Below are 142800 nucleotides of genomic sequence, written 5' to 3'. Positions count from 1 at the left end.
TTTGCAGGCTCGGCCCATTCAGGCCCAAGGCGCTCCAGCCCGGCCCAGCTTCTCTTCCGGGCGGTTTCTCCTTCGGACCGGCCGGCCGACCGATCCGATCCGATCCGACTCGTTCGTCCGGCAGCTTTCGTATATTACAGAAACGCCCCCAAACTTTTGGGTTAGGTAAAATCTCAACTTAGCGGCATGTTTAGGGCTTTATATTAAATATCATGTTTGCTTGAATGATGATGACATGAAATGATTGCTTGTTGGTTGCATAGATTATCAAAATTATGCCGAATCCGATTATTCTAATTTTCTGATTTGATCCATTCTAGTCCTGCAACGAATTTTCATTTTTTTTTATTTTTTTTTTCAATCCTGCCCAAATTCCCAAATCAATTTTAAACCAGTCCATGACATTTTCGATATTTTCATCACGTCCCTAATTTTTTCAGAATCAAATACTGCTCCAGCAAACTTTTGCATTTATTTCAATTCAGTCCCTGGAGCATTTATTATTATTTTTTTTAAAATCAGCCCTAAATTTCAAAATTCATTTCAAACATACTCTGGGATATTTCATTATTTCTAGCACATCCTCCGAATTTTTTAGAATTTAAAATCGCTCCAGTAAACTTTTCCATTTGTTTCAATTTAGTCCCTGCAACATTTATTCATTTAAAAAAAAAGTCCTGAATTTCAGAAATTAATTTCAAATAAACCCTAGCCCATTTTATACTTTCCCAGACATTTCTCCAAATTTTATAGAATTTTTAAAAAAAAAATCATTCTCCAAATTTTTTTGATTTGTTTCAGTTTAGTCCTTGAAATCTTTTTCTGTTGCTTTATTAGTCCTTATTATTCTACATTATGTTGTTCGATCTTTATGCAAATTTTTTTCGAGATGACTGGAAATTAGAGTTTATCGGGCGATCTATTATTGATCGTTTCGACGGCTCGAAACCCAAAAAATAAAATAAAACATTCAGCAAATTTTAATTAAACTCAATTATTTCACCAATCGGGTAAACGGGATGTTCATTTGACTAATTAATTCACTCGACCTTAATAATTTTGCACGAATTGGTAATTAATCGGAAATACGCGTCGATAAATTGTAAATACGTGTTGATGCCTTCTTTTCAAAATTCGCAAATTTCATACTAAAATCTGAGACTCGTGATCCGATGTGACATGGACGTCTGGGAAGAACTTGCATGTTTTGACTCGAGGCCTCCTAATTTTAGGTAACTCAAGTCGGGGTGTGGAAGTTCTTTTTAGATCACTTCCGGATAGATTGACCGTTTCTTCGACTCTTTTGGGGTTCTCGCATAACCCTAGAAGAATCAGGGAATCAGTCAGCGCCGGTCACAGGCCGAGGTGGCCCGCATTGCGTAGTCTCTCTCTTTTCAAAAATAAATTTTCTATACAAAGGCAAAATGGCGTATTTACAATTCATTGTTATCTATGCATGATCTTGGGTAGTTAGATCGGGAATAACGGTTTAAGATACCAAAATTTGACTTGATCGCATACTTGGCCTAATAGAAAACATAATGGGGATAGCGGGTTAGGCACTAGGTTGTAGGGTTCTCATGTCAAAATCCACATTTTATAATAACTTATCATAATCAAAGTGTCACGATATATAACAATTTAAAATCAACCCACACATTCGAGACTTGATCACGGACACATACAGTCTGTCAGGTCCGGTCAATGATGCTGAATGCTACATGCCATTCCCGTCTTGCCTTTTGCTTGTTTTAGGGTAGGATTTGTATGCCAAGATTCCTCGGTTAATAATCAATTAATCCACGTAAATTTGGTGATAACAAAACCCCATTAATTGTTTATTTGAGCTTGCTTGTTACATCTTTTGCACTTGATTGTATTGCGGATCGAGCCCGGTCCTTTAGGACTCGATACACATTGGGTCCAACGCCCATAACCGACGATCATGGGGCCCAATGCCCTTATACACCGAGAGCGCACTTTAATTTCAATTTCAGTCTTTTCAAACTACACGGTGAGCACGAGTGGAATAATAACCGAAATGCGAACCGACCGGGATCCAATTGTTATAATTTGTATTTTATTTATTTGAGAGAACAATGTGAGGATTTATGTTGTATGTTTATTCATGTAAGAATCCTGGTCGGAGAGCAGACGGTCGGAGTGTTTCTTCGAATTTACGGTGTCAAAACGCGTAAGATGAGCGGAACTTAATTAAGCGGTAATTAAATAAAAAATGGCAAGCCTAGACAAGCTAGAGTACCGATAGGGCATGCGAGATATAGGCTCGCATGTAACAGAACCCCCGAATTCGGAACCTCGGGTTTCGCAGACCATATGCCTTAGCAATTAGGTGTACCCCGTACCCCTAGACCCGGGTAACTTGCCGGCCCTCGACCTTCGGGTCGTAAAATGGCAAGTGGCGACTCCTTCTCACGTGCGTCCGTCGCGCGTCCCCGGGAAGGTGGATACTCCCAAGCCGCGTTGCATTTAGGCGTGCGCATGCGTGCCCCGACGAGACGAAATTCGGGTGCGCACAGTCACGACCGTCCGATTTTCCTATGGAGCAGAATCATTGTCTTGCGTTTAACTCAGGGGATGTTCTCTCTGACCCAGGTTGTTATTGTCGTCTAGTTGGAAGACTTCTTTATCTCATAATATCTAGGCTGGAACTTAGTTACTCTGTTCAGATTCTAACTCAATTCATGCGGAATCCTTGACAAGATCATTGGGATGCTGCTATTAGAATACTGCGCTATATCAAACAATCGCCTGGACAAGGCATTTTTATCCGGCCGAATTCTCTCGAGCTATCTGCCTTTTGTGATTCTGATTGGGCCAGTTGTCCCATGATGATGAGGTCTCTGACGGGTTATTTCATCACTCTTGGAGGTAGTCCTATCTCTTGGAAGACAAAGAAACAAACTACTGTCTCTCGTTCCTCTACTGAGGCCGAATATAGGGCAATGGCTGCTACAGTCAGTGAAGTAATATGGTTGCGCAGTCTATTATCTTCTCTCGGCGTTCTATCCTCCCGACCTACTTAGCTTTTTAGCAACAATCAGGCAGCATTACATATTGTTGCGAATCTAGTATTTCACGAACGGACCAAGCACATTGAAATTGATTGCCACTTTATTCGAGACCATATTCGCTCCAACACCATCACTACCGCTCATATCTCCACGAAGTACCAATTAGCGGACATTTTCACTAAAGCACTAGGCCGAGAGCGATTTCGTTTTCTTCTAAGCAAGTTGGGCGTTCGGGACCCTCATACTCTAACTTGAGGGGGAGTATTACAATTGTCTAGAATAGTCTGAGTATCTTGTGTCATTATGTACATATTAGTATTTTAGGCTAGTTACTTAAATTTTTCTCTGTTACTTATAGTTTCCTATTTCTCCTTATACTTGGTCCTATATGTACACGTTCTCATTAGTAATAAAGATTGACAGACAATTGTCCATTCACTTATCTCTTATAAGTTATTAGTTGGAGAAACAGCAGGACTTAAACCGTCCAAGCACTATAAGCCTGCCCAACATGCACAGATGTTACATCTGCCCAGCATGCTTCTCTATTTTCAGCACAGTCTCTCTCTGTATTGATTCGTGAAGCTTTGCCCAGATGTACTACCAATCTACCATAGTTAGATTTAATTATTGTAATCCCAGTAAAAATTGTACTTAACATATCAGAATTTACATCTTTTTTTGGCTTTGGAGATTGGAATCAGGGATGCTAATTTGTTAACATATCATAATTTACATCTTTTTTATCCTAGTGTATAAATTTGTTACAATCTAATCACTGTTATTAATTCAAAGTTTTTGTACTCTCTCAGGCCACTGTCTTGAATTTCGATAATTTGTAACGATAATTTGTATTTTTATGGCTTATTGTTGATTTATTAGTTTGTAGTCTTTATTTAAATGAACAATAATTGATTTTTTCCTCAAGAAAATACTCTACATATATATATATGCTACTTTTTTAATTACAAATAAAATCTTACGATTCACGATTTGAATCGCGATTCACGATTCTATAACTCTCGACCGATTCTAGGTAGAATCGCGATTATGACAACTTTGATTTTAAGATTATGATAGTAAATCCCATTGGTTAAAAAAAATATCTAATTATATAACGTAAAAATTGCCAAAAAAATTTAAATCACAATTATGTTTGTCTTCACAGCAAACACTAAAGAAAAAAAAATCACTCGCGGCACACAAAAACTATTAGTCCTTTAGTCAATTTTAAGCAAAACGAAAAAATTTTATTTGAGTATTCGTATAAATTTTCATTAGTTGCATTCTTTAGAAAAAAAATCACAAATTATCTGGATAATTATATATTGCAAAAGATTTAAATATTCTCTTAAATAATGTAAATTATTTTATAGTTGCCCTTGATAATATAATTACTGAAAATTTAAAATAATATTCTCTTATAATAATGTAGCGAGGAATAATCAATCAAATTGCTATATAGCAATTGCTGTGTGATTGATATTCATTTTTGTATTTGTTACAATTTGATTGGTATTTTCTTATACCAAATAATGAGATAGGACTTACCGGAAAACATGTCAGTTGTTGCCTAATATCAAAATTCAAAACAGGTCTCTCCAACCCAAATCCAATTAATTTGTTGCCTAAAAGCCTGAGAACATATCCATATTCAGATCCACCTCAACTTTCCCTATGCGTACTGCATTAATGCCCATTACTTTTTTTGGGTAGATCATTAATGTACATTACCATGGTAACCATATCCGATAAAATGTAATTTCATATAAATTGATACAATTTACCCTCACCAAATCAAAGTGAGAGCTTTGTTCCAAATCTTCCTCGATTCTCATTCTGCCGAAGTGTTTGCTTATATCTTATTTACTTCAAACGCCTGCTGAGACGTAATCAACGAATTAAAGTGGCAAAAAAGAGGGAGGGAGAGAAAGAGATTGTAATTATGAGGTTTGGTATTCGGAATTCTTTAGTCTTATAGTGTGTTTAGTTTTAGAGTTGAGTTAAGTTGAATTTTGATTTTAATTTATTTATAATGATTATGATGTTAAATTATGATAAAAAGTGTGAAAAAGTAATAAATAGTTGAAAAAAATAATGATTGTATTGTTGAATTGTGGAAAAGTAATGAATAGTTAAGAGCATTTATTATTAAAAATTGAATTGAATGGTTAAAAAATTGAAGAAAAATGATAAAGTAATAATTGTGTTGTTTACTTTTGTTGTGTATTAAGTAGAGTTAAAATATTAAAATCAAATAGCGAAATCAAACGGGCGTTAGTACTTCTACTATCGGTGTTATGGGAAGCAACCGTAATCGCAAACACAGGTGACACCAATGAATCTGCCTTGATCCCAAAGACCAGGGTTGAGATCTTTAACATCATGCTTACTGGTTCGAACTTGACCATCCATTGCAAGTCGAAAGACGATGACCTCGGGAACCATGTGGTCCCAGCTAACCAGAGTTACGGGTTTCAATTCAGGGTTGACTTTTTCGGTACCACGTTGTTCTTCTGCAAGGCGTCATGGGAGCATGGCCATGCCGAGTTTGACATCTATAAGGCCTCGAGGGATTGGAGCAGGTGCTCTGACTATTGCAAGTGGGAGGCGGCAGAAGATGCTATAGTGGGATTCCAGTCGGGTGAAGAAGAACTCGACATTTTTATTCTTTGGAAGCCATAATCTTGAGGGCCAGAAATATAATAAAAAGAGAGTAATTATTCGAATTGATTATTGGTGACCGGTTAATGTCTGATCGTTTTTCTCTTCACTGGACGAGGGGTTTCAACCTTGGATCGACGCAACATATATACCGCGTAGGATGTTGGTAGTTATGATTGTCAACACCTCGTTTTGGTCCATCAGCGTTCGGAAACCATCTAGGAAGACCCGACGACATTTCCCATTTATCAAGGAAGTCGCCTCTGACGATCCCTCGATACACTCACTGCTTTTGAGATCGGGGCATGTCCTTATTTTAATTCCAATTTTACATCTTTCAGAAAAAAAAATGCTCTACGGGACGTTTTCAGGTTCTAGTTGCATCAATTCCTATCTTTCAAAATTCAAAACAATATTCGGGGCCATAAAATATTTTTGCATAATATCAATCCTTGAATTTTTCTGAACACACTGGTGGTCCCGGATTATTTTTCGAATATCCAATTGAAAAGAAGAGAATTTCAGGCCTATATGCTTTAATTTCGATTTTCAAATTTGGGACGATACTCAGGATTAAAAAATATTTTTCTACATAATATTGTTACCTGAATTTGTTTGAACACAACAGTGGTCCCAAAATATTTTTCGGATATCCAATTGAAAAGATTGAATTTCGAAAATAATCGAGCAATTACGATCAACGTGTATCAGATGTTCGATGTCGATTTTTATCGAGATTCAATCAATGTCAAACTAATAATTTTTATAAATATCGAGACGTGTGGTCCATGTAGCATGGATATCTTGGAAGGACTCAAGTGTCCTGACTCAAATCTGGGCATGATTTGAGTTGGCTCAAGTCGGAACACGAGAGTTCTTCTTAGATCACTTCCGGATAGACCGACCAGTTTTCCGGCTTCCATGGGGTCTGTACACGACCCCGGTGGATTCAAGGGATTGGTCGACACCAGTTACTAGCCGAGGTGGCTCGCATCACTTAGTCTCATTTTTACAAAGTAATTTTTCCATCTCAAGGGTAAGATTATTGGTTTATGATTTATCAACAACCCTAGGGTTAGAGCGATCAAAACACTTTTAGCCACATGTAAAGACGGGAAGTCTATGCAGGCGCAGGTATCATCTGCATTGCCCTCTTTACTCGATCGAAGTGTTTTTGTCATTCTAACATACATTCGGGCGCTTAGGAATATGGACCACAGACGCAAGCGAAGACGACTTGTGAAAGATTGTTCGGTCCTCTATAGGGCGTGAACAGAGACCTTAGCACCTCCGTGGTATTTAGCGTTCCCACTTCCCTAAGTTTGTGCTTAGGTTGGGTTCATTTGTCATCAAATACAAAATTAGACTAATCAGGCACTCGACATAATCAAACACTGAGAAATGGGCTAGTCAAAACCCTAGGTTTTAGGTTTCTAGTAAAACACACTTCTGTCATAATCTGTTAATATGTCAGTGTCATAAAACAGAACAACCTAAAAGCAACCCACACTTTCGAGGCTTGACTACAGACATCATGTCTATCGAGTCTTTATTAAGAAAAGCCAAATGCTATATGCCCGTCCATGGCGGCTCATGGCCGATCATCACCACGCATACTTACTCTGTTTTTGTCTGTTTAAGATAGAAACGTGATTTTTAAGCAACCCCAGTTCATAACTTGATAATCACATAAACAATGCAATTAAACATAACTTGTCTTTTTCATATGTTTTTATCTGTTTTCATCTGTTTTTATCTCTTTTCATCTGTTTTTGTCTGTTTTGTGACGATTCCAACTGGAACCCATATGATACAATTCACACGGAGTCCAACGCCCCAATCTTCAATCATGAGGTCTAACACTCCCACACACCAAACGGGGCTAGCCTCGTGCAGTATGGGGTCTAGCCTCGTTCCACTGTTCCAAACCTAGTATTATCCAAGGGAAGAGGACTCGGGTCGGGATGTGTAAAATGGGGTTAGATAATCCCCGGAGCTCGATCGGTCCCACGACTATGTTGAGGACCATTTGACCCTCCTAGGATCCGATAGTTTGGTCGGACCCAACCCCCAGCTCTCATAAGCCCAAATCGCATTAATTTTGGTTTCGATGTTCCCAAAACTCACGATAAGTACGAGTGGAATATTGGGCGAACGTGAATCAACTGGGATTCATTTATTATAATTTGTATTTATTATTTGAGAGTAAATTGTGAGGTATTTATTTGTACATTTATTTATGTAACGATCATGGTGGGCAAACGTAGAGTCTAAGAGTCAAAATTGATTGAATCGGTTTACGAGTCATCGAGATGAGCTGGATCACATGAGTCACGGGTCCGGTCCACAAGGCGAACCGGCCATCACGATCTGGTTAGCTGAGATGCGAGGACGGGAGGGACCGACCCTTGACATGGGGATCTGCTCCTCTTTCAGTCCCTCAAATCGGATCAATCATTTATATGAATTTACAGTGTCAAAACGAGCGAGAAGAGTAAAGCCTAATCAAGCGGTAAATAAATTAAAAACGACAACCCTAGACAAATTAGGGTACCGATAGGGCGTGAAGGATATGCCTTAGCAAACTAGGTGTTTCAATTACCCCTAAACCCAGTCAACTAACTAGCCCTCGAGCTCCAAGTCGTAAACAGGTAGTGGTGACTCCCTTCTCATGCGTGTCCGTCACGCATCCCTCGAGAAGGTGGACACTCCCAAACCATACGATCAGTGCGTATGCATACGGGCCCCGATGAGGTGAAATTCAGGGCCGCACAATAATTGAATAATTTTTTGTGCTCCAACCAATCATGACGATACAAATGGCATATTATTTATCTACCATATTACTGATAAAACTCCAAAGATTTTTTTATTTATGAAAGTCAAAAACTCTTCATGTATATGTGCAGACAAAATAAAAACTTTGCATGCCAAGTTTGGCATGTACAAGGCCTCGAGGGATAGGAGCAGGTGCTCTGAATATTGCAAGTGGGTAGTGGCAGAGGATGCTATCGCGGGATACAAGTCGGGCGAAGAAGAACCCGATATTTTTATTCTATGGAAGCCATAATGTTGAGGGGCAGAAATATAATAATAAGAGAGTAATTATTCGAATTGATTATTGATGACCAGTGAATGTGTGATCATTTTTCTCGTCACTTGACGAGCAGTTGCAAACTTTGATCGATGCATTATTTATATATATATATATATATATATATATATATATACTATAACTGTTTCTATATATGTCTATAAGTATGCCTGATTTCTTAGGCGGTGCCACGAAGGATATTAGTAGTTTATAATTGAATAATTTTTGTGTTCCAACCAATTATTACGATACAAATGGCGTGTTATTATTTACCATATGACTTGATAAAATGCCAAAGATTTTTTATTTGTAAAAGTAAAAAACTCTTCATGTATTTGTGCTGACAAAATAAAAACTCATCATTTCTAAATAACCTCCAACGGGGAGAAAATGAAATACAAGGCCTCCATATTTTCATAAGAACAAAATGAAAATTCTTCTACACTATGAATTGGAGAACACCCTCGAACTCAAAAAAGAAAACAAATGCATATTATACGATTAATAAGAAATAAAATTTAACTAACTCAGAGACAATCTTAGCTGCGCATGCAAGGACTTTTTCACCTTAGTCAAAATAAAAGTAATAAAAGTTGTTGGAGAGGTCATTTGTTTTTTATGCCTCCCATCTGTTTTGCGTCAAACGTGAATATAATTAGTATGGTAAATAAAATAGCTTATTAAATAAGATTGGAGATTCTACTACAATTAATTTGAAAAATAACTACCACGATTGTCTTTTTCCTATTCATTAGATCTTCTTAAATAAGATCCTAGATGAAAATGTGTCCAAAAGTTTTTAACCTTAATATTCACCTCTCATAGTTTGACTATCCATATTTTCGATCACGCATCTTCTCTTCGACGCTCGGTCTTGCCTGTGAACGAGACAGATCCACTTTGATATTAAACCGAACCAAAATGTACAAATTCAATCAAATAAAAACAATTTAATTACTTTTAAAAGGAAATAATAAACAAATATTAGAAAACATCTTTTGTTCGTACAGTCCAATTGAACAAGAACCAAATCCCCAAATTGAAAAAAAAAAATCAAATTCAACCTCGTCAAATTCCTAAAATTCAAAGAAAAATTCAATTAAAACCGACGACATTGAATTTTTCTTGAACTGAAAGGCTAAGACGATGGCACATCCCAAGCCTAAATTGTTTGAAGCCTAAATTGATCTGAGAGGCCGAGACGACGGGTCATGTTTCGACATCCCCCTAGATTCTTTCTCATTCATTGTTTGAAGCCTAAATTGAACTGAGAGGCTGAGCGGAAAATAGAATTTTCAAGAATTCCTCAACTTGATTCGATTTTCTAAGGGGAATTTGTCTCTGTTTCTCTCTTTTAGCCCCTAAAAGAAGTCAAATTATTATTTCAATCACGTCGATTTTAATTGAATTTCTTGTTTTTATGTTAGGGATTTGGCGAGATTGAATGTTTCTTTCAATTAGGAGAATTTGGTTCTTGTTCAATTGGAGTGTGTGAGCAGAAGATGGTTTTTAGTGTTTGTCATTATTTTTTTTTAAGTAATAAAATTATTTTTTATTTGATTGAATCAGTAATATTGAAGCGGATCTGGTTTGTTCCTGAGCAAAATTGAGTATCGTTCATGCTAAGTTGCGACACACATAAACTCTCGAACCCCTTCCACATACTCCAGGCAAAAATGATCCCTGAGTTTCATACAACTTCTCTCCGTCTATTTTATGCAAATTGGCAAAAACACTTTGTTAAAGATCAGTGCAATCTACTAAACAAAAGTGGGGAACTGAACACTATGGTGACTTAAGGAAGAAAAATATTAACTCATGGAACATGTAACAATTGCCTAAGTAGTATGCAAAATTTCATGAGATTGATTGTCGTCACTCCAATTGCTTTTGCAAAGAATATCAAATACCAAATAAATATGCAATATCACGAAACAACCAAACCAAAATTCATCTGACAGGAAAAAAAATCCATCGAAATTTTGAAGTGAGCAACAGAGACAAGTAGCACATATAGAAAACTCACAGCAAAATCAAATATAAGTCATCCTAAAGTAAGTCATATTAGGCTCCAATTTTGAAGTGTACTCAAAAAGCTTCTTGGTCGATCCATCTCTGTGACTTCGAGGAAGGGGACCCGATAAGAATTTACGAGAGCGAGAAGCTAAAAACCATAGCTATGAGAGACAATAGAATAGGCAGCAAGGTGTGGCTGAAAAGAAAGAGCTAAGGAGGATGAGACAAGGTGGCAGGCTTCTCTGATTTTCTCCGTTGAAGGCGCAAATGGGAAGACGAGAGAGCTCAGCTACTAGTAAAGGAGAAGAAGATGAAGAAAGAGCGAGAGAGAGAGAGAATCTTCTCAGATTTTGGGAATTGGGGTTTCTAGCAAAGCTTGGCCTTCCACTAAAGCTTATCCTGTTTCTTTTCTTCTTCTTGTTTTTTTTTTACTATCAACATAAAGGATTATTTTATTTGTTAAAGCAATGTACGGGATCTTATATAAGTATGAAGATAAGAATGGAAAATGTAATTTTTTTAAAATTTATATATACAACCACACTTACAGATACATCTAATAAAAATTAATAAGAAACATAAAAATTTATTATTTATTAAATGAGAACTTAATATTTGAAAATTTAAACATTCAAGATTAATATATCATGAATATTTTAAAATGCTTTAAAATTTTCGCTAAGTAATCATATCCTAAAAAATTAATTTAAATTTAAAATTTCAATATTCGTGATTACTAAATAATATTACTAAAAGGATTTTAAAAATAAAAAATTTGACATTTTTGAATGATATCATAAAAAAATAGAGTTTATATTATTTAGATACCACGATTGACCGGAAAATATATTTAGTAAGATTGGAAAATTAATGGATTTAGATCGTAAAAATTAAAAAATTAAGTTTATATTTTGTAGATAACATATATGGAAAATTAAAAAATTATGAAATTATTCTGTAGATGATCGCATTTTACCAGAAAGTACTAATTTATAATAAAAATTATAAATTATTTTTTTAAAAAAAAAAAGATCAAGGATGCTTCTTAAGTAAATAATAATTATTTTGATAAAATCATTCATCATGAGAAATTATACTATATATTGTGAAAAATAATTTGTAGGTATTAGTTGAAAAATAAGATTATCGAGACAGAATGCAATTTGCCGCGATATAGTATATCATTAGTGACACATATATTTGTCACCGTATATTCTGATATGATTTTTTTTGGTAAAGTTTTCGCAATGAAATAATTTTGTCACAATATTACAGCCATGAATCGTAACAAATTGTCAGTCGCAATTGTCACAAACTATTGTGACAAAATCACTTTTTGTCATTGTGATATATTATTTGTGACAAATTGAAATGATAAATTATTCTTTGTCGCGATTGGACAATTATTGTTACAAAATTATCTTTTATCAATATATAACTGTTTCTGTTGACAAACAATTATTTGTGGCAAGAGATTTTATCATAATAAATGAAATTTCTTATAGTGACTATTGAGTAGTGTCCTACGCAAGTCATTTTCTTATTTTTACTATTGCGGTTTGACGGAAGCTGTCATATTATTACTACTTTGCGTCAAGTCATTTTCCTTCTATTAAATTTTCATTACACTTATACGAGTCCAGCCCCATATCCACTTAAAAACTCAAGCTGATAAGTAATGGTATCTAAATCTCATTTAAACCCATGGATATTCATTCATTTTTTTCAGTGTGGGATTAACATCCTCAACACCCATCCTCACGTGCAACGTGTGGTCTAATTCTACCTACACGTTCTCACGTGCTCTTAATATAAACTCATAGATATTCATTCATTTTTTTAACATGGGATTAACATCCTCAACACTTTCATTGCCACCAGTGATATTTCTTGAAGTAGAATTGAATATTAATTTCTCGTTAATGGAATATATACATTCATTTCTTATTAATTCATTTTATCGTAATGAAATCTTGCATATGAACTTCTGCATAGTTGTGGTCAAGGTGCAATAAACAACAAACTGTAAGCGTATAGTGCTCAGATCAATTGCGTGTATAAAATTGTAGTATTGTACCTACAAAATTAAAGAACATATATATGTAAGGGATTACCAAAAGGAAGTTAAGCAGGGTTATTAGTAATTAAAATGATATAAATACACAATCGTTTCTCTCTTTTTTGTAATTGTAAAGGCAACATTGGTGACTTAACGGCAATTCTTAATTAGTAGAGTCTTACATTTCAGTGGGCTGATCCGGCTCGAATCGGATTTTGATATACGAAGATAAATACCCAGAAAAACTAATCAACAGCTATGGCCGCATGATTATAATTTTAAATTATTGACGTAGCAGCCTACTGTGTAATTTAATTTTTTAAATAATTTTAGAAAATTAATAAACTCGTATTTACTTGTTATAAATATAATAGATTTGCCGCCAAAAAAAATCTAAACTTTACAAATTAATCATGTACTCATACTTATGTATACATGCAAATAATATTAATTTTTATCTGGATATACAGGATTACAGTGAATCCAAGTATGTGTAGAAAATAGTGACTATATAAATGTTTTACAAAATATAGTATCTATATCGAAATCGAATTCGCTTGCTGCCGGAGGAGTTGCTATATAAATATCTCATATTTTCTCATATATTGCTCCACGAGAGAAATACCAATCATCATGGGTTTTGTTGAGATGAATTTCTTTGCTAGTACTTGTACTATGTCTGGTTGCAGCCGACAAGCTTGAAGCCCTTTTCGATGACATCAATGTCTCTACATCTAACCAGCTGCCTAACGGTGCGCCTTTCACCATCCACGGTAAATCGGGAGACGACGATCTCGGAAGCCATGTGATCGGGGCGGGACAGAGCTACGGATTCTCATTCAAGGTCAACTTCTTCGAGACCACGTTGTTCTTCTGCGGAGTGGGGTGGCAAGGCGGGCAGGTCGAGTTCGACATCTACGAGGCCAAAAGGGATTTTGGGCTCAGGTGCAATAACGAGTGCAAGTGGCAGGTAAGAGGCGATGCTGTTGTCGGATTCAGTATGGACGGTGGTCCAAATCCTGACATCGTTATTCCTTGGAAGTGAAAATGTTCAGGGCAGGGGGGTATTTGTAATAAGAGAAATCAATAAAAGCGTGCAATGTGATTATGTGAACGTTATTACGGATCCTTGATGTAGTGGACCCATCGTGTAATTGAAGAGTCCAAACTATTGCACGTTCATTTACGGGAAGAAAGCAATGTGTACTTTCTCGATGGCTTCTTCCCAAGCAAATTAAAACATTTAATTCAAAAGCCCTTGATAGACTTTCGGTTAATTAAATTGGGCCATAACTATGCCTATCTAATGAAATCGATATTCGAATTTTAGGGATTTTTACGTCCTCTATTCCATAGTTTTACGGTTTTCTCAAATCTATTACATGTTTTAAAAATTACACAAAAGACGTACGATTTATATCTTTCTCTAAATCTATCGTGCCGTCAATTTATCCGTTAGTGAAAAGTAAGTGAGTTCGAAACATATCCCATGATTTTAATTTTTTCCCAAATCTATCAGACCGTTTTATTTTATTTTTTCAAATCTATCACGAGCAAAAGGCCATAGTGGCAAGAATGACCCACTTACGATCCACATCATCATCACCGTTAAATGTTGAGGGAGAAATTAACGCCGTGATAGATTTAGAACTAGATGTGAACCATTGATCTTTCTGGATAATTTTTAAACAATGAAATGGATTTAAAAAACGAATAATATCATGAAATATCTGACATAATAACTCCTAAATTTTACATGAACTGAATATGCATAGACATCCATTCCCTTTTCATCTCTAAAGTATAGCGTACATTCTAAGCATTGAACAGGCGTAGAAGAAAAAGACATGAAATCAAATTAGAAGAAAATAATACAATTTTCAGCTTATTACTCTTGCCTGAGGTATAATATTAGCATAATCGATCGAAGGGCCCTTTTGAATTGTATTTATTATATCAGAAAGGCTACAATAATGCTACTGCAAATGATAAATCATGACCATCATCTAAGAAAGATGGTATGGAGCAAATGCAAACGTGATTGTTTGATAACCGGGAGATTTCACTTTAAATTCTTGTTGTCGGATTACACGTATTCCTTTACTAGCTAGATTTCCTATTTTCTAATGCTGGGCTCATGTATCTTTCTTGTAAAGTTGTCAAGATCACTTTCCTACATAGGATTGTAAAGCAATCGTGGAATCGAGGATCATAAGATCAGATCGAGTATCGTAAGATCTTACCTATAATTAAATATGTATTTATATATAAGCATAGATGTATATTTTCTTATGAAGAAGACGTAGCAGAGCTCGAAAAAGAATGCAGGGCGCACTAGGGCTCCAAAATCTCACGTCATCGAAGAAGGCAGAGACAAAGCTCGGAAAAGGGTTTCACGTTTCAAAGGACAGAGGCTTCAAAATCTCATATCCAATTCATTTCACGAATAAATAAATAAAATATTGGAACATGGGTCCTTTCAAGTGACTTGGTCCATTTATCGAACGACCAGGATAAAAATAGCCCTAAGACAAAAGTACCGAATAACTAATCAAAATACAAGAAATTTTTTTGTTAATATGCAATAAAGCACGTAAAAGAAGAAATTGAAATTAAATAAAATAATTATGAGTTACAGTATGTTCCTATTAATGCATTTAATAGATGTTTTAAGATTTTAATATTATGATAGTGAATCCCATTGATTAAAAAAAATATAATTATATAGCATAAAAATTGCCAAAAAATTTTCAATCGCAATTATGTTTGTCTTCACAGCGAACACTAAAGAAAAAATATATCATTCACGGCACACAAAGACTATTAATCCTTTAGTCATTTTTAAGCAAAAAGAAAAATGTTTATTTAAGTATTCGTTTAAATTTTCATTAATTGCATTCTTTAGAAAAAATCACAAATTATCTGGATAATTATATACTGCAAAAGATTTAAATATTCTCTTAAATAATGTAAATATTTAATAGTTGCCCTTAATAATATAATTACTGAAAATTTAAAATGCAATTTTGCTCTTTTCTAAATGTTAGATGAATTACTGATTTTGATGTTGACTGCACGTGCGCTATCTTATAATGATGTGGCGACGAATAATCACTCAAATTGCTATATGACAATTGTTGAGTGATTGATATTCATTCTCGTATTTGTTATAATTTGATTGGTATTTTTTCATACCAAATAATGAGATAAGACTTACTGAAAATCATTTCAATTGTTGCCTAATACCCAGATTCAAAACAGGTCTCTCCAATCCAAATCCAATTAATTTGTTACCCAAATTCAGATCAACCTCAACTTTCCCTATGCGTACTGCATTAATGTACAAACCTATAGCCCATGGTTTACCTAACAGATCCACCTCATGGTATCTGTACAAATCTACAGATCCACCTCAAATTTGTTGCCTAACACCTCAACTTTCCCAATTAATTTTTTTTTTGCCTAAATTACGCCATATATTCCATGATTTATCCATTTTATTAAATCTATCATATACTTTAAAAATTATCAAATATAACCCATGGTTTACATTTTTCCCTAAATATATCCCACCATTATATTTTACGTTAATGAAATGTTTGTAGACTACAAATTTATCCCATGATTTTAATTTTTTTCTCAAATCCATCCTATGGTTTTAATTTTTTCTCAAATCTATCCCGGATAAACGTTGATGGAGATATAACGCCAGGAAAGATTTAGGGCAAAATGTAAACCATGTGATATATTTGATAATTTTTAAAGCATATGATAGATTTGACAAAACTGGTAAACCATGTCCTATGTGAGTTAAAAACCCCTTAACTTTTTCTGGGTAGATCATTAATGTACATTGCTATATTAACCATATCCGTTAAAATGTAATTTCATATAAATTGATACAATTTACCCTCACTAAATCAAAAAGCTTCCTCGATTCTCAATCTGCCAGTGTTTGCTTATATCTTATTTACTTCAAACGCCCGGTGAGAAATAATCAACGAATTTGAGTGGCAAAAAGGAGGGAGGGAGAGAAAGAGACTGTAATTATGAGGTTTGGTATTCGGAATTCTTTAGTCTTAGTTCTTCTACTGTCGGTGTTATGGGAAGCAACTGTAATGGCAACCACAGGTGACACCAGTGAATCTGCCTTGATCCCAAAGACCAAGGTTGAGATCTTTAACATCATGCTTACTGGTTCGAGCTTGACCATCCACTGCAAGTCGAAAGACGATGACCTCGGGACCCATGTGGTCCCAGCTAACCAGAGTTACGGGTTTGAATTCGAGGTTGACTCTTCCGGAACCACGTTGTTCTTTTGCAAGGCATCATGGGAGCATGGCCATGCCGAGTTTGATATCTACAAGGCCTCGAGGGATGGGAGCAGGTGCTCTGACTATTGCAAGTGGGAGGCGGCAGAGGATGCTATAGTGGGATTCAAGTCGGGTGAAGAAAGACCCGACATTTTTATTCTTTGGAAGCCATAATGTTAAGGGTCAGAAATATAATAATAAGAGAGTAATTATTCGAATTGATTATTGGTGACCGGTCAATGTGTGATCATTTTTCTCTTCACTAGACGAGTGGTTGCAACCTTGGATCGGTGCAACATATATACTGCGTAGGATATTGGTAGTATGTAATTGTCAGTATCTCGTTTTGGTTCACCAGCGTTCGGGAGCCATCCAAGAAGAACCGACCATATTTCCCATTTATTAAGGAATTCGCCTCCGTCTAACTCTCAATACACTCACTGCTTTTAAGATCGAGGCATGTCCTTATTTTAATTCCAATTTTACATTTGTCAGAAAAAAATTCTCTTGGACATTTTCCGGTTCTACGTGCATCAATTCCTATCTTTTAAAATTCAAAACAATATTCGGGGCCAGAAAATATTTTCTGCATAATATCGATCATTGAATTTTTTTTTAACACAATGGTGGTCCCGGATTATTTTTCGAATATCCGATTGAAAAGACGAGAATTTTAGGCCTATGTGCTTTAATTTCAATTTTCAAATTCGGGAGATACTTGGGATTAAAAAAATATTTTTCTGCATAATATCGATACTTGAATTCGTCTGAGTACAACAGTAGTCCCGAAGTATTTTTCGGATATTCAATTGAAAGGATTAAATTTTGAAAATAATCGAACAATTACGATCAACGCATGTCAGAGGTTCGATGTTGATTTTTATAGAGATTCGCTCTCCGTCGATGCAAATTAGAATTCTCACGAAGCGGTTATTTTATGAATTTCTCAATTTTAAAATTTTCATTTCAGAAGATGTCGATGGATCCTGAGAAATCGAATTTCGTCCGAAAGATGTTCGTAAGAGTAAAATAAAATAAAAATGATATCAGGTGGCAGAAGGGTCGGCCCATTCCTGCCACCTGCTTCTCTGCCATCTTCTTCTTCCTGCACTCTTCTTCTTCTCCTTCTCTCTTTTCCGTTTTTCTTTTTTTTTTTTCTGCAGCTCAACTTGCCTGGCCGCCCACCCTGCAAGATGAAGACCCTTATCCCGGCGCCCACAATGAAAATCAGATCAATTCTTCTCTTTTCTTCTCTACTCCAGGATCAGCTCAAGATTTTTTTGGATCAACTTGCCCGGGGCTCCTTCCCTTGTCCAAGGCGGCAGCATACAAGCACAGCTCAGACACACATCACAGATACCTTGACCTCTCTACAACCGGCAGTAATCGGCTTCTTCTTCTCCTTCCAGTGCACGGCATCTCCATCACCATCTCTGTATTTCCCCAGCCCCACGCAATAGGCTTCACCAACTTGTTGGTCTTCATCTCCTTCTCTCGATTTCTCACGCATAGAACAAAAAAAATGCAGAACAGAAAAACAGAAAAAAAAATGCAGAATAGAAGAACAGGAAAAAAAGAACTGAACGGGAGAGAGGAGGACAGCAGCTCAGTTGAACTCTCAGCTCGATCTCTTTCGGTCCCGCAGCTCATTCAACATCCTAGCCCGACTCCCCCTCAGCTCACTCCCTCTCATCCAGTCCTCCTTCCCTTCCACTAGTCATCTCCTATCTCCATCAACTTCCGGCTCTCTTCCTTTCTCTCTCGGCTTCCCCCTGTAATCCAGCAACCTCTCCCTCTCTCGGGCTCTCTCTATCCATCTCTCTCTCTCTCTCTCTCTCGGCAGATGGTGGAGGCAGGGAGGACTTCATGATCCTCACCTTCTTTGTCCGTCACGAACCTCACTAGTTCACGGCTCTTTTCTTTTCCCAGCTTCAAGATTCTCGCTAGCTCACCTTGGCTTCTCACCGTCACCAACAGACATTCACTGCTTCCTCTCTCCCTCATCTCATCGCTCTCCCTCATTCTCTCTTTCTTTCCCACTCTCGGCCCTTACTGCAAAAAACAACAAACCGGCCTTCTCATTCACTTATCTCCTCCTTTCCCTTCTCGTTCTCCCAGCTTCTGATCGCCATCCTCCCCCCTCTGCACTTTCCTTTTCCTGTCTTTCCTCTCAGCTCAGTTCATGGACTCCTCATTCCATCACAACTCTTCATGACTCAGTTGTGGTGGTCGGCCAGCCTCCCCCCCAAAGTCCAGGAGTCGTTGCCGTTGCTGTGCTACCCTTCCCGAGCTTCCCTCGTGAGGCTGCAGCTGGTACTTTCGTTTTTCTCGTTTTTTCTGCAGGTTTGAGGTCACTGAAGTCTTTGAGGTCCGTGGTTATTCCCAGCTCTATGATCCTGTTGCGGTGGTGAGCCCAACTAATCCATTATAGCCTCGGTTCGACTGATTTTTGAAGCTTCTTTGAGCTCCTCCCGACGTTAACTCAAGAGAGGTATAATTTCTCGATCTTAGTGACACATGTAGGGCTCTTCTTTTGTTTGATTCCGTGTTTGCATGCATGATAGTTGTGTGAAATGTGTATTTTGATTGAAATGACAGCGACCTAGTTTGTTAATATTAACTCGACTCTTTGAAACCGAGATGTAGGATAATAAGAACTGGCCCAAACACGAAATGGACATATTGAAAATCGAAATTAAAATTGGTTGCATGAAATGAGAATATATTTACACGAACCGGATTCCACGTGTACTCGGCTTTAAGGAATAAAATCAATTAAAAAAGTAAAAACCAACTTAATCGATCCACTTGAACTTAAAATCGATGAATCGAACGTTGACGTGATTTTGCATTCCATGATTCGTGTGTTTGGACATGTGTTTGTAATTTTAATAAAGATCTCACAAGAACCAGTTTAATCATATAAACTCAAGTTAAAATCGGTTTTAATTTCGAGACGGTCGAGAATTAAGCTCTCATCGAATGGTTCATCAATGGACAACTCAACGACTTAAAACTCGCAAACCAAGGCATTCGGCAAATTCATTTAATTTAATTGATCTTTCACATGTAGTAATTAGGACGATCCACTCTGCTAATTAACCCACTCGACTTATAAATGAATTGCATGAATCGGTTGATAGCTTGTAATCGAGTCAATAACTCACAAACTAATAATTGTGTCCTTTTCAAACTAATAATTTTTACAAATATCGAGACATGTGGTCCATGTAGCATACATATCTTGGAACCAGTGTTATCAGAACAGAACCGGGCTTTGAACCAGATAGGGTATGGGTTCATGGGTTTATGGGTTTAACCGGGAGCTCGATGAGTCTGATCGCATATTTAATTAATCATAATATTTTAATATTTAAAGTAATATTAATGATAATTAAATGCATAATAGCTTTCTAATTTCATTAAAAAATTCATAATATCTAGGGAACAAAATTAATTGATGAAGAAATCAAGCAACAAACAGATGTTGCGTTAATTGGTTAGAAAGTGGCCATGGTTGTGCACATGGAGTGAGAGGGGAGAAGTTTAAACCCTCATATTACCAACCAACAAAGTAATTTTGTTTATATATTTGTCTAACCATTAAACCCATGAACCGATCGATTCGGTGGATTTTAGATTCAAATCGGCCGGTACTACAAGTTCAACGGTTCAAATGTGCATTTCCAGTCTGAAAGTAGAACCGGACAGGTCATGGTATCGGTTTTCGATCCGACCGATTGAACCGGCCGATCCGGTCCGATTTTGATAACAATACTTGGAAGGACTCAAGTGTCCTAACTTGATTCTAAGTCTGATTTGAGGTGGATCAGGTCGAAACACGGGAGTTCCTCCTAGATCACTTTGGGATAGACCAACCATTCTTTCGGCTCTCGTGGGGTCTATACACGACCCTGGTAGATCCTGAAGATTGGTCGACACTGGCTATTGGTCAAAGTGGCCCACATCACTGGGTCTCATTTTTGAAAAGCAATTTTTCCATCTCAAGATCAAGTTTATCGGTTTAGGATTTACCGACAACTCTAGGATTAAAGCGATCAAAACACTCCGAGCCACAAGCAAAAACGAGCAATTTGTGCAGATGCAGGTGTCATATGCATTGCTCTCTTTATCCAATCGAAGTGTTTTTGTCATTCTAGCATAGATTTGGGCGCTTAAGAATATGGACCACAGACACAAGCAAAGACGACCCATGAAAAATTGTTCGGTCCTCTATAGGGCATTAGTAGAGACTTTGGCACCTCCGTGGTGTTTCACGTTCTCATTTCCTTAAGTTTGTGCTTAAATTGGGTTAATCTATCATAAAATACAAAACTAGACTAATGCACTCGATATAATCAGACATAGGGAAACGGACGGGTCAAATCCTAAGTTTTAGGTTTCTAGCAAAACACACTTATGTCATAATTTGTTAATATGTTAGTGTCATGAAACAGAACTTAAAAGCAACCCAAACTTTCGAGACTTGACTACAAATATCATGTCTGTCGAGTCCTTATTAAGCAAAGTCAAATGCTACGTGCCCGTCCAGGGTGGCTCATGGCCGATTATCACAACACATACTTACTTTGTTTTTGTCTGTTTGGGGTAGAAACATGATTTTTAAGCAATCCTGGTTCAAAATTTGATAATCACGTAAATACGGCAATTAGCATACAGCTTATATGTTTTCATCTGTTTTTATATATTTTCATCCATTTTTATTTGTTTTCATATGTTTTTATCTATTTTCATCCATTTTTATTTGTTTTCATATGTTTTGTGACGGTTCTAACCCGAACCCCTAAGATACAATTCACAAGGAGTCCAACGCCCCACACACCAAGTGCATGCGACCCGAGTGTGGTATAGAGTCTAGCCTCGTGTCACCGTTCTAACCCTAGTAGTATCCAGGGGAGGAGGACTCGGGTCGAGATTAGACAATCACCCGAAAGCTCGACCGGTCCCACGGCTATATTGAGGACCATTGCTCCTCTTGGGATCCGGTTGTTCGATCAGACCGACCTCCGGCTCTTATAAGCCCGCCTCGCATTAATTTTGGTTTTGGTCTTTCCAAAATTCAAGGTAAGTATGAGCGGAATGTTGGGTGAACGTGAGTCGATTTGAATCTATTTATTGTAATTTGTATTTATTATTTAAGAGTACATTATAAGATATTTATTTATACATTTATTTATGTAACGATCCCGGTTGGTAATCGTGGAATCTGAGAATCGGAATTGATCGCGTTTTACGGGGTTTTCGAGACAAGCTGAGATGCGAGGACGGGGCGAATCGACCCTTGACCTTGGGATCTGATCCTCTTTCGGTCCCTTAAACCGGATCAATCATTTCCACAAATTTACTATGTCGAAATGAGCGAGATGAGCGAAGCCTAATCAAGCGATAAATAAATTAAAAACTGCAAATCCTAGACAAACTACGGTACTGATAGGACGTGAGGGATATAGGTTTACACGTAACAGAACTCCTAAATTCGGAACTAGTAGTTCCGCAAGACCATATACATTAGCAAACTAGGTGTATCCATTATCCCTAGACCTAGGGCGAACTCCAGGTCGTAAACAGTTAGTGGCGAAATGGTATCAGAGCCCAGGAAAGTCTTGGAAGTCCCCGGTTCGAACCCAAACGAACAATATGGGCATTTGTCCGCCGGAGTTCACCTAGTACGGTGCGTGGTGGCCCCAAGATGAGCACTTGATGAATCTGTGCCCTCACAGGGACAACTAGCTTTTTGTGGCGAAATCACGTGTCCGTCACGCATCCCCTGGGAAGGAGAACACTCCCAAGCCGTGCGATCAGTGCACACGCAATGCGGGCCCCGACGAGATAAAATTCGGGTCCGTACAATAATTGACTAATTTTTGGTGTTCCAACCAATCATGACGATACAAATGGCGTGTTATTTATTTACCATATTACTGATAAAACTCCAAAGATTTTTTATTTATGAAAGTAAAAAACTCTTCATGTATATGTGCAGACAAAATAAAAAGTCATCATTTCTAAATAACCACCAACCGGGAAAAAGGGAAATACAAGGCCTCCATATTTTCATAACAAAATGAAAATTGTTCTACACTATGAATTGGAGAACACCCTCAAACTCGAGAAAGAAACAAATATATATTACATGATTAATAAGAAATAAAATTTAACCGAATATGCGGAGGAAAATAAAAGAAGGACTAACTTTCTCACAGATAATCTTAGCTGCAGAGATGTAAGGGTTTTTTCACATTCTTAATCAAAACAAAATTTGCTGGAGATGTCATTTGTTTTTAGTGCCTCCGCGGCTGATGGGTTTTGCGTCGAACCTGAATATAATTAGTACGATAAATAAAATAAATTATTAAATAAGATTGGAGATTTTACCGCTGTTAACTTGTAGAAAACAACTACTGCGGTTGTCTTTTTCCTATCCATTAGATCCTCTTAAATAAAATTCTAACCGCAAAAGAGTTTTTAACTTTAAGATTCGCTTCCCATGATTTGACTATCCATATTATAGACTACGCACCTTCTCATCAACGCTTGGTCTCACCTGTGAACGAGACAGATCCATTTCAATATTAAATGGAACCAAAGTGTACAAATTCAATCAAATAAAAATAATTTAATTACTTAAAAAGGAAATAATAAACAAATATTTAAAAAAATCTTTTGTTCGTACACTCTAATTAAACAAGAACCGAATCCCCCAAATTGAAAAGAAAAAATTAATCTCATCAAATTTCTAAAATTGCAAGAAAAATTCTATTACAACCGATGAGATTGATTTTTTTCTTGAGCTGAAAGGCTACGACGATGGCACATCCCAAGCCTAAATTGAAAATTGCGTGTATAAAATTGTAGTATTGTACCTACAAAATTAACGAACATATGTAAGGGATTACCAAAAGTAAGTTAAGCGGGGTTATTAGTAGTTAAAATGGCCTAAATACACAATCGTTTCTCTCTTTTTTAAATTAATGACATAATAGCTTACTCTGTAATTTAATTTTTTGAAGAATTTTGGAAAATTAATAAACTCATATTTGCTTACGTCAAATACAATCTTACTTATCATTAAATGGTGTCAAATACAATCTACACTTGCCGCAAAAAAAAATCTAAACTTTACAAATTAATCATGTACTCATACATATGTATACATGCAAGTAATATTAATTTTTATCTGGCTTTACGGGATTACAGTGAATCCAAGTATGTGTAGAAAATAATGACTATATGAATGTTTTACAAAATATAGTTTCTCTATCAAAATCGGATTCGCTTGCTATAAAGAAGCGAGATTGAGCAGAAGAGCTTACTATTGTCATTCATCTTATCGGTATGAGTACAACTGTCTCATCAATAAAAGGAAACAATATCTGCAGTTATAAATAGGCTATCCTAGAAATGGTATACAAGAGTATGTATATAGTAGGAAGAAAATATTTCCATAATACTTGCTGCCAGAGGAGTTGCTATATAAATATATCATGTTTTCTGATGTATTACCCCACGAGAGAAATATCAATCATCATGGGTTTGGTTAATATGAATTATTTGCTTGTACTTGTACTGTGTCTGGTTGCAGCTGACCCGCTTGAAGCCTTTTTCGAGCACATCAGTGTCTCTATATCTAACCAACTGCCTAATGGCGCGCCTTTCACCATCCACTGTAAATCGAAAGACGACGACCTCGGAACCCATGTGATCGGGGCGGGACAGAGTTACGAATTCTCATTCAGGATCAACTTCTGGGAGACCACATTGTTCTTCTGCGGGCTGGGGAAGCAAGGTGGGCATGTCGACTTCGACATCTACAAGGTCCCATACAGGTGTGACGACTGCAAGTGGCAGGTAAGAGGGGATGCTGTTGTCGGACTCGGTATGGACCCTGATTCAAAGGACATCGTTATTCCTTGGAAGTGAAAATGTTCAGGGCAGGGGGGTATTTGTAATGAGAGAAATCAATAAAACCGTGCAATGTGATTATGTGAACGTTATTACGGATGCTTGATGTAGTGGAAGAAAGCAATGTGTACTCTCTCGATGGCTTCTTACTAACAAACTAAAACATTTAATTCAAAAAGCCCTTTATAGACTTTCAGTTAAATAAGTCGCCCAATAATTATGCCTATCTACTGAAATGATAATTGAATTTTAATATTTTATGAATTTTTACGCCATATATTCTATAATTTTACCTTCTTTTTTTAAAAAATCTCTTACATGTTTTAAGAATTACCTAAAAAAGCCTATGGTTTACATCTTGTTCTAAATTAATCACGCCGTCAATTTGTCTGTCAATGAAATGTAAGTAGACCCCAAACCTATCACGTGATTTAAATTTTTTTCTCAAATCTATCCTACCGTTTTAATTTTTTTTCAAATCTATCCCCGTAAAAGGCCATTGTGGCAAGAATGGACTCACTTACATTCCACATCAGCAATATTGTTAAATGTTAATGAAGAAATTAATGCCGAGATAAAGTTGGAATCAAATGTAAATCATGGATGTTTCTAGGTAATTTTTAAATCGTGAGATAGATTTAAGAAACGGGTAATATCATGAGATATCCAGTGTAACAACTCCAAAATTTTTGGTGAACTGAATATGCATAGACATCCTTGTCCTTTTCATTACTGGAGTATAGCGGACATTCTAAGCATTGTATGTACAACCAAAATGACATGAACTCAAATTGGAAGAAAATAACTCTAAAGTATTATTATATATTATGTCAACGAATCATATAGGTATATGAACTCAAATTGGCCATGTTTGGTGGTCAGAATAACAAGTGGAATAGGATTTCAAAAATCATTATCCTTCGTTTGGACACAGGATTGGGTTTTGGCATAAAATAGGAAAAATTATTAAGCAAATTTTTCCACTGATCGGTGGGATAAAGGCAAATTGAAATATATTTATATCAAAGGACAAAAATGCCCGCAGCCTGCCTTTTAATTTTTTAAACATGCCACCTTGAAAGATTATATGCAACAGAGAGCCATGGGCAGTTGGGGCCCGACACTGGCCACCACCACCCCAGTGAGGTCGCCAGCCACCAAAGGTCACCGTCAACCTCGGCTGGGTGGTGGTAGCCAATGTCGGGTCCGCACTGCTCGGAATTTATTGAAATCAAAGGAAGAGAGAGAAGAGATCACCCTGTCACTGCCCCGTTTGAGGTTGCTGGTGGCCTCTGTGGCAACTAGCGGCCCTAATTCAAGCGGTGGTGGGAGGAACTATAGCCCCAATTTCTTCTCTCTCCCTCACTCTGTAATTTTTGTGCAATTCAAGTGGTGGTGCTCTAGCTAGACATCATTGCCCAACCGAGAGATCGTTGGGTGCATCTGGTGCAGCCGCCGACCTCGAGGGGCGGTGGTGGTTGATGTCGAGCCCCACCACCCTAGCCGACGTCTACTCTCTTTTTTTTTTCTTTCTTTTTGGTTCTTTTTTCTTTTAGCTTTTAATTTTCAAAGTTTATTGTTGTCAAAATTAATTTAGTTGGGAAAAAAAATTATTTTCGATATATGTTCGTAATTTTACTTTAATGTCTCAATCATTATCCCTAGCCCCGACGACAAGCGTATTTGTATTTTAGCATTCCCTCTAAGACACTTCAAACTCCGAAGGGGAAACATATTCTTAATTAGTGGAGATTTCGGACCAGACACTTATACTTTTTGGGATGAAATTTAAATAAATACACAAGACAAGATAAAAGCCGCATATTTCAATTTTTACAAAGGTAAATGACATGCAAAATTGCATACTTTTCATTTCTTTAGATTTAACATGTATTCTCAAAATTTTTTTGTAAAATTACAACGTTTAATTTCTACTTCAAATCTAGCACGTTGTCGACCAGTTGTTTATTTTTCCAACAAAAATGCTGATGTGGCTGGCCATGTAATTAACCTTTTTTTTTGTTACAACCACATAATTACTTTTAGAAATAAAATTTAATAAAAATAAAAAATTAAGAAATTGAAAAAAATAATAATAACGCCCACTACCAACCAATGTCAAGGGCGAGCGTTTACCGGGAGCGCTAGGGTCGACGGTATCCAACACCCAACGAAAGGAGGTCGCTGATGACTTATGAGTTCGCGGGTGTCCACATGTTGTGGGATGGTGGTCCCCACAAGGCGACTGCATCCCCAGTAAACACCCACGAGGTGTCTGGTGGTGGGTGTTAGTTTCTTTTTTTTTTTTCCAAAATTTATTGGAGATTTCTATTTTTACTAACTTTCGATTTAAAATTTTAGTACGTGATGTCACCAATTTGACAGAATAATTAACAGCCGACTGATGGCTTCTCAAATTTGAAACAAAAATGAAATGTTATGATTTTACAGAAAAATTTCAAAAGTATGTACTAGATCTGGAAAGTCGGAAAGTTCGTAAATTTACATGTCATTTGCCTATTATAAAGTTCAACTTTTAAAAATAGTGACGATGGTTACAAAAAGAAATTTCTCCTAATTAATAGTATAAGTTAAAGTTTTATTTAAATGAGTAATATATTTTGAATAATCAACAACGATGGTCACAAATTTTTTTTCTTTTTTGGTGAGGGATGGTCTCAGATTTTCCATTAGATTAGTAGTCTAGTGGGTAAATTGATTTGATTTGAAGTAATTTTGGAAAATTAATCAACCTTTTGTCTGATGATATACACTTGCCAGATTCTACAAATTAAATTATGTACTTTCCTCTCATGTATATATGTATATATAGTATAACCTGTACATGCTAATAAAATTAATTTTTATTTTGTTTACAGGATTACAGCAAATCCAAATATTGTATATATGGTAAATCCAAATCTGGTTCCCTTGTTGCCAAATGGCTTGCTATATAAGCGACTCTTATTTTCACTATTCCCCTTAGAATTAATCAAGAGAGAGTGACGAGAGCAAGAGAGAGACTTATACATCAAGCATGAGTTTGGTTAATAGGAACTATTTCGTGCTAGCAATTGTGCTATGTCTGTTGGTGTTGCAGGAAGCAATGACCAAAGCGATTTCAACCGACGACACCACTGAAGCCATATTGAGTGAGGTCAATGTCGATATCGCTAACAAGCTGCCTAATGGTGCAACCTTCACTATCCACTGTAAATCGGGAAATGACGACCTTGGGACCCATGTGATCGGGGCAGGAAAGAGTTATGGATTCTCATTCAAGATCAACGTCACTGGGAGCACATTGTTCTTCTGCGGGGTGTCATGGCAGGGTGGGCAGGTCGAGTTTGACATCTACAATACCTCTAGGGATGACGGGAAAAGGTGCAGTGACGAATGCAAGTGGCTAGCGAAAGAGGATGCTGTTGTGGGATTCAATTTCATCGGTACCGGTCCAAACCCTGACATCGTTATTCCATGGCAGAAGTAATTGTGCGAGCATGAAATATTGTAATAAGAGAAGCAAGGCAAGCTTATAATAAGATAATCATTATTGAAAATCATTGATAGTGGAGAGGACATTATGTCTAATTGATGATGATTCAAACTATTGCAAATATTGTGTACTTTCTCCCTGACTTCTTATTAAGCAAACCATAACATTTGATTCGAGAGCCCTAGACCAATAGACTTTCGATTACGTCACTGTGAACAGTTCTGCCTATATATTGCGACCGATATTTACTTGAATAGTTTATTTGATGAACTGAATAAACATAGATATCATTTTACTACTAAATTATATGGTTGTACAACTACAAAAAATGATTAATTATTTTCTATTATATATATTATTATATTTGTTATGTTGATGAATCGTGCTTATTTATGAACCCGAACTGAAAATGAACTCATCCCGGTTACTTAGGAAAAAGAACTTAGAAAAAAGGAACTCCATCTGTTTTGGCATTCCCCCACAATTCTCGACAAGTATTTCTTATTCAGATAAGATAGCAAAAAGAACTCATATTTGAAATTTATTTAACTTCTTCTTTTTTCTAAAATACTCGATCACTATACATTTATTCAAAATTCATTTAGGATTTTCTCATCTCCCCAATACGGGTCGTTTCAAAAATATCAAGTAAACAAATCTTATTATCCACCATACCTATGCTTCTTTTTTCATCTTGCGCCGGGTTCCACTATACCTATATCGGAAAATTTATGATACTCCTAGGCAGAGATACTAACCATCCGCATATAATATGAAGATGATGATGATGATGTATATATATATATATATGCCATAAGCATTTCGAAAGTCCCGCGGCTCTCGATCTTGACTTTTATTTTTTTACAAATGCAAATGAATTAATATAAATGTAGTTATTACTTAACCATGAAATAAGTAGTAGTAATAATAATAATATAAAATAATATCATAAAATAATAATATAATTGCTCTTAATTCAATCTTATAGGCCGATTTATAAAGTATTTAAGTAGGGATTGTTAGTCATGGAACTTGAATAAGTAATAATATTATGGATAATATGCATCAATATAATAGTATAATAAAGGTCGGTCGATGATGATGTATATACCAGAAGCATTTCGAAAGTCCTCGCGGAGAGTATTTCATGCTCTCGATCTTGACTTTTATTTTTTAAAAAAATGCGAATGAATTAATATAAATGTAGGTATTACTTAACCATGAAGTAAGTAGTAATAATAATAATAATATAAAATAATATCATAAAATAATAATATAATTGCTCTTAATTCAATCTTATAGGCCGATTTATAAAGTATTTAAGTAGGGATTGTTACTCATGGAACTTAAATAAGTAATAATATTATGGATAATATGCATCAATATAATAGTATAATAAGGGTCGGTCGAAGAATGCATCATATATTTTTAATAAGGATATTGATTTGTCAAAATTTTCAGATACTTTATAATGATTGTATTAAATTGAAATAGAATTCAAAATATATTTTCCTTCATATATATATATATATATATATTGTGTATGATTTTATTTATTAGTTTTCTCGTGCAATAGAGCAACCTACTACTATCATATATTTGTAAATCCATTATAAATCATGGGAAATTCTCCACGATGGTACAGAAAATGATATCCTCGTTGAAATCCAATTCGTTTGCTGCCAAAAGAATTGCGGTATAAGCAACTGTTATTTCCTTCAATCCTCGTCACCAGAGACAGAGAGAGGACTAACTAAGCAAACATGAGTTTGATTAATAGGAACTCTTTCATCTTAGCAATTGTAATGTCTTTGCCGGTGTTGTGGGAGGCAACGAATGTAGTGACTGCAACTTATACTGTTAGCCGGTATGCTATACCAACGAAGGTACGAGTCGAAATCTATAATGAGCTGCCCAAAAATGCGAGTTTCGTCGTCCACTGCAAGTCGAGGGACAATGACCTCGTGAGCCATGTGGTGGGGGTGGGCAAGCATTACGGGTTCGGATTCAGTGCTAACATTTGGGGCACCACATTTAAATTCATAAGGAACATGATCGATATGAGTTTGCTGGTGTTAGGGGAAGCAACCGACCACAGTGAGTAAGTGACTGCCATTAATTTAGGTATGTGGCCTAAGGCGTGCGTTAATTTTTTTCAATAATAAAAAGAGTTAAATGCACTTTACCACCCGATCTATGAGGTGAAATTAGGTTTGGCCCCCGACCTATGAAATTTGGCAGAGTGCCTCCTCATCTAATTCGAAAATAAGCGATATGACTCCCGGACCAAATTCCGGTCAGAATTCTGGTCAGAAAAAGTCACAGACTAATCACATATCAATTTGAAGAGAGCAAAATTGTCACAAGGAATAATTAATCAAAAATTGAATTCTTGTAAAATTAGCCACCTATGATCGTTCGTGATTTTGATTGTGATAGATTCGAGTCATACTTAACATGAACTGCTTTTCTTGAAGGAGCTTATGGTGAAAGATGAATTACGGATAGTGTGAGAGACAGACAGTTTAAGTGCTCTCTTCTCCATATGGGGGATAGGATCCCTCGGTTTACTCTCCAGCAGCCCTCTGTCCCCCACCTGCTGTCTCTCTCTCTCTATATGTTTGCCTGGAGAGCATTATGTGTGTGTGGATTTCTTCGAAGCTCAGATGCTCAACGGAGAAGGGGCAGATAGGAGGAAAGGGGTGGGTGAAGGGGATGAAGGGAGAGATTTGGCTACGAAAAGGACCAAGCTGCCCTTCTCTCTGAACCGTCTTCTGTTTTTCTAATTTTACATTTGAAATTATATTCTAAAATTTGAATTATAAATTAATAAAAATTATTTTTTTCACCTGAAAAGTGATCGAAAGACTAGTCGGAAGTGTATTTTGCTTCTTTTTACATAGGTTGGGGGGTATGATGCAAAATTTTAAAGGTCGGGGGCATATTGCTACTAGGCCTTTAGGTTGGGGGGCAAATTACATTTTACTCTAATAAAAAAATCAACGCACGCCCAATAGACGGATATTATATTAAGGCGGATAGTCGTATCCTCCATTTCAGCTGAGCATGACACCACCAATTGGAATAATATTGATTGAATATTACTCAACTGATTTCGCAATTTTGTTCATTTACTAACGAAAAAATCTGACTTGGCACGCTGACAAGGTAAAAGTGGTTCCATAAACAATTTCAGAAAATATTCAAATTCTTTTACCTTTTCAAATTGACCCCATAGCATCCTCTCCCTCTCCGCTAATTAGTCTAACAGCCCCAGTTGCCCCCCGGCGGCGAATCCGAGTCTCTTCCCTTCAATGTTTCTCTTTTCCCCCGATATGTGCAATCTCTCTAACCCAAAAAAAAAAAGGAAAAAGAAAAAAAAAACACAAAGAAAAGATTACTGGGGACGGAGGGACTTGAGCATAAACTGCATTTTGCTGTTGCAAATCACATCCTATCTGTTCAAGAAAATGGTGAAACTTTTCAGCCAACATTGATATATTGAAGTTTATCTCCTATTTTGAAAGTTAAATATTGATTATAACCTTTTTTTAGTTTGTTACATTTGGGTGCTCAGTTCTATGCATGGACGGTTGGGGGAAGTGAGAAAGCTGGTTACGGGGAACAGAGGGGCTTGAGGACGTTTAGGAAGTTCTCGATGTCGATGATGAGGAGCTCGGGTTTTGACACCCACAGTTGCCAGCAGCAGCGGAGGCTACCGGGTCACTGATGTCTGCAAAATGTCCACAAGATGTGCGCAGCCTAAGAGCTTCATTCTTGTACCAACTTTACTTTCACAATTTTTGGAATATACTATCATGGCGTCTTCATTTAAAATTTTTTAACTTAAACTACCAAACTTTTTTCGATGTGCATGATCAGGTATGCAGGAACTTTAAGGACCCCAACTTATTCATGATCAACTTGACCGGCCCACTGAAGGCGTAAAAACCTCTCATAGTGTGAATTTTCTCCATTTTTTAAAACTCAAACTCGAGATCTTTGCTTAAAGGGATCAAGTGTCGAATCATTTGAATAACTCCGTATTAATTATTTAGACTTTTAAAATTTAGTGGCACGAATCGCTTGTTATGATTTGATATAATCCATTATTGGTAATATAATTATAAATATAAATATTCATTTAATATATCCATTTATTTTAATTTTATAATAATTACTACATCCGATGATGGAAAATTAATTGCCCTTCACATCAATAAATATAACAAAAAATTGTATTTTTCTAGATTCCTTTAACTGCTTTGACTATCCACACATTTATTATGTCTGTGGTCAATTTTGTTACTGCCGTTGGAGTCAACTTGCAAATTCGTTAATTTATATTTTTGGAACTTGGGCAACTAATTCTTTTAAGTGTGAACTCTAGTATTCAGAAATCTAATTAGACTTCGACTAATCCAATTGAATCGAAACGGTCCACTAAAGGATAAAACTCTGAATTTTTTGCATTCAACTTGAACCCACGACCTTACTTAAGTGAAACAAACGCGGAACCGCTTGAATCAACTCACATTGGTTTGGGCAACGAATCTTTGTTCGGAGCATAAATGAATACCGATGTGTGATATTACAAATTAATTAAGCACTTTCATATATATATATATATATATATATATCATAAGCATTTCGAAAGTTCTCATGGAGAGTACGTTCGTTTTTTATACTCTTGAGTTTCTCTTTTATTTTCAAAAAATGCGAATAAATTATTGTAAATATAGAAATTACTTAACCATGAAGTAAGTAATAATAATAACAATATAAAATAGTATCATAAAAATATAATATAATATAATTATTTTTAATTCAATCTTATAGGTCTATTTATAAAGTATTCAAATTGGGATAAGGGTTTGTTACATATGGAGCTTGAATTAGCCAATAATATTATAGATAAGATGCATCAATATAATAGGATAATAAGGGTCGGTCGAAGAATACATATTGTATTTTTTAATAAGGGTATTGCATTGTCAAAATTTTCAGATGTTTTATAATGATTATATTAAATTGATGTAGAATTTAACTATGAAACAAGTAACATATGTTTTTCTTTATTTATATATATATATATATATATATATATATATATACTATGCATGACTTTATTTATTAGTTTTCCTATGCAATTTTCCCCGTGCATTATACGGGCAACCCTACCAGTATCATATATTTGTAAATCCATTATATAACATGGGAAATTCTCCACGAAGGTACAGAAAATGATATCCTCGTTGAAATCCAAATGGTCTGCTGCCAAAAGAATTGCGGTATAAGAAACTGTTATTTCCTTCAATAACAGTTGATAAATTGGAACTCTTTCATCTTAGCAATTGTGATGTCTTTGCTGGTGTTGTGGAAAGCAACGACTGTAGTGACTGTAACTTATACTATTAGCCAGTATGCAATACCGCCTACGAAGATGCGAGTCAAAATCTATTATGAGCTGCCCAAAAATGCAAGTTTCATCATCCACAGCAAATCAGGGGACGATGACCTCGGGAGCCATGTGGTGGGGGTGGGCAAGCATTACGGGTTCGGATTCAGGGCTAACATTTGGGGCACCGCATTGTTCTTCTGCAGAGCGTCATGGCAGGGCAGGAAAATCGAGAGGGCCATCTCCAGTGCATCCAGGGATGAGTGGGGCAGGTGCCTCAATTTCTGCATTTGGCAGGCACGGGATAATGGTATCTTGGTATACAGAAGTGAAACCCTGTCCTACCTTTACCCCCTGGACGTGTTATTCCGTGGAAATAGTAATGTTGAGGGCAAGGTCGTTAGAATCGCGATTCTACTTAGAATCGGTCGAGGGTCGTGAAATCGTGAATCGTAGAATCGAATCGTGAATCGTAAAATCGAATCGTGAATCGTAGAATCGAATCGTGAATCATAAGATTCTACCTTTAATTAAAAAAAACATATATATATATATATAAATATTAAATTTTATGTCGGAAATAGTTGAAATAAATATCAAATGGTAAATCTTGCTGCTTTCTACTTTATTCATCAAAATCAGACGGTGCTTAGTCTTCACAAGAGAGCGTTTCCACTATAACAACCTCCAATGAAAATTGATATAGTACTGTGGTCACAGATCCTATAGGCGAAGCTGTTTTTCCTCCCTAACTTCTTCTTGGTCTGTCCCTTCTTAGAATCATCTTTCTCTGCACTTGAAAAAGTCAAAAAAAAAATTCTAGCATAAATCATCTCAAACTAGACGACAATCAGGAATCGGTCGGAACCCAATTCAAAGCAGTTTCATAAACTTTATAGGTCCCTATCACTTACAGTCAAGAGACAAGTTTCAAATTTTTCATAAAATAAGAGAACCAATGAGCAATACTGTCGTACAATGAGAGAGATGAGGAGGGAGAGAGAGGGGGCATATGACTTTGGATTGAAACCGGAATCGTAGAATCGGTCCGATTCTACAATTCTAAGATTCGAATTGCGATTCAGCCACGATTCTACCTTCTCGATTCATGCCATAGAATCGGAATCGCTAACTACCCCTTAAATCGTAGAATCGTAAGATTTTACGATTCGAATCGCGATTCTAACGACCATGTTTGAGGGCAATGAATATTACAACATGGCAGGAAGATAACCAAAGAATTATTATGACAAGGCAGATAGGTTCTAATATGACTACTATTGTTAAGAATCCTTGATAATGCATGGACATGTCCTGCAACTGATTTAAACTTTCTTCAATTTAAGGAGCAAGAAAGTTTTATTTCTTCATGGATTCCTTTTTTATTTCAGTTGCAAGAGAGTGATCTTGACTTCACCAGCTCCATGCCTAAATTCACATTGACATGCACAGGTTACCGCCTAGTTTCATTAAATCCGAGTAATTGTTCACTCTTAATTGTAACGAAACCCTCACTTAGCCTGTTACTTTCATGTGTTTTGCTTTAAACATGCCCATGTCTACTCTGTGCATAAGCATCCACAGATCTGGAATTGGATTCTCGACGAAATGTTGCATATTTCCACGTACCTATTTAGGCATTTAGAACTTCTGAAAGGTAGGAGCTCGACTCATAACGAGAATTGCTGCTCTGTTGAACGCTCAAAGTGATGAGGACCAAAATCAATAGACAAAAGGACTCTTTCAGTCGAGTATCTCCTGTCAAGTATATACGTTTTCTTTCAGTCAAAATAACTTAAATAACACTCAAGTATCAAAATAATATCTTGGAAAGTCTAATATATCCCTTGTCACTCATTTAAGTAGTCCTGAATTTCTTTGGGTAATTACGAGAATTACGTGCAATTTGCTCTTATCTGGTCGCACAGTTAAGACTTTCCCATTTAAGTCATACGAGGTCAGAGGTCTAAATTAATAATTTGCTATAGTAAATCAGTTAGATGCATAGTGCGGATGCGTTGTTCGCTAGGAAATAATTATAAGAACTTCCTATCGAAAAAAAAATTCTAAGAACTGAAATGCATAATAGAATTTCTTTTTAACTATAAATTTAACTTTGAGGCCTAAAAGAAGCTAATTTGTGTGATAATATATTCTTTTTTTATTGCAAGAGACTCATGAACCTAATAAAGAGATTAATATGTATTATTCAATAATTAACATAAAGTTCCTAACAATAATTTAGAGTTCATTTGGGGATAGAAGGTCTCATAAGCGTTTTGCCGATACATTTTAAATAGACAGTATAGGGTCTAATGAAATCTGTTGAAACCACAATTTGAATTAGATTAACTCAGCGGTTAGAGACATGATTTAAAGCTCATAATGAAAATTATTTATAGTACTTCAAGGCTAGATTAATCACCAATTGGTAGCCGGTTAATTACCTTTTCCCAATGAATGACTATTCACCAATTCTACTTTCAACAATTTTAAATTAATTCCTTACAAACATTTTTTTTTTTGGTGAATTGGGGCCAAACGATTTAAATTAATCTGAAATTAGTAATTATTTTTTAAGTAAATTTATTTTAGCTCTTTTCCATGGCAACAACACTCCCAAACCAAATTTCTTAAGTTATTGGCTTAGCAGTTACTAGATTTAAAAAAATTTGGGAAGTTAATCATTATATACATTCTTTTTATTAGATTTTACAAATTAATGTACTTTGCATTTATAAGTGATATGTGTATATATATATATATATAATCCAATCTTACAGAACATGGAAAATGCTTTATGGATGTAAATAAATGGTGTCTATGTAAAATCCAACTGATTTGCTACCAAAACATATTTTGTGCGCCCCAGTACCTGGAATCTTAACGGGCTCCTATTAATTCAGTATAAAAACTCTCATAACATGATTTTTCTCCATTCATAAGAGTTGAACCAATATATAGTTTTAGGAAAATAAGCGTTGAACTGCTTAAAATCGAAAAAAAAATCTCCTACTTTTAGGAAAAACATAAAAAGTAATAAATAAAATAATCTCTGCTCTATTATTTCAAAAATCTCTTTTATTATTTCATCCACCATCCATTTAAAAAAAGCATCAAACAAAACATTTCTAAAAGTTGGGTCAATATTTTTTAAGACAAGCAATCTTAAATTTCCCCAAATTACTTTGGGCTTGCAGGAGAGCTAGTATTGCATATAGATATTTAACTTCGAGGGAGAGCCTCTTCGACAAGTGTTCAGTGTTTCCCCAAAAAAAGCAACTGAAAATTTATAAATAAATTATTAATCAGTTAATTTATTGACTAAAATAAAGGGGGAGAGACCCGACATGCACGGGACGGTTTCTTGCATGCAATGCATTAGTTGCCAGACATTTCATACGTAACCAACGCAATTCGCTATATATATGCTTTTATCGCTTTCATTTCTTACAAACTAATTTCATAATATATGGGAATGGTATACTTTTAAAACTAATAAATATAATGATTTTCTCTGCAAAATAATATATAATGACACCTATTCTATATCTATATAATATCTAAACTTGAAAATAGGGGTAGAATAGCAATGATTGTCCTATAATTAAAATATTATAAGGAATTATTATTATTATTATTATTATTATTATTATTGGTAACAATAATGGTCAAAGAAGTATTTCAATCACTTACTGCTATTTATCAATAAGTACTTATAATTTTAAGAAAATTAATGATCTTTTATAATTATGTAGCATCATAATTTTAATATATTTTTATATATATAATGAATTTTTTAAAACAAAACGGTATTAATTATTTTTTGAATAGTAGCTAATATATATACTCTATTGATTATTTTGTTCCCCTGTATATATTTTTTGGGTTATATGCAAATAACATATATTCTACTGCACAATTAATGATAAAAAAATTTCTTAATACATAAGTGATAACGTGACAAAGTAAAAGAGTTTTATTTTTTATGATGCGACAGCGTAAATATCGACTCGTAATTTGTTTATATATATATATATAGATGTTTATGAATATATATATATATATATATATATATAAATTCATGTGATGCATGGCACAGAAGGTTTGCAAAATTGTATTTTCCTACTTTTCTGTAATTGCTTTGCCTAACCACATTTATTATTGTTTGTTTGTATCAACTTTATTATTGCCTTTGTAGTCAACAATGTAAATTCATTAATATTTATGTTTTTTGGAACTGAGTCAACCCATTTTTTATCGTACTAATGACTTGCGACGTGTGGGCCTTAGACACTGTATTTCCCCAAAGAAAAAATGAATAGTGACAAAGAAGGGGTCTTAATGGAGTGACCAAAATATCGATTCAAGATCAAAAAGTCTTGGGTTCAATCCTTAAGGTGAAATGCATGTGTCTTTTTATCTCGTTTAATTTCTTACCTTTGTATTAATCTCATGAGTCTCTCTTATAACTGAAAAAAATGAATAGTGACGGGTGATATAAGAAATTAATTAATGCACTTTCATATCATATATTTGTAAATCCATTATAAAACATGGGAAATCCTTCAAGTTGGTAAAGAAAATGGTATCTTCGTCCAAATCCTGTCCATTAGCTGCCAAAAGAATTGCGATATAAGCAATTCTTATTTCCCTTCAACCCCCGTTGCTAGAGCCAAAGAGTGAGAGGACTAACTAAGCAAGCATGAGTTCGATCGCTAGGAATTCTTTCATCTTTCTAATTCTTATGTCTTTGCTGGTGTTGTGGGGAGCAACGATCACAACGACTGCAACCGATACAACAGACATCGGCACTAAACACAAGGTGTTGGTCGATATCTCTAACAAGCTGCCCGATCAAACGAGCTTCACCATCCACTGTAAATCACAGGATGACGATCTTGGGAAGCACGACGTTAAGGCTGGTCAGAAGTACGGGTTCAAATTCAGGGTTAACTGGTGGGGCACCACGTTGTTCTTCTGCGGGGCGTCATGGCAGGGCAACTATGTCGAGTTTGACATCTACCGAGCCAGCAGGGACGACGAGAAGAGGTGCTATTTCCACTGCATGTGGGAGGTACGAGGGGATGCTATCGTGGGATACAAGGAGGGCTACAAGGAACCCGACATTTTTATTCATTGGAAAAAGCAAACCAGCCACATACTTGTCTGAGAGCGTAACTCATGTTGAATCTGAAATTTGTCAGCTTCAAGAAAAATAAACCTCATGGATAAGGCAAAAGTCTGTCTGAATGTTAAATTTGATCTATGCATCCCATTATATAAAAGCAATGATATACTATATATCTTCTCAACGAACAATATTAAAACAAGGGGAATTTCTATGATACAATTACCAAAAGCGATACTATGGTGCATTTAACAATGTTTTACTAAAAGTTTAAGTGAATTCCTCTAGAAATTTATGTAATTTATATAAGTAAATATATCTTGGAGTCCACGTAATTTACTTCAAACGTAAGTGACTCGCTAAGAGTCCAAAAAATCCACTCCAACTAGTTTTTCAAAGCACATGTAATTTAGTCAAAAGACGTGTAAATTATTTAAAATTAATTATCTTAGTATAATTTCAAGTAATTTACTTGCATACATGGTGCAGTTATTTTAAAGTTACACCCTAGACCTTCTCTAAGACAAGGTGAAAACCCCATACTTGCATCGCTATTTTGACTAGAATATCCTTTGAAAAACAACATATTTGAGAACTACTTTTAAAATTAGTTAATTAATCAAACTAATAATAATTTAATTGAATAGTTGCTTTATGACATGGTTGCTATGTGATTTAATTTTTATTTAGCGCTTCGGCCCCCTTATTACCAAAACTTGTTCGTATCGATCACGTTAATAAGCGAACCAAAGCATTTTATTCATGGGCTGGGTCATGACAAACTTTCAATCAAGTTCATGTAAAAATTATGAATATATTGTGTAAGTTATCCAAACTACGATGTATCATGTGCCAAGATAAAGGTGGAGAAGGGACAACAAAAAAAAGTCCCACCGACAATATTTCAGTCCTACGTTACAGTTCATATCACTACATTCTCTATCGGTTTGCTTTTTTTTTTTCTTTTTTATTGTGAGATCAAAAGATGCCCCTGCCGTGTTGGTTCCGTCTCATGCAGATTTCAGTTATGCAAATATTTACTTTTACCATTATACACCACCTAAATATTTAAGGAATCAATGGCATGTTATGATTTGATAATATTGATTCAATTCATTAAATTTTAATGGAAATTACATTTTAAATCCAAATAATTATTTATCTAAAATATACATTTTATAATTTTATAATAATTACGACGTTAATGATGGAACCTTAATTGCCCTTTAAGTCTACACACATATAGTCTCTCTCTCTCTATATATATATATAATGAATATGCTTCCTTTTTTTTTAAGTTGCGTTGACAACAACCATTTATTATTGTTTGTTTGGAATTTAATATTATTATTGTTGACAGCAAACAATCAATAATAAATTATTTTGGGAAATTAGTCAACTCATTTTTGTCTGTATCAAATAAATAAGTAACGAACTACTGAAAATAATTAAATAGATAAGTAATGACGTGATATATATTTCAGATATATTTCAAATCCACTTACAAAACCTGGGAAATTCTTCGCGATGAACAGAAAATGACATCTTCGCCCTAATCCAATTCCTTTGCTGCCAAAGGAGTGGCGATATTTATAGGCAACTCTTATTAAACAAGTATGAGTCTGATTACTAGAATAAGTTCTTTCCTCTTAATAATTACACTGTCTTTGCTGGTGCTAGGGGAAGCAACGGCCACTGTGACTGCAACTACCGATAAAATTAACTTCGGCTTGGGGCCGAGAGTGTTGGTCGATATCTCTAACAAGCTGCCCAATCGAATGAGCTTCACCATCCACTGTAAATCGAAGAACGATGACCTCAAGACTCACGTGGTTGAGCCAGGGCAGAAGTATGGGTTCAGATTCAGGGTTGATTTCTTTGGTACCACGTTGTTCTTCTGCGGGGCAAAATGGCACGGGGGACATGTCGTGTTCGACATCTACAAAGCTGACAGGGACGATATGTACAGGTGCCCTTATCACTGCAGATGGGAGGCACGAGGGGATGCTATCGTGGGATATATGGAGCACTACCCAAACCCCGACATCGTTATTCCTTGGAATAAGTCATTTACGGCCCTAACGTGACTGTCAGTGATGAGAATCCTCCATAGTGGACATATTGCCTAACTGATCCAAACTAGTGTACTTCTTTTTCAGGAAGGAAGAGCTGTATTTTCTTAATGGCTCAGCGAATAAATATAAATTCCTTGAAATATGCTTTAAGTTATTAACATGTGAAAAAACATAAAAAAAAAAAAGTCCTAATTGACGAGAACAACATTCGGAATGACTTAATCTTAGACAAGAGCACTCAGAATGTCTTTAGACAAGAGCATGTACCATGTTACAATATTCCCTATTCAGCTTCCTAGCTTCTAATTATTATTTTTCATCACGAAGTGTTTATAGCATATCGGCTTCCTTCTAATTATTCAAACAAAAAAAGCCCTTTAATTCATGGACCTATGACAAACTTATTTTTTCGTATTTTCTCTCGAAATATAATAACAACAATTGTCACGGCTTGGTTAATTAGTGCAACTTTCAAATTTATTTCTTGGATGCAATAGATAAATAAGGTTAAAAATTAAAAACTTATATTAGTCTTGTTTTTTGGTGATCATTTAGAATTGATTATAGTTAAAAAAAAAAAAAGGAAAAAAATTTGTCATTGCAATTGGTCCATCATCCATGGGCCTCTTTGTAAACCCAAAAAATAAAAAGGAAAAATTTTCTAGATTGATTTCTTAATAATCACATAGAAGACCTTGTACTCTATGTATCTTTTGTGAAAGTTGTATGGTCCTTCCAACAACTACAATTATTGAAAGCTCAAGTGGACAATCTCATCGACTTCCAATATTCAACCTGGTCTCTTTGTTTACCACATAAAAGATTTTTAAAAAAAAAACTGCCGAATTTATTCATGCGGTGTTTTGGATGTTCGAGGATAGGAAAAAAATGAATAAATATGGAAAAATTAAATGGGGGAAAGATAGGGAAAAAAGAAAAGAATGAGGCAGGGATGGACTGGGAGGGGCTACCATCCCTCTAAAATCTTGACAAGCAATGAAAGTATGCATTATTATTCTATTTTCAATGAAACTACGTGTATTTTAGGACTCTCTGAGGAGTGAGAGGAGCTTGAGGGGACTAAATTTGGTCCTCTAAAACACCTTGGAGAAGCTAATGACCAATGTGGAGTCAAACAGTGCGGTATAATAAGTATCATTTACTCTCAACCAAAGCATCTTTGATCATTTAGTGAGGACAATGAACTACTGAAATTGCTATGGTATACGGTCATGATCTTTCTTATAAAGAGACAAGCCCAACTAATTTTAGGCGAAGAGTTTTACTATTTCAGCCGATTCCGCACGAATCAAACACATATGACAAATATATAATTATGTCAAAAGCTATGGGCAGTTTCACAAATAGACACATTGGAGGTTTTTTGTTCGAAAATTTTCGCAAAAAATATAGGCGAATTATAACTTCCCACTTAATAGACACCTAACCACCTTTCTCTCCGAACTCATGGACCTAAGCCTTTTCTCTCTTCCTACTCCTTTCTCTTGCGTAAATTGCACCGTCGGTACAAAACCTTTTAGCAATGTAACATTACCAACTTTTTTTCCGTTACAAGTTGATACAAAAATCTTTTAAAGTGTTACAATCAATTACATTCCGTTCATTGGAAACTAACACTGTTTGTATCGCCTGAGGTGGCATTCGATATGTGATTTAAACATTTGATATGGTAAAAATAATTCTATAAAAATTCATTTTTTAAAATTTTAATTAAGTAAAATAAGATAATAAAAATAAATTTGAAAATAACTCTCTTGTCTCTCACTTGTATTTCTCTCTCGTCTCTCTCCATCTCTGCTTGCAAGAGCACTGGAGCAAAGGAGCAATAGCAAGAACAATGACAGATCGCCTACTTCCGCAACCTCCGCTCCCTCGACCTCTCCTCCTTCCCCGGCTCCCCTGATCCATCCTCCTTTGCGTCTTCTACTTTGCCTCCACCCCCCGACTCAGACGGCAACAAGTGGCGAGCCTACTTCGTCCCCTTCTCCTCTCCAGATCGATCTCAGTCCCATCGATTCCCTTTCTTTCTTGTCTTGATCTAATTCCTTCTTTTTATTGAAATTCGACAGAATAAGAGGTGGGGTCACCCCAGCCAGCGACCCCGACTGACCACCCCGGCAATCTCAAACTCCGACAGCAAGCTCTGTCAGGGGTGGCGTCTCCGACGGGCGCGCCCCCACCCCCGATAAAGATGAAATTAAAAAAAAAGGGAAAAAAAAAAGATCTTGACTGACGCAGCGCGGATCACGATTTCTCGCTCCTAAATCTGAATTTAGACTCGAAAGGAATAAAACACAGCTAAACCCTAACGATATACTGAAAACAAAGAGTTATAGTAAATTCAAAGTATCATTCATCAATAGTTATTTCTGAGGTATCTAGTTCTCTCTTCTAGAGAAAACTAAGAAACTAAAATAGGAAATTAGAATATAGGTCCTTACTATGTAACTTCCTAAACAAAATAAGTAATTATTCCAAAATTGAAAATTTTAGACTCTTGACTCGAACTAAAATTGCAAATAATATATAATTCTAAATATACTACCTAATTAAGATAATAATATTATCAATCTATGGATCAAGACATCTCATCTTCCCCTTCCACATCACGAGAATATTTTCTTGATATATCAAAGATATGCTTCTTTGGGCTTGGGCTTGTTGATACAGATATGGGCTGAAAATCCTCCGCGTCATTAAGGGTGGTGCTTAGACGACTTGCTTCTGCTTCTATTTGCTAATTGGTTTTGAAGATGATGATGATGATGAGTGAAGATAGATCTGTTTACCCCTTTTTTTTTCCCTGCTCGTTGCTACTGTAGAGAAAGGGATGGAGAGAGAGGGAAAACAGAGAGACCGAGGAGGGAGAGAAGAGATAGACAAGAGAAAGGGGAGATAGTTTAATTTTTTAAATTTTTTTTTATTTATATGCTATGTTTATTTTGCCCAAAAAAATCTTATGTTAATAAAATTGTAGAAAAGTATTTTTTATATATTATTTTTGCCAGGTTGGACGCTGAAATTATACATCATTGGACACATCAACATTTCCAAACGGCATCATTATTACAAAAAAAAGATTTTATACCAAACTGTTACGTTACTAAAAGATTTTGTACAAACGGTTCAATTCTGTCCTTCCAGCTCCTTTCTTCGTTTCATTCGTTCTTGCTCTTGTTTCCAGGTTTTTGGGACTTTCCTGGTGAATATGGGACATACTTCAGCAGATTGATATTGAGCCAAACTAAAAGAAAGATGGTAAAAATGCTGAGATCGTAAAGAAGCCGTGAATGACTTGGTCCTACATATGCAAAATTATGGAGGAATTTACAGACAGAGGAAAAGACCGTGGAGGAACAATCGGAGATTTATGTCAAATTAGTAAAAGACAAGACATCCTCCACATTCGATATCAACTTAAAAAAACAAAAACCATTTACTCAAATATATTTGGTAGAGTTAGATATTATTAGGCCTTGATGAGCACATATATATAATATATTACATCTCCATATATATATATATATATATCCACATTCATCAATCATCATGTTAGAATATTTCGATGATAATTTTATTATACACCAGTGCCAAGACTTACTTTCGATTGGAAAATTTCTACTGTCCTCCGGAAGGACCGCCACTGATGTTGTATAATTATATATAACATTAACATGCTGTGATGTGCTCAAATAAGTTGATATAACAGTTGAAAGTGGAGGGAAGAAATTAATGAACCTAGCTACCTTTCCCCTTAACTGGCAGAACATGTATACATATGGATATTGCTTATTACATCCTTTCTCACAATATCTTAATTGAAGTATATGTAATGTAATGACTCCTCATTTACATATCTATCATATTTGCTGTTATTTTTTTACTTCATTTTTAACGAAATTCTCATTGTTTCTTTCTCTTATTTGTTTTGATTATTTTTCCCTCAGATGTCAATATACTAACTCATATTATGTTAAATCAGCTAATAAAAGACTTTTCTTTTTGGCATGATTTTTTATTTTTCATTGCGGAAGATCTCAATAGCTCAAAAATTGTATCGAAATAGATTTTTTTTTCCTAATTGTTTTGTTAAATGTGACATCCATTGACTTTATTAGGAATTCAACCAACTATATTTAAATAAGGGTTAACGGCCCAATAACGTGAAGACACATGATACTACCACTAAAATTGACGGAAAATCTAACGTTGTGCCAGATTTTAGTCTAAAATGAAAAGTCATGCTTTTCAGAACAATTTTCGAAATGTCGTGCTAGAATCTGAAAAAAAAAATTGTAAAGGTCATACTTTTTTGGGCTATTAATCCTTTAAATAATAATGACGGGGAATTAATCAAAGTAGTGCTCTACCAAAATGAGTATGCAGAATACGCTAATGTGGAAAACCTTTCGCAAAAGCGAAGGAAAGGCTCTTATCAATTGTAAAAGTTCGATTTTTGGTGATTCTATATCGACTGGCGACATGAGACAGCACCAAATAGATTATAATAAATGGAGGAATAAGTGTTAGTCACTCGAGTGACTGTCATAACTATTCTTACGTATCATAATTTTATTAATTCTTCCACATCAAAATATTGTGAAGCAGGACAATTTAATATATTCTCTAACGCAAGCCAAAATTAATAACGCTAATATGGATTATAGAAGGGGAAGGCGCACACACAGAGATTAAGTAACCAAGCATGAGATTGATTAGAAGAAATCCTCCGCTCTCAGTACTTGTAATGTCTTTGTTGGTGTCACGGGAAGCAACGGCCATTGTGACAGCCGAGGGGGGATGCCATGGCGGGATTCATGGAGGGCTACCCAAACCCCGACATCGTTATTCCTTAGAGTAAGTAACGTTGGGTACAACCAATATTACAATAAGACATAATAGAGGTTCTAATCTGACCGTCATTGAGATTAGTCCTTAATGGTGGATATGTTGTAAAACTGATCCAAATTATTTTACTTTTCTTTTTTTTTTTCAAAAGCTTTTTATTAAGCAAACCACAATCTTTGAGAGAAAGGGTCGTAGAAGATATTGTTTTCTTCACAGTATAAGATATTAATGAGTGGCAAATATTTTGTGTAGAATGACAATCCCCTACACATACTTTTTTTTATATATATTTATATCAATAGGTATTTTCAACCATGCTCAATCACACTTGAGAATTAGTCACGATTTGTATTATTTCCATATCGAACCAGCTAATTCAGTACAGTAAAAATTCCATTTTATAATTTTCAGATTCAGAGTATAAAAACTAAAAATCAAGAATCCAAATCCAAATCCAATTAAACAATAAAAGAATACCCTAGTCGGGTTCTATTGTCTCAATTCCTCCTCCCCTGCATATCGATATGCAATTAAACAACAAAAAAAAAGGTCTGATCATTTTTCTGTGAATCCGTTTCGCTCTATTGTGTAGATTTGATTCTTTTCTAGGTGTGAATTGAGGTGGCTTGTTGATTTACATTAATTTCTCATATCTATTGTCTTCTTCATTTTAGTTTTCTTCGTTGCTTTGCATTTTACTGTTCGATCATGTAGGTTTTGAGGCCATGGAGGCCCATTCACTTGGGAAAAATAAATAAATAAAAAGAGTTTTTCCGCCGTATATCTCATGGTTCATTTATTTTCCTTAATCTATCTAATAGTTTAAAAATTATCCAAAAAGATCCACGATTTGCATGTTGTTCTAGATCTATCTCGACGTCAAGTTTTCCTTCAATTTTTGACAATATTACTGACGTGTCAATTTCCACGTAAATGCTGTTAAATGGAAAACAGGCCACGTCAGCAAAACCGTTAAAAATTGACGGAAAACTTGACACTGATATAGATCTAGAACAATATGCAAACCAATGGTTTTTAGGATAATTTTTAATTCATGCGATAGATTTGAGAAAATAGGCAAACCATAAAACATAAAGTCCAAGATAAAAGTGGAGATGCTATAGCGGTTTGCACGTAAAAACAACCACCATGGTAGTTTTATTTTTTACCGTCGAATCTTTCTACTTAAAATCCTAGCCATATAAGTATCCAATATTTTTTTTTTTACTCTAAGACTTACTCATAATATTTTGACTATCTATAATTTCAGCCACGTATCTTCTCCTTGAAAATGGTATCTTCTTCTAAACCCAATTCGTTTGCTGCCAAAAGAATGGCGATATAAGCAACTCTTGATAAGATATTGTAATGTCTTTGCTGGTGTTATGGAAAGCAAGGACCGCTACGGCTGCAACCGATAGAATTAACTTGGGCACGGGGCACAAGGTGCTGGTCGATATCTCTAATGAGCTGCCCAACGGAACGAGCTTCACCATCCACTGCAAATATAAGGACGATAACCTGAGGAATCACTTTGTTGACCCACAGCAGAAGTACGGGTTCAAATTCAGGACTAACTTCTGGGGCACCACGTTGTTCTTCTGTGGCGCATCATGGCAGGGCAGGCAAGTCGAGTTCGACATCTTCCGAGCCAGCAGGGACGACACCAAGAGGTGCTTTTATCACTGGGGGTGACAGGCACGGGGGTGTGCTATTGTGGGATACATGGAGGGCTACCCGAACCCCGACATTATTATTCCTTGGAATAAGTAAACAAACCGCATACTTGTCTAAGAGCTTAACTAATGCAAATTTCGAGTCTGAAATCTTACTTATTTCATAGTTAAAATTAATGCAAATAAGTTGTTATTGTGACCTTTCATCTTCAGAAAAAATAAAACTCATGGATAAGGCAAAAGTCTGTCTGAATATATTGGATTCGCAGATTTCTTGTAGTGTCGATCTATACATCTGCAGATATGTATAGATGTTATTGTGATTCATCGCATTAAAATGGAAATGGTATGGCAAATATAAATCATCTATAACGAACAATAGCAAAACAAGAGGAGAGCTCCATAAATCAAAGACGGTGTAGCACAGTGTCTGATAATCAAGAGATCCAATTCCGTTACTCGTTGTGGGATTGACCCATGTTCTTTTATTAGTTATTAGAATTTCTATTTCTTTGTATTAAACTCATGAGTCTCTCTTAAGCAAAAAAACAAGAGGACACTCCCTACATCGTAATTATGAAAAAACTATATAAGAAATATAATTTTCCAAAGTTTGTTAAATAGTAAATTATCTTCTAATGAAAATAAACAGTTACAATTAAAATTTTATTTTTAGCTAATTATTAATGGTAATTAATATATAAAATCCTTCTTAATTCATTAATTTAATAATATGTTTCTTAATTGATACTAATTGTTTCATTTTAATTGCGTACTAATGTTAAAAGTAATATTATTATTGTCAATTTTTAAATTTTAATAATTATGTTGATTGTATATAGTTATAATAAAAATAAATTATTTGAGTATGTATTTGATAATTTTTCATTACTTAAAAAATATTTATACATAATTTGTAATTATTTTAGTAATAATTATTTAATTAAGTCAGGATAATCTATTTTATAATATTCTAATTATTAAAAATATATAACTACATTGATTTGAAAGAGAAAGAAGTTGGAATTGTTTCTGGAAGAATTTTTCTTTGGCGATTAACACTTTGGTGGTAATCCACATAGCCATCCCTGACCTAGGCAATGTGGATTGCCAATTGAGTAGCAATGCAGATTACTGGTACAAGATGGGTTACCACTTACGACATACAACCAAACAAGGTAGTGTATGAGTCCATGTAATTTAAGGGTTTATTGCACCATATAGCCTAACGTTGATAGATATTCTTAAATATATCATAACGTCGTTTTTTTGCTTGAGGTATCACAACGTTGCTATTTTTGTTTCAGCAACTATCCCCCGAGGCTAGATGGTGACATCAAATTAGCAATGTTAGGATACCTCAAGCAAAAAATCTACGTTGGATAAATCTAAGAATATCTATTAATATTAGACTATATTGTGCAATATATCCTAATTTAAATACCTCATACCAAATGCAATCTTAGTTCCAAGTAAGAACGTGTTATCGATCCCTTCTAATAAGCAAACCAAAACATTTAATTCGTGGGCTGGGTCATGACAAACTTTCAATTAAATTCATGTAAAAGTTATGAATATATTGTGCAAGTTTTCCGAACTACAAGTGTATCATGTGCCAAGTTAAAGGGGGAGAAAAGGGGACAGCAGAAAAAGTCTTGCTGACAATATTATGGATTTATAATATCTTAGTCCTAAGTTACAACCCATACCACTACATTCTCTATCAGCTTGCTTCTTCTTTTTCTTTTTTATGGTGAGATCACAAGATGCCCATGCTATGGTAGTTCAATCTCATACGAATTTCAGTTGCACAAATATTTAACTTTTACCATTATACACATCCCAAATATTTAAGGAATCAATGGCACATTATGATTTCATTCAATCCAATATAGGTATTCAATTCATTAATTTTCATTGGAAATTACATTTTAAATTCAATTAATTATTTACGTAAAATATAGAATTTATAATTTTATAGTAATTACTACCTTAATGATGGAACATTAATTCCCCTTTAAGTCCATATACATATATATATATATATGTATGTATGTATGTAATGAATATGCTTCCTATTTTTTTAAACTGCGTTGACAACAACCATTTATTATTGTTTATTTGCAATTATTATTATTATTATTATTATTATTATTATTATTGACAGCAAACCAGGAATAATAAATTATAATTGGTGAAGTCATTTCTGTTTGTAACAAATAAATATTACTGAAAAAAATAAATAAGTAATGACGTGTGATATATATTACAAATTAATGCACTTTCCTTTCATATATATTTCAAATCCACTTATAAAACTTGGGAAATTCTTCGCGATGGTTCAGAAAATGCTATCTTCGCCCTAATCCAAATCCTTTGCTACCAAAGGAGTAGCGATATATATAAGCAACTCTTATTTCCTTCAGGCCCCGTTTGCCGAAGACAGATAGAGCACTAATATTAAGCAAGTATGAGTCTGATTAATAGAATAAGTTCTTTCCTGTTAATAATTGCAATGTTTTTGCTGGTGCTGGGGGAAGCAATGGCCACTGTGACTGAGACAACCGATAAAATTAACTTCGGCTTGGGGCCGAAGGTGTTGGTCGATATCTCTAACAAGCTGCCCAATGGAACGAGCTTCACCTTCCACTGTAAATCGAAGAACGATGACCTCGGGACTCACGTGGTTGAGCCCGGGCAGAAGTATGGGTTCAGATTCAGGGTTAATTTCTTCGGCACCACGTTGTTCTTCTGCGGGGCGAAATGGCAGGGGGGGCATGTTGTGTTCGACATCTACAAAGCCAGCAGAGACGATATGTACAGGTGCCCTTATCACTGCAGATGGGAGGCACGAGGGGATGCTATCGTGGGATATATGGAGCACTACCCAAACCCCGACATTGTTATTCCCTGGAATAAGTAATTTAAGGCCCTAATGTGACTGTCAGTGATGAGAATCCTCCATGGTGGACATATTGCCTAACTGATCCAAACCGGTGTACTTCTTTTTCAGGAAGGAAAAGATGTATTTTCTTCATGGCTCAGCGAATAAATATAAATTCCTTGAAATATGCTTTAAGTTATTTACATATGAAATAACACAAAAAAGTCCTAACTGACGAGAACAAAATTCGGAATGACTTAATTATAGGTAAGTGCACTCGAAATGTCTTAATTTTAGACAAAAGTATATACCACTTTACTATATTCTCTGCTAAGCTTCCTAGCTTCTAATTATTTTTTTTCATCACGAAGTGGTCAGAGCCAATCGGCTTCCTTCTAATTAGTCAAACAGAAAAAAAAAAACCCTTTAATTCATGGACCTATGACAAACTTATTTTTTCATATTCTCTCTCAAACTATAGTAATAACAATTGTCACGGCTTGGTTAGTGCAACTTTCAAACTTATTTCTTGGATGAAATAGAAAAATAAGGTTAAAACTTAAAAACTTATGTCAGCACCCTGTTTTGGTCCACCGGTTTCAGAGAAGGACATCGATAACACTTCTAACAACAACCCTTGAACCGCAACAAAAAACCGTCGAACAAAGTCTGGATTACTATTCACAGTCAGGTCAGACATATCAACCAGACGGCCTCGAGAACAAGGCATAGAAGATCACAGCGCAATAAGAATTCAAAATCGACAACCTAACATGACCACGAGGAGGAGGGGCAAAATCGTCATTCCAGTCGGAGGGAAGTATTTTTTGATTAAATTCCCAAGCATTCACGGTTTTTAAATTCCTTGCATTTTTTAATTTAATTTAGCTCTAATTTTACATTTTTCAGAAAAAAAAAATACTCTATGAGACGTTTTTTGGACCTTACGCGTGTCAAATTCGAATTTCAAAATCTGAAACAAAACTCATGACTGAAAAATATTTTTCAACATAATATCGATCTCTAAATTTTTCTGAACCTTGATGGTGGTTCCGGATTATTTTTCGGATGATAGGGTGAAAAGACGATAATTTCAGGCCTTACGTGCATCAATTTTGATTTTTTTTCAAAATTCGAGTCAATACTCGGAATTGAAAAATAATTTTCACATAATATCGATCCTTGAATTTTTCTGAACACAACGGTGTTTTCAGATTATTTTTCGGAATTCCGTTGGAAAAGACTAGAAATTCGAAAATAATAGAGCAATTACGATCGACGTGTTATAGAAGTTCAATATCGATTTTATCAAGATTCGGTCTCCATTGATACAAATTGATCCTCATAGAGTCGATAATTTCTAGAATTTCATGATTTCGAAATTTTCATTTTTAAAATATCGATGGATCTCGAGAAATCGATTTATCGATCGATGAATGCCCATACGAAAAATAATTATTATATTTATTAAAAAAAAAAGGAAAAAGGTTACAGAGGGGTTGACCACCACGTTTTTCAGTTTTCCCGCCCCTTTTCTTTTCCTTCTTCCTTCCCTTCTCTTCCCTTTCCTTCTGACCGTAACCTGTTGACTCGTTTTCTTTCTTTTCTTTCCTTCTCTCTTCTTTCTTCTCTCTGCAGGTTGATCCCATGCTCCTTTTGACCATGACCAGCTCTCTCTGCTTTTCTTTCTTTCCTGGACAAAAGAATATTTTATACTAAACTGTTATATCGCTAAAAGGTTTTGTGTCAACAGTGCAATTTACTCCCTCTTTCTCCCCAGTGAACTCTAACTCTCTACAACCTATTCCGGCATCGCCTCTCACGGTCCTTCCAGCTCCTTTTTCCGTCCAATTCATTCTTGTTCTTGTTCCCAGGTTTTTGGGACTTTCCTGCTGAATATGGGACATACCTCAACAGATTGATATTGAGCCCAACAAAAAGAAAGATGGTAAAAATGCTGAGATCGTAGAGAAGCCGTGAATGACTTTATCCTACATATGCAAAATTATGGAGGAGTTTATAGGCAGAGGAAAAGACCGTGGAGGAACAATCAAAGATTTATGTTAAATTAGTAAAAGATAAGACATCCTCACATTCGATGTCAACTTAAAAAACAAAAAAGTTAGAACCATTTACTCAAATATATATGGTAGAGGTAGATAGGTCTTGATGAGAACACACACGTGTATATATATATATATATATATCCACATTCATCAATCGTCATGTTGGAATATTTCGATGATAATTTCATTATATACCGGTGCCAACTTACTTACTTTTGATTGGAAAATTGCTACTGTCCTCCGGAAGGACCGCCACTGATGTTGTATAACTATATATAAAATTAACATGCGGTGATGTGCTCAAAATAATTTGATATAACAGTTGAAAGTGGAGGGAAGAAATTAATGAAGCTAGCTACCTTTCCCCTTAAATGGCAGAAGATGTATACATATGGATATTGCTTATTACGTCCTTTCATACAATATCTTAATTGAATAATATATATGATATTTGCAGTTATTTTTTTATTTCGTTTTTAACAAAAGTCTCGTTGTTTCTTTCTCTTATTTGTTATGATTTTTTTCCCTCAGATGTCAATATATTAACCCATATTATGTTATATTAGCTAATAAAAAACCTTTCTATTTGGCATGATTTTCCATTTTTCATTGCGGAAGATCTCAATTTTTCTATCAAATTAGATTTTTTTTCCTAATTATTTTGTTAAATTTAACATCCATTGACCTTATTAGGAATTCAACCAACTATATTTAAATAAGGGTTAATGGCCCAAAAAAGTACAACCTTTATATTTTTTCTGATTCTAGCCCAATATTTCAAAAATTACCTAGAAAAACACGACCATTTTAGACTCAAATCTAGCACGGCATTAAATTTTTCATCAATTTTAATGGTAGTACCACATGTCTTCACATTATTGAATGAGTGGATCCAACTTATTTTTATTTGATAAAAAAATTTCTAAATTTTTTTTTTAAAAAAAGGGTCGGATAAGGCCCGAGGGAGGAGGGGCCGATGGTGGTGGCCTCGATTGCGGCCACCACCGCCCCCATCGGGTCGGCGACGACCCCTGCTATCGTTGCCGACCCTGATTGAGGCTGTGGTGGCCGCAATCGAGGCCACCACTGTCGGCCCCCTCCTCCTTCGAGTCTTAGCCTGCCAGCCGACCCTTTTTTTTAATTTCAAAAAAATTTTAATTAAATAAAAATAAGTGAGACCCACCCATCCAATAGCGTGACAACATGTGGCACTACCGTTTAAAATTGATCAAAAATTTAACGCCATGCTAGATTTGAAAGGCCATGTTTTTCTGAGTAATTTTCGAAAGATCGTTCTAGAATCTGAAAAAAAAAAAGTGTAAATACATGCTTTTTTGGGCTATTAACCCTTCAAATGGTAATGACAGGGATTTAATCAAAGTACTGTAGTGCTCTAGCACAAACTGAGTATGCACAATACGCTTATGTTGAAAACCTTTCACAAAAGCGAAGGAAAAGCTCTTATCAATTGTAAAAGTTCAATTCTTTAGTGATTTTATATTGACAGGTGGCATGAAAAAACACCAATTAGATTATAATAAATGGGGAAATAAGTGTTAGTCACTCGAGTGATTGTCTAAACTATTCTTACGTATCATAATTTCATTAATTCTTCCACATCAAAATATTGTGAAGCAGGACAATTTAATATATTCTCTATCGCAAGCCAAAATTAACAACGCTATTATAGATTATAGAAGGGGAAGAGACACAGAGAGAGAGAGAGAGAGAGAGAGAGAGATTAGCAACCAAGCATGAGATTGATTAGAAGAAATCCTCTGTTCTCAGTACTTGTAATGTCTTTGCAGGTGTCACGGGAAGCAACGGCCATTGTGACAGCAACCGACGACATTAAATTCGGTCCAGCGAAGACGATGGTTGAGATCTTTAACGAGCTGCCTGGCAGTGCGAGTTTCACCATCCACTGCAAGTCGAAGAACGATAAGCTAGGCACCGACGTGATCCGGGCGAACTACAAGTACAGGTTCGACTTCAGGGTCAACTTCATGTGGGAGCACGTTGTTCTTCTGCGGATCGTCATGGCAAGGCGGGCAGGTCACCTTGGACATCTACAAGGCCAGTATTGTCGACCTGAAAAGGTGCAGTTACTTTAAGTGGCAGGCGAGGGGGATGCCATCGCGGGATTCATGGAGGGCTACCCAAACCCCGACATCGTTATTCCTTGAGCAAGTAACGTTGGGTACAACCAATATTACAATAAGACATAATAGAGGTCTAATCTGACCATCATTAGATTAGTCCCTGATGGTGGATATGTTGTATAACTGATCCAAACTATTTTACTTTTTTAAAATTTCAAAAGGTTTTTATTAAGCGAACCAAAATCTTTGAGAGAAAGGGTCGTAGAAAATATTGTTTTCTTCATAGCATAAGATATCACTTGATGGAATGAGTGGCGATATTTTGTGTAGAATGACATTCCCCTACCCATACTTTTATTTTTTTATATTTATATCCATAGATAATTTCGATAATCCTCAATCACACCTGAGAATGACTCGCGATTTGTATTATTTTCATATCGAACCAGCTAATTCAGTACAGTAAAAATTCCATTTTATAATTTTCAGATTCAGAATAGAATGAACTAAAAATCAACAATCCAAATCCAAATGCAATGAAACAATTAAAGAATAGTCGGTTTCTATTGTCTCAATTCCTCCTCCCATGCATATCGGTATGCAATTAAACAATAAAAAAAAACGGTCTGGTCATTTTTCTGCGAATCCGTTTCGCTCTATTGTGTAGATTTGATTCTCTTCTAGGTGTGAATTGAGGAGGCTTGTTGATTTACATTAATTTCTTATATCTGTTGTCTTCTTCATATTAGTTTTCTTCGTTGCTTTGCATTTTACTGTTCGATCATGTAGGTTTTGAGGCCATGGAGGCCCATTGACTTGGGAAAAATAAATAAATAGAAAGGGTTTTAATGCCATATATCTCATGGTTTGTCCATTTTTTCCAATCTATCCAATAGTTTAAAAATTATCCAAAAAGATCCATGATTTGCATGTTCTTCCAAATCTATCTCGATGTCAAGTTTTCCTTCAATTTTTAATGGTGTTACTGACGTGCTAATTTTTCACATAAGCACTGTTAAACGTAAACGAGTCACGTCAGCAATACCGTTAAAAATTGATGGAAAACTTGACGCCGATATAGATTTGGAACAACATGCAAACCAAGAGATATTTTTAGATTATTTTTAAATAATGGAATAGATTTGAGAAAATAGGCAAACCATAGGATGTATGGCTTTAAAACTCCTAAATAAAAGTGGAGATGCTATAGCGGTTGGTAAGCAAAAATAACCACCATGGTTGTTTTATTTTTTACCGTCGAATCTTTCTACTTAAAATCCCAGCCATATAAGTGTCCAATAATTACTTTTTCTTTAAGATTCGCTCATGATATTTTGACTATCTATAATTTCAACCACATATCTTCTCATCGATTTTCGTTCTCGCCCGTGAATGAACCGAATCCAGTTCGATATTAAACTGGAAGGAATTGCACCAATTCAACTAAATTAAAATTGATTAATTACTCAAAAGACAAAAACAATAAAGAAACCCAAAAAAAAAATTCGTCTTCCACATCTTCTCCTTTAATCCAACAAATGACAATTGATTACGAGCATCCAATTTAGGGGAAATAAGATGTTCCTCTCTAATAAAAATCACAAGTTGGCTATCTGGTCCTAAAAGTGGATAGAGTACATCACTAGCTCTATAACAGAGGGCCTTCCAGAGAAAATTTAATGTCAACTTTCTCTCCCTCGGTTTCTCGCCATTTACCTTTGACACCAATCCTTAGTCTCTGTCCATTGACAGCCCAACAATTGAAACACGAGAGCTTGTCCTTCGCAAGATGATTCAACTGAGCTATCTCGGAGTTGTCGGGTTTGTTGTGATCAGGGGCGGAGCCAAAAATAAAGTTCAGGGGGGCAAATTAAAAATTTTGGGGCAAAAGTCAAATAATAAAATAATTCAAGGGGGCATTGATGATTTTTTAGGGGTAAAAGTTAAAATTTTTACAAATTTATATGTGAAATTTTTAAGAAATGGAAAAGTCAGGGGGGCAATTGCCCCCCTGGAGCCTTAATGGCTCCACCCCTGGATGTGATCATATTGCATAATGAGCTAGGTTTCGATATCAACGGCCCCACCACCCGGAATAAGGGTTGCCAACAAACTCGGGTTGCACAGGTGACCTCATCTCGGCGGTGGGGGCCATAGCGGGAGGTTCCCGAACCTTAACATTGAGAGATCCCAAATTCGGTCTAGAAATTCTCAAGCCTAGGAGGGGACCTCTCTTTTAAACCATTTCTTTTATAAACAAAATAATTTCATTAATGAAAATTAAGGAATGGGGGTTGGAAGGCTCGAGCGGGTGGGCTAAGGCCATAGTTGGGGATGAATGGGAGGAGTCAGGCTCGGAGCTAGAGGTCGAGCCGAGCGCTCGGAGCTGGAGGCAGGGCAGAGGAGGAAGCGAGGAGTTGGGCTCGGAGCTTTCATCCTATGAAGCCTAGAGGGAAGGGAGAGGAAGGGGAGAAGTCAGGCTCAGAGCTTGAGGAAGAGTTGAGAAAGATGGGCTTGCGGACTTGGGGCATTGTCAATCGTCGACTCGATGTCGACGAATTCTTCTGCCTTCAATTATCTCTTGTTGAATAGAGGAGAAGATGCGGAAGACGAAGGTCTTGTTTGGTTTTAGGATAGTATTTTAGAATCACAATTCTAACTTAACTCTACCCACTACAAAACAAAATAACTCATACAAAGTCAAAGAGTGGGTCCCATTTATACAACTTTTTTCCACAACAAAACAACATAACTCATACAAAGTCAAAGGGTGGGCCCCATTTATTCCACTCAAAATCAAAATCAAAATCTGATTTTAAAATCCTACTATGAAACCAAACGCAACCGAAGTTTTCTTCTTCTTTTTTGTTTCTTTATTGTTTTTGTTTTTTAAGTAAATAAATTATTGTTGATTTGTTTGGACCAATGCAATTTCGTCCGGTTTAATAATGATTAGATTTGGTTCATTCACAAGCCAGATCAAACAGAAACGAGAAGATACGTGATCGAAATTAGAGATAGTAAAAATATTATGGGTGAATCTTAAAGTAAAAAAAAATATTGGACACTGTACGACCTTAATTTTAGGTAAGAAGATCCAATGACTAAAAATAAAACAATCGTAATGGTTATTTTTTAATTCCAATCGTCGTAACATCACCCCATTAATTATGTCTTTTAGTCATCGTACTTTTTATCAAATAATAACCCGACAATTTTTCTTTTTGTTTCTCTCTTTTACCTTTTCTTTCCAAGTTGTTTTTCAAATAATTTTACTCTTATCCTGATGATGCAGGAAATAAAAAAATACAAATTTGTTCCAAACTGATTGCAATAGAAAATTAGGAGAATCTATTATAAAAGTTTGATCATTATTTATATTTCAAAGGTTATAAATATAAATTTAGGTCTCATATTAATTTTTTGCTTACCTCATCAAGTCTATTAGGCGGCCCCTCGGTTTGCCGGAGCTCTAACCTCTAGCGAACCAGTGGATACTTGGGTCTCTCTCTCTCCAAACCTAAGTTCGCCAAGTCGAGGCTCGTGGGCCCTAAGCTGGACTCACGAGCCAAGGGCGAACCTGACCCTAGGGTCAACGAGCCCCAGGTGGCTAGAGAGCCACTAGCTTTGTGGGTCTCAAGCAAGTCTAGTTGAGATCTCAATCAATCGAGGCCAAATTCGACCTAATCGAGGATGGATCTAGCTTCATAACCCTCATTTCGACCCACAAAAGGTCACGCTTTGAGAACTCTCATCCGTCCTACATGGCGTTCAACAATGCGTCACCCCGGTTTTTAGTATTTTATATAGATGGAAATTCCTATCATATAGGTGGAGAATGGCTATCCATTATTTATTACTTAACTGAAACCAAACCCGTCATTGGACGAAATAAAAGACATGGCCATTACATACGTAATTGATGTGTTATGTGTAATGAAATCCCCCTTACATCCAATCAAATGTTTGGGATTTTGAGTATCGGCAATATATCTATGCATTTTCATTTCCTGGGCTCAATCTCTTTACGAGACTCACATATATTTTTCGTTAAAAAATACCAAATGGACCCACGACAAAGAAATTTATCCATGGCACCACAAGAGGTGGTGCTGGACCCACCCATGTGCCTAAGAGCGGAGGCCAGGAATCAATAATAAGAAATATCTGAATCCTGTTCGTTTGATTTCATACAAATGTAGTGCAGTCTAAGAATGAAGGGAACTATTCCTATTCCATCGAAATTGAAGAATCAAGACCTACCCCTGCAATAGTTTCTCCATTACGAGATGAAGACAAAGCATTGAGAAGATAAATCAAAGTGTTAAAAGTCATAAGTCGTTCATAACAGAACATTCTATTGTTCATACTGTTCGTTCTGCACAAGAAACTTCGAAGAGATGAGGCGAATCAAGTCACGTTCAGCTTGCTACATATCGGAGAATGTAATATGAAGAGCTGATTAGAGATTTGATCGATTCAGTTCCAAAAATCTAAGTTTTTGATGAAGAGAAAGAACTCTTGCCAATCGACTTTGACGGCAACACTATTATGGACAGACGGAAGCACGTCATCCTATAGAACCTATATAATAAATATCAGGGCTAGGCTAGACCTTAAGTAGCAGCAATTAAGCTCGTAAATCAGAAACCGGCGTGTGAAGGATAGTCGAGGATCTCACAGATTGTGTTCTGTGGCGGGGGGACCGCAGGTATGGAGAAGAGGCTTTGGGTAATGATGTTTTCCTTAAAGGCCGAAATTGCAAGCCTGAATGAACTCCAAGTCGTAGTCGACGTGCTTGGTCCATAGAGGCTTGAACTGGTTCATGGCTATGTCGAGCCACGGCTTCATGTTCCCGTTGAAGTGAACCACCGCGGCATTGTGAATCTCGTCCATGCTTATGCTAGGATTGTAACCGAGCCCAAGAACGTGCCACGACTTGTCCAGCGGTTTTGTCGTGGAGTAGAATGTGATCAAACCCGGAGGCAGTGTTCCCAGTTTCCACAAGGTACGGTTCTCATTCTGCAGCAAGACCACCAATAAATTTAGAGAGGGAGAAATACTTGCTTAAGCAGGAATGATTGATCCATCAAGAACAAAGACTGAATGAAAAGGTTAAGACAGTCCAACAACAATATGAATCATGCTCAATCATTCTCGAGTACATAGAGGACCTCCGCAACCTAAGACATGACCCTAGGTCTGATCTGACAAAGAACAATTGCCAAAGAGACACATAATTTCAAAGTTTGAGAGATGACGCGTAAATTCTATCCAAAAGTAACTCTGCCATCATATTTAGCCCCTAATAAGCTTGTTTCTCAATCACAATAGAATAGAAATTATCTGGAAAAGATGGGAAAAAAAAGCTATAAAGGTAAGCAATCTCACCAGATTTTGCCAGTAGTGATACTCTTCTGTGCACTTCTCTCTCCTCCAAGCATCCAGATCGAAGAAGTTCATTCCATATGCCCATGCACAGGCCTTGGGATTGAATTTTTCTTTAATCAGAGGATGCGAAAAATTCATGTACTGGGAGTAACGATGGAAAGAACCGAAGCATGTCTCCACTGCGCCATTCACCTTCCCGTCCATGTCAATCTTCCACAAGTCCGTCAAGTCCTTTTGCACAACTATATCATCATCCAAGAACAAAATCCTGTGCAATTTCGGGTACATCTCCGGCAAATAAAACCTCAGGTGATTCAGAATAGACAAGTATTTGGGGTTCCTGAATTTCATGTTGGTCGTGTCCTTAGTGGCATTCTCAAGCTTATTCTCAAAGTAGAATCTCTGCAAGTTCGCTGACTCCAATTGCCTCAGCACTGGGACATAGGAGGAATTTAAGAACTTGTAGTCCTCAACTGCCTTAACCTCAATGTGGGCGCCATTGTAATCTTTCAACTTGAACATGACCTGCATGGCCCCAAGATTCATCTTATCAGTCACCACATGGAAGACATGTTTCCATGGCTCCATCGCATTCTTCACTGCAGAATTCACGACCACCGAGGCTGCGAGCACATTATCTGAGAAGATTGCATAATGGTAAAGGTTTGGATCCTCCAATTCCGGCATAGGAGGCTTCCCATCATCCACATACTTGTCGGGATGGGCAATCCTCTCCTCCATCAATCGCATTGAGAGGCAATGCAAGCTCTTCGGGATCGACTTCGCAGCGATTAAACTTGAAAAAGCCCCCTGCTTCTTTGCCTTCGTCAACAGCTCATTAAGCGCAAAGATAGTATCTTTCAACTTCTGGATCTTCAATTGATTGTCAAAGGACTCCTTCGACTCCGATATCAACTGGCGAGTGACCTTGATACGCTCCTTCACTTCCTTCTCGAACTGCCGAAGTACAGATTCATCAACATTGACTGAATCCGATTCAAAGAGAGTGTGGTAGGAGGGCTTCTTCAAAAGATCACTGAAGTTCCTCGAGAGATCGACAAAGATCCTGACTAGTTTCCCATGCTCAAGCTTAAGCTTACGCGCGTAAGACGCATAGGCCAGCGCGAGAGCCCTGTGGTCATCAGCTTGCTTCTGTATCTGATCTAGTCGGGGCTTCAGAGGATCCGACTTCATCGCGAGTATCGATCTCCGGATAGATCCATATCCATTTCCAGCAGAACTAAACCCCTGAAAGCAATCAAAGAAGAAATCAACACAACAAAGCTTTAAACTTTATGATTTTCCGTTTCAATTCCGACACTGAAAACGATAAACCAGAACACGGATGCATCCATTGTGTCATTTTCAAAATAAAATAAAATAAAATAAAATAAAAACAGAATAAGTCACAACAACCTTCCATCTGAAAACTGAACACCATGAAGCGGATCTGATTTGTACACGAATTCAAGAGTCATGAAGAAGCAAAATCTAAACCCTACTGCGATGAGAGAAGCTCCAAGATGAAGACATACACTTCAGGTGCTGAAGATCCAAGACGGTGAAAACAGAACAGAGATACTGATCGCAACATTTCCACATAGAAAGGAACCGAATTAACTACAGAGGCGTAGCACTTCCGACTCAAACGTGATCTATGAAGCGGATCCGGGGAGATACGGATCCAATGTGGTGAGAAATGAAGAGTCGGTACCCTATTTGGAATGAAAATGCAAGTGCAGGGAGATGAAGAGTGCGAATGGATTTACCAGGGAGTGGAAGCGGGAGGCGTCGGGGGAGGAGGAGGAGGAGGAGGTGAAGAGGAAGGAGAAAGTGAGGAAGAGGAAGGCGGCGGCGGTGACGACGGAGACGAAGAGCTTGAAGAGGGAGAGGTTGACGGGGGAGGGCTGGGGGCGATGGTGGCTCGCCATTATCCGCTCATCCGCTCGCTCGCTCGCTCGCTTCACTCACTCGAACCACCAGAAGTATTTGTCGCAGAAGAGAGAGAGAGAGAGAGATCTAGAGTGAGAGTGAGAGAGAGAGAGAGAACGCGGGATTGGGTTGGATCCGTTGGGTTAAACACGTCGGTGGTGTTTTTATTAACAGACTGATTTTATCTGTCCCCCACTAATCAAACGGCGACTTAAATTTAATTGCACGCGGAAAACTAAATAAAATAATAAAATAATAAAACCTAAAAAAATAAAATAATCTCTTACAGAAAAAGAATAAAGTAAACAAAATAAACTTATATACCTTTTTTTTGTAATTTTGTGCGATAAGAAGGGAAATAAAAAAGAAGATAAAATGCACTTCCCTGAATTATCGCGAAGTAACCGTCGTAGTTAGAAAAACATGGTTGTTTTTTGAATAATTTTTCCCTTGCCGACAAAGCAACAGTCTTATGAATGAACATTTAAAATTAAAATGGTTCTTTTTTAACCAATGCCATGAGTCGACCAAAAACCTATGACATAAGGGCGTACTAATTAGGGATATGCGGGTCTGGTTGCCATGTATTTTTCGAGATATCCAGGTCATATCTTGTAGAAAACCGGTTTTGAGAATTTAGAATCAGACTCAACCCTATTAAATCTGAAACTTGTATTTCTGTAAATTCTTTTTTTATTCTTTCCCTGCAATCACTATAACATTCGAACCAAAGAAAATGACAAATCAATTTTTTTCACTGGTCTAGTCTAACTAACAAAATCATAGCAATATGATTTTCATAAACAAACATCAAATAATTACAAATCAGACCAAGAATGACACAAAGCAATGGTCGGAACGGGAGCTTGGGATTAGGCTCGGGAGGAGCAGCGCCTGAAAGAGGAGCATGGGGAGCCATAGCGGCAATGCAGCAACTATTATACCCTGGTACCCATGCACACCCCTAGTACTAATAAGATTTAATATATAGAATAATTTTTTCTTAATTGCAATTAAGATTTTTTAAAATTTTTGCAATTAAACACTACTTGTTATTAATTGATGCCCATACTATGGTAAGTTTAGCAGTTATCATGGTAAGGTTTGCAGTTTATCATGCACTCTTCATATTTAGGTTAGAAAAATCCAATTAAAATTTATAAATCCTAATCGTTTCTTATTCATTCATGGGGTGTGATCACAAAACAAAGCTCGAATCAGAGTCGACAGGAATGATCCTCCGTTGCACGCCAATGTCCTCCGTCGAATTAAATATTACAGCACCGTCTTTAACCCAATTCTTAAAGTTGTGTTTGAGAATCTTGTCGGTAATACTAATTGCCTTCACGGGCTCCTTTGTGTGATTCTGAATCGTTATATCAAAGCTTGCCTCGGTTTATTTGCTCCAATTTTCATTTTCTGGATTTATCATTATGGGGAGAAATATGTTAGAGAGAGAGAGAGAGCTCTAATTAACGGCTTTAGTCAATAATCAAAGTGGAAATCCGGCACCAGCAGCGTCCTCAGTTTTCTTTTTTAGTTATTTAATTATACAATTTAATATTTCTTCAGTCTTGGCCCAAATATATATATATATGTATATATATATATATCTTCAGTCATTTGACCTGTGGATTGGGCGGATTCCGCGGACCAAAATAATTTAATCAAGGAAAATTAGTAATAAATAATTTGTTATAATATTCACTTCATTTTTTTTCCCCTTCTTCTTCCACTTGGTACTGCAATATTTTTGGCTGCATCGACATCTCACATTAATTGAAGACAAAAATGGATAGGGGGACGGAGAATGTTGAGACGTGACTGCATGCTCATGCAGTGAGGAACACGATGAAACCGTACCACCGTTAAGAAATGCGCTCGGGGGACGGAGAGGGAGGGATTTGGGAATTAGGTTCGGGATCGAACTGTATGCGGTGAAATCATTCGAGTCGTAAGCTCAAGCATGCCAAGTATTGCCTCATCAACCGGAGCTCGATCTTGAAATTAAGAAGTGCTCGACCGATCGTGAGCCGTGCTATACACCCCATCGGGGCACATCTCTGTAAGGATTTGACCTAGAAATGATAATGTAAGATGATACTGACATAATAGATAAATATTGGATGCACGAAAGACAAATGGGATATCTTATAAAACACATTGGACAAGACTCTTCATCCCGGAAGCTTAAACTTGCGCTACGTACCGGATACCGAGCAAAAAGTATATTTTCGACCTACGAGCATGACCAATACGTAAAGCACGAGCTACAAAATTAAATCCCACTTGGGTCGTCACTAACCAGATTAAATACAAGAGAGCATGCTGCAGATTTTCGTCAATGGATGAGACCCTTTCTTGCTCTCCCATGGTGAAGCCACCCGATCCCTCGGAAGGCTTTCGAGATCCTCGCGATGTTCGGCTTCCCCATCCCTAAGTTCACCTTCCCTGCTGACAGCTTCAGTGCCTGCAAGCAGCAGAAATGCCCGTTTATCTCCTCTTCTTCTTCATCACCATCATCTTCTTCCTCCTCTTCGTCGCCCACCTCCTTCTGCAACGCCTCCTTCTTCCTCGTCTTCTTCGGACTATCTTTCACCGCTTTCTTGCTGCTATTGGTCTTAGGAACGGAAGCGGGACGGTCGCTCTTCTCGTAAGTCTCCCACAGCAAGTCCATCCCCTCCTCATCATCACCGCCACCTTGACTTCCCTCCCCGTTGCTGTGCCGCTCCTCGAACAGCTTGCACGCCAGCGTCCGCTTCCACTCCTTCTCGGTCCTCCTCATCGACCCAAACCCTCCAAGGACCAAGCCCATCTTCTCATCTGCTGCAACCCCTCCGTCGCTTTTTTCGAATATCCTTAGGCTGTTGCTTAGCCTTCTTGAATTCCTCCATGCCCTCGAAGCACATTCCTCTGCTTTACTCCCCAAATCACAGTTCGTCGACTCTGGGATGGCTTCTTTAACCTCTGGGTTGGCTTCTTTAACCTCTTTCACTTCTTCTTTCTCCTCCACAACCTGCAGAACCACCGCTTCGCACTCTCCGGCCTCTTCCTTCTCTTGAAACAGCTCCTCTAATGTCTTCTCTGCTTGAGCATTACCATCTTTCTCATCACCATTGTCACCATCATTGTTTTCTTGCAATTTCTTCTCCTCCAAACGCTCACCGAACACCCCATCACTGGCATCTCCACAGATCAAGAACTTGTCGACCAGCACTTCAGATTCTTGCAGCCCATCTTTCAAGTGAGAAGCTTCGAAGAAAATCTTGTACACTTCATTCTCCTCAGCACCCTCCTCACCTGACTGAAGCTCAACCTCCCCTTTCCCGCCAACTACACTGCCGGTCGATCTTCTGAGAGCTCTATACGAGGTGAAGAGGAGGATGAGGAAGGTGGTGACAAGGAGGGGTGACAGGAAAGATAGGAGCTTGAAAAAGTAGAGAGGGTGAGAGAGGAGGAAGGAGGAGAATAGAATGAGGAGCGGGATGAGGAGGTTAGAGAATTGTTGGGTCTTCTTCTCTGAGCTCGAGATCGGTAGCTCGGGCATTTCCATGGAGTTCTGATCTGTTGAAGGAGGAGGAGAAGATGGTGAGGAGTGAAGTAAAAAGAGGGAAAGTTGGTTTTCTCAGGGTGTAGAATGTGTCTGGGGAGGGAAGAAAAGGCAGCGAGCATTGGAGATTAGAGCGCGGCGTGAATAAAGGGAAGTGATGGGAGGGAATTGGAGAGAGTAACTTGGAAGAATCATTATTACAATCCCCCACAAGTTCAACCAAAAAGGATCTTATTAACCAAAAGAATTCTCCCACTAGATTGATGATTCAGTGGTTGGGTTCCTTTGTGTCGGTACGCGCTTCACGACTCTCTGTCGCTACACATTAACATCGAACTACTGAAAATCTCTTGTAATTACCTTCTAAATAGTAATTACCTTCTAAATAATATGACGCTCAGATCTCCATGGACACAAATATATTCACGTCCTCTAGTAAAAATGAGTCCACTCATACAAAACCCGAGTGGTTTATCCGATTCAGCTCTTTCTACTTCGATATCACTCTAGATACACATAGTAAGAGAGGATATTATTAATGAGAGGATATCACTCAACCATTATCAACTGTTTTTATCCCTATTCCGCCGTAGATTTTACATTTTATTTTATAAATACGTGCATTTTTTTTTCATATTCTATATAACGTCATTTGCACATAGCGGCTATATAACGTCATTTGCACATATCGTTATTATAAGCGTCCAAGTATTCCGCTCTCGCATCTCTTCGAGTGAGCTTAGAAAGCCCTCTATGATCGCAAAGAAGAAAAGAGAGGCATTAGGACCCTTTTGGAGGTTGGATTAGGATTAGCTTTCACATGGCAAACAAATCATGGATACTCAAGTATCATCACACCGATCTAGCAAAAAAAGGTAATCATCACCTCGAGCTTCTCCATTTGTGACCCCATCTTTTGACCTTCCCTTCCTCTCATGGGACCCAACTGTTGTCTGTCGCTACCTTCCAATCAATGGCCTGTGGGCCCACTCAACGGAAAACTCTCAATCCTCTTCCTTTTTCCATGGTTGTTGACCTCTAAAGTCATTGCTTGCTCACAAAAGATTCATTAGGTTATACCAACTACCATCAGAGGCAAAACAGCACTCTCTCCCCGAGTATCAAGCTGCCCTGTCCGTATAACTCGCCGCGAGTAACTTGTTTTGATCCAATAATGGACATTTCTTCTAAACAAAAAGTCACTAAGCATAGAATGAGATGCAGCTAACACAGAATACGAGTATGGTATGAAAAAGTTCACACTCAGTACTAGAAAAATTGTGAGATTCACATCAATACCATTACAGAGTGAGAGCACAATGCTTTCTCTTCATATAGTTCAGCTAGCACTACTATGCAAACTCCTGCTCTTACCCGATTCATTTCCCCTCTACATGTCACTCGTTCATAACGGGCTTGTTCTCGCTGGCCTTGGGCTTCTGCTCCTTGGGCTTCTGTTCTTCCATCTTCCTGCAATGCCCCAAAGAGAAGCAAACATCGAATCGTGAGAAGAAAAGTTGTAACATGAATATCAGCTGAAGAGAACAAACAATGAACACTATACAGCTAGAGTTCAAAATACCCCAAGACAAGCAGACATCGAATCGTAAGAGGAGAAGTTGTAACATGAATCAGCTGAAGCAAACAAACAATGAACACTGTGCAGCTAGAGTTCACAATACTACGAGTTAATAATATTTACATTTCTTCAATTATGTCACAATCTTTAAATTCCATCAAACATTAGGAGATATGAAAGATTTGCAACTTCCAAGTCACAGATACAATAAAGGTTAACATTAGGATCCCAACAGACACTCTGTATGTACTTCGAAACGTAGGCAGAGATAAGGGACATACATCTAAACAGATAGCGAAACGAAGCAGATACAGAGATCATCGTGCCAGTGTTTATACGTCACAATTCAGATCAGTGTCATGGAAGTACTAAGCCAGACACTATAAATTTGTGCAGCAACAAAACCGAGAAACTTAACATGCCGAACATTGCTAACCCTTCGACCACATTAAGTAACGAAATAAAGCATTATTTGACTGACCAACCAACCTTACCCAGCCACAAAATCGGGCCACACTTTCACAACAAGGTTTCCAAATTCCAAACGCAGCATCAATAAAACATACCAACTCCGGGTAACTCACAACAAAAAGATATATCCAACTTCAAGACACACTGACCTCTATTTGACCATTCCGTAAACATTTTATATCTAAATTCCTTTCCATTTCTCACAATTCTCAGCTCACTGGGCTATATCGTCAAAGGCATACCATCCATTCAATCCCGCTAATACAGCCAATACGTTTCTAGCAGCAGAAAACAGAAACCGAAATGCATCCGCCGAAGCTCCATCTTTGAACACGCAAGCAGCACAACTCGACAACAACCGCAGCTTATAACACATACTAAGTCTAAGCAATCAATCATCAGACCACATCGTTCGAACAGATTCAAACTGGAAGAAATGAAACCAATACAGGGAGACAGGTAGAGAGAGAGGGAGGGAGGGAGGGAGGGAGGGAGGGAGAACTAACCTCTTGTCGGAAGAGCCGCCCTTCTGGCTGAGGAAGGATCGGAAGAGGGGAGAGTTGACGTCGTAGATCATCGTTTCGTCTTCGCTAAACCTCAGAGCTTCACGAAACCCTAATTTCCCGGTTCTTGCTCGCAGCTTCTGCAACTCTCTGCTCAACCAAAGCAACCTTTATAAATGGCTACCCGGTGGCTGTGGGAAGGGACCGGCTGATAATGGGCTCAACCTCGGGCCGCCTCATTGGGCTATATTCTAAGCTCGATAGGCCCATTACCCTTTACTTAGATCCGGCCCATTAACCCATATCTTTTTTTCGGATTAAGCCATATCTATATATCTATCGATATTACAAATTCAAGCCGATAAATCTTCTTTAGGTGCACCGGAGCTAATTATCACGGACCCCATGGCATATGCAACGGATGTATGAAATACATTCTTTGTATTAGAGAGAATTGCGATGCAATGCATCAAGAGTACAAATCAAGCAAGACCAAGAATGTTCGCTGAAATAGTTACGTGAAATTAATGAAATGATAAAAGAGTTCATTCTTTACGAACGCATGAAACGGTACAAACTCATGAGTTCAAGTAAGCCCATCTAACAACAGCCATTTGAGTATGGCTTCACGAAGCCCTCTCCATGCAAGGGGAATTTGGACACAACCTCGTCAACTATTCACAAGAGGCACCCGTATCCGATTTCATTTGCAGGGCCTTTTTTTTTTTTAATTTCCTTATGGTGTTAAGAAGAGTAATTGGATGGAGGAGGAGGAAGGGTGACAAGCAATAATAGTTCTTACAAGAAAGAGACAGGTGATGTTGAGCTGATTGTTATAATGGACGTATGGGGTCCTGTGGTGCCTTGACCAATACAAGGTGACAAAACTCAATATTATCACATTATTTTGCCATCTTATCAATTCTAGACAAGCCAAACATCTAATTTTAGTCACATTTATAACCCAGAAAATGAGAAATTGACAAAAAAGGTCTAGTGCAGCAACACATGTCATCGTTTAAAACCAAAGATTTAAAATTTGATTATCGTCAATGGAATTTCTTATACTCTTTGTTTTCATTCCTCCATGCTTTTATTGGGTTCACGAGCCTCCCGGTGATCGAAAAGACAAAAAATTAAAAATGCCTCTATTTTAGGAAGAAATCTGAAAAGGTTATCTCCCAAAATGATGGGGGTGAGTAAAAGGCTTCAATTAAGAGCTATTAACACGCATTCATTATTTGTAGCAGTTTAATTGGTAATCACATTGCATGACGAGACATATCACTAAAAACATATTCTCTTTAGTTGATCATTGATATTTCTTTTTTTTTTGTGCACCTTTGTATATAAAAGCTCAATATGTCTCGACTAATTCAATTCAAATTGAATCGGCTACTAATAAATCAATTGTTTCAATAAAAGATTTTCTACTTATTTCTAGATCAGTTCTCACTGCTATGCACTTTCTAACATGACATACGGTCATATGGACGCGCGCATACTAATCGTCAGATGCATTGCTCTATGTGGGCCCCACGCGCATCTTATGGGGGTTAGTCGGCGTCCGTGTGACCGCCTGTCACTGTAGATGAACTTCTCACTGCTAATTGCCATATATTATTTTCTTTTTTCATTTCCGCAAGGGGAAAACTGTTAATTCCTTCTGCGGGCGACTGCTACTGTGAAAGTTAACCCACAGTACAACCCTCATATCACCCAATCACCATGGCATGATTCCCACCAATGACCGATGAGAACCTCACCTCAGTCACCTTTTCCTGCCATCTGATTGGCCCATCCCGTTGACCTCGCGTCCCCTCCCCCCATAGGCTAACGAATCCTCTCTCCTATATATGGGCTTTTCCCGAACTGACGTGTAAAGTAATAAACGGCGTCGCTGCAGATGCAAACAAAAAGTTTTAAGTGGGCCCCGCACCCCAACGCGTGTCGCTACTACCGTCGCATCTCTTGATATGTTTGACTCCGTCCACCCAACGGACGACGCGATGCCGCCCACCGGTTTGACGGGAAAAGTCATCCGGCGTGCGGCCACTTTCGGCTCCGTTTGGCTTCCGCGACTCCCCGACCCAATCATTCAATTTTAGTAATCCGGACGTGTGAACAGGGGTTTTTGTTACATGTTTACGGACGACTTCAAGTTATAATAGTCTCATACACTATCACGTGCCATATTTGCAATGCATTTTCTATGCAATTATATTACAATTTACGAATTCACACTATGACTTATACATTTTCTCATTGTCCCCGCGGCATTTAGTCTCATATTTTTATCCACTTGCAACTTCCTGTATATTTATGATCACCAGCATACTGTTGCCTAGAAGTTTTGAGCACAAGAGACACGAATTCTAATCGACGGTCCAACTGCTTGTGAATTCTGATCGTTAATCGCGGGAGTGCATTTCTTAGGGGACTGGTGTGCAGGAGATGAATCGGTCAAAACCTGACTCACTCATAATGAGAACGGGCTTAGACTTAACAATATGATATCATACTAAATAAATTAGTAAAAGATGCATGTAAGCTAATCCAACAATTAAAATAAAAGAGAGAGAGAAAGAGAATGATGTATACTATTTTTTATTATAATTAATTATTCTATTTTATCTTGATCGATATAGTTTTAAAGTTTAACCATGCTAATTATTGGTTTCTTTTTTCTCAGTCATAAAAAGGGTTTTTTTTTCACTATTTCAGAAAGGATACAAGTGCTCAACAAAAATGACAAATGGAAAGACATTTAAGGGATTTTTCAAGGTAATAACTACACCAGAATGAAAAGGCAATGAACACGTAGTAGTAAAACTCAATATCTCAAAGTCGACCTCCTGCCGATTGAAACTCAATATCTCGAAGTCGACCTCCTATCGATCACAAATATATCCCCGTAAAGACGGGATGGAGGGTTCTCGAGTCTATCAATCTTTGCGTGCTAATTATTGATTCAATTAATTATTTTTTCAAGAAAAAAAAATTATATATTGGAAAAATAAATGTATTTCATAAAAGAGGAGACAAGAGGAGAGAGAGAGAGAAGGCAAGGAAACTAGTTTTCCTTATTTAGAAGATGATAGTAAATGGAAGGATAAGAGGGGGGATGTACTTTTGCGGGGTAGAATCAAAACGATAATATTGGATACTTTTATTATACAAGAAGTACTCTCCCTAAAAATTCAACAGTAGTACGTGGAAAAATAATTATTATATGTGACATCTTAATATATATATCAGATTTCACTTTCAAAATCTTATGGGTATGGGTAAAAGTAAAATTGGAGTATTGAACACGTCATTCTAAAATCTAACTTGTATCTTCAATATGAGTTGATTATATGAATCAACAATAGGATCACGCATCTAATTATCGATGAGCTGGGACCCGATTGATCATCTTGAACTACACCCGGTATCAATGGACATGTCCCGTCGAATATATCAAACTACCCTTTGGTGGACTGTTTAAAATATTTGGTCGTGGTCTCAACAATGGAGGCAACTGTTAATCGATAGTGGCATTCATGGAGAGCGCTGCATATAGCTTTCGATAAGGTAGACGGCTCAGGTTTAGGGTATATATGGTTATAATAAACGGTATGATAATGAACTAGTATAAATTATTTGAAACGATCCAATTCCCCCTTCTTCTTTTTTTTACAATCCTGCCAGTATCTATTATCTTTTTTTTTTACAATCCTACCTAATATCTAATAACACAAAAGATATCCCAATAAATTCAAGTTCGGATCCTCCTATCGAAAAAGAATTCAAGTTCGAATCCGATCTGCCCACTAAAGGCAAAACTCTCCGATTTGTAAATTTTCTCCATTAATAGAACTCAAACTTGATATCATTTTTAAGGAGAAGAGGTACGGAACAATTTGATTCGACCCATGTTGATTGATTTTTTTTTTATCTTGAATAGTCTATTGAATTATGACAATTGTCATCAAAGGTCCACATTATCCCATGACATCCCAGACTCTATCATTTGGGGCCTTTCACATGATGGCCAGTTCAGCACTAAGTTTGCCTACCTCCTACAATTCGATCGCCTTGTAACTCCATAGGATAGTCAGGACTGGATATGGAAGTGCCCAACCTTCCACACATCTAGTACTTCACATGGTTGTGCCATAAGGAGAAGATCCCCACTGCCTCCCTACTTGCTCAGCGTGGTTTATCCATTGCAACTCACTGCCATAACTGTCCTTCAGATCTGGAGACAGTGGACCACATACTACGAAGTTGTCCTACGGCTAACTCCTTCTGGCAACACATGCAGATTCCACGCTCCAAGCTGGGCACATTCACTGCTCCAATGAAGGAATGGCTACATTACAACGTTACGTCCTCTCAATCATCGCACTTACACATTCCTTGGGGTATATTATTCACATTCGCTATCTGGCACCTCTGGAAGAATAAAAATTCCCAAGTTTTCTCATCAAAACCCCTCCACATTAGCTTGATTGATCTTACCATCCAAGCTATGGCATAATATTATGCCAGTCAAGTGAAGCCTTCCCCAAGGCCTCACTTGACGATCAATGTCCGCTGGGAGGCACCTCCTGATGGCTACTACAAACTTAATTATGATGGTTGCTCAAAAGGAAATCCAGGAATTGCTGGAGCCAAGGAACTCATTCGGGATTCCTTGGGCAGATGGGTCAGGGGTTTTTGCATGAATCTCGAGCGCTCAACAAGCCTCATTGCTTAGCTTAAAGACCTTCGACAAGGACTGATTATGGCTAAGGAGTGCGCCATAAGTAACTTGATTGTAGAGATCGACGTTGAATTGAGCTTAAGCTGGGTCTGGGGAAATTCAAGCAACAAGGTGCTAACGAACTTGATTGATGATTGCAGGGGCCTCTGTTGAGATTTTAATTCGATCAATCCTAGGCATATCTATAGGGAAGCCAATAAATGCGCTGATCATCTCGTCAATCTTGGAGCTGAGCAACTTGACTATCTTATTTCCTTGCCTCTTTCTCCTCCTTCCATTAGGCAGACTTTATTTGATGATATTAGGGGTTTTCCAACCCCCGTACTGTAAGCGCTATGTGCGCGAATGGTTAATTTATAATGCATTATATTATTCAACAAAAAAGATTAGTCCACATTATGAATGTACCCTTGGAGATTACCAAGAAACGTTTAAATGATATACCTCACAATGACGTGGTGAGAAAAAATCAATTATGTTACCACAATTAAAAATAATTATAGTAATTATTCAAGCGATTAACACACGTTTCTCAAGATTATCGGTTTGAGTCCTCTTCAAGGCATAATGTTGAGAATACTTATGGATTCGATATATCAATTCGATCCGAGCTCTTGGAATTTGAATAAGTTCGGTAGCGGATCACGAAATCTTTACGATCTTCTCTATCTAATGAATGGAGAGTCCGCTTTGAAATCGTCCACCCTGCACCCATCCTCCAAATATATGCTTCAACAGGAATCACAAAAGCTAAATTGATACAATCTGATGTTGTATTTGGTTTTAGAGTTTAGTATAATTGATTTTTTGTTTTAATTGGTTTGTAATGATTGTATTATTGAATTATGAGAAAAAATATAAAAAAGTAATAAAAGTAATGATTGTGTTGTTGAATTGTGAAAAAAGTAATGAATAATTGAAAAAAGTAATGATGAGGTTGTTAAATTGTGGAAAAAATAATTAATAGTTAAGAGAATTTAATATTAAAAATTTAACTGAACACTTAAAAATTTGAAGAAAAAGAAAAATATAGTAATTGTGTTGTTAAATTAAAAATAAATGGAGTTAAGTTGAGTAAAATTTAAAAAGAATTGTAAAACCAAACAAGCTGTAAACCTGTGGTAAAATGCCCCTCGTATTTCAGCAGATAAAGTACATGACATGGCCTGTTTTAAGGATTGGCGACTTACCCATTCAGTGATTTTGTCAATAGACATTCTCCAAATGTCTACTATCGAATTGAGTGAATTCAATACATCCATCCAAAATTGCGTAACACAAAATATATAAGGTCTCAAATGACGTCCTCAATAACAAATATTATTGGACCTATAATAATGTTTAGAAAGAATTTTTTTTTGGCAAACAAGGTCTTCAAAGATAGATTCACAATTATGGAGATATTAATTAATGGTTTTCAATGCGTACTATTGTGTAGAGGCGCCATTCACTCCCACTAGATCTCCCAATTTTGGGTGTTCAGAAATTGCACCAAATCATATTAGTGTGTCCACTTTTTCTCTCTTACATTTCCCTATAGAAAAAGATCTTCCAAAAGAAGAATATACTCTTTCTTTCTTATCCATTCAAACTCCTCTATCTAAAATAAAATGACGAGATTAGTTTTCACTTGTTATGGTTATTGAACAAGTATTCGGGGGGGGGGGGGGGGGGGGGGGGGGGAGTGGTCCTTGGGATGTTCGAAACCTTGTTGGGTGATAGGCTCTCATACTAGGTCAACTACTTTAGTGTTAGCGTGCAATAAGATAAATGGGCTATGTCATAAATTTGTCGTGACAAAATAAAATTATTCAATAATTTTTTTCACCTTAGAGTTCGTTATTTTTATTGATAAATAAAAATGGAAAGGAGATGACATATCCGCGTAAAACATATGAAACGTACTATATACTCTAGGTAGGGCGGGTATAAATTCTAGTATTCGTACAAATGAATGATGACATGTAGAAAAAATGAAAAAGATGGAATCTCCAAATTCGTTTTATCTAAAACAACCAATAGGAGAAAGCAACCTATTAATTAATTAATTTTAAAATAAAAAATTCGAAGCTGCCCAAACGGGGATAAGCCCGATGAAGTTGGATGTAGGCCCCACATCAATATCATTTTCAATAGCCATAAAATTAAATAATTATCCTCGTGCTTGTTTTATCAAACAATTAAAATAATATAAGACCAAATAAATACTAAAATATTTATTTATTTATTATGGTAAAAATTAAAATATGTTTATTATTTAATATTATGGGATAATAAGGAGAGAAAAAAAAAAGAAGAAGAAAAAGAGAAGAAAAGGGGTTGGGGTTGGCGGGACATTATCTACAAGTGAGGGGCTCCCTCTCCTCTTATATTGGGCATTGGCAGGCCGCCCATCCAATCACCGCTCGTCGGTGCCCTTCACTTCTCTCTTCTTCCCTTCTCCTCGTTCACCAACCAACCCCCTCGCTTATTTATTAATTCATTTTTACCCCCGACTTTGCCCACTGCCTGCCCCCGACTATTCCCGTAATTCCCAATGTGTCCCACCCGAGAGAGACGGCACTTCCTTCCCATTAAAAATTCTCCATTATTATTGCTGAAATGACATAATGGACCTATCATTGTTCGGACGTCATGGAGATGAGACGGTGGCCTTTTCTTACATATCATTGTGGCTTATATTTGGACGGTAGGATGAATGCAGGTCAATCGCCCCATCGGTCAATTCGACGCGAAACGATGCTCCGAAATGAAGGTTTGCCATTGTGCAAGATTTACCTCTTTATTGGGGTGTCTTCTTATCTAGGATGCGGGAATTGTTTATTAATGCTTTTTTTTTTGTTGCAGCGAGATTAGTGTTGTTTTATATTATTTAATCTTTTAAATTATTTTGTAAAAATACTAAAGATTTAACACTTCATGAGACACAGCATGTAGATAATGGATAACATCTACGGTTCAAAAAGAAGTCCATAATACAAAAATCCAAAGGTCAATAAGCTTAATTTGCACTAAAAGACATAAAACCAAAGTTCATGGACCTAAATGAGAAAACCTTCATAAATTAGCATTAGTCAATACTCAAGCACGGTTTCCAAAGCAAGATAAAATCTTAAGTAATTTATTTTTTTCTAGTTATGTATAAGAAAAAAAAACACTAACTTTTTCGATTTTATAAATTTATAGCCCACCATTCAGATTATTCAATTAGCTTTTGGTGTTTCTATGACAAGATCATCAAAAATTTCTCATAAAATATAGCAAGTTAATAAATTACCATTAAAATTCAAAAAGATCATTTTTCCCAACCACTAAAGAATCTGTCATATCCTCCACTCTTAGAGGTGTTTTTCTCAAGGAAGTAAAAGCCAAAGTTCGCATTAGCATTCTATCAACAAGCATAATTCGACATACACATTTCTAATGAAAAGCTTATAAATGACAAGAATAAGTCAGGATCATCAAAATTTCTCCCAAAATATTATACGTTAAAAATTTAAAATTTAAAAAAGATCACATCTCAAAATCCCAAGCACTAAGAGATCTATATATGTCTCTATTCTTAAAGGTCTTTTCTAAGGAAGTAAAAGTTAAAGTTCAAGTTAACGAACTACCAACAAATGTAATTCGTCACATCTTTTATTTAAAATTTGTAAATGACAAGAGTAAATTGGTTAATGAGAGTATTAGTGCATTAATCTAAAAATTTGATGTAACAAAATACAATCATGACCCCAAACTTTTCCCGACACGGATTGCCGCGTTTTGGGTAATGGATGGCAACAACAAGCGATACCGATATTACTGGCCACCCAACTTTGCTGCCCAAAACGAAAAGTAAAGTAATAATAAAACAGCACCATAAAGAAAAAAAAAATGAGAAGAAAAACAGTTGAGGGCATTATGGTAATCTAAAGGCGCTGCCCGCCAGCTCGTAGATGGCATCGGCCAACCCTCAGGAGGGTAAAACCGGAAATCAACCAACCCACCACCCTTTCTCTCACTAAAGTACACAGCAGCCAGCAATCACACCTACGTTCTCTCTCTCTCTCTCTCTCTCTCTCTCTACCATTATAATACCATCACCACCACCACCACCTTCCTCTTCTTCTTCTTCTTCTTCTTCTTCCTCAGAAGGCCCGAGCAGAGGCAGAGCGGCTCCAGCAATAATGGGGGAGCAGACCTAGTAGGAACAAAAGGTGGTAGATAGATTGACAGATTCATGAGCCACCACAGAATAAAGCAAAGCAGGTCAAACCCAACACCCATCAGCCCCCCTTCTCTCTCTCTCTCTCTCTATCCGCCCACCCGCCACCTTCCCTTCCCAATCACCTAATCCTTTCTTCCCCCGGCAATCCGGCCGCAGCCCCATGATTGTGCTCTGCTCCTGCAGGTAATAGCAGCATAAAGATACGACCTTTGCTCCGTAATGTCATCTTCCCATGTTGCCCCTCTGCCCGTAGGCTTGTCTGTTTTTATGGGTGGTCTTCTAATCGCCGGGGTGGTCTCTGTTCGGTCCTCTTCCGGGTCGTTCTTCGATTCTCTCTCCTCTCCTTGTCCTGCGGCGTCGTATTCTCGTATGTACTTGGGGTCCGGACCGTAGTATTATTGACTTGTGTATACTGTTGTTTGTCACCACCCTCCCCCCCATGAAAGGTGGTAGGTTGGTGGAGTTGACTTGTTGGAGTCTTTGCCCCATTTGCTTCTTTGCTGTTAATATGATGATTAATTCCTCACTGTTACGGCCTTCCTTAGATTGTTTACCCCCCCTTTTGCCTCTGAGAGACAAATCCCGAAAGTCTTGGCAAATAAAGGAGAAGAATCTGTGCCGGCTGGCCCCGGCAGTCGATTTAATCGCTTCAGGGCACGTTTCAGCCATTCGGGTCGGTCTAATTTCTGTATTTTGTTTGATTTCGTTGCTGATTGGTGAGAACGATCTGTGAGCTTCTTGCTGGGTGGCTGCTGGGTCTTGCTTAGGTTTATGTAAGTTATGATCGTTTCATCCTAGTGGGTTTGGTTCAGACGTCATGTTTTGGTAGGACCCTGAAGTGGGTTAACTTTATGACGTTCTCAAGGATGGCGTTGAGATTTCGGGGCAATTTAGATTCTCAGCTTGGGTTTCCATAGATGCTTGCCTGTTTCAGATTATATTGGGTGGTGGAAGTTAATTCTGGCACATCGGTAACTTTAAGCTACAAGGAAGTCTCGGGTAGTTTAGCATTCTTTTCTAATGTAAGTAGAGCACTTAAAGGATGAAACTTGTCTATCATTCAGGAGCATAATTAACGGGGCTTCCTCTTCCATAACATCTTCGGACACTTCATTTTCTTTCAGTAGTTTGAGTTTCATTCTTCTGGTGATTGAGAAGTTGATCGTTGAATTGGTTTCTTTAGATTAACTTCATGAAGTATGAAACTAGAACTTTCAGGTTTTCTTTTATCTGTGTAGTTATAATTGTGTTCTCTTACTTTCTTACAACTCGTCTCCTTTACTGTTTCAAGCAGCACTCTAAATGATGCTCAGATCTACTAGATGTACCACTGCGAACTGATCAGGAATTGAACCGAACCATGGTGAGCCTAAGGAGGCGCAAGCTATTGGGACTCTGTTCTGGTAAGCTTGAACTGTTTATTATCATATCTTGGTGAAACGAAATATAGTTTGTGCTATGTCCTTGTTACCTCTTTCTTGTTCACTCATAAATCCTGCATTTGTGTTTTTAGGAAAAAACTCTTTTCCACTTCCCAAGTCTTCAGATGTAAATGTGACTGATAGTCCTAACACGAGCTTCAAACCCGTTACTGTCCATCCATTGCCATTGGATGACGTGAAGGATTTCGACACGGTAAGAAGCTGACAAAAAGAATTCATGTCTTTATATTCAAGTGTTGATATGTTTCTTATTTGAGTTATCCCCATATAACTGACAAAAGGACATCTTTCCTCAGTTTATCAGCATAATGATAGGAAAGAAGCTTAAGATAGAATGCCTTGAGGAGAGTATAACTGGCATAACTTAGAAGCAGTACTGTGAGTTTTTGGATTCACGGGGTATCTAGCCAATGGAAAGTGTTATAATGCTGATTCTAGAATTTTATCTGAGATCTCTAGACTCCCTTATGTTTGCGCTTGAGAGACTCAATGCGGTTGACTTGCATTTATTAATTGATTACATGGTCTAAGAAGAATACAGAAATGATTTTTCCTCCGAAACTTTTTGGAGGGAAATCTGCCGACTCTCTCTCTCCGAATAAAAGTGCCTCAAACTTTTGCAAATTTACAAACCTGCCTTGTGTAAGTGGTTCGGCAGAGCTGAATCAGCAGGAGCAGCGTCATTAAAAAGAATATACTACTACATATGCACATGCTCTTTTTCTTATAATGTTGCATGTCATACAATAGGAAATGCTTTGTTGGTGTTTTGCTTGAAGGATAGGATACTAGTACCATTGAAACACTATTCTTTTCCAGTTCTGTATCTAATATCTCTGATCTCATTATCCAGAAAAACGTTGCAATAATAGGAGCTGGATCATCAAATTTATCAGGCTCTAGTTCATCGAAGGAGCAGAAGAATGAGCAGCCTCCAGGTTTGTTGCTTGTAGAAACATTATATATATATATGTATGATGATGATGACTTCCATTTGTTTTAACTGATTTCACTTCTTGAAATATGTAATAATGAACATCACCAGTGATTCTGATGCTTCCTTCTAATGGTTGAATAAACTGGCCATCTCTAATATCAGTTTCTTCTTTGTTAGTTTGATCAACCAAGGCACTAAATCAATTGGAAAATTTTGTTCCAAACTTGTGGTTATAACTTGGAAAATGGCATTTGACATTGCAGTTTTGATGATTTTTGAAGATGTCTAGGAACTTAACTAATATAACATGTTTGTTTGAGAAGTTCTTTCTTGAAAAAGCTTTAGTTTGCTAATTACTGCAGATAATATATTTACTTCTCACTTCAAGGTGGGGAAGGACGGCATGCTGGTGTTTGCCCCATTAGAAGTTCTTATGATTCGAGATCAACAGGAAACTAAGGAAAGATAATATATGCTGCGTGATGCTATGACGAAACTTTTATAGAACTTTAGCCATAGTCATTCGTCTTAATTTGTGAAAGAACAGTTACAGTAAGCTTCTAAGAAACACAGTTACATCTGATGGCATGAATTATGGGCCTCACCTGTTCATATGATGTGTACGTAGTCCCTTGGAAGCAATTCTTTTGGGCATATAGTAGTAAAGTGAAAGCTAAATTGTTCCTGTTGATGTGATGGTTCTTTTGAAATTCTAGTTCTACAAGGACATTGCTGAGTTTATATATTTTCAGAGCAACCAATCAAGAGGCGAAAGCGGCATAGAAGGAAACATCACCAAAACCAAGAGCAATGCCTGATGAGAGGAGTGTACTTCAAGAATATGAAGTGGCAAGCCGCTATAAAGGTTGACAAGAAGCAGATACACTTGGGAACTGTTGGTTCTCAAGTAGAGGCTGCTCGTCTCTATGACAGGTGCCGACACTTTCATTGTAGAGCATGAATTTATGTAGGTTTTGTTTTGCGACAATTCTTTTTCCGGACAAAATCATGAAAAAACCAAGACTTAAAGAACATGTTACTTGCCTAGCATCGTTTGTGTGAAGCAAGAGTTGTGATTCGTGGCATACTCCACATCTCCTTTTCTCCAAGAAAAGGGAGAAAAAGAAGTAGAGGGTAATCTAAGATTTATAACATGGTTGGTCGCAGAGCTGCATTCATGTGCGGGAGGGAACCCAACTTCGAGCTGTCTGAGGAAGAGAAGCAAGAACTTCGGAAGCTCAGCTGGGACGAATTCTTGGCGCTGACTCGCCACGCAATAACCAATAAGAGTAAATCCTTTTATGTTGTCACTGACCATCAAGAATCTAACTTTTAGTTTTCATTCACCTGATTCTATGTATGTCTTGGCAAACTTAATATTCACAGAACACAAGAGATCGGGAGTCGGGGCAAGGTCACAGAAGAAGTCCGAGCCCGCTGCAATGCAGAACAGTGACTGGGAGGGGGATCAGGAAGGAGCCAATAGCATGTCGGGTTCCGAGGAGCTAGACCCTGAGGACACCTCGGTCTTGTAGAAAAGCCGAGCCTGTCTGACCCTCGCATGGCTCAGAGCCGATTAAATTTAGTGACTCGGTTCTGAGCTCGATTTGGCCTACAATTTTTTAGTTTCCTTGTGTTATAGGAAGCCCCTATTAGGGCTCGATATATCAGATACCAATCACCTACCATTCACTCTCCTCCAAGACGCAGATTCTTATAGCTCCTTATTAACACAATAAAACCCCTCATAAATGTCACCAGTTTATTTTCCCACTCTTTCTGAAGTAACTTCTAGAAGACCTTAACTCGCAACATGCCATGTCGAACACTAGTCTAATAGCAAGTAACGGGACGAATGTTAAGCATGCCGTTCTATCTTATTGTAGAATTTTATTGGTTCTTCCTCTTCTTCGGTGAAGTATCTTATTTTCCCTCCTTAATACACGGAATCTACAATAGCACAAGGAAGTTCATGGAAATTTATCACGTCCCTTTTAAGGGACCATCGGCATTCTATGTTAAAATGTGAGATCGACCTCGTTCACTCATGCTATCGCATCCCAAAAACTAATAGGATGTAGTAGTTTGGTCGAAGTACTTCCAACTCGTAGGATCAAACCAACATCAGCAACCGAGGCTTCCATGCTAGAGATTGATCAAGGCATCGGTTTGGTATCCTCGAATGTGCTAAATAGATGCATATGCTGCTCGAAATTGAACTGTTGGATGGAGGGTGCGTGTCTCGGCAATCAGTTGCAGTCGATGTGGAACTGCCAACTGCAGAGGAACCAAATCCCGATCAGCGGATTGAGTACTTCAACCTTGCCAATGTTGCCTAGGCCCGACCCCGACCTTACGCAGCTCGCTCAACTAGGACGATAAATGGGCGGGGCTTTGAGAACCGAACCCAGACTAGCCCGGCCCGTCCTCAAGGCCCGACCCGTTTGATCCGACAGCACATTCGTTGTGCTTTCCTCCGAAGAACGGTACACAGAACTGAGCATTTCGCCGTTTGCAGGGGCCGCAAAAGCAATCAAGCACTGAACTTGCAGACCAAGAACGAAGAACCCATCACAGACAATGGGTTCAGGCGACGACCAGAAGCTCCCAGACGAGGAATCTCCATCTCCATCTCCATCTTCTGCTCCTCCTTCGTTCCGTGATTACTGGAGAGAGCGGATACTATACCCTACTCTACTCGGAGGTCTCTCTCTCTCTCTTCGCCTTCTGGGGTTCTCTTGAATGGTGAAAAGTTTTGAACTTTGATCACTTTCTTCTCCCGATCTCTTGTGAAAATGCTGAATTGATTGTTTCGATGGAGCTCTGACGAGATTTCTTCTCTGTTTGCGCGTTTTTGGTTTGGCAGGGGTTGCTGGAGGAGGAATTGGATTAGTGTCTAAGCACAGGAGAACTCATGGCTTGGCTAATATTTCTGCAACTTATGCTACTAATATTGCTATCGTCGCGGGCTGTTATTGCGGTAATTCCTTGCTTGTTCTTTCAATACGTGGAGATTGCATTGCACCAGGTAGTTATTGATGTTGGTTCATGAGAGGGAGGTTGTAGATCGGATATCGATAGTGAACCCTGTTATGGCTCTATGGAGTTTCACTTGTTCAATCTGCTGGCAGAGGATTAGGCTTTTCAGCTAATGATTTGATATCTGTCTGTCGATAAATCTAAAAAGGCATTGTGCAAGTTGAGGACAAGCCATCACCGGTTTTATAGGAGGAATTATGTTGTCAAGATCCAAAGAGGCAATGTCCTAGGCATTGAAGTAGGTAGGCTTGATTTGGAGCTGCTAAGGTGTTTATGACATGTACACCTGAGTTTCCATGAGGGCTTTCAGAATGATTTGTACGAGGATAGACAAGAGGCGTTCTTTCTGCAGCTCAAAGCATGCTTCCTTTCAATTTAGAGTCTAGAGCTGTGCTTTTGACAACGGAACACACAGTGCATACATATAATTCTGTTTTTGATTTTGAGAATCGGGGAAAAAGATACTCATAACTGTTGTAAAGGTTTCCTTTTTCGTTACTTGGTCGTATAACTATCTTTCAAGAGGAGTCCTCCGTGATACTTTGGCTTTCAGAACACACAGCTGTTGAATGAAGAGGAAATTGCCCGAAGTGGTATAAGAATTGGCTTTGCTATAATCTTGATTGTCCATCAACAGGGTGATGCACGATGAGCATCAGCTTTTAGCACCTTAACCCAAAATTCTTGGTGGCGTAAAAGTTCGCATTGTACTGGTGGTTGAAATTTCAGCATATCGTTTCAGTTAATGTTAATCAATTATTTTCCAACTCTGCAGGAGCTCGGGAATTTGTCAGAGTAAGTCGAAGAGCAGATCCTGAGGATCTTCTGAACTCTGTAATTGCAGGATTCAGCACTGGTGCACTACTCGGGCGCCTTCAAGGTTAAGTTCTTTCCTCAATAATGCTATCGTTGCTTCACAGTAGGCCTTTTTCTTTTTAGTTTTGTTTTTGGAAATGGAAGGCCCCATCTCTTCGTGGTAGCAACTCCAAGATAAAGATGGAACAGCAGTAGTATGATTCTTCGGTCAACATTTGACAGCAAACTCATAATTAGAAAGGAAAATGGCTTTCTTGTTCTGAAGAATGACAGAATGACGTAAGCTAATCTAATTGCAATTTTAGGTGGTCAATCTGGAGCTATTAGGTACTCTGTCATATTCGCTGTTGCCGGCACAACATTTGATTATGCGACAATGAAGCTAAAACCCATGTTGGAGGGCTTCGGCGAGTCTGTCTTCGGGCAAGACGAGAATGGACAGAGTCAGTTCAAGCTGCCTGAATGGTCTCCTATACAAGTGCTTGATGAGGATGCACTTGCTGCCAAGAAAGCTCGGGAAGAGAAGCTTTACTCACAGAGAGTACTCGGTAAGATGAGCAAAGAAGAATCTTGAAGAAGAATTTTTCAGTCTTTCATTGTTCACTGTATACATTAGGAACAAGGCAAGCATGTGGCATCCCCTTCAAATTTTGTAAGTTGATGATGGGCTTATTAGTAGCTAATTTTAAGCAGTTTCTCCCAATAGAACTGAATAATAATCAGGAGGGAATTGTATCAGAAATTTCTGGCATAGATAAATATGTTCTGAATCAGAATGATCCATTTTCCAGTGGACAATTAAACCATGAGATGGATTGCTGAAACTTTCTGTGTTTCTTCCACATAAGCAATGGAGAAGAACGATTGCTTCTCATACTGCATATTTTGAATGAGGATGTTGGCATAATTAGAAGACCAGCCTAGTCCTTTTTCCTTAGCCGAAGGCGTGATGAAAGAAAATAGACAGCAAAATTGTACGACCAACCTTTTTCTGAGATTTGCATCTATGTAGATTGAATAATAACCATGGTGGGCTTATATCTCGAGTGTAGATGCAACTTTGAGTTCATTTCGGTTTGATTGGAAGAAGACCAAACACATACTCTATGGGGGAGCATGCTTCTTTTCTATTTCTTGTAACCAAGAGAATCTACATCTTCAGCTTTAATGTATTATGTTAGAATTTCTGCATAAGATTGTCTGTTCACCACGTATCATTTAGTGATTTCCAATTCTTACCGAGGGCATGCATTTCTTTACGATTGCATTCATGTCACCCTTATCTTGAAGGAGAACAAACGAAGGCTTCACGATAGCCTCACGACTCTCGACATGGCCCGCCAGCCCATGTATACCATCTGGTGTAACTTGATTCAGGAAAAAGGAGAAACAAGAAGGATAGAAAATTCTAACGTGTTTTGGCAAAACAAAAGGGAAGGGGCAAGAATTTATGAACCAAAGACAGAGTAAAGTGGAGATGCTAATTGGCATCAAATTGAAGCTCCACAATTTGGAGTTGCAGTCTCGTTGAATACTCTATGTACACAGCCTTCCTTTCAAGTGGTCCTCTAGATACGAGCTCATCAACCTAAGAGCCACATGGATATCGCCAAAACCGTCTGGGATACTGGCTGTACATGCTGGGAACGCGGGAGCAAGTACCTGACATACATTCGGAGTCTCGGAGACAACCTTGCCGCTCTTCAAAGAAAGAAGGATGAACTCTCTGGTGTGTCTGAAGATGTGATCCGACGAGTTGAGAAGGCTGAAGGAGAACAGTGGATTCGAACGAGTGAAGTGGACGGCTGGTTGCAGAAAGTGCAACTTCTTACGCAAGAAGCCGACCTTATTCTGCAGAAAGGGGAGCAAGAGATGAAGAATAGCTGCTTCTGCGGTCTTTGCCCCAAGAACTGCCTATCACGTTACAAGCAGTCAAAGCTTGCTGAGGCAAAGAAAGTCGAGTTGGACGGAGCACTGGTCCAGGGTCGCGGTATACAAGTTGTTGCCTACGAGCCTGCTGACTTGATTCTCACAAGATGTATCGAGGCTCTTCGCAGCAAGATGAGTGAACTGGAAAGTGTCTTTGAAGATGTGAAGCGACTAGTCAAAGAGGCCGAAGATCGAAACCTGACACGAACTGCTGAAGTAGGGAGCTGGTTGGAGAGAGTGGGACATCTGATGGAAGAAGTAGGCAAAATTCTGGAGAAGGGGGGGCAGGAAATGGAGAAGTCCCGCTTGCAGTTGGCAGATCACTCTCCGGACAACTCTCAGTTATGGTACGAGCTGTCGAAACTTTCCGAGGAAAAGAAAGCTACCTTAGATGAAGAACTCTGCAAAGGTCGTATATTTGCTGCTGCTGGCACGATATCCAGCGTTGCAAATGCATTGCTAAACCCTGTCTTGAAGGGCTTAATCGACGTCGTATTAGGGCAAAAAGAGGGTGGGCAGAGTCCGCTGAAACTGCCTGACTGGTCTGCAATTTCAAGTCCCGGAGGAGGAAGCTCTCAACCCCAAGAAAGCTCAGGAAGAGAAGCTCTAACAACAGAGGGTACTCGTTGAGAGGAGCAAAGGAGAATTCAAGATCTTCTAATAATGGACGGTACGAGTTAGGAGGAACAAGGGATGGGATGTCGCTCTCTGGTTTCTTTTTGGAGTGATCAATTTATTTGTCGAATGGCCATTATAGTCTCTTTCGTCGATTGTATTCTGTTACGTTTGTAACTTATGTGAATGTTTCGCCATGTCACATCAGATGCCCTTTTGCCAGTCAGATATCACACGTGATAAAAATCTAACGGCGTCAACGAAAATTGACAGAATGCAGTTAATTGTAACATTTTAGAAAATTTTGAACCGAAGTGTTACTACAAAAAGGTTTTGTACCAGCCGTGTAACCTCTTACAAGATTTTGTACCACCCAGGTAATTTGCCCTATCTTTCAGTCCATGGACTTTCTTTCGTTGGGATCTAAATCGATGAAGGCATTATAGGGAACCTCATGAGTCTCGACATGGCCCACTTTCCGCCACGGGCTGTCTCGCGTAAGTTGATTCGAGAAGAAGAAAGGAAGGGATATATCAAGGGGGCAAGAGTTGAACTAAACATGGAGAAAAGTGGAGATGCCAATTTGTGGAAAGTTAAAGCTCAACAAACGTGAATTTGCAGCCGTTTGAATCCTCTCTGGATGTTACCCTTCCCTCGATTTGTGCTCTCGATATGTGTTCATTAGACTGAGAACCAAGATGGATATTGGAAAGACAATCTTCGATGTCGTCCTACAATGCTGGGACTGCATATCCAAGTACCTGGCATACATTCAGAGTCTCGAAGACAATGTGGGCGCTCTCCGAAGAAAGAAGGATGATCTCAGCCACGTCTTTGAAGATGTGAACCGACGAGTTATGTTGGCTGAAGGAGAACACAAGGTAAGAACGAGTGAAGTAGCAGGCTGGTTAAAGAACGCCCAGCTTCTAATGCAAGAAGTCGATTCCGTTCTGCAGAGAGGGGAGCAGGAAATGCACAACAGTTGCCTGTGCAGTCTCTGCCCAAAGAACTGCAGGTCACGTTACAAGCAATCGAAGCTCGCTGAGGCAATGAAATCCACAGTAGAAGCACAAGTGACCCAAGGTCGTAACTTCAAGGATGATATTGCCTACGAGCCTGCTGATTTGATCCTCGAGAGATCTCTTAATGTTCTTCGCAGCAAGATGGACGAGCTGGTAAGTGTCTTTGAAGATGTGAACCGACAAGTTAAAGAGGCCGAAGATCGACACATCAAACGAACCAGCGAAGTAGGCAGCTGGTTGGACAGAGTGGGAGTCTTGAAGGAAGAAGTGGGAAAACTTCTGGATAAAGGGGAACAGGAAATCCGGAACAGCCGCTTGTCATCGGGGGATCGCTCTCCCAAGAACACTCAGACATGTTACGAGCTGTCAAAACTTTCTGATGAAAAGAAATCCGCTGTACAAGAGGAACTCCTGAAAGGTCATCTTTACTCTGTTGGAGGCATGGCACTCGAACTTGCAGGCACGGCATTTGATTTTGCAACTACGATATTAGTACCCACCAAGAAGGGATTCAACATGTCTGCATTTGGACAACACAAGAATGAGCAGAGCCAGTTGGAATTGCCTGCGGGGTCTCCCACAGATGTGCTTGAAAAGGAGGACCTTGAAGCGAAGAAAGCTCCGTAAGAGAGGCTTGATCTAATGCGCTGTATATATTTGTTGGTATTTGATTTGCCCCTACGAGAATAGCTGCAATAAGAACTTGACAGAGAGATCCATGAGATACATCTCAATGGGTGTGTGTGACTTAATTGTTGCGTTCAATTTGCGCAGGGAAAATACCGAATTTACTCTAGTCTTGGGGATTTATTATAATTTTATTTCAAGTTCTTGCTCAGAAGTGATCGGGACCTGACCGAACACATGCCTCTCGATCAAGGGATGATGTGATTTTGCATTTTCCTTTTCCTTATGCCCAAACAGAACCATTGTCATCACCTGCAGTAAATGAACAAACACAGTACAAAGTTAGCCGAGGTTTTGGCTAAGACTCTCTGCAGAAATTTCTCAGTTTCCAGATCCATATTGATACTCTAACTTGCTGAAATCTGAACTTCCTAATCTTTTAATCTGCTGTTTTTTCTCGAGAATTTTCATCTTCTTCTTGAAGTCCAAGATTTATTATAATGACTTTGTTGTCTGCTAAGAATCAATTGTAGACTGCTTCACCCATCTATATGGGACAAAAAGACTATTCTTTCTTCTAGAATGATTATTTTCGAGTGGATGGTTGTTTGATTCCCGAAAGAGGCAGAATTTGAGGAGCAGAAGAAATAGCCAGGGAAGTTCTTTCCTGGACAACTGCTCTATTACAGTGTAGTTAAGCAAGAGATAAAGAGGACACGCGTAAAAAAACGTTTCCATCACATCGTAGAGCCAAATTTATCTCAGCATTAACAGGATTTCAGCAATAAAGATAACAGCTGATTCTTAAGAAGAAAGCATTCAATTACACAAATGAAGTGCGGGAAAAAGGCAAGAGTTTCATATGTTCTCGCGGCTGTTACTTTTGCCTGATTTAGAATGTTAAGGTGACATTCAGATATATAGAAAAGATGATATCACGAACGCTTTTTGGCTTCTTCCTGCAAAGCTACCGCAACGCTGGAGTACATCGATGCAGCTTCCAGTAAACCCCTGCGCAGACCACAGAAGTTTATGTCAAGTATAATTTGTTGTAAAAATGGTGAACAATGTCAGAGTGGTCATGATCAAACATAATGTCAGGCTCAAAATCCGTGTTTAGAAGTTTAGAAGAGTGAATTGAATCGCAATCAAGGTTCTCTACGACACTCTTGCTGCATCAAGTAAGTCCATAAGCAGCTATCAAGGGGCATAGTGGAATCACGTTAGAGGACTGGCGGGTCCGTAAGCAGCTCGCTGAATAAAGGCAGATTCAGATATTAGTGCATCCAAGGCAGTTTGCTTTTCCTCGACCCGCTTCCCAAACACGTAGCTGACCCAAAGATTTCGAGGACACAACCCTCCTAGACAATAACGATTCACTTCTTGTTCGCCTTCTTCCAGAATCCCGTCCACTTCCTCCGTTATAGCCTCTACCCTTTTCAACCAATCAACCACTTCCCTGGCAGGCCTCCTGTACCACCGTTCTTCTAGTTTGATCTTCCTCCTGATGTCCTGAAAGAGGCTGATCAGGGCATCCCTCTTCAACTTCAGGTCATCGAGGTTCTCCTCGAGATACAGAACATATGAGATAAGCTTGATCCATTCCATCGAACCGAAACAATTGACTAACTGGAATGAATAGAAATTAAGATTTTACAAGCTGGAAAGTTCAAAATTCTTTCTCGTTGACGTACTATATTATATTCTAACCAACTTTCCAACTAACCAAATTGTCATATAAATAATTTCTCAGGGATATAGTCATCTCAATTGTTGAATGTAGAATTAATCATTACTATGGGCCGATTAGAAAACCTGCTAGTGTTTCGTATTTTCAGCGGCTTGCCCATTGAAGCTCTGGTTTCCTCACTGCAAATCAGGACATGACGAATGTGTCATCATTATCGTCGATACACTTTCACCTTAGACAACGTAGAAATTGTTATTATGAATCATAAAGTCTAATTCATAAGCATTTCAGTATCTTCTCGAGTTATGATGATATCCGAGTTTAGATTCTTCATAGTAGGGTAGGTATGTTCTTATTCAGTTGTAAAATAAACAAGAAATGAATTCACGACCGTATTAGCACAAGATTTAAGACCATAGGCTTGACAGTATACAACGCACTAATAATGGACCCTGCCTTCGATAAAATGAGACATCAGAAGCTTTAGAGAATCAAATGGACTGCAATTTGGGCCTTCCTGGCAGAAAAGGATATTGAATTTCGCTAAGCAAATAATTTCCTCTCATTTTCTCCACATTTCTCAATCTTATTCCGTAGAACATTTTATCACTTTTTTTTCTCAAACTTATATCCCAAGAATTTGGCTTGTTCTGCCATTCTGCTTCTCCTAATTTCATAAACTATCCCTCGAATTCGCCCTTCACCACTCTGTGTCTCGACTTCTCTCAAGAATCTCAACAAGTCATGAACTATTTATGACATAAATCTAAAAGACTTGTTCAAAGATAGCAAAGCGAATCTTCTTAGATGGTGCATCAGAGAAGTTTCGGAAACAAACGCTTCATCAGAGAACAGGATCGGCCTTGAGGTCTAATGGAGATTTTGGAAAAGCATAAGGTTGAACTTGAATTTTTTACAGTCTCGATCCAGTAAGGCTCTTAACCTTACTCGATAATGTAAAATTTTCTCATCGGTAACTGGGCTCTCTTGGCCTTAACGGCAATTATTAGGGCTCTCTTGACCTTTCGTGACATTTTGGATGTATTTTGAACTAAGAAAAATTGAGGAATCCTATTGGTTTGTGACATTACAACGTGCTATACCCATTATCCATATATGATTTTCTCGTCGGGTGGACTTTTCTTCTTAAGACTCCAATAAACTTCCAAGTAAGAGAGCAATATTTCCAGTCAACATCATGCCTACGGGGTCCATAAGCAACTTGCCAACAAATTATTTGCCCGTGAACTTTGACGTGGTCTCTGTTGAAATGCTACCATAGAATTTTCAATTTATTGCTGATGTGTTTGTGGCCATTGCATGATTTAGCTGTAAACCTTCTCCCGCGGGTATAAGGGAGACCCATGGATCATAAGGAGATAGGAGAAAGGAACAAATTCAGACACTGTATACATGACACTTGTCTTTCTCCAGTTCAACTCATGCCAATAATTCTGTGAGACCCGGCATTTTCTTTCATACATACATACGTAAACATATACTTACATATGCTTATATATATAAATATATTATATACTATACTATATGTTGCTGGAGGAAGAAAAAAGGGGTAGCATGGGCTCCACGGGCCCCAAAATTTTTCCCCTGAGCAACCCTTTTACCAACTCCATCCATTTTCATTTCATCTGTTCTTTCTTCTTTCTTTCTTTGCTCTGTTTCTTTTTGCTGGGGGAGACGAATAAGAAGAAACAGAGGGGGGAGGGGAGAGAGAGAGGTTATAGTGTTTGGCTTGGGATGGTGCTTAAGGAGGGAATGAGGACGATCCAGCCGGGAGATTTCTTGGAGCAGAAAGCTTGGGAGAAGAATAGGGAAACGAGACGGGGCACACGAGTGTAGATTGATGCAGGAAATTGGGAGAGACATCGGGGAAAGATTGTGTATTTCACTCAGTTAGGTTGTGGACGTAGTCGGGTATGGATTGATTGAACTTATTGCGATTTAATCTTAGTAGCTGGTTGTGTGCTTTCATGAATTAGGAAGCAGAGGCTAGTTCCGTCTCAGTTAAGTCCAACTCTGTCTGAAGATTCTTTCATATTTGTGAGAATGTTTTATTTTATTTTATTTCGATTTCATCTTTTATGAATTTATTCTGATTTTTCTTGATTTTTTGAAATTTTTCTATAATTGCCTTCAAAAAATAAATTAGATTGGATCACATTTTCATAGATATGATGGGTTATATATTTATTTTTTTTAAAGATAAGATCATACTTTTTTTTATAGATATGATGTATTGAATAAGTGCGGAGACTTTCCATTGAACGCAAATATCTGTATGGATCACTCTTATCCTAGCGTAAAATATAACATCTTATCCAAGCATAAAATAAAACGAACATATCTTATTTTTTAATATTTTAAGGTTTTTTTTTAAAAAATATCTTATTTCACCCAAAACAATAAAAATATTTTATGAAAAAATTCAAATAAAACAAATGACTTAAGATTCTATTTGCTTTTTAAAAATAAATTAGATCAAATTTTTCATAGATATTATATTAATTTTTCAAAACACAAATTAGATCATATATATATATATATAAGAAATTACGATGATACGTTATAAATAATGGAAGTAATATGCGTAAATCTCGACTGATCTGATATGAAAAATATTTCTATCGCTACATGTGAGTTGTTTAATTTTTTGCAGGAGATTTTTTTGAAGGTTTTATTTTTCTTTTTTAATGCATAAATGTCGGTAGAATTTTTGGGTTCTCTAATTTTATCTATGTGGTTAACATAAGGCTTGTTTTATCTGTGCAATACACGGGCTCCATGCCTAGTATATATATACAGGGTTTTTTTGGCTTGTGTGTTTTGCATGAGATTTTTACTACAAATATAATTATATTTACTTAATTCAAACTTGAAATGGTTTTAGTTAAATTTCAAAATTTTCATATAGAATTTTTCTTTTTTCTGTAGTATATGGTATCTAATAATTATATTCGAATATCTTAAGGAATTATGATTAATACATATTTTAATACCATTTTGGAGAAGGAATAGTGATGTCACTTTTTCAAAATTATCATTTCTTCAATTCGGTAAAAAATTAACATGCCATAAATTTTAAGGATAATTTTGTAATTATTATTAGTTTTGAGGATATATTATAATTAAAATATTTCATGTCCAAATATATTTATGCTCGTATATATTTACTATTATGCCATTATTTATTACATTATATTCAACTTTATATATATTTTTCACTATTTATTACAATGTATTCAACTTTATATAATATATGGATAGATTCCAGAAGTCAATGCCATCAAAGTGCATAGGAGTAATTGGCTTCATACAAAATCATTCTCCATTTTGCACATGTAACTTTGACAGGAACAAGAATAATGGTTAAAAAGAAAATAAGGAAAAGGACCGGGAGCTTCTAAAAGTTGGATCGGATTTCTCCTGAATTGAATGTGATTCCATTTTCCATTGCTGTCAAGTGATCCAATTCATTGTCATGATATATAGGGAAAGATATTACCCAAATTCTCTATTTTTGCTGGCAATTATAAAAGGAATGCTTAGTTTTTCCTTTTTTTTTTTGACATATACTGGTCGACCATCCCGGTGGAATCTCATATTTGGTGGGGAAAGGCAGTCGAGAGCTCAATGGAAGGAGGAAGAGATGATTACACGGAAGATGGCACTGTGGATCTCAAGGGGAAACCTATTAGAAGATCGAGAACTGGTCGATGGAGAGCTTGTTCATTCATCGTAGGTCAGTAATGCTCAATGCTCGTATATGAATCGATATCTGAGACACCAGAGGGCTAATTAACTAGGGTATATTGAACCAAATGATATCTGTATGTTGGGTACTGTTTTGGTGCAGTGTATGAAATTTTCGAGAGGGCAGCATATTGGGGGATAGCGTCGAACCTAGTGATGTACCTGTCCACGAAGCTACACCAAGGTACTGTGACATCCTCGAGCAATGTCACGGACTGGGTCGGCGCCACCTGGTTGACTCCCATTATTGGCGCTTATATTGCTGATGCTTATCTCGGGCGATACTGGACTTTCATGATTGGTTCCGCCATTTATCTCTCGGTATTTTATCAGAATCTGACCTTCCTTTGCGCAGAAACAGAAGATGTTAGATCATGTTTGGTTAGGCAGGAACGGAATGTAATGGAACAGAATCAACCATACTAAATGAATGCAACCATTTGGTATGGTTGATTCCATTTCCATTCCATTCATAGCTACCAAACATGAGTTTATTTCTGGCTGATGAACATGGTTAGGAATAAAAACTCGATACAAGATTGATATTTGTTGTGTTTATGTGACTAATAAACAGGGGATGTCACTCTTAACGCTAGCCGTATGGATCCCACAGCTGCAGGCTCCAACGTGTGAGCCTGGAAGCAAAGAAGAGCAATGCAACAAGCAGACCATGCCGCTCCAAGTCGGGATCTTCTACGGCGCTCTCTACTTAATTGCTGTGGGGAATGGCGGAACAAAGCCCAACATCTCGACAATTGGTGCAGAGCAGTTTGATGAGTTCGATCCCAAGGAACGGATCCAGAAGCTGTCCTTCTTCAACTGGTGGATGTTTAGCATCTTCTTTGGGCAGCTGTTCGCCTACACCATCCTGGTTTATGTGCAGGACAATGTGGGTTGGGCCCTCGGTTATGGGATCCCGACCATCGGGCTCGCAGTATCGATACTGATTTTCATATCAGGGACCCCATTTTACCGACATAAGGCGGCATCAGGGAGCCCTTTCACCAGGATACTGCAGGTCCTGGTGGCTGCTTTGAGGAAGTGGAATGTTGCGTTCCCAAACGATCCCAAGGAGCTCCATGAGCTGCCTGTCGAGGAATACACGAGAAGGAGGAAATCCAGGATTGAACATACGCCTTTTCTGAGGTCACATTAATTTGATTTGTCTTTGGTAAACTTTTCCGACACGTCCGTCCTGGTTTTGGCTTTTAATTGTATATTTCGTGATTGCAGGTTCTTGGACAAAGCTGCCGTGAAGACCGATTCGAACTCTCCATGGCTGATGTGCCCAGTCACCCATGTCGAAGAAACTAAGCAAATGATCAAAATGATCCCGATACTAATCACTACGTTCGTCCCGAGCATGTTGGTAGCCCAGGTTAACACGCTCTTTGTCAAACAGGGCGCAACACTAGACAGGAGCATGGGCCCAAATTTCAAGATCCCTCCTGCGAGCCTTGGCTCGTTCCTTATCATCTCCATGTTGATAGGCCTCGTGCTATATGACCGCTGCTTCCTCCCATTCGTCAGGCGACACACGAAAAACCCGAGGGGGATCACACTGCTCCAGAGAATGGGGATCGGCCTTGGGCTCCAAGCAGCCGTCATGGTCATTGCTTGCTTCGCTGAGAAGAAACGTCTCGCCGTTGCCAAGGAGAAGGGCATTTTTGGGAAAGGCGAGACCGTCCCGCTCTCCATTTTCATCCTCCTCCCACAATTCGTGTTGTTGGGTTTCGCTGACGCCTTTGCAGAACCCCCAAGGATGGAGTTCTTCTACGATCAGGCCCCTCAGGGGATGAAGAGCCTCGGGACTTCCTACTTCACGACTAGCATGGGGATAGGGAACTTCCTCAATAGCTTCGTCCTGAAGGTGGTCGCAAGCGTTACCAAGATGAATGGACACCAAGGTTGGATCCTAGACAACCTGAATAGGTCGCGTTTGGACCTCTACTACTTGTTCTTGGCGATCCTCATATTAGTTAATTTCCTCATCTATCTGCTGGCGGCAAAGCGGTTTGTTTACAATGCCGATGTATCAGAGTCCGATGGCGATTTAGTTGTGGAAGCTCTGCCCAACAGAGGACGAGCAGATGGTTAAATTTCAAGTTGGTGATAGAATGGTAGAATGGTAAATGCCAAAGTAATATAAGATTAGAAATGTAGGCCGTTTGGATTGAGAGTTTTACTATGATTTTGATTTTGATTTTGATTGTGGAAAATGACAAATAAGATGTGATTATAAATTTGACTTGGGAAACGTGTGTTTTTGTTGTGTAGTGTGTTGAGTTAAAGTTAAAGTTAAAATCAGTTAACTCTCAATCCAAACGGATGTCTAAATAAACTTTAAAATTAAAAAATATTATCTATAGGAAAAATAAATAATATTCAGTATGCATTAAATGTTAAAATAATGAAAAACTCATTATTGATCATATATATATATATATATATGAAAACGAATCGCTTGTCGAATTCTTAAGCCGCCACCTCATCAAAAATAATAAATAGAGCTCTCTGTATTGCCATGTCATCAGTTATATAATAAGGAAATATATACAAATTGTTTTAAATTCTATTAATTAATTGTATAATCGAATATATAGATTGTATACACAAGGGAAGAAAATATGCAGTAGAATATATAGATATAAATTAAATACAATGGAATATAGTTCAATAAGGCATTAAAATAATTTACATGGCCATATGTATATATGCCTTCCAAATTTTATTGGTTATTGCATTTATATATTATATCAATATATATTTACATTCTCAGTATATAAGCTAATCTGTACAAGGATCAACCAGCTAGAACAGAGCAGTGGTGGACAAAGAGAACAGGGGAGAAAATCATTTGCCAAGAGCTCCAACCAGCACGAGATCAAACCTCAATCGGGATGTCAAACGAACTCTAATTGAGAAGAAATTTTGGCAGCAACCTCATGACTTCCTGGCTAGGTTTTGAACGGTCAATCGGTATGATTAGGTTTAGACAAACTACGTTAGGCCTATACTCTGGAAGATTGATGGAGTTAGTATTATCTTTTCAAATTTCTTTGATTTTTAAGAATATTTCTCTCAATATTAACTATTTTTTACCCAATTTATATAGTTTTATGATTTATTTTAGTTGTTACTGCAAGATTTATATTTAAATAAAGTGATTTCTCTAGAAAATTTTGGAACAAAGAAATTTGTGATACAACTTAAGTCTCTTATCACTCCCTGTTATAAATTTTGTGTTTTTGAACTATTCTAGTCATCAATAACTCTTTTTATGCAAAGCTTCATTTAAAAAATAATGTACAATATAAACTTTGTGTTAATTTAATCTTACATGATTAGCTTTTAATATTATTTTTCTTATTTTCTATAGATTTTCTTTTTTTTAATCTTGTACTAGGCACTATTTATTAGATAAATCTTCAAATTATTATCTTGCAAGATATATTTATTTTCACCATCGGTTGGTTATACATGAAAATTATATAGCAATTCCATCTATGATAAATGTATATTTTCTGATCGTTTTGCTCTCCTATCATAATTATCTTAAATATTATGTATTCCTTTAACATCGAGGAAAGACACTTCATGTAAATATGACTTAAATATTTTCTATATGTATATCAACGAATGTTTAGAAAATATACTTTATGTCTCAAATTATATATATAAGAATTAAACTTAATAATTACAATTTTTTTTATCGGGTCGACTTTTCATGAAACTTTTAGAGTATTATGATGCAAATTGAAATTCAAAAACTAATACGCAATTAGTTTTTACTTTTTAAATCCTTTTTTGGTTTTTCGATTTATATAAATCTCGATCATCTATTTATGTATAGCAATCACTTCATTATTTCAACATTTCTATTTGTGATAATTAGATGCAAAAATAACATACAGTAGAAAATTATTATTGAAATTATTATAATTGTTTTAAAATGCATACTTATTTTTACTTAAATTTAAATGCATACTTATTTATTACTTTTTAATTTACTTGATAAGGTTCAACAAATAGAATATAATTTATCAATAAATGCAATTCATTTACCTCTTATGATTTTATATTTTATAATTTTTGCCTATACATATCGAATGAAATCAATAAATTTATTTCTCCAAATTTAATTATCTTAGATAACTATCTCTAATTACTTCGATTTCTTGAAACACTTATTGTTTTCAGTGGAAAAAACAATTATCTTAAATTATGTAGTATGCTACTACTGCATGATAGAATCTAAATGAGCGTATTTGAATTGTATAATTTCAACTGTTTTACATTTTTTAGATATTAATGTTAAATTGTGTGATTTTGGTTTAGGACATGAAAATCCTATGCAGGATACCAAAACCCATTTTTGGATGAAAGATTAGTAATCTTCCAATAAAGTCATTTGATTTTCAAGTGAAATAATTTTTAAATCCATAATTTTTTTAAAAAATTCATAATATATTTAATTTAAAATATTACTTTCTATCAAAAATTTATTAATCATTTCCCGCGCAATGCGCGGTTTCTCAACTAGTTTTTAGTCATTGTTAGCAGATAAATAATCATATATTTGTTTATGAAAATGTATTTATAAATAGTTATGTAATTGTTTATTTATTTAGCTTTCTTATCCTACCGAAATATAATACACATTTTTTTATCTCTAAATAATGTTTAGGGTCAAAATTAAGTACTAATACCGTATTTGACGTGAGTCTTAAATAATAAAATCAATTAGAAATGTATACAATATATATATATATATAGTTTCTCCATCCTAAGTTAAAGTCGTAGATTTTTATAGATGAAATTTTATCAATAAATTCAAAAGAAGAATCTTAAATAAAAAACTTATATGAGGATATTAGTGCTATATATGTATATATATATAAGTTGACAATACCCTAATAAATAGAGAGGCAAAACAATGATCGATTCTTTTTTCCGAGATGATCCTTCTCCAGCATTCCTTTTGTTCACAGCTTGTTCTTTGCCCTGATGTGGACGGCAATGATGGTGTCGAAGGTATAGCTTAGATGCTCTATTGCTTGTCCTTCCTTTTATGTTTATAACGAATCCTTCCGCTTGTTGATCTTCTTTTGCCTATCGTATCCATCAGTTTACTTTCAAAGTATTAATTTGCCAGTCTTCTCCCCGTTCGAAGGACATGTGTTGTTCCCAGGAAATGTATTTCTGCATAAAGAAGTTCCCAAATCTCTTCATCCGGGAAGGCTAATTTCATAGAAGAGTCTAGTGTGTGAGGGAAACCCGGACAAGTAGAATAGCGTTTTCCAAAGTTCCAAGTGCTCGAACTATTCCTTCACCCTCTCATGCTATAAACGCCACCTACCAAATCAAATAGTAATCTTCCATTTTCAATGGGGCTTGCCACCAAGTGGTCAAGTAAATAATATCTGCTCAAGAGGTCCATTTGAAAAAAAGAAAGAAGGGATTATAGAGAGGATGGAACAAATACATGGGAATATAGTAAAATTCCGGACATAAAAAATGACTGCAGGGATAGTATCCACCGTCGATTGTTTTAGAGACAAAATCCATGAAATGTCCCATTTGATCATTGATTCCATTCAAGAATTTTTAATGTGTACATCTGGTATCCAAAAGCTTAAGGCAATAATACTATTCAAGTTCAAGCACAGGTCAACCCACTAAAGAGTAAAGATCAACTTTCTCTGTTCACATGACTAATACATGAAAACTTACTTAAAGAAAAGAGGCGTCAAATATTAATTTTGGAATTTATATAAGTAGGAACTCTTGACCCCTTTTTCGTTTCCTTTCACGATTTCTTTTTTCTTTTATTTGGGCAGTAGGGCGCCGAAGGCCACCACCATTCTTGTAGGGTCACCAATTTAATAAATTCTTTTGGACTTTCTCTATTTGCATGACTAAAACTTAAGACTTTACTTAATGATAAGTGACATTGAATATTAGTTTTGGGATTTATATAACAAAAATTCTTGGCCCCCTTTCCCTTTTCCTCTCATGATTTCTTTTTTTATTTGGGCAGTGGGGAGTCAAAGGCCACCATCGTTTTTGTAGGGTCACCAACAACCTATTTAAAAAAATTCTTTTGGATCCTACTTGGGTTAGCTTTGGTGAATTAACCTCGTGGAATCATTAAGTGCCAAGTTGGCACATCATTGAAATTAAAAGTGAAATTGATATAGTAATAAACGTGATATAAAATCGAAAGTCGGTATATTTTCATGTGATCGATATTAAGGATTGGCGAAGAATGAGGTTAGACCAATTTCAAATATAATAGTGAATGACCCTAAATATTTCAATCAATCAACAACCATTGAATTATGAACATGTTGAAAGTAATTTAGCAAATTTAAGCCGATATTAGTTTAGCAAATTTTATTCATAAATAATTATTTGTATCATTTAATATTGGTCTATATGCTACCTACTTTATTACATAAATTGATATAATGTGAATAGTAAATAATTAAAAAACTTTTAGATTTCGCATCATGCGGGGTTCCGGCCTAGTCAACTAAACAATTATTACAGGTCCATGGCAACGTCATGTTGTCATGTGTCCCTCCCTTTTTTATTTTATTTTATTTATTTTTATTTTCTATTATTTTTACTTTTTTTCATAATGAGAGGTGTCTGGTTTCATCTTACTATTTTCCACGGCCCTGTTGACCACGTTGTAAGTTCAAAGGACAAGCAACTCCGATCATACAGGTTGTGCATTTGTCCAAAAGGGCGTATTCTTGTGCATGACTTCAGGAAGCGATTTATACATGTTTTTCCTCAATTGCCCTTTGTTACAATTTCTATATATTTAATTATTTCTTTAAGTACTTTCTATCATGTTCATCTGTATTAATGAGAACATACTCGCACTACGAGTAACAATATGAAAAGTCAATAAAAAAGAACATACATCAAATAATTTTTTGCTAAAAAATAAAAAATAATCTAACCATAAAAAATAATTTGTCACTATAAAGAATAGATCATTATATAAAAAAAGTAAAAAGTAATTTATGAATTTACAGGAAGAAAATTGGCTTAATAAAGGGCGGCTACTTACTCATTTTTTTTTTGGTCCTTTTATACTCTAGGCGGATGTGGGCTGCTTAGATAGGGGAGGTTTAGTGAGCTATTTGAGAGGGCACATAGTAAATAAAAAGGATGGTTATTGTGGATGAATTTAATTTTGTTGAAAATACAAAAAAAATAATATTGCAAGACATTATCAGCCTATATCAAAATAACTAAAAAAATTAACCAAAATATTAATAAGAGATAAAATTTAACCAAATATGTTGTCACAAAATAAAAAATTAAAACAATTATTTTCCTACGGGAGAAATCTCTGCAAAAGGGACTGCAAATGAACCTTTGTTAAGGTTGTCACAAACATTTTTATGCACTTAAATCTACTATGAAAATGGTGATCAGTCCTTTTGAAATGTTTATTGATTTTAGCCCGTACATATATATATACACGCGAGTATTGCATCCAACTACAAATAAATACAGAAAAATATATTTGACACAAACTATTATAACGAAATCACAAATTTGAGAAAAAACTTGTTTTGTTTTAGAATAAAAATTTTATTCTACCAAACTCAACTTATTTTTCTACAAATTCAACATTACAATCATTCATGTTTTGTCTTGTTCTTTCTATCAATAATAATATCTCACTCATATTTTTTCTAACCATTTTTATAATCAATTTTTAATAATAAATTCTTTATCTATTTTACATCTATATATACATACATATATATATATATATATATTCTCACACATTTATATATTTTTCAATATTTGTAATAATTATTTTTTATCTTTTCTTATTCTCCAGAATTGAGTTGAATTGAGTTAAAATCTCAACTCAAAAACCAAACATAGTCATGCATTTTCAGGAAGCTATTTTAAGGATAGAAATTTCTACGCAATATTACAGCTCCACTTAAATGAAAAGTGTAACCCCATGATACAATTCCCACGAGAGATATTGGCTGCAATCACGTGGCTCCAGGAAGTCCACATCATCAAATCCTGTTAAAATTAACGGAAAAATGATGTTGTGCTAACACTGATACCAAATCCATAGTTTTATGTATGTCTATGCTAATGGAAATAGTTTGTGCAAAAATTGACAAAATGTGCAAAGTTTTTTTTTAATTATTTACTTAACCCATATTTAAACAATTCTTTTGCTTGAATTTCAATCTTTATCAACAGGAACTGCCCATCGTGTAACCGGCTATCAGAGCGTGCTAAAGAGAAGACAACCGCCTTGGAAAGAGAGCTTGAAAAATATCGTGCTTTCACAATTTACACCTGCAATCCGGATGATCCTCCTATGGTTGAGCAACCTCTCGAGCCGCCAGTGGGCTTAGATTCCAGCTTTGAGGAGGTGTCGACCTGGGTTCAGGATGAAGGTGTGAGACGTATTGGATTGTATGACATGGGTGGTGTCGGAAAGACTACCCTTCTAAAGAAAATCCACAATGAGTTTCTGGTAAAGGAGCACGATTATCACGTGGTTGCTTGGATTGTAGTGTCCCAACCAACTGATCCTAAGAAAATCCAGGAACACATTTGGGAGAAACTGCATCTCCCTAAATCTCAATGGAATGACATCATAGAGTCGGAAAGACCGGGCAAGATATTGAAGATTATAAAGGAAAAGAATTTTCTAATTTTTTTGGATGATGTATGGGAGGAAATAGATCTCTTAAATCTCGGGATTCCTTCTCGCAATCATCAACACAAATCCAAGATCATATTCACAACCCGATTACAGGATGTTTGTGGCTCCATGCATGCTGAGCGGACGAAGAAGGTTGAGTGTTTGCCAGCAGATAAAGCCCTCAAACTATTCCGAGAGAAGGTGGGTGAACAAACTTGGACTGCCCATGTTGAAATCCCAAATCTTGCTGAAGCTATGATTAAGGAGTGCAAGTATCTGCCGCTTGCTCTTATTACTGTTGGGGCAGCAATGGCCAGTCGTAGGTGTCCCGATGAATGGAGGGGCAGTATTGAAGTTTTGAAGAAACTCCCATCAGAATTTGCAGATATGGAAAAGAAGGTGCTCTCTGTGCTAGAATTTAGCTATGAAGCTTTGCTAGATGAAACCCACAAAAAATGTTTCTTGTACTGCTCAATATTCCCTGAGGACCATGTATATCGCATGGATGAATTGATTGATCTATGGATTGGGGAAGGTCTTCTCAGTGAATGTGGTGGTATACGTGAAGCGCGCGATCAGGGAATCGAAATAGCCAGATGCCTCATACGTGTTTGTTTATCGGAGGAAGTTGATATGTCTATTGAAAAATGTTGTAAAATGCATGATGTAGTTCGAGATATGGCCTTGTGGGTGGCATCTGAACATGGCAAGAAGAAGAGACCACTTTGTCAGGAGAAACAGAGGTCATTTGAGCCCACGGAATTCGTGAAGTGGACTGATGTAGAAAGGATATCCCTCTGGGAGGTGGATCAAAAGCTGGAAAAGTTGCCTGATACATTTGCAACTTTTTCTAGTCTATCTACTTTGATAATACGAGATACCAAGGTAAAGACATTTCCAAATGGATTCTTTTCTGCCATGCTATCGTTGAGAGTGTTGGATGTGTCATGTAATGAATTCTTGATTGAGTTACCCGGAGATATTGGAGTACTAGGAAATTTGAGGTACCTTGATTTGCAGTGGACAATGATAAGGGAGCTGCCTGCAGAGCTAGAGAATCTGACAAAGTTGGTGTTTCTGCTTTTACATCGTTATTGTCGTGTTCCGGATCGACTGATCTCAAGTCTGCTGTTCTTAAGAGTGTTTAGCTGGGAACCATGGCAAACTACATCACATATAGATGGGGGGAGAAGAGCGAAAAGTGATTGAGAAGCCGAATCACTGCTGTAACACGAAGTTAATTCAAGAGGTTTGCCTGCGATTAGACTTCACTGTTGCTGTTGAAGAGTTACTTATGAAATGCCCCCACTTGCAGAGGTGCTTAAGAGAACTCAGGCTTAGATGGTGTAAGGTTTGGATGTCACTTATAATCCCGAAGCCATCATTGAGGACAATGGAGCATCTCAAATATCTACAAGTCAGTCGCTGTGAATTCACTGAGATAACAATGGGCAAGGAAGAATATGGTTGGCACGGAGAGACTGGGAGAAGTGATGGATTAGGATCTCTTCGTCTACCTTCTTATCCTGAAATTAGCCCTGAAATTAGCCACCTGGAAAGTCAGGACTGCTTCCGTAGACTTGAAAGGATAATCATTGAAGATTGCGACAAGTTACGAGAAGTGACAGTTTTAATTTATCATGCTCCCTGCCTTACCTACCTCAGAATTAGTTGTTGTGAATCATTGCGGGAACTGATCGCTGGGGATGTTGAAGATTCTCATGTGGGCAAAATACTCTCATCTCTCATCTACCTTGACCTGGGAGCTCTTCCGGAATTGGAGAGCATCTGCAGGGGAGCGCTGTCCCTTCCTTCGCTGGAATTGTTACAGGTTGTGAAATGCCGGCAACTGAAGAAGCTCCCCCTAAAGAGCAGCAGCAGTGCACACGCAAGAAGACAGTTCTGCAAAATTAGAGGAGACTGGGAGTGGTGGAATGGTTTGCAATGGGATGACCCTGAGACGAAGCGCCTGTTCTTTAGGAATTTTATTTCTGGGTTTTAGATTGAGAATTTTGGAATCTGATTTCGTATTCTTTATCGGACTTAAAAAATAATCGTATTTTTTTTGGTGTGCACCTGGTATCCGGTAAAAAAAATCGTACTTTGTCTCTGCACACTCTTCAAATTTCTTTTTTCCTTTTGTATAACTTTTGTCGGCCCTCGATAGCAGTTCACAACGCTAATAATTGACCCTGCCTTCGATAAACAGTGACATCAAAAGCTTCGGAGAATTGAACGGAGGGGCCGTTTGTTTTTATGTAAAGTTTAAATTTTACATTGTAAAGTTCGAACTTTACATAGTATTTTACAGTGTTTGTTTGTACAAGTTGTAAAAATGAATCATTGTAATCATGTGCTCGAGTTAGAACTTTACAGCTATGGTCAGTAAAGACTTTGAATTCAAAACAAGTGGAATTGTTAGATTATAATGAAGATTACTGTCGTGGGATCCATAATCATCTCTGTCAGCACCCCATTTTGGTCCACCGGCTCTAGGATATGACATCAACAAGGCTCCCGACTAGGGTTCCAAAAAAAAAAATGGTGAGGGCAACATATGGAATTTTGTAGCACACACAATGATCTCGAAGAGTAAGGCACGAATTATCAATATTCGAACCGAAGGCAATGGACAAAGGGGAAATCACGTCTCTGTATCATTTTCTTCGATGAGAACGACTATCTTCATGGATCTAGAACTAAGTTCGATATTTTTAGATCAAGGTTTGGTGAGTTAGGGACATTTCAATGCAAAAATCACGTCAAGAGCCCTTTCGAGCAAAAAGATAAAATTCGTGGGAGTTGGGGTGCCCAAACAGTGAATACAACAGTTCGAGCATGGGATTCGACGCATCATATCACGGTCAATCCTGAACCTAAAAGGGTGAAGTCCATATGCTTGATCTAGGAAATTGAGTTAGGTTCAATTTGACGGGTCGTTCATTCCAAGATTCAATACGGAGAGAGAGTTATGAATTTTTGAGCGCACCATGCCCGAAACTGTTAAACCGGGCAGACTCTGTCAGTCGAGGGAGAAAATCCATAAAAAATTCAATTCTTCGTATTTTCAAGTATGGCCAACGTCATTGGATTCATAATTCACTGAAGATTCATAAAATAAAAAGAAATAGGAGATATTTTTGGCTAGATTAGTACAGAATCGAATATATTCTCACAGATCATAACCAAATCTCCCGGTTCGGGCCAGCTGTCAAAGAAAAACTGTTTCGGGAACTTCCCGAGGTCGAACGATCTTCAAATTTTACGAGGATGTGCCCAACTCATGTAGAGATCAAGGAAAAATATCAGATAGACCGAAAGGTTCATGAGAAATGGAGGAAAATTCGGAATATTCAGGTCAGCTCATGGACTGTTGGTGACAGCTAGCACAACACCCTGACTTCTCTCCTCCAGCTGCCTGCTTTCCTCAGAACCCTGACTTCAAAAGAAAAAAAACCTAGCCGCAACTTCCCCCGGGGCTGCTCCGGAATCCTCCCATTCATTCTCCCTGAACTCCCTTTGGGCTCCATAACGGTAGGCAGACCAGACCCGACCCTGGTCTCCTCCTCTCTGATCGTCTCTTTCTCGCACCTTCTCAGTTCCGGCACAAACACAAACAGAGAGTAACCTCAGCATTTCCAACACCATTCCTACCTTCTTCTTCCTTCCCTCGGTGACTCCCAGTGAAAAAAAAGGAAAAAGAACAACAACAGCAACTACGAGCTTGAAAGATACGTTTGTACAAGCACTTGATGTGATTCAGCTTCGAGCTCACACCCGCTGGGACCTTCTTCGACCAGCAGCTGCAACCAGCTCGTGGGTTGTGCTGTTCCGCAACTCCGGTGAGCTTATTCGATCTCTATTTTAGCTGGTTTTGTATAGCTATGATATGCAATGATTTCTTGGTTGATTTGGAGGACGTTTGGCTCGATTTTGATGAGTAAAAGACATGTTTGTGATGAAGGCTTAGTTACCCAACGATTTCTTGATTAATTTGGAGTCATTTAACTTGATTTTCTTAGATTGAGGTCGAGTTTATGATAGTGGCTGAGCTGAGAAATGATTGTTGGTTCGATTAAGATGGTTCTAGCTTGATTTCAATGCTTAGAGATTACGTTAAGAGTATGGGCTGAGCTGTATTTCGTTTTCTTTGACAGCTTTATGTAAGTTTGCATGGTTCTAAGAGCTTAAATCCTCGTTTTGATATAGTGGCCGAGTTATGATACAGTTCTTTCATGGTTTCGAGCTCGTTTGGTATGAATCGGTTGACTTTTGGTTGGGTCTAAGGCATGGGCTGAACGAGATGATGCTCTATTGATCTGGTTGAGGTCCTTTAGCATAATTTAGATGATTTATGATGGGATTATGGTACGGACTGAATTGCTTGATGGTTCTCTGTTCGGTATAAGAACATTCGACATAATATTGAAGGCCATGCGTTAAAATTAATGGTGCGGCTGAACTGAACGATTATGGACGTGTTGTAACTTCATTGCTTGCTGGTCTGTCTAGATTTTGATCCTTAGAGACTTGTTTTGGCCGCCTTCAAGTCATTACATGAGTTGTTATTGTGTCCATATGTCTTAATATTGACTTTCTTAACCTTTTATGTCATTCCAGGTGCTAGGAAGTCGAGTCATTGGGACTTTAAAGTCGTGACCAGATTTCAATGGTGGTCTTGGAACTCATTTCATTAGCGTTATTCTCGATCTTGTTCATGGCTCGCATATTTGCTTTTGTCCCGCTTCTCTCGTGTTTGTTTCCTATTTGCATGTCCCCTCGAGCCTCGGAGTGAAGAGAAGAAAATTGGAGATATGAGAAGACAATTGGCCGATGCCGGTGGGGGCTCGAAGACGACGTGGAGACTTACCTAGGCTTAGGTTGAGCCTCGACTTGAAGGCCACCTAGGTCCGTGATTGTCGCGGGATCTTCCGAGCTAATCGATCCTAGGAATCTCCTAGGATAAAGGTACGATTCTTTGATCTTAGTGGCATGTCTAGGACTTCCATTTGATGTGATTGCGTGATAACCGTGGTAATATATGATCGTATGAGACCGTATTTTATGTTTAGTTTTGATCGGTCGATAAATCGTAGGTTAAATGCGTTAGATTTAAATAAATCGCTTTATAAATCCCTAATTTTTAAGGCGAATGATACATCAAAATTGTTTAATTAATCACTTGGACTTAAAATCGACGAATTAATTTATTTGTGATCATTTTACTCATATTCGTGTGCTTGAGATGTTTGAATGTGTCTTTGATTAAAACCTCACATGAATCGGTTTAATCACGTAAAGTCAACTAAAAATCGGATTTAACCCCAAGACGGTTGGAAATTAGAGTTTATTGGGCGGTCAATTAATGGCTAATCCGACGACTCGAAATCCGTAGACTAAAGCATTCGGCAAGTTTTTAATTAACCTAAAATTCTACATACGGGATAATCGGAACGTTAAATTTGGCTAAATTAAATCACTTGATTCCTTTAAATGGATTGCACGAATTGATTAATAATTTGTAATCGCGTCGACAGTTCAAGAACTGTTAGTCATGCCCTTTTCAAAATTCACAATTTCAAAAGCACTGAGATACGTACAACGTAATCTTGATTTTCATGCACACACATATTTACCGATTCAAGGGCATGATTACCGGTTCTTGTCCTGCCGTAATTGTAGTGTAGGTTTGTGCATAGAATTGGTCAAAACATGGGAAAACAAATTAATCACAAACTCGGCTTAATCAAACATGGGCAAATAATCAAGCAGAGGGTTAGGTTTTGGGTTTTAGGTGAAAATACTCTTAATCTGTAAAAGCCACATTGTCACGATACAAAATAATCTAAAAATAACTCACACATTCTGGACCTGACTACAGACATCATGTCTGTCGGGTCCGTTAAAATAATGCTGAATGCTACATGCCCTATTTATCACTCCTTTTGTTTGTTTTAAGGTAGGATTTGTATGCCAAGATACCCCGGTTAATAATCAGTTAATTCACGTAAATTCGACGATAACAAAAAACCCATTGTTTGTTTATTTGAGCTTGCTTATTACATTTTTGCGCCTGTTTGTTATGCGGATCGAGCCCGATCCTTTAGGACTCGATTCACTGGCTCTAACGCTCATAACCGTCGATCATGGGATCCAATACCCCCATACACCGAGTGCGCATTTAATTTAATTTTCGGTCTTTTCCAAAACTATACGGTGAGCATGAGTGAAATAATGGTCGAACGCGAACCGACTGGGATTCAGTCATTGTAATATGTCTTTTATTTGAGATAAGGTTTTATATTGTACATATATTAATGTAAAATCTCGGTCGGAGAGTGGACGGTCAGAGTGTTCCTTCGAATTTACGGTGTTGTCAGCATCCCATTTTGGCTCATCGATTCAATTACATTATCAGCAATGATCCAAGCCACAACTTGAGCAGAATACAGAAAAACGACTTAACAGAGCAGAAAAACGCTATTCATTTTCAAGTCGGCGAAATCAGGCAAATGACACATGGACATGACAGAAGGACTCCAGGGGTCATCAAAAGCAATAGAGTGACTAGAGAGCTCAACAATGTCCAAAACCGGTATTTTCAGTATATCACATTGAACGGTTCTATTTTTCCGATAGTTCGCTCGATCGTTGGAAGATAGCCAATATTGGACTTCAAAAATCCACACCAATGCCAAACAGATGAAAAGTGTCTCCAAAGGCATTTTGCAAATCATTTGCTCTATACAGAACAACTTTCTGTATACAGACAACTTTTCAGTGGAAGTCCAAAAATGCCGGTTTCTTGGAGAAAAGTTAATTCCAAATATCAAATGCGGCCATGCCCCACAATCATACAGAGCACGAGTAGTGCTTCAGATTGTCTTTTGGAAGCTATACAGGTACCCTGAATGACTTTCGAGCGACAAAACGGGCATACCTCTCTTCGGAAGAGCATAACCGGTGACTGGTCTGATGGGATTACGGCAAACGAAGTTCACACTACATTGCCATGAAAACTCCAGCAGACATTCGCAATTGGGCAAAACAGACAGCAAAACCCTTCACGATTTCCCGAGTAACCTCCGAAAAGCACAAATGACCATTTTCAGTGAAGATCCATATCCGGATGTCCTCTTTGGGGAAACTTGACGCCGGATGCTTACATTACACAATGCTAGTCTTCTCAAGGCTCAATGTGGAATCGTTGGAATGAATCGCACAACTCATCTGGACCCATCGAGCAGTGCTTTAATGGTCTCAGATGCACTTTTCATATCCTTAGAGGCCCAATCTCGGCAAACGGAGATTACAATGATCTCTGGATCGCCTAAGAAACTCGGAAAGCAATCTAAGAAATCCAGTTTCGGCCTCCTAGGACATCTCCGGCTCCATATTTGCATTTTCCTGCTTAAGGGACAAGTGCTCACGTAATTTGACAATTTATGTCAAAATGACTGACGTGGGATGTAGATACAAGATATGTTGTCAGAAGTGGGTAACCTCGCTTTGAATGCATAAAAGGAGCAAAACCGGCTTTCGAGCCTCATACAGACATTTGGCAATTTCTCACGAAAAATGCCAATCTCGGACTCATTAAATCCGTTTCCTCGCATATATCGATAATTCGACGTTCAATTCAAACCACGAACTTCGAATGCGCGATCAATCGAGACCCGAGCTTTTCCCGGTTTCTCCTCTTCGGTCGTGGGACCCACGGGTTGCCCAAGATGAGTCACCGTTTGCTCTAGAAGCTTCTTCTTCTTCTTCAAAGCAAGAAGCCAACTTGCCCTCTCTTAGCCAAAATATCTTGGAGAGGTTGAAGACAACACTCAACTTCTCATCAATGCTCATCAATGTCTTATCTCTTCTTCATTAATGCAATGGAAGAAGATGAGACTTGATATTTTCTTAATCAAACCGAAATTTGCTAAGTATGGGGGTTAAGAGCACTTGCTTTTGCTAATTGTGTCATTAGCTTTGCCTATAAATGGCCCAAAAGTGATTAAGTTAATCACTTCTCCTCTTGCACACTCTCTCCAAGCTTTCTCCCTCAAGAAAAGCTCTCAACTCCATAGCCAAAACCAGCAAGCTTCAACACTTCAAAACCAAGAGAGAAAAACCGAAGAAAGCTTTGAGTTTTTTAAGTCGGAAGCCAATGTTCATCATCCCGACTTAAGTTCAAAATTTCTCAAACTCCATGGACCACATGTTTTGGACCCAAGGAGTTCATTTATGAACTTAGATTTTTGTTTTGAAGTCATTTGCTCATCATTTCAGGTCATTTAGGTGATTTCGGGTGAAAGACGTGCTCTCGGGTGAACAGTACACCCGTCGCCGCACGCGCAGCAGCACGCTCGCGCGCTAGACGCCCCAGCGCGCACGCTTGCGAGCTTCAGCGCTCCGCCCGTGTGCCCCGCGTGCCTGCCTGGGCGCCCCTGTGCGCCTAGCTCCCCGAACGTGTATGCCCTTGCACCCAAGCATCCTTCCAAACGTTCAACCGAGTCACTCGACTCTCGAACACTTCCCCGACTCATTCCTCGCATCCCGAGGCTAGGTAAAACATTCTCGACTTAGAGAAGCTAGAACCTTTTACATTATTTGCATGGCTATGGAGTAATATGGCATTTTATGCATGTTTAACTTGCAAGAATTAATTCTTATACACTTTCATGTTATATTATGCATGCTCGTCATCATATAACATGTTAGCATGTCGGGAAACATTTGGATCGATCCTCGGAAGACCTTCCCGACCCGAAATAAGCAAAAGAGCTCTCAGGGTTGCCTCAAGAAAAGGTAATCGAGACTTGGCTTGCTTTCCTCGGGTTAAGAACGGCCTTCTTAGCTCGATCCAAATTCAATTCCCGAGTTTTCTCGCGTTTTCTTATATGCATGAAGTCGGTATTGTTTTATCGATTCCTTAAATAACTTGTTTGTGCATGTTTGCATGTTCGAATGCGTTATTCAAATCATGGCAATACCGACTTTCGTTTAATCGTGTCATTTATCATGTTTGTCGTTTAAGCATGCGAGAAATGATTCGAAATGAGATGGGGAAACCTCGTAAAACCCCATTCGGGCCATGGGACCTCTCGGCTATCTCCAAGGAGAAGTGGCCAAGAGCCTCTTAGACTCGTATGAGTTGCATGAGGCTTCCTCTTCCCGTTTTAAGTCCGTTCTCGGCTTTTGTGTAATTTGCAATTTACATTACCGTCATTAGAATCAACTGCATCCATGCCAAGTTCCATCACCACAGCAAGTGGAAGGTAATTAAAACCAATTAAATCCATCCATCCATATATATATTCAGCCAAAAATTCCCCGATCAGCACTGTCATACCAGAATAAGCTCACCAATTCACAACCCATAAGCACACAATCAGTTCTCTTAAGCGTACTAGGATAACCACATCGATCAACACTCATTACCGCAAAGAATTACGTCATGTATCATAATCTCTATCATAATTAGCTTGATTAATCAAATTGTACAAAAACCAAACTCCCTCTTAAGGATGCAAATAATCGAATCTTATGAAACCGACTTACATGAAAGCTATCATTATTCAGATGCCCTAACCTCAACCAAGACGAATTCGAACCAGCCAAAAAGAACATGAAACGAGTGATTAAGAATGCCAAGGCCACGGAGAGCTAACCTACAGTCGAAACTTCTTAATTCGTGGGTACATCGAAACGTAAACCAAACTGAAACGAAGAGGAAAATGGCTCAATCAACACCTAGACTCAGTGAATAAGAGTGTCTAGGGTTAGGAAAATCAACTTACTAATCAAGAATCCCAAGTTTAGTCGTTTTCCCTTTCAAAATTTGCTCAGCTTGGTTGTCTCCCTCACGTTGTTTCTCTAGTCTAGTCTGTTTTGTTCGTTGTCCATGAACAGAGCTGAAGCTCGGCTTGAAGACTCCTCGAACCTATCCTTTTATTCTTCTTCTTCTCCCCCGGGTTTGCTCAGCTTGGTCCTCTCTCTCTCTCTCCCCCTCCCTCTGTTCTTCTCAGTTTCTTCTTCGACTTCTTCAGCTCAAAAGAGAGCAAGAAAAAGGAAAAGAAAGGAACAAATGAAAGTGAAAATGTTTGGCGGTGGAAACATGGGGTGGTCTCAAGACCACGTGGAGCCCACGTCGCCTTTTCTTCTTCTTCTTCTTCTTCTCCTTTTTTTTATTATATGCTCCAGCCACATCAACATGTAATATATAACCTACATTGTGAGATCCGACATTTTTTATATTCAAATAGCATACATACATTTACATGCTTATATATATACATATATATATGATACACGTTTACTGGAACCAAAAAGAAAAAAGAAAGAAAGAAAAAAAAGAAATGGGTAGCAAGAGGCCCACGTGGCCTTCCATCCTCCCCCAGGAAACCCACCGCCATTGACTTCTCCCATTTTCTTCCTTGCTATGTTTTTATGCTGAAAAAAAAAAAACCGAAAGGAACATAGAAGAACAGAGGGGGAGAAAGGGGGGGGGGGAGAGAGAGAGAGAGAGAGAGAGAGCTAAGGTGCAAGTTAGAGGAGAATTGAGGGAAATGAAGTAGGGAGAGTCAAGATATGGGAAGGAAATCGTAAAATTGAAGTTGAAACTTGCATTTGCTCATATACTCAATATGGTTCGGTATGTTCAAGCTGAAATAGTTATCTTTGTTGTGTTTGTTTGTCTACTTTCTATTTGTTCTTTGGATTGTCTTGCATGTGGCTGATATGGGTTGTTTTATGTTGAACTTTACTTAAACAACTAGAGGAGTAAGCTCTTAAGATCAATCCATGCCTTCTTGGAAGTATGTATGTGTATATATATATATATATATATATATATATATGTGCGGCTATATGTATACAGATATATATACGCATATATCTTGTATGGGTATATATATGTGCAGGCGTATGTATACATATATATATGTATATATCTTGTTTTTTTTAGAATTGCAAATTAGAGGTTGGTCAAATAATTCCTAATAATGCCAATTCAATTTCGACTTTGGGGAGTGTTTTTGCATAGAAATTATCTCGTGGGTTTAATTGAGGTTGCCTATTGTGAAGTTCAAGGGAAGAGTTGGAAGTTGGGAATTATTGTTTTATAGTATGAGGTAAGTAGATGACAGGATGTAGTTAGGAAAGTGGTTGTTACTGCGCTCTACCGTCTTCAATTGAGTTGGTTATATGATTATCAAGTGGAGGAATCAGCTGAAAATTTGAGTTATTCTTGATGGAAGTAACATTGAAATGGATGTTGCGTTGGTTACAGAGTAAAGAGTCGAGCTTGTTCTCTAACGTTAAATTGCTTTTGCTTGGTCAATCAATATTCTTAAGCCAATTGAAGTGTCATTTCTATGCTTTGTTATGCTTCCCTCGAGTGCTTTCAATACGTTATATGATATGGACATCTCACTTACATATGAGGCAAGTCGATGTGCTTTGAGTTATGCATATACATATCATTTTGCATCGTGTCCCATTTAGAGGGTTGTTAGAAACCGAAAGAGAGAGGGAAAGGCACTTGTTCATTAGGAACATCTTATGTTATAGCTATATCAATGTAGTAACAAGGGAGTTGAGCTGATGTATATCTATACTCTTATTTAGCGTATTATCTAACCTTTATGCTTGAACTTAATAGGGGCTGAGGAGACCGAGACTATACATCCGAAAGGCTCGACCGATTGAGCTATCTTTTTTTTTTGGGGTCTTTGTGAGTATTTTATTCCATTGTGAAATGATATATATATATATATATATTATGTGAGTACTTCATTCCATTGTGAAATGATATATAATTATATGTATGTTATGTGAATACTCTATTTCCTTGTGAAATTATGTATTATAATTATATAAATTATTTAAGATGAATATAGTGGTAGTGAGATTAAGGAATCGGTCTTGCTATGTTGTGGGTAAGGATATGAGCAATATGGCCTTTTTTGTTTTACCTTGATTTGGGATATGTAGTGTGACTGAGTATGTGGATTGCGTAAGAAATTTATAATGATAATGTGATTCTTTTGGAATATGATTGGGATTATATTTGTGCATGCTGAAATTGCGATAATTTGGGAATAGGAGTTTGGTGTGGGTATATGATATGAGATGGCGTGGTTGCAGTTGATTGTGTTTGTGATTGTTGTTTGACTATAGCCATGGGACCGCTGGACCCGGCGGATTACAAAATGGGCCAGATCGGCCGCTGGACCCAACGGAATACAAAATGGGCCAGATCGGCCGCTGGACCCAGCGGAATACAAATAGGGGCATGATCGGCCGCTGGACCCGACGGAATATAAATAGGAGCATGATCGGGCCGCTGGACCCGGAGGAATAGAAAAATGGGCTTGATCGACCGTTAAGACCCGACGGAATACAAATTGAGGTCAACTCTTACCGCCAGAGGTTAATAGGCGGCCCCCGCTTATGAGACATGGATATTGGGAGTTAAGAATGGTATGAATGAGAGGTGCGGGGTCACGGTACTGTCATAACTCTGTTGCGAGGAAATGCAACCCTATGGCTATATTGATTGGTTGTGTGGTGTATTGTTTGCCTGGTATGATTGTTGAGATTGTCTGAAGTTGTTCTGGGAAAATTGTGTTGTTTGCTGATGCTTGATTTAATTAGTGTGTGACTATTAGGTGATGCTGAGTTGTTAGTTAATTTTAATATTGTTATATAGTTATAAAGATAATTGATTGGTTACGAGTGAGTTTGGTAATTATTTGCATGAAATGCATAATATGCTGTGTTGGTGAATTAAATGATAGACTTGGGTATGCTAATATTATCTTTGTTCATTTAAAAATATATTTTTAGTTAATAATAGTCCATTTCACTTTGGAATTTTGTGCTCACTGAGATGCAGCTCACACCCTGCATATATTTTTCCAGATAAGCTTCTAGCTGCGCGAGAGTACCATTTTTGATGTCAGGGATCAGCTTGGAGAACTAGGTATGAACCTTAGTTATTTGATAGATATCCTTTTTGTACAGAATGGACTTGAGAATGTTACGACCTGAAACTTTTGTCTAGTTGGTTTAGCAATGTAGCTTTGCTAGAATCGTACTTATATGAATATATATGTGAGAGCTTGTTGGACTAGTTATATATTTTTTTGAGTTATGGAAAGCAGATTTTATATGAATAGTTACATGATAATGGATGTCGAGGAAATATAGGGAAAATTCAGCTGAAATTTCGGGTCGTGACATACATATATATGCATGTATATGTGCATGTATGCATGTTGGAAAAAAAAATAACTGGGTCTCACACCTTTTGATTTGGCTTTCTGATCCCTTCATCAATAGGAATTGCCCGTCATACCACGAGCTATCTAAGCGTGCTGAGATGAAGCGAGCCACCTTGGAAGAAGTGCTTTGCAAGGGTCGCGGTTTCACAATTTTCAACTACAAACGTGCTGAACCTCTTATGGTTGAGATACCACTCAAGCCGCCGACAGGATTACATTCCACATTCCAGGAGGTGTGGAAGTGGGTTCAAGATGAAAGGGTGAGGTGCATTGGATTATATGGCATGGGCGGTGTCGGAAAGACCACCCTCCTAAAGATGATCCATAATGAATTCCTGAAAATTAAGCATGATTATAATATGGCTGCTTGGATTGTGGTGTCCAATCCACCTAATCTTGAAAAAATTCAGAAAGCCATCTTCAGGAAACTGCATCTCCCCGAATCTGAATGGAATCACACCAGTGAATCGGACCGGGCTGGCAAGATATTGAGCATTATGAAGGAAAATAATTTTCTTCTCTTTTTAGACGATATATGGGTTCACATAGATCTCTTGGAGCTTGGGATTCCTTCCAACAATGATCCACACAAATCGAAGATCATATTCACGCCCCGGTCACAGGAAATTTGTGGCCTCATGCAAGCAGACAGGACGAAGAAGGTCGAGTGTTTGCCCCCAGATTAAGCTTTCAAACTATTCCGAGGGAAGGTGGGCGAAGAAACTTGGTCTTCCCATGTTGAAATCCCAAAGCTTGCCGAAGCTCTTGTTAAGGAATGCGAATACCTGCCTCTTGCTCTCATTACCATTGGGGTATCGATGGCCAGTAGGAGGCATCTTGATGACTGGATACACGCTCTTAAAGATTTGGAGAGTCGTCCATCAGAATTTGAAGGTATGGAAAGGGTTCTTTCCGTGCTAGAATTTAGCTATGAAGCTTTGCCAAATGAAATCCACAAAAAGTGCTTCTTGTATTGTTCAATATTCCCAGAGGACCATAAATTCCAAATGGATGAATTGATTGACCTTTGTATTGGGGAGGGCTTTCTCAATGAATGTGACACTATACATGAAACATGTCACCGTGGGATCAACATAATCAGCAGCCTCGGATGTGCTTGTTTATTGGAGGAAGATTCTAGTGGTAGTACACGAAGGTTTAGAATGCATAATGTCATTCGAGATATGGCTTTATGGTTAGCCTCTAACCGTGGGCAAAAGAAGAAAAACATCCTGGTTCAGAAGAAGTGTAGATCGTTTGACACAAAGAAACTCAAAAAGTGGAATACAGCGGAAAGAATATCTCTGTGGGATGTTGATCAAAATATTGAAAACTTCCCTGCAAGAATGTCTTGTTCCAATCTATCTACTCTGATATTACGGAACACCAAGGTAACGGTATTTCCAAATGGATTCTTTCCGTCCATGCCATCCTTGAGAGTTTTGGATTTGTTTGAAAGTAAATCCTTGGTGGAATTACCAGAAGATATTGGAGTACTAATAAATTTGCGATATCTTAATCTGCAGTGGACAAGCATAACGAAACTGCCTCTGGAGCTAAAGAATCTGATAAAGTTGGTGTTTTTGCTTGTGGATCGTACCAGTCGTATTCCAAAAGGAGTGATCCTAAGTCTGTCATCTTTGAAAGTGTTTCATTGGGGATCACCGATTCTTAGTACTGGATGCATAGATGAAGGAGATGAGTGCAATGTGATAGAGGAGCTGCCCAGCACGAGCGAAATAGATGAGGCGCACCTGACCCTATCCTATGCCGGTACTGTTACAAAGTTGCTCATGGACTGTCCTCACTTGCAGAGGTGCTTAGGAGAACTTCGGATTGCGGAGTGCGAGGAGTGGGAGCCACTTATTATCCCGAAGTCATCACTTAGGATAATGGAGCATCTCAATCATCTATCGGTCTATCGCTGTGCATATGACGAGATCAGCATCTGCAGTACAGAATATGGTAGCAGCGAGACAGGGAGCAGTGATGGATCTCTTCTAGCTCATGACTATATTCCTGGACCAACGTCAAGCGAAGAAAGTCAGGACTGCTTTCGTAACCTCAAAAAGATTGATATCAAAGGTTGCCCTTTCTTACGAGACATGAGTCTCTTAATTTATCATGCTCCGAACCTTGCCAACCTCACAATTGAAGATTGTCCCGCAATGCAGGAACTGATTGGTTGGAAAGTTGGTTTCTGTGTCGAGGGAATATTCTCATGCATCATTGAACTTCACTTAACAAATCTTCCAGAATTCGAGAGCATTTGCTGGTTAGAGCTGCCCTTTCCTTTGCTGGAGCGGTTGGAGGTCAAGAAATGCCCAAAACTGGAGCGGCTCCCCCTCAATAGAGGAAGTGCATGGGGGCGTTCATTGGCAATTGTAGGAGAGCAGAGGTGGTGGAACAGGCTGCATTGGGACGAGCAACAGGACAAGAAGTTCTTCTCTACCAAGTTTAATGGCCTGGATGAGCCATTCGATTTTATGAAAATGGCGAGAGATATGGATCGTGCAGTGGAATTGTTGAGGTCGCATAGGTCTGCTGGAAGGATAGCGTTGCTATAACGGTAGGATGCTGATGCAGGTTGGAAGTCCCCTTGCACCAGATTTCAGCATCAGACAGCGTTTATGAGCTCTTTTTTTTTTTCCTCCTTCTGTTTTCTCTAAATATTGAAATAACTCGTTCTGCTACTTTGGTGTTCCAAACTCGAGAAACAATTCCATCTTCTTTTTCGATGAAAGAGGCAAATTGTTGCTCTTCCATAACTGACACCGAAAAGATTGCTCACAGTTCCGGTCTGCAGCATGCACTACGTGAAAGGGTGTAACAGTTAACAATAGCATAACAGCATGTGCAATTCTGTTTTGCCCCTTACAATGAATCATGTCGTGTATCATGACGCTTCAACATTCTGATCGCAGCTCGTTGTCAGATGTGGATCATGTTTAAGTGTGTTCCCTCGACGAAGCAAAATGTTGTTATCTCTAATTATGATCAAGTAAACAATGTAAGTAGGCATAAATGCGTATCAAGTACAAGCAATAAAACGATCTATCTCTTCTTGTTGAACTGAAAGCCTTGTTTTTCACAGAAACCTTTTTAATGCCACCGGAACGCCAGCATAGGTTTGTCCTGCGATTTGCATATGCAGATAACCTGTAATAAGCTTGACGGACGCGTACATCAAGCACCGATGCATTTAAATATGGATGTGAATGGCTCAATTCTCGGCCAAATATATTAGAGAAACTCGAATTATAATAGTTCAGTTAACGTGAATTAGATCTACTTTGGTTTTTAGGCACGAGTTCTCCAAAATCGAATTAAATTCATATCCCTGAACTTGAGATATTGCCATGTTCTACCTACTGTTGTTTCCGTTCGTTACTACCATATGGGATCAATGTAATCGATTGGAAATAGAAAACAAGACAGAATTCTGACAAATTGTTTCGGTTTAATTGTCGCCAATATGACTTGGGCAAATTCGAACGTATTTTACTCGAGTTCCATTTACAGTAAAAAATGAAAGATTTTGTAAAATAAAGGACGAACTTAAATTTTGCTAAGATTTAGCCAAAGTTTAACTCCATTAACTTTCCCATTACTTCCTACAACAAGTCACTATACCATCCGGTGAATTACGTTTAAATTTCTTTCATTAATTTAAAATTTTTTTTAAAATAATTTGTGGTGAAAAAATTATAAAATTCAAAGATGGACAAAAAGAAAACTAGAGATAGTTATGGATCGTGTTCAAGTACAATCTCCGATTTACCCTTTAAAATTAGAACAGTGATGATCGGTTGGCTGGGAACGGCCTGATGGGTTACCACAGATTTTCTTCTCTTCTCCCCTTAATTTTGTAATTTCTTTAATCATCAAATTTCTTCTTAATTTTTTTTAATATGTGTCGGAAGCTACAGAAAAATTAATCAGAGGATAGGGAGGTCTCTACTTTTTTGGTTTTATATTTATGTATTGATTAGAGACGAAAATTTCATTCCTGCAATTTATTATCGGGACTCCTGTCCATAATATCAGCGAAAAAATATCCTCATTATTAAAAGTAAAATAGGGAAAAAAGAGAGCAAAAACAGTATTGGTTAAGTGATAAGCAGTTTTCACTCATGTAACAAGGATAATATAGGTTCGAATTCCGGAAATCACACTCCCTTTACTCAATCTCCCGGAATTGTGATAGTAATATATCCCACAATTTTATCAAAGAGGATTGTAAGATAGTGGCTCACGCATTCCCTTCGTAACCAAAGGTCACAGGTTCAATACTCACGCGACTACCCATGTCTTTTTATTAGTTATTAAGATTTATATTTTACAGTATTAGTTTCATGAACCTCATTTATAATTGAAAAACGAAATAGAAAAACAAAATTTATAGGATGAAATTTGGGACGGATTTTTCCGTCTCTTTAGTGTTTTAGGCTTGGACACCCCTTGAGGAGATCTGGCAATGGGCATTGCTTTCAATTTGAACAAATTCGGGAAATTCTATTCGAGCACTGATATATGGTTCTATGTGTGTTATACCTCATGAACCAAAGCAAATGAACGATCGGTTGGCTAAACTCAAGGTGCCGATATAAACTTTTATGCAGCTTCGATATTATCAAGACGCAGATCAAATTAGTAATAGCTTCAACGTTATCAAGGATTCTCTTCCGCAGGCAGTTTCGAAATTGAGAGCTAATATAACAACGGCTTCTAGATTTGAGCCATCAGACGTGATTCACGCCTTATCGACCTTTAAGCCTGGTGACATCAGATGCAATTCGCACCTCTTGCACTGTTGGATCAATGGCTAAGAAGCCCAATTGGACATAATATCAAATGTTTCCATTAAACCTAAACACAGGGTTAAAATTTAAAGATCATAACTTTTTATGCACAATAGTTTGGAATTGCACCTTCTCTGGTGGAGGAATTCTATTGATGCAAAGGACGAAAGAAATTTGGAAGCTCGAAAATTTCAAATATCAAGTATGACTAGAATGCGGTTCACATGAATAGATGTTACAAACCTGTTTAACATTTACAGACAGGTTCACAAAATCTCTCTGAAATACAACATAGAACATTCTCACGGCTAATTTACAATCTATGGGCTAATAGCACCAGATTCCGGCCAGATGGAATGAAAACGGGTAACATATTTGAACGTTACCTAACACGGACAAGACTTGTTTGGAACATTTCAGGAAAGGAGAGAAACGAGAGATACAAACTCCTGAGTGACCCGACCCTTAGACCGGGTGTTGATGACAAAATGCTCGGGGTTCTTCCTCAGCAGCATGAGCAGACCATACCAGGGTTTACCCAGGGATTCGAGGCCCGGCCATTCCTCGGAGGTCAGGTATCTCCTCACCCGACTGTGGTGCCAGACATTACTGTAGTTCTCCACCAGCTTGACCAAAATACAGTAAATATAAGAAAATCCCAAGGAAACATCATATGGGAAAGACTATAAAGGCCAGACAACAGTTACTCGTGTTAAAAATTTAATGCGACATAACTGTGTGGAACACTCTTTCCCTGCTGTCCCGAAAGACAAAACTGAAGGTACTAATTCAATACACCTTCATTCAGCAATAGCGAGATACATAAACAAAAACACAGCAAAGAACAGAGAAAAGAAATATCTTTTTTTTTCCCCCCCCAACAACTGATAGATCAGAAGTAATCACAAATGACAGCATAGAGAGATTACAAGTGAGAGAGGAACCCCATTCTATCAAAAAAACAACACAAAGATTGCACTATAGATGCCATAAACGCAAACAGGATACATCACTATACAAGCAGCAAAAGGTTTTACGGATCATATGAGGCACGTTGCATTTTTATCAACAGGAACTGACCCACACCAGAAATGATAAAATTCATTAGAAATATCTGGAATTAATTGAGCAAAGCGGATTTTATAAAGCAGGGAAAACAAGAGCATATAAGGAAGCAGATAATTGCAGAAGTTTGACATCTAACCTCAGCATGAAGTTTATCCATAGGCATCCACTCCCTGGGGCCACAGACGTCGGAGAGCACTGTTGCCACAGATGAGACCACATCCTTCTCCTCCAACTGCAAAAGCTGCTGATTGTCGGCTTCCCTGTCGACTCTCGATTGTCCATCTCCCTTTTTCTCTACACAAAATTAAGCATCCAGGAGCAAGATCACATCCGCTTAAATGTAAATCGTCTATAGAACCACAAGTTCATTAATTTGGAAGTAGTTCATTAAATTTGGAAGAAGTTGTTCATGTTACGGTCAACGACATTAACATCCGAAATTTTGAAGAAGCAAATAACTAAACCGCTGGCAACAAATAATTAAGAGAGACGACAAACAGGGTATTCGGGGCTCCATAACCTTAAGCCAAACGAAACAAGGTTCAAGCATCACAAAACAGGCTTTTGAAAATGGAAAACAGGAGAATGTATCATAAAAACATTTGGGGAAGATTATAGTTGAATGATTCATTAATGTGAATTATAACTGCCCATCTTCACCGAGAAATCAATCTTGCAGGGGTAACCCTTTCGGCACAGCACATCGATCTTCATCGTACAGGCCGATACACATGCCCTGCTAATCCGACAGCCCATCATACAAATCATAAACCATTGAAGCAATCAAAAGACTCCACAAACAGCAGAGGAAGAAGACAATACTCCTGTCTTGATCGGCAGAAAACCCTACTGAGCAGCAAAACACCAGCAGCAAGGGAAGGATTAGGACTTACCCGATGAGTGCGCTACTCCCGTTTTTCCGCCTATCCCAGCTCCGCCACCGTAACCATAGCCATCAAATCCTTCCCTCCTCAGTTTCTTCACGGCGCCGCCACCACTGCCGCCACCGCCTCCACCACCAATGCCATCGTCGTCCTCCTCATACTCCTCCATGTAATACTCCCTCCCCCTCCCTTTCTTCCCCCCTGAGCTGCCGCTGGTCCCCACGAGCTGGTACCCGTACGGCGGCGGCATTACTGGCACCGGTGCCGGAGGGGGTGCCACGTGGTGCCTTGGCCCGAGGGTACAGCCGAGAATGCTCCTTACGGGGAGGAGGAAATAGAACTTCTTGTCGCCGATCTGGAGGAGATCCTGGGAATCAAGCTTGACGGGTGGGGTGCCGGGGAGGTGGAGGACGCCCTCGACCTCAATGCGGATCAAGTGACTTTCTTCATAATATATATATATATATATATATATATATTTTAGCTCGGACAAACCCAGAAATGGTTATAAAGAATTTCGAAGTCTAATCCCTAAGCTTTTCATTATCTTCTTGGGTTCCAATATTATATATCCGAGTTTGGGTATTTCGTAGTAGGTCAGATATGTCCTCTATCCAATCGCTGAATAAACGAGAAAGGAATCCACAATCACATAAGCACAAGATATGATGCCGTAGGCTTGACAGTAGACAACGCATTCACAATCGACCCTGGCTTCGACAAACTGTGAATTTGAGCAATCATTGCCTCTTTTTCCTTCGCATTCTCTCGATCTTAATTCATGGAACAGTTTGTCATTTATTATTTCAAACTTATATCCCAAGAATTGTTGGTCGGTAGTTTTGCCATTTCGCTTCTCCTAGTTTCAGAAAATCTCCCAGGAATTCACCCTTCATCACTCTGCATCTCGACTTCTCTCAGAAATCTCAATATGTCATGAGTTACATTGAGAAGTTTTCAGAAACGAACACTCCATCGGAGAATAGGATTGACTTTGGGGTCTAAAAATATGCGGGAAAGACAGGAGGTTGAACTCGATTTTTTAACAATCTGGAAAAGCTCTTGATACTCATCCTTCTAGCAATCTCGATAATTCAAGATATTTTCAAAAATAAAATTCAGGCTCTCTTGGCCGTGATGGCAATTATTAAAGCCGTCTTGACCTATGGGTTACGTTAACCACTTTCCATAAATTATTCGCTCAAAAATTTTGACGAAATTTCTGTGCAGTTTTATCGTAAAATTTTTAATCTATCACTCATATCATTGTGGCCATCAGATGATGTATTTGACTAAGACAGAAACAAGTGGATGTGCTTGGGTACAGGAAACATTCAACTTAAAACTTGGAAGCAGCACATCGACTCATCTCTTTCCCTTCAATCCAGTCTGTTATTACCCAGGGAAACAATGGATTGTGCAGCTGCAGTATTTGGCTCCATCTTTCAGTGCTGGGATTGCACGACCAAGTACCGGACGTACATCCAAAACCTTGGAGACAACCTCAACTCTCTGGAAAACAAGATGAATGAGCTTAGCCATGTCAAGGTAGATGTGACAAGACGAGTTGAGACGGCTGAAGGAAAAGGATGGGTCCTAACAAGCGATGTTGATGGCTGGTTAGAGAGAGTCGACGCCCTCAAGGTTGAAGTGAGCGGGATTCTGGCAAAAGGGAAGCAGTTGATGGAGAAGAGCTGCCTATGCAGCCTCTATCCCAAGAACTGCCGGGCACGCTACAGGCAGTCTAAGGCAGCAGAGAGAAAGGAAAGCACTGTGGAAACAGAAATCGGCCGTGGTCGGAGTTTTGAAGTTGTGGCCTATGAGCCAGGCGATCTGGTCCTCAAGAGATCTCTAGAGGCTCTTTGGGACAAGATGGCGGAGCTGGGACATGTGTTTGAAGATGTGAGGGAGCGAGTTAAAATGGAGGAAGATCGGCACCTGAAGCGAACAAGTGAAGTTGGTGGCTGGCTGGAAAGAGTGGAACTTCTCAAGGAAGAAGTGGGGAAAATTCTGGAGAAAGGGAAGCAACAAATGGAGAAGAGCAACCAGGGAGTGGGAGGGGACCTTCAATCTCACAGGTGACAAAGTGCTCTGTGCAATTGATCATTCATTCTTCAATTGCATTTTGCTGTAAAACTCATGCCGCCACATAAATATGCTCATCCAATCATGTATTTTGTCGGTATTTTTCTATCTTGTCGATAGTTGATACTCTTTGAATTTTTGTTGCAGACACCACAAGCATATACTTTTCTGTCAGACAACTCGACTCATGTTCATTTGTTGTGGGATGGCTTTAATCCGACTATGTGATCCCTTTCTGATAGTCTTTCTCATGTTCATCAACAGGAACTGTCCGTCCTATCACCAGCTATCAAAGCACGCCGAGGAAAAGAGAGCAACCTTGGAAGAGGAGCTCGGCAAGGCTCGTGGTTTCACAGTTTATACCTACAAGCCAGATGATCCTCTGATGGTTGAGATACCTCTTGAGTCGCCGGTGGGCTTAGATTCCACCTTCGAGGAAGTGTGGAACTGGGTCCAAGATGAAAGGGTGAGACAAATTGGGTTGTATGGCATGGGCGGTGTTGGAAAGACCACCCTCCTGAGAAAAATCCACAATGAGTTTCTGAAAATTGAGCATGATTATAATGTGGTTGCTTGGATTGTGGTGTCCCGATCAACTAATCTTGAAAAAATTCAAGACGCCATATGGAAGAAATTGAAACTCTCTGAAGCTGAATGGCATCACCTCAGCGAACAGGACAGAGCTGGCAAGATATTGAGTATTATGAAGAAAAAGAGCTTCATGCTCTTCTTGGATGATATATGGGAGGAAATAGATCTCTTGAATATTGGGATTCCTTCTCGCGGTCATCAACACAGATCAAAGATAATATTCACCACCCGATCAGAGGAAGTTTGTGGCCTCATGCAAGCTGACAGAACAAAGAAGGTTGGTTGTTTGTCACCACATAAAGCCCTTGAACTATTCCGAGAGAAGGTGGGTGAAGAAACTTGGTCTGCTCATGTTGAAATCCCAAAACTTGCCGAAGCTCTGGTCGAGGAATGCGAGTACCTGCCGCTTGCTCTTATTACTGTTGGGTCATCAATGGCCAGTAGGAAGCATCTCGAAGATTGGAGACGCACTATTAAAGTTTTGAAGAATCGTCCATCCAACTTTGCAGGTATGGAAAAAGGGGTGCTCTCTGTGCTAGAATTTAGCTATGAAGCTTTGCCAAATGAAACTCAAAAAAAGTGCTTCTTGTATTGTTCAATATTTCCAGAGGATCATGAGTACGACATGGAGCAATTGATAAATCTATGGATTGGGGAGGGGTTTCTTGATGAATGTGATGGTATACATGAAGCAAGCGATTGTGGAATCGATATAATCAACAACCTTACACGTGTTTGTTTATTGGAGGATCATTGTCGAAGAAAATTTAGAATGCATGATGTTGTTCGAGATATGGCTCTATGGGTATCCTCTGAACATGGGCAGAAGAAGAATAAAATCATAGTTCAGGAGAAGCAGAAGTCTTTTCTGCCAAAGGAAGTCAAAAAGTGGAATGATGCTGAAAAGATCTCTCTCTGGCGGGTTGATCAAAATACTGAAAACATCGATGCAGCATTGACTACTTGCTCCAGTCTATCTACTCTAATACTACGGCATACTGAGGTGGAGACATTTCCACATGGATTCTTTTCTTCCATGCCAGCCTTGAGAGTTTTGGATTTGTCAGGGAATGGATGCTTGATAGAGTTAACTGAAGATATTGGAGTATTAGGAAATTTGCGATATCTTAATTTGGAGGGGACAAAGATAATGAAGCTGCCAATGGAAGTAAAGCGTTTGACGAAGTTGGTGGTTTTGCTTGTAGATCGTGCATGCATTCCAGAGGGATTGATCCCAAGTCTGTCGTCCTTAAGATTGTTTCACTGGGGATCAAACCATTCTAATTCCAGAAGAATAGTTGAAGGAGACGAGCTGAATCTGATAGAGGAGTTGAATGGCATGAACGAAATAGACGAGATTTACCTGACCTTAACCTTCGATAGTACGGTTAAAAAGTTATTCATGAGCTGCCCTGTCTTGCAGAGTTGCTTATCTGTACTCAGGCTTACTGAGTTGGGGTCACTTACAATCCCAAAGTCATCACCAAGGAGAATGGAGCATCTTACATATATATCATTTTATCATTGTCGATTTGCTGAAATCACCATGGAAGATGTTGAATATGGTGACAGATCTTCTCTACCTTATGGAAGTACGATTCCTAAACCGCCTTTAAGACTGGAAAGTCAAGACTGGTTCCGAAGCCTTGAAAGGATATCCATCTCTCATTGCCAGCAATTACAAGACGTGACAGTTTTGATTTATAATGCTCCGTACCTGAAGTACCTCAAAATTGAGAGTTGTTACTCAATGCGGGAACTGATCGGCAGCAATGTTGCTGCAAGCCATGTGTACAGAATATTCTTATGCCTCATCAACCTATGTTTAATCAATCTTCCGAAATTGGAGAGGATCTGCAGTAGGCTGCTGGCGTTTCCTTTGCTGGAACGGGTAGAAGTCAATGGCTGTCCAAAACTGAAGAAGCTCCCACTTGTTCGCAGCAAGGAAAAGGTTCAATGAAGAAATGGGATGACCGAGAGACAAAGGCGGCACTTCTCTACCAAGTTGGTCAGTTTCAGTGCCACTTTCAGCCATTCATAATAGGGAAAAGTACTCACCGTTGAATTTTTCATCATTTTTTGTCCTCAAACTTTCTATCAAACTTTTAACTTTTTTTGCAATTTAGTCTTAAAATTCGGAAAGAGGGAGGGGCTTGGGCCGCCGGTCGTCAACCCCGACCCCACCACCGAGGTGCCGACACCCTCAAAGGACGTAGGAAACCTCAAAGGTGGGGTCAGGGTCGCCGATTGATGGCCCTAGCCCCCGAATTGACCGGGATCTCGAGTTTGAGATCCACGGTGGATTCGGGGGTGGGGGTTGCCAATCTGCGGTCCTAACCCCACCTCCATGGTCGCCGGAATCCTCTATGGGTGCAGACGACCTCGGTGGTGGGGTCGGGGTCAGTGACTGACGGCACCGGCCCCTTTCCCTTTTTTTTTTTTCGAATTTTTGGACCAAATTGAAAAAATGTTAAAAGTTTGAGGGTAATAATGACAAAAAGAAACGTTTGAGGACCAAAAGTGACGAAAAAATTAACGATGATATCCACTATGTCTCACGAGGTGTTATTTGTCTCTAAAAAAATCACATGGTGCAACTCAAACCACAAGGGGTTTTTGTATATTTCCCTTCATAATATATATGCTTTTCTTTGTTGGGAAGATAATAGCTTTAGCTGCTGTACTGTCCTGAAGAATGATATAGTCAGCTTTTCTGATTGCAATTTTAGGTGGTCAAGTTGGAGCTGTTTGGTACTCTGTCAGATTCATTGTTGCGGGCGTAGCATTTGATTATGCAACTATGAGGATAAAACCCAAATTGCAAGGTTTCAGCGAGGCTGTGTTCGGGGAAGACGAGAATGGACAGAGTCAGCTCAAGCTAGTTCTGTTTTAGCTTCCAGGTCAGGCCTCTGTGCCAATTAGCGGTTAAAAGGTTCTCATATTGCCCAATTTGCAGGGCTTGGACGTTTGTTGGTACTCTTTGCAAATTTATTATGATCTAACGAATGCACCAACACTTATCCCCCAAAAAAACAATCAAGAGGAAATTGTATCAGAGATTTTCTGGCATGGATAATTATGTACTGAAACAGAAACTATCCTTCCACTCGAAGACAATTAAACCATAAGATGCATTGGTGAAACTTTCTGCGATTTTCTTCCTCATTAGCAACAGAGAAGATCAGGCTGATCCTTTTGTTTTTTCCCTCCAAAAGTGTGATGAAAGGGAAAAGTCAAGAGAAATTGTATGGCCAACGAGATTTGGATGTATGGAGGTTGAATGATAACCGTGATGGGCAAATATCTCGAGTGCAGATGCCACTGTGAGTTCACCTAGTTTCTGAGGATTCTTCACTTTAGTTTGAGCCAGGCCATTATCGGAACTAGACCAAACACATGCTCCTCTATTAGGGAATGCGACATTTCTCTTTTTTTATCGTCAACAGGCCCAGCATCTACAGCTATATCATATTGAGTGAGACTTTCTCCATAAGATTGTCCGTTCCCACCGTTGATTTAGGCCCGGGCTTCATCTCCCTACCGGGACCTTGACTCCATCTCTGCCCATGTAGATCTTCTAATGCATTAGTGATTTGTAAGTCACAAACTTTTAACAATCTCGATCCAGTAAGGCTCTCAATCTTACTCGATACTGCAAGGTTTTCTCATTAATAACTGGACTCTCTTGGCCTTGATGGCAATCACTGGGGCTCTCTTGACCTTTGGTGACATTTTGATCGTGAATTGTGAGGACTTTTCTTCCCAAGACTCCAGCACACTGCAAAGTAAGAGAGCACTATTTCCAGTCAACATCACGCCAATGGGGTCATAAGCAACTTGCCATAAATTATTTGCTTGTAAACTTTGACGAAATCTCTGTGCAATTCCACCATAGAAATTTCAATATATCACTCATGTCTTTGTGGCCGTTGGAAGAGGGAGACCATAGAAATTTCACCATGATTTATCTGTACCTTTTTTCGTTTTTCTGGTATAAGGGAGACCCATGGATCATGAGGATATAGCAGGAAGCAAGTATGTAAAGCAGCATAGGAGTTCCAATAGATCCAGAGCCTCTTGGTTTCGAGATGGTGACTTGTTACGTTTTGTGGTCCCAGGACCCTGCAATCATAATAAACAAGAAAAGGACAATAATTCAACAAAGGCAGAAACATGTGTTTTTTTCTATATGAACCTAAGTGTTCGAAAGCCTAATTGAGTTATGACTAATCCAGTCGAATCGAGTCGGTCCACTAAGGAGTAAAGCTCTCCCTAGGTGAATTTTCTGCATTCCCAAGGACTCGAATTTGAGACCTTATTTAAGCGAAACAAGAGTCGAGCCGCTTGAACCAACCCCTGCAGTGGTTGAAGGTCTTCTCTTCATGTAGTTGGACGGATTGTGAAGACAGAGTCCCTTCCTCCCAATAGCTCCTCTCTGTTCTCACCCTGAAAAAGGATTTTTGTTTCTGCATTTCAGTCCATAGAGGGCTGATGGATATTCAGAGTGCAGTCTTCGGCTCTGTCTGCAAATGTTGGGAGTGCACGTCAAAGTACCGGATGTATATCCGGAATCTCAGAGACAACCTCAACTCTCTCGATAACAGGTTGAATGAGCTCAGCCATGTCAATGAAGATGTGACAAGACGAGTTGAGATGGCTGAAGTTGCAGGGTGGATCCAAACAGCCGTGACCCAATTGGGTCATGGTATATTGTATTTATACATATACATAGATACAATTGAGGTGTTCTGGTACAGTATCAATATACAAGGCAAGTAGTTTTTAGAGATTCCGAAATATATTCTAATACACCTCTCAATCTGTTGGGGGCGCAGACATTGACAGATTGTGACAGTGTAACTGAAATGGGGACACCGATAAATTTTAATGAGAATATACGCTAATTGATTCGAAGTCGGAACATAATGAACTAGTAAATCCTCACGTTGTGGCCTTTCATGATCAAAATGATAATCTACTAAAATGTGCTTCGACCGCTGATGCTAAACCGGATTTACAGCCAAGTATGTTGCCTTGATGTTATCACAACAAACAATGATGGGGCTGGATGAATGACGGCCAATGTCCTGAATAAGTTGTCGAAGCCATATCGTCTCTGCAAAGGCATAGGCAAGCACACGATATTCGACCTTAGTGGGCGAGATCCTGGCTGTCGGGAAGCACTTGATGGAGAAAAATTGCTTGTGCAGTTGTTTTCCCAAGAACTGTCGGGCAAGTTACCGGCGGTCGAAGGCAGCAGAGAGAAAGCAAAGCACTGCAGAAGCAGAACTGGGTCGAGGTCGTAATTTTGCAGTTGTGGCTTACGAGCCTGGCGATTCAAGCTCGTAGTAGACAACTTCCATGTATTTGAAACATAAAGAAATCCAAATCATCTATTAAAATTTATTTTATTTTATATTTAAAAGATCAGGACAGTAATTATAACCAATGGAGATCTAATAATAGAAGTATTACAATCCATACTATAATATAATGCAGAGAGAATTAGTTATATTGTTATAAATATTTCTTGCAAATTCATATTTAAAAAAAATATAAAAATTTATCTATTAATTTTTTCAAAAATATTCAATATTTGAACATTGAAAAGATTTTAAAATAAAACATTAGTATTAAATCACATTTAAGAAATTGAAATTATCAAAATATTTTTATGAACATTATTAAGCATTTGCTAATTTATAAGCACATTTACTAATTTAATACTATTTGAAATTATCAAAATACTTAATTATATATATGGGTGTTGCTAGGATACGGAAGCTCCTTAAAAGGTCGAGGTTTTACGGAGGCCCTGAAAAAAAAATAAGTTTCTTGTTATTTAGCAAGATAACTTGGTATTTAACAAGAGTCTTGTTATATTTAAAATAATAAATTTCTTACAAAATAATATGTTTTTTATTATTAGCAAGTATCTTAATATTTTGAAAATAATAAGTTTCTTGTTAAATAATAAGTTTCTTGCTATTTAATAAATTTTTTATTATTTCGACACCGACAATCACCCGACAATCTATGATGTGGCACGCTCTGATTGACCTCCGTAAACACTTCCTTTTAAGGAGCCTCCGTATGGAAGTTTATCTATATATATATATATATACATATTTATATATAGATATAAATATATAATATATTTGCAAGTATATATTTATAAAATATATATTTAATGTGAACTAACATATATAATATATATTACCAGAACATCTTTTATTATTATTATTATTATTTATGTGATAAATATTTTGTTAATGTCAATTAATTGTGCATATGTTTATAATTATGCCACTATTTAAGGTAACTGGATTCAACTTTATATATATATATATATATAGGAAAAAGAAAGACAAAAGATGCATAGATTTACATAGGAAAAGAGATCGACTTAAATTAAGAAAAAATACTTAAAAAGAAAGGAAGAAAAATTAAAAGCACGAAAAAGATTAGATGGCCAAGGAGTGCAGGCCCAAAGATGGACCCGATGCATGAAAGAGTTAAAGGCCGGGATTCAAAGGAACGGTCAATCACGACCTAGGAAATGTCTGAAATGTTTACGTGGCAATCATTCTCGTTGAACAAATGTAAAACTCTAATCTCAAGAACCTATTTTAATAACGTACTAGCTTTGTAGCCGGCGCATATACATTTTCAGCTTTTGATTATATAAATTAGTGAGGAGCACCCACGTGATGCCGCGGATGCGAATTGTCATTATGGATGTTATAATCTATTTGAATTAGATTAAATTATATCTTAATTCATGAGTCTTTCATTAAAAAAAATATTATTAGAAAAAGAGGATATAGTGCAGTGGTGCAGATCTCGCTTGTTGACCTAGAGATCGCAGTTTCGATATCTAGTGAGACTATTCGTGCTCCATTATTAATTATTTAAGATTTCTCTTTCATTATACTAGACTTTAGACCACATTTGTAACAAAAAAAAAATATTGTTAGATTTCAATAAATATATATGGTCTATTCAATAATTAGATGCCATATTTATATTTGATATCTATAGATAGGTTCATTTACGATAATATATTATAGACATATCACTATATCAAGAGTATGTAAAACTTTTTATTTTAAATATTAGACATTCTCGAGTTTATTTCATCATTTTGCTTATACTATTTGAGCTTCTTGTTTCTTTTTCAGATGAGAAAAGGAATTAAGAAGACGGAGAGAATGAAAAATATTGACAATAACATCAAATTAAAAAAAAAAAAAGAGAGAAAAAAGACACTTATATGTGAAAATGAACAATTGTTTGAGTAATTTTTTATCCATTAAAAAGGAATATATAAAAACCCATATATGTTTGCAAAGTAAACTATATATATCTTTCATCTATCTAAATTCAAAAATTTAGATGTCTTATCCTGAAAGAAGTATTTTCGGTATAAACCCTGATATTTAAAAATCTTGTGGGCTCCGATTAATCATGTTCGAGCCAAATCGGCCCACTAAAAATAAGAAAGTATTTCCTTCTCTGATCATATTGAAAAATGGTCGGCCCTGCCTGATGAGCACAACCCTCCTATACAATAACGACCCACTTTTCTCTCGCCTTATTCCATAATCTCGTCCATTTCTACGGCTGGCCTCTTGTACCTCTGTTCTTCTGATTCGACGTTTCTAGATCTCCTGATGTCCTGAAAGAGGCCGATGAAGCCATCCTTCTGTCACTTTAGATCGTCAAGGTTCGCCAGCTTGAGATACAAAACATACGGGATAAGCTTGATCCATTCCATTGATCCCAGGAAGCTTTCGACATTGAGCTGAAGCAAATGACCAACTGGCATGAATAGAATTTAAGATTGTATAAGCAGAATATTAAAAATTGTCTCTCATTGACTTATGATATTATATTCCTAATCAACTTTCTAACAGACCAAATTGTCTCATAAATAATTTCTCCAGGGTATGAATATTTCAATTGTTGAAATGCAGACCTAATCATTACTATGGGCTTGTTAGGAAACCCGACCATGCTAGACTTCGGATTTTCAGGGATTTTCCACCAAAACTTGTCGGAGGAAAAGCCTCAGAACGCCTCTAACTTGTAAATTGCCCCTGGTGTTCTACAAATTTGCCAGCTGTGAGTGATTCAGCATAGCCAAAGCGGAGGAGTACAAAAAGAAATTCAAAGTTCTTTCTCATTGACTTGTGATATTATATCCTAATTGACTTGCCAACAAACCTGCAAATTGTCACATAAATATTCTCTTTGGGATAAAGATATTTGGACGAAAATCCTCTGTCCTCATTTCCTGTCTCCATCTCTTGTCCCCTTAGTTAGGAAATAACATTTGTTCTCTTAAAAAATCAATGGAGTATATTTCCTTTTAATGTATACCTACCCGAGCATAAGATTTGTTTTTCTTTTCTTTTCTCCACGAAGTAACACATTATATTTATTCAAAAATAAAATTTAAAAATTAATAAAAACAAAAAATTAAAATCTAAAAAGTTCTTAATGAATGAGGGCAGAAAAAATATATTATAAATTATGAAAAATTACCATTACACGAGAAATGTTATAAAATTTGAATTTAATTAAAAAATAAAATTTAAATTTAAAATATAAGCAAAATTTTTTTAAAAAAATACCAAAATAATTACAAGAACAACCAAAAGAGAAAATAACATGAAATTCGGAATGTAAATAATAAAAACTAAAAGAGAAATAAAAAAATTAAAACACAATTGAGAATTGAGAAAAAAGGTCAAATTGAAAACAATAAAAATGCAATAATGTTGCAAAATCAGAACTATGAAAGAAAACATTACCAATTCTTTTATGAATTCTTTTATAAATTTTCAGAATAATCTTTAATGTTTGATTTTTTTTAAAAAATTTTCCAGGGAAATTTTATATTAACATAGTCTTATTTTTTAGATTTTAAATTTGTTATTTTATGAAAATTTTAATTTTTTTTTTGGATAAGTCTTTAATTTTTTTTATTTTAGAAGAATTTTTTTTTTTTAAAAAAAGCAATATTATGAACTTTATAACTTATCTGAATAATCTTCAAACTTTGAAACTTCTTTTTAACTTGTCTGTGCACTTTTCCATTGTTGTTTGTATTATTTTAAGAAATTTTTAGATTTTAATTTGTCATTTTTATTAATTTTTAAAGTTTATTTTTAAATAAGTATAATTTATTACTTCGTGGACAGCAGAAAAAAATGAGAGAAGAATGAATCTTACGCCCAATCTTACGCTTGTGTGCGTATGCATTCAAGAGAATATACTCCATTGATTTTTCAAAAGGACATGTGTCATCTCCTGATTAAGGGGACATGAGATGGGGATAGATATTTACCTAAACCTGTAGGTCCTTGAGCTTTCATAAAAATTCTCGTAGAATCGAGAATGAGGTTTTCATAGTATATCCCGAGCTAGCTTCCTTTAGGCCATCAGAATCAGGAAAATCCCTATCAATAATAGATAGTGAATCACCTTTTTCCTTCCATTTTATCCTATTCACTGGTACTGATGAAATGGGCACGGAGGATTTCCATCCAAGATATTTCTTGTTGAAATGTAGACTTATATACGTTAATATGGGCCAATTAGGAAATCTGTCCATGTTAGACAACCTATATATTGTTATAATGAATCTTGAAGGCTAGTCCAGAAGCATTTCAGCATCTGATTCGATACGAGAGTTTAACTTCACCCTTAAACACTCTGTTTCTCGACTTTAGTCACAAATCTGGACATTTTTTTTTTGGTGTTATTATGAATTGTTAGTACACTAGTTATGAACATGGACATAACTGAATACATTCTATGATGTTGGCATTGCACCTTGATTATTGCCGTTAATTACGGATCTTTAATTTTTTTTTCTTTTGGGTAAACTCTCCTGACATGCAGTCGTCATGAGACAAAATAAATTAGTTGCAATTATTGGAGCTCTCATGACCTATGGAAACCACTAGCCATAAAGTATTCACTCGAAAACTCTAACGGAATTTCTGTGCAATTGTACGATAGAATTTTCAATTTGTCGATGATATCATTCTGGCCATCGGATGATGTATTTGTACATTTTGTGGTACCACGAAATGTCCCTGCAATCATCGTAAACAAAGAGGAAAATTATTCAACAAAACAGAAGCGGGTGGATCAGGTTGTGCTTGATTGATCCATTTCATTAATCCGGGGAAACTTCCAATATTGAACTGAAACAATGGATGAACTAACCATTACGCCTGCACATGGGCCAGAAATATTATTAGTAAAAGAAAATAATACAATAAATGGTTTAGCAAAGGAGTATAACTCTATAAGCCAATTCTGTTTTAAATTTTTTTTATTCTTTTATTTAAGTTTTTTTATTAAAGATACATTTTTCTTTTATTTCTTTCGGTATATGACTATCACTAATTCCTTTGAGATTCTAAAATCTAAACGTAAACTATATTTTGTGATTGAGGCAAAATAAAGTGTGAAACATATATTTTAATCAAAATTATTGCAGTCAATAGTTTTTTTATTATTATTTTACTGAACTAATTTTTTACATTTGAAATTGCAAAAGAGATTTTTGACATATAAAAGAAATTGCAACTTAAAATATAGTAAATCAATTTACTCGGCATTTTAAAGAAATTTACTTGACATGTTATGCCGAGCATCGTGCAGAAATCTTCATCAACATGCCAGCATTTTAAATTCCTTTCCAACAATTTGTATGTTCATGAAATCTATGATTTGGTCCGGAATCGAGAGACTAAGATTGGAGTCCATTTAGAGAAGATAAAGGGTTACTATGTTGAATCGTGCATTTATTAATTCTTACGCATTTATTAATTCTTAGCAGTAAGTTTTATGCCATACTCAATGTCCAAGCAGACATATTGTTTATGAAATAAAATCTAATTGATATTATTTTTTTAGTATTGAGAATTTGATAAGGGATCGTGAAGGGGCACTATGAGCTGAGGGTCTTTGAAATTTCACCAGGAACTGATGGTTCCTGAATATATCTATATGAATACCACTCTTCCGCTTTAATATATTTTATATTGATTGATTGATTGACTTGAATAGAATTTAAGATTTTATTATGGTTACTAAGAGGCCCATGGTCCATAGATCTAGCACAACAAATAGAAATTCTAATAAACATGTAACCTCCTGATTAACGCGCGTGTGCGCCACTGCTGTTGCTGTTAGTGATATGCTCTAGAGCTTGATTTATGTATTTAGATAATTCCTTTTATGGCAATAAAGTTTATTCTATTATTCGTATATTGTCTATGTTTATTAGAATAAAGTCCTTAAGATATTTTGAATACTTCATTCTTAAGAGTTAAGAAAATGAGTGACGAAGTAATTCGGTAAGAATATCTTTAAACTGTTCACGATCATAGGAGACTTAACTGGACATTATTTCTCCAGATAGATCGTCACCTCTATCTGTTTCCATGATTAGTATACAGATACTAATGAAGATGGAGTAGTGAGTCTCATGCTATTTGATAACTGTTATCATGACAGATATGTGGATACTTATATGATAAGTAGTCGAATGTGACGTGCAGATAACATTCATACGGTAATTTACTAATGTCAATGAATGTTGTCTGGATCGTATTAGTGCATATAGTCCTTAGACCTGAGATGGAACGCTATCTCAAGTATAGGTAATTAGGATTTGCTACTGCTAATGTATTTGTGCTTAGCGTGAGTATTCGGCAGATAGTGGTCCTAGTTAGTTATACGTGGAGTTAGGTGTCTGATCAAGACGGGATTCACTAACCTGAGTAAACAGGGAAAATGTCCTGTGGATATGAGTTTTATTCTGGATAGAGAAATCCTCGGACGGGGTAGATAGACTTGAATAGAAAGGAGTTTCTGTTCAAGTGCTACCGATCTAAGAATGAAATTAGAGAGTCCATATGATCGGCTATAGAGTTTGGCATTTACCGTAGCTCTAGCGAGATCGGGATCTTGTAGTGAAAGGATTCAGTGCATGGTATATACGATCAGAGGTTCATCAGAATGTTCCAATTATACATTCGTCATCTTTTGGATTGTCACGATATACTGCTAAGTGTCACTCGTGAACTTTGGGAACCAAGGGCATTTTGGGAATTATGCTTTCGGTTACAGAAAGAGTTTCTGGTAGTATCAAATGAGTTGATACTATAATCTCATTGCCATTTGATGATGAACCTAGTTAGTCACACACATTGAGCGTGTCTAAACCGAGAAAAGAATTAATTCTAATTAAGGAAGTTAATTAGAAATTAATTATCGAACGAGGCTTGCAATGTGGTTGTAAGGGTGCTAGCACATCCTGAAGCCGAATTCAATATCAAGGATAAATATATTAAAGAAATACGATAGTTTCCTTATTTTGAAAGTTTCTGTAAATAGATTGTCTATTGATAGAAACTCGTGTCAAGGACTTATTTAATCTTTCTTTCTAACTATAAGGGTAAGTCATTGGATGACTTAAATTGTGAGGACTCATTTGTGATTTATTAATTAATTCGGATTAATTAATAATTGCATTTTAGTCCTTATGGTAAGAATATATATAGATATGTTCTTACGGTTAACCCTAGAGGTTATTTTAATCGAAAACCCTAATATTAGAATGAGAGGAAGAGGAGAGACGGCTGAACAGTTGCTGTTGTGAACTCCCAAGGCTGATCGGAGTTCTTCTCGGATCTGATTCGGCGTTTCGGTGTTGTCCTTGGCGTCCTTGAAGAGACCCTTTCATTCCGTGACGATTCCGTTTGAGATCGGTGACCTAGATCGGAGTGTACGGGTCGAGAGGAGTCTAATCTCGGTGGAGACGTGCTCGTGTGGACGAGCTAGAGGCCGGACACTTGGACGGCTAATTTGATCGACTCGAATCAATAAGGTTAGTGAAAAGTTCGTAACTTTTCTTATGGATTCATTGTGTGATGTTATCTATTCGTTTAGAAGGCGATTCTTATGTCAAGATGTGATCTTGAAATTTTTGATTAAATGAGCACGCGATAAAAATTTGATTTTTACCTTAATTAAACTTTCCGCTGCGCACGTGCTCGGTTTTCCAACAGTGGTATCAGAGCCACCCTTCTAATCGTTTAGATACATGTTTTGTGCTCAAATTTTGGTGGTTGATTGTGATTTATTTAATTGTTTGATAAATCGATATTGAATAAGGCACGGGGAATTGTTTTTCGTGACCGGCCCTAAACAATACAATTGGATTGATTGTCTCGGCTAAGCACAGCCACTGCTCAGTAGTTGAGGACAGTCCTCGAGCAGAGTTTATAGAAATTTGGTGTTGGCTATTTTTCAGGGCAATTGTTGCATGCTCGGGGGCTACTAGATGATGAACAGCTGCATAGAAGTTACTGCTGTTCACTTCTGGTTGTCTTGGCGAATGAAGAAAGTCTTCGGCCAGAACTGGAATGATCCGGGTGGATCAGTGGCCGCTGCCTCCTGCTGCTGCTGCTGGTCGCGCTGCCGCTGGTCCTGGTCGCTACTGGCTGCTGCTGCTACTGGGCGCCGCTAGCTGCTGCTGCTGCTAGCCGCTGCTGCAGCTGCTGCTGTGCTCCTTCGGCTGGAATGGCTGAGGTGAATCGGCTGCCCCAAGTCCGTAACAATCGCGTAACGGACAATTTCGATATTTTGGAAATAAGATTTCCGAAACAATTAATTACCAAAATTGTTTTCGTAAAATTTGATTTTATGGAAATTGGATATTTGATATCCTATTCTAATGAGATTAGAAATTTGATATTTGATATCAAAAAGGAATTTTGAAGATACACTAGATATATGATATCTTGTATATTTTTCAAAATTGGAAATTTCCTAATATGTGATATTTGGATATTTTGTAAAGAGTTACAAAATTGGCACGAAATTTATTTCCTTTTATGCTATTAGTTTCCTTTTATAAATTTCGAGCATGGTGTGTGATTATGGGCTTTAGGAAATTTTTTGCTTAATTCTTGTTCGACTAGGATTAGGCTAATAGTAAGTCCATGATAATGTTTTTATCGATTCCGAGTACATATTTATACATGTGATGCGTGAATACGGATAATGTGCAAAGTGAAACCGAATAGTAATTAGGTCACCTTAAAGAAAATCTTCCAAATTAAAATATTAAGTCGAGAATGGCATGAGGTTGCGAACCTCTGTCATGGCTCTCCACCAAAGCATTCTCCAGAGAGTTTTAATTTGTTTCGTTGTTGGTCGTGGACACACGGGGGCATGAGACAGACTAAGAGATCTTTTTACATGAATGTTAAAACATGTGATGTTTTAGATTGTCAGTTGCCAATAACGGCAGGCACCTGAGGTAGCTGATATCTAGGGTTTGGTGGGTTAGACTTAACTATGTATAATGGACCAATAACGGCAGGCACCTGAGGTCCAGAGTACTAGGAGCCGAAATGATTGAGCCGTACATAGAGATGTACAGAACAAGGAGTTGTTCACTTATAGAATGCTTGTTTTCCAATAATGGCAGGTACCTGTGGAAATTAATATTTTATGAGAATTCAATCACCCGCTATGAATCTTTCCCGATTAGGATTCCCGTTTTCTATTTTGGAAGTGTAGGATTCGAAAAGATAGTGGGAGACCATTTTGATTGAAAGTCCATGATCATTATGGTAATATATATACATAAATTCATTAATTTAATCTTGTTATTTTCTGCAGTCATGATTAGTATGAAATCTATGAATCCTCTCTCGTGCATACTGAATGATAATAGGCTCACTGGGCCTAACTTTTCGGACTGGCTCCGTAACCTGAACATTGTCCTAAACATGGAGGCTCTGGGATATATCCTGGAGACTCAGGAGATTGAACTCCCTGGCGGGGATGCTACGAGTGATCAGCAGGACGCATATGATCAGTGGTCTGTTGATGACACGAAGGTCCGCTGCTATATGCTTGCTTCTATGAGCAATGAGTTGCAGAAGCAGCATGAGAACATGAAGAGTTCTCGTGAGATCTTGAAGAATCTCAGGGAGCTCTATGGGGAGAATAGCAGGACCGCACGATATGAGATTTCGAAGGAATTGTTCCGTGCGAGAATGCAGGAGGGAACTGAAGTCGCAGCTCATGTGCAGAAGATGATCAGGCTGATTCAACAGCTTGAGAAGCTTGAGTTCCAGATGGATAAAGAACTCCATGTGGATTTAGTTCTTCAGTCTCTCCCAGATTCTTTCTCAGGGTTCATTGTGAACTTTCACATGAACAAGTTATCATGTTCGTTGTCTGAGCTGCTGAACATGTTGGTCACTGCACAGAATGCTATGAACAACAAAAGGAAGGATAAGGAAGTCGTTCTTGTGGCTGGTACTTCTTCCAGTAAGACTGGGAAGAAGAATAAGAAGTCTAAGAAAGGCTCTGTTCCTCAGCAGTCAGCAGGGGTGTCCAAGAATAAGGGCAAGGCAAAGGTTGCTGCGGATAAGAGAACTTGTTTCCACTGCGGTAAGAATGGACATTGGAAGAGGAACTGTCAGTAGTACCTCGCCTCGTTGAAGGCAAATAAGGGAAAGAAACCTTTAGAAGGTATGTCTATCTCTTGTTATGTTAGTTCCAATGGTTCATATAGCTCATCTACAGCTTGGGTTCTTTATACTAGTGCAAGCTCACACGTTTATACCTCTATGCAGGGGTTAGCAAGCAGTAGGGTCCTCGGAAGGAATGAGGTCTGCCTAAAGATCGGCAATGGAGCAAGTGTTGCGGCCAAAGCTGTGGGGTCGACTTCGTTACATCTGGATGGACATGTTTTATTTCTAGATCGTGTTTTAGTTTTACCAAACGCCTATCGGAACATTATTTCTATTTCTAGTTTGACTAGGAGTGGATACTTGTTTGATTTCAAACATGATGTTTGCAACATTTATTATGGTAATAAAGTTATTGGCGTTGGTTATTTATACGATGGCCTTTATTATCTTAGAGCTAGAAATAAAACGATTTCGAACACGATTGAGATTAACACCGTATCCGAATCTATTCCAAGTTTAAAGCAACTTTGGCACCTTAGACTAGGGCATGTTGCAGATGATAGGATAAGTAAGTTGGAAAAGATGGGACTTATAGTTCCATTGGGTTCTACATCAAATTCAACTTGCAAGTCTTGTCTTCAAGGCAAGATGACTAGGACTCCATTTGTGGGACAAATGGAGAGGGCTAAGAAAGTTTTAGAACTCATACATAGCGATGTGTGTGGTCCATTTAGTGAAATGGCTCGGGGTGGTTATTCCTACTTCATTACCTTTACCGATGATTATTCTCGTTTTGGGTATGTTTATCTTATGAAGTATAAACACGAATCCTTTGAAAAGTTCAAGGAATTCAAAGCTGAAGTAGAAAAACAGAAAGGGAAGAGCATCAAGACTCTTCGATCAGATCGAGGAGGAGAGTACATGAGTACTGAGTTTGGTGATTTCCTGAAGGAACACGGTATTGTTTCTCAATTCACTCCACCAGGAACACCACAATTGAATGGAGTTTCTGAAAGGAGGAACCGTACCCTGTTGGACATGGTTCGGTCGATGATGAGCTATACAGATCTCCCCATTTCGATATGGGGATATGCGCTGCAAACTGCGTGTTACTTGCTTAATAGAATTCCAAGCAAGTCGGTCTCTACCACTCCATATGAGATATGGAATGGTAGGACACCTAGTCTTAAGCACGTTAAGATTTGGGGTTGTCCTGCATTCATTAAGAAACAGAAGACCGATAAGTTGGAAACCCGGTCCGAGAAAGGCAGGTTTGTTGGTTATCCAAGTGACAGCCTTGGATACTATTTTTATTTCCCTATTGAGCAAAGGGTTGTTATTAGTAGAGATGCGATCTTTTTGGAGAAACAGTTTGTCCAGGAAGGTGGCATAGGAAGGCAGATAGTACTTGATGAGGCGTCATCAGTACCACAAACCGATCAAATGCCCATTTCGATGGACATTGATTAAAACCAGTTGAGACACCTATTCAGATTGAGAATGTCATAGAACCTCGAAGGTCTGGTAGGGTAACTCATACTCCCGCGAGATACCTTAATCTCCATGAAAACGTACAAGAGTTGTTTGTTCATGGAGATAATGATCATAGGGATGATCCTACCACTTATGAGGAAGCTATATCAGATATAAATTCTTCTAAATGGCTAGAGGCCATGAAGTCTGAGATGGACTCCATGAGCAAGAACCAAGTCTGGGATCTTGTTGACCCTCCTGAAGGTATAGTACCTATAGGGAACAAATGGATTTTCAAGAGGAAGATTGGTGCTGATGGAAAGGTAGAGACCTATAAAGCTAGGCTAGTGGCGAAAGGTTATCACCAGAAGCAGGGAGTCGACTATGAGGAGACTTTCTCGCCTGTAGCCATGCTGAAGTCTATCAGAATAATGCTAGTAGTTGCAGCGCACTATGATTATGAGGTTTGGCAAATGGATGTCAAGACCGCCTTCTTCAACGGATACATTGAGGAAGACATATTCATGGACCAACCCAAGGGTTTTGAATCCAAGGATAAGTCCAAGGTGTGCAAGCTTAAGAGATCCATTTATGGTCTTAAGCAGGCTTCGAGGAGCTGGAATCGACGTTTTGATGAGGCCGTAAAGTCTTTTGGCTTCATCAAAAACGAAGATGAACCATGTGTGTATAAGAAGGCTAGTGGGAGCATGATTGCATTTCTTGTATTATACGTGGATGACATTATGCTGATGGGTAATGATATTGGTATGCTCACTTCTGTAAAGGTCTGGTTGTCTAATATTTTCTCCATGAAAGATTTGGGCGAAGCGACCTATATACTAGGTATTCGGATCTATAGAGATAGACTGAAAAGATTGATAGGTCTATCCCAAGCTCTATATCTGGATAAGGTGTTGAAGAGGTTCAACATGCAAGATTCCAGAAGAGGATTGCTCCCTGTGAGACACGATATCCATCTCTCTAAAGTGATGTCTCCCAAGACTCCTGAGGAGAGAGAGAAGATGGCACAGGTGCCTTATGCTTCGGCTATAGGTAGCCTGATGTATGCTATGCTGTGTACAAGGCCGGATATTGCGTATGTTGTTAGTATGACTAGTAGGTATCAATCCAACCCAAGACTTGATCATTGGACTGCTGTCAAGAACATCCTTAAGTACTTGAGAAGACTAAGGATATGGTTCTGGTATATGGAGGAGGTGAGTTAAGCCCAGACGGGTTTACAGATTTTGATTTTCAATCATATGTGGATGATAGAAAGTCTATCTCCGGTTATATATTCACCTGTAATGGAGGTGCAGTTAGCTG

The 142800-nt window shown here is 37.7% G+C and overlaps 18 protein-coding genes and 1 non-coding gene across 23 annotated transcripts; 13 read left to right on the top strand and 6 right to left on the bottom strand.

Annotated features, from left to right (window-relative positions):
* The first annotated feature begins 24726 nt into the window (after window positions 1-24726).
* On the top strand, window positions 24727-25210 carry LOC116189517 (S-protein homolog 5-like). The gene has a single exon (XM_031519203.1). The coding sequence runs from the start codon at window positions 24730-24732 to the stop codon at window positions 25120-25122; it is 393 nt and encodes a 130-aa protein (XP_031375063.1). The 5' UTR covers window positions 24727-24729; the 3' UTR covers window positions 25123-25210.
* A 2906-nt stretch (window positions 25211-28116) lies between these two features.
* LOC116189456 (S-protein homolog 5-like) lies at window positions 28117-28679 on the top strand. Its single transcript, XM_031519125.1, has one exon. It carries the CDS (start codon window positions 28142-28144, stop codon window positions 28592-28594), a length of 453 nt encoding a protein of 150 aa, XP_031374985.1. The 5' UTR covers window positions 28117-28141; the 3' UTR covers window positions 28595-28679.
* A 9883-nt stretch (window positions 28680-38562) lies between these two features.
* LOC116188994 (S-protein homolog 29-like) lies at window positions 38563-39313 on the top strand. The gene has a single exon (XM_031518474.1). It carries the CDS (start codon window positions 38704-38706, stop codon window positions 39169-39171), a length of 468 nt encoding a protein of 155 aa, XP_031374334.1. The 5' UTR covers window positions 38563-38703; the 3' UTR covers window positions 39172-39313.
* A 1594-nt stretch (window positions 39314-40907) lies between these two features.
* LOC116188873 (S-protein homolog 27-like) lies at window positions 40908-41216 on the top strand. Its single transcript, XM_031518331.1, has one exon. It carries the CDS (start codon window positions 40908-40910, stop codon window positions 41214-41216), a length of 309 nt encoding a protein of 102 aa, XP_031374191.1.
* Window positions 41217-47441: 6225 nt separating this feature from the next.
* On the top strand, window positions 47442-47768 carry LOC116188872 (S-protein homolog 5-like). The gene has a single exon (XM_031518330.1). The coding sequence runs from the start codon at window positions 47442-47444 to the stop codon at window positions 47766-47768; it is 327 nt and encodes a 108-aa protein (XP_031374190.1).
* Window positions 47769-50099: 2331 nt separating this feature from the next.
* Window positions 50100-50803, top strand: LOC116189278 (S-protein homolog 6-like). The gene has a single exon (XM_031518869.1). It carries the CDS (start codon window positions 50220-50222, stop codon window positions 50670-50672), a length of 453 nt encoding a protein of 150 aa, XP_031374729.1. The 5' UTR covers window positions 50100-50219; the 3' UTR covers window positions 50673-50803.
* Window positions 50804-59104: 8301 nt separating this feature from the next.
* Window positions 59105-62275, bottom strand: LOC116188269 (galacturonosyltransferase 8). The gene is made up of 3 exons (XM_031517512.1): window positions 61962-62275; window positions 60193-61440; window positions 59105-59823 (listed from the first exon to the last, which is right to left on the bottom strand). Exons 1-3 carry the CDS (start codon window positions 62121-62123, stop codon window positions 59548-59550), a joined length of 1686 nt encoding a protein of 561 aa, XP_031373372.1. The 5' UTR covers window positions 62124-62275; the 3' UTR covers window positions 59105-59547.
* A 2190-nt stretch (window positions 62276-64465) lies between these two features.
* Window positions 64466-65677, bottom strand: LOC116188870. The gene has a single exon (XM_031518329.1). The coding sequence runs from the start codon at window positions 65675-65677 to the stop codon at window positions 64466-64468; it is 1212 nt and encodes a 403-aa protein (XP_031374189.1).
* A 1222-nt stretch (window positions 65678-66899) lies between these two features.
* On the bottom strand, window positions 66900-68387 carry LOC116189035 (wound-induced basic protein). The gene is made up of 2 exons (XM_031518526.1): window positions 68231-68387; window positions 66900-67144 (listed from the first exon to the last, which is right to left on the bottom strand). Exons 1-2 carry the CDS (start codon window positions 68299-68301, stop codon window positions 67072-67074), a joined length of 144 nt encoding a protein of 47 aa, XP_031374386.1. The 5' UTR covers window positions 68302-68387; the 3' UTR covers window positions 66900-67071.
* An 8629-nt stretch (window positions 68388-77016) lies between these two features.
* Window positions 77017-81378, top strand: LOC116187538 (ethylene-responsive transcription factor-like protein At4g13040). Of its 2 annotated transcripts, none has more exons than XM_031516281.1 (7): window positions 77017-77370; window positions 78482-78590; window positions 78701-78822; window positions 79483-79567; window positions 80319-80499; window positions 80734-80855; window positions 80953-81378. In XM_031516281.1, the coding sequence occupies exons 2-7, from the start codon at window positions 78548-78550 to the stop codon at window positions 81099-81101; spliced, it is 702 nt and encodes a 233-aa protein (XP_031372141.1). In that variant the 5' UTR covers window positions 77017-77370; window positions 78482-78547; the 3' UTR covers window positions 81102-81378. The 2 variants fall into 2 exon arrangements, with proteins under 2 accessions (XP_031372141.1, XP_031372142.1); XM_031516282.1 differs by lacking the exon at window positions 77017-77370 and adding an exon at window positions 77667-77860.
* A 553-nt stretch (window positions 81379-81931) lies between these two features.
* Window positions 81932-84227, top strand: LOC116187539. The gene is made up of 4 exons (XM_031516283.1): window positions 81932-82270; window positions 82433-82546; window positions 83381-83485; window positions 83727-84227. The coding sequence occupies exons 1-4, from the start codon at window positions 82147-82149 to the stop codon at window positions 83993-83995; spliced, it is 612 nt and encodes a 203-aa protein (XP_031372143.1). The 5' UTR covers window positions 81932-82146; the 3' UTR covers window positions 83996-84227.
* A 2071-nt stretch (window positions 84228-86298) lies between these two features.
* LOC116187537 lies at window positions 86299-87717 on the top strand. The gene is made up of 2 exons (XM_031516280.1): window positions 86299-86846; window positions 86922-87717. Exons 1-2 carry the CDS (start codon window positions 86664-86666, stop codon window positions 87612-87614), a joined length of 876 nt encoding a protein of 291 aa, XP_031372140.1. The 5' UTR covers window positions 86299-86663; the 3' UTR covers window positions 87615-87717.
* Window positions 87718-87788: 71 nt separating this feature from the next.
* On the bottom strand, window positions 87789-89258 carry LOC116187540 (disease resistance protein RFL1-like). The gene is made up of 3 exons (XM_031516284.1): window positions 88837-89258; window positions 88558-88625; window positions 87789-87926 (listed from the first exon to the last, which is right to left on the bottom strand). Exons 1-3 carry the CDS (start codon window positions 89220-89222, stop codon window positions 87898-87900), a joined length of 483 nt encoding a protein of 160 aa, XP_031372144.1. The 5' UTR covers window positions 89223-89258; the 3' UTR covers window positions 87789-87897.
* A 1628-nt stretch (window positions 89259-90886) lies between these two features.
* On the top strand, window positions 90887-95278 carry LOC116187536 (protein NRT1/ PTR FAMILY 5.2-like). 2 transcript variants are annotated; one of them, XM_031516279.1, is made up of 5 exons: window positions 90887-91236; window positions 92942-93061; window positions 93176-93393; window positions 93647-94218; window positions 94306-95278. In XM_031516279.1, exons 2-5 carry the CDS (start codon window positions 92953-92955, stop codon window positions 95168-95170), a joined length of 1764 nt encoding a protein of 587 aa, XP_031372139.1. In that variant the 5' UTR covers window positions 90887-91236; window positions 92942-92952; the 3' UTR covers window positions 95171-95278. The 2 variants fall into 2 exon arrangements, with proteins under 2 accessions (XP_031372139.1, XP_031372138.1); XM_031516278.1 differs by having other exon boundaries at window positions 92938-93061.
* A 6168-nt stretch (window positions 95279-101446) lies between these two features.
* Window positions 101447-103778, top strand: LOC116188869 (probable disease resistance protein At5g63020). The gene is made up of 2 exons (XM_031518328.1): window positions 101447-102847; window positions 102957-103778. Exons 1-2 carry the CDS (start codon window positions 101447-101449, stop codon window positions 103776-103778), a joined length of 2223 nt encoding a protein of 740 aa, XP_031374188.1.
* Window positions 103779-105197: 1419 nt separating this feature from the next.
* LOC116187240 (disease resistance protein SUMM2-like) lies at window positions 105198-117851 on the top strand. 3 transcript variants are annotated; one of them, XM_031515895.1, is made up of 6 exons: window positions 105198-105618; window positions 106397-106744; window positions 110057-110333; window positions 114692-114752; window positions 115112-116444; window positions 116580-117851. In XM_031515895.1, exons 5-6 carry the CDS (start codon window positions 115872-115874, stop codon window positions 117618-117620), a joined length of 1614 nt encoding a protein of 537 aa, XP_031371755.1. In that variant the 5' UTR covers window positions 105198-105618; window positions 106397-106744; window positions 110057-110333; window positions 114692-114752; window positions 115112-115871; the 3' UTR covers window positions 117621-117851. The 3 variants fall into 3 exon arrangements, with proteins under 3 accessions (XP_031371755.1, XP_031371753.1, XP_031371754.1); XM_031515893.1 differs by having other exon boundaries at window positions 115112-117851; XM_031515894.1 differs by lacking the exons at window positions 105198-105618; window positions 106397-106744; window positions 110057-110333 and having other exon boundaries at window positions 114080-114752; window positions 115112-117851.
* Window positions 117852-120044: 2193 nt separating this feature from the next.
* On the bottom strand, window positions 120045-122309 carry LOC116188868 (FHA domain-containing protein FHA2-like; the record flags this gene model as incomplete). Its single annotated transcript, XM_031518327.1, has 3 exons — window positions 120045-120481; window positions 121060-121217; window positions 121817-122309. Coding segments are annotated over 3 exons (861 nt in total), but the record flags the coding sequence as incomplete, so codon positions are not given.
* On the bottom strand, window positions 121522-121666 carry LOC116189696. Its single transcript, XR_004152466.1, has one exon. It is a non-coding gene; the product is annotated as a small nucleolar RNA snoR135 (small nucleolar RNA).
* An 852-nt stretch (window positions 122310-123161) lies between the features above and the next one.
* LOC116187548 (disease resistance protein RFL1-like) lies at window positions 123162-128230 on the top strand. The gene is made up of 3 exons (XM_031516314.1): window positions 123162-123885; window positions 124157-126491; window positions 127213-128230. The coding sequence occupies exons 1-2, from the start codon at window positions 123218-123220 to the stop codon at window positions 126441-126443; spliced, it is 2955 nt and encodes a 984-aa protein (XP_031372174.1). The 5' UTR covers window positions 123162-123217; the 3' UTR covers window positions 126444-126491; window positions 127213-128230.
* Window positions 128231-142800: the final 14570 nt, after the last annotated feature.

Source organism: Punica granatum, chromosome 8 (genome assembly GCF_007655135.1).
Source record: "Punica granatum isolate Tunisia-2019 chromosome 8, ASM765513v2, whole genome shotgun sequence".
In the NCBI taxonomy this organism is placed as follows: domain Eukaryota; kingdom Viridiplantae; phylum Streptophyta; class Magnoliopsida; order Myrtales; family Lythraceae; genus Punica; species Punica granatum.
This window is presented reverse-complemented; position numbering and strand designations above follow the sequence as displayed.

Coding starts and splice junctions, on each gene's coding strand:
- LOC116189517 (XM_031519203.1), top strand. CDS start 24,730: ATGGGTTTGGTTAATATGAATTATTTGCTTGTACTTGTACTGTGTCTG.
- LOC116189456 (XM_031519125.1), top strand. CDS start 28,142: ATGAGTTTGGTTAATAGGAACTATTTCGTGCTAGCAATTGTGCTATGT.
- LOC116188994 (XM_031518474.1), top strand. CDS start 38,704: ATGAGTTCGATCGCTAGGAATTCTTTCATCTTTCTAATTCTTATGTCT.
- LOC116188873 (XM_031518331.1), top strand. CDS start 40,908: ATGAGCTTCACCATCCACTGTAAATCGAAGAACGATGACCTCAAGACT.
- LOC116188872 (XM_031518330.1), top strand. CDS start 47,442: ATGTCTTTGCTGGTGTTATGGAAAGCAAGGACCGCTACGGCTGCAACC.
- LOC116189278 (XM_031518869.1), top strand. CDS start 50,220: ATGAGTCTGATTAATAGAATAAGTTCTTTCCTGTTAATAATTGCAATG.
- LOC116188269 (XM_031517512.1), bottom strand. CDS start 62,123: ATGGCGAGCCACCATCGCCCCCAGCCCTCCCCCGTCAACCTCTCCCTC. Junction 61,441..61,961: donor CCTCCCGCTTCCACTCCCTG/GTAAATCCATTC, acceptor GATTGCTTTCAG/GGGTTTAGTTCTGCTGGAAA. Junction 59,824..60,192: donor ATCACTACTGGCAAAATCTG/GTGAGATTGCTT, acceptor GTCTTGCTGCAG/AATGAGAACCGTACCTTGTG.
- LOC116188870 (XM_031518329.1), bottom strand. CDS start 65,677: ATGGAAATGCCCGAGCTACCGATCTCGAGCTCAGAGAAGAAGACCCAA.
- LOC116189035 (XM_031518526.1), bottom strand. CDS start 68,301: ATGATCTACGACGTCAACTCTCCCCTCTTCCGATCCTTCCTCAGCCAG. Junction 67,145..68,230: donor GGCGGCTCTTCCGACAAGAG/GTTAGTTCTCCC, acceptor GGGGCATTGCAG/GAAGATGGAAGAACAGAAGC.
- LOC116187538 (XM_031516281.1), top strand. CDS start 78,548: ATGGTGAGCCTAAGGAGGCGCAAGCTATTGGGACTCTGTTCTG. Junction 78,823..79,482: donor ACGTGAAGGATTTCGACACG/GTAAGAAGCTGA, acceptor CTCATTATCCAG/AAAAACGTTGCAATAATAGG. Junction 79,568..80,318: donor GAAGAATGAGCAGCCTCCAG/GTTTGTTGCTTG, acceptor ATATATTTTCAG/AGCAACCAATCAAGAGGCGA.
- LOC116187539 (XM_031516283.1), top strand. CDS start 82,147: ATGGGTTCAGGCGACGACCAGAAGCTCCCAGACGAGGAATCTCCATCT. Junction 82,271..82,432: donor ATACCCTACTCTACTCGGAG/GTCTCTCTCTCT, acceptor TTGGTTTGGCAG/GGGTTGCTGGAGGAGGAATT. Junction 83,486..83,726: donor ACTACTCGGGCGCCTTCAAG/GTTAAGTTCTTT, acceptor TTGCAATTTTAG/GTGGTCAATCTGGAGCTATT.
- LOC116187537 (XM_031516280.1), top strand. CDS start 86,664: ATGGATATTGGAAAGACAATCTTCGATGTCGTCCTACAATGCTGGGAC. Junction 86,847..86,921: donor TGGCTGAAGGAGAACACAAG/GTAAGAACGAGT, acceptor TCCGTTCTGCAG/AGAGGGGAGCAGGAAATGCA.
- LOC116187540 (XM_031516284.1), bottom strand. CDS start 89,222: ATGGAATGGATCAAGCTTATCTCATATGTTCTGTATCTCGAGGAGAAC. Junction 88,626..88,836: donor GGACCCGCCAGTCCTCTAAC/GTGATTCCACTA, acceptor TGGTCTGCGCAG/GGGTTTACTGGAAGCTGCAT. Junction 87,927..88,557: donor GCAGGAAGAAGCCAAAAAGC/GTTCGTGATATC, acceptor CATTTACTGCAG/GTGATGACAATGGTTCTGTT.
- LOC116187536 (XM_031516279.1), top strand. CDS start 92,953: ATGGAAGGAGGAAGAGATGATTACACGGAAGATGGCACTGTGGATCTC. Junction 93,062..93,175: donor AGCTTGTTCATTCATCGTAG/GTCAGTAATGCT, acceptor GTTTTGGTGCAG/TGTATGAAATTTTCGAGAGG. Junction 93,394..93,646: donor GTTCCGCCATTTATCTCTCG/GTATTTTATCAG, acceptor ACTAATAAACAG/GGGATGTCACTCTTAACGCT.
- LOC116188869 (XM_031518328.1), top strand. CDS start 101,447: ATGGTTGAGCAACCTCTCGAGCCGCCAGTGGGCTTAGATTCCAGCTTT. Junction 102,848..102,956: donor TAGAGAATCTGACAAAGTTG/GTGTTTCTGCTT, acceptor CATCACATATAG/ATGGGGGGAGAAGAGCGAAA.
- LOC116187240 (XM_031515893.1), top strand. CDS start 115,872: ATGGCCAGTAGGAGGCATCTTGATGACTGGATACACGCTCTTAAAGAT.
- LOC116187548 (XM_031516314.1), top strand. CDS start 123,218: ATGGATTGTGCAGCTGCAGTATTTGGCTCCATCTTTCAGTGCTGGGAT. Junction 123,886..124,156: donor GGGGACCTTCAATCTCACAG/GTGACAAAGTGC, acceptor GTTCATCAACAG/GAACTGTCCGTCCTATCACC.